Source organism: Watersipora subatra, chromosome 5 (genome assembly GCF_963576615.1).
Source record: "Watersipora subatra chromosome 5, tzWatSuba1.1, whole genome shotgun sequence".
Taxonomy (NCBI): Eukaryota; Metazoa; Bryozoa; class Gymnolaemata; order Cheilostomatida; family Watersiporidae; genus Watersipora; species Watersipora subatra.
The window spans coordinates 46,448,512-46,568,757 of record NC_088712.1 but is presented as its reverse complement, the minus strand read 5'-3'; the positions used below and the strand labels follow the sequence as shown (position 1 = coordinate 46,568,757).

The 120,246-nt window shown below is 34.9% G+C and overlaps 7 protein-coding genes across 9 annotated transcripts; 1 reads left to right on the top strand and 6 right to left on the bottom strand.

Annotated features, from left to right (window-relative positions):
* Positions 1 to 3,647: 3,647 nt before the first annotated feature.
* On the bottom strand, positions 3,648 to 25,585 carry LOC137397409 (protein argonaute-4-like). Its single transcript, XM_068083700.1, has 14 exons — positions 25,536 to 25,585; positions 23,010 to 23,262; positions 20,487 to 20,604; positions 18,190 to 18,347; positions 14,627 to 14,819; positions 13,149 to 13,306; positions 12,717 to 12,864; positions 11,459 to 11,578; positions 10,354 to 10,479; positions 9,289 to 9,422; positions 7,731 to 8,473; positions 6,548 to 6,722; positions 5,145 to 5,220; positions 3,648 to 3,653 (listed from the first exon to the last, which is right to left on the bottom strand). Exons 2-14 carry the CDS (start codon positions 23,246 to 23,248, stop codon positions 3,648 to 3,650), a joined length of 2,394 nt encoding a protein of 797 aa, XP_067939801.1. The 5' UTR covers positions 23,249 to 23,262; positions 25,536 to 25,585.
* Positions 25,586 to 27,124: 1,539 nt separating this feature from the next.
* LOC137397408 (uncharacterized) lies at positions 27,125 to 30,666 on the bottom strand. Its single transcript, XM_068083699.1, has 3 exons — positions 30,475 to 30,666; positions 30,253 to 30,381; positions 27,125 to 27,244 (listed from the first exon to the last, which is right to left on the bottom strand). Exons 1-3 carry the CDS (start codon positions 30,664 to 30,666, stop codon positions 27,125 to 27,127), a joined length of 441 nt encoding a protein of 146 aa, XP_067939800.1.
* Positions 30,667 to 30,695: 29 nt separating this feature from the next.
* LOC137397407 (piggyBac transposable element-derived protein 1-like) lies at positions 30,696 to 32,071 on the bottom strand. The gene is made up of 2 exons (XM_068083698.1): positions 31,949 to 32,071; positions 30,696 to 31,784 (listed from the first exon to the last, which is right to left on the bottom strand). Exons 1-2 carry the CDS (start codon positions 32,069 to 32,071, stop codon positions 30,696 to 30,698), a joined length of 1,212 nt encoding a protein of 403 aa, XP_067939799.1.
* A 6,033-nt stretch (positions 32,072 to 38,104) lies between these two features.
* Positions 38,105 to 57,934, bottom strand: LOC137396550 (tRNA (adenine(58)-N(1))-methyltransferase catalytic subunit TRMT61A-like). The gene is made up of 6 exons (XM_068082862.1): positions 57,559 to 57,934; positions 47,941 to 48,063; positions 44,784 to 44,927; positions 43,308 to 43,426; positions 42,099 to 42,309; positions 38,105 to 38,438 (listed from the first exon to the last, which is right to left on the bottom strand). Exons 1-5 carry the CDS (start codon positions 57,881 to 57,883, stop codon positions 42,109 to 42,111), a joined length of 912 nt encoding a protein of 303 aa, XP_067938963.1. The 5' UTR covers positions 57,884 to 57,934; the 3' UTR covers positions 38,105 to 38,438; positions 42,099 to 42,108.
* Positions 57,935 to 64,410: 6,476 nt separating this feature from the next.
* On the top strand, positions 64,411 to 86,199 carry LOC137396795 (EH domain-containing protein 3-like). 3 transcript variants are annotated; one of them, XM_068083105.1, is made up of 10 exons: positions 64,411 to 64,795; positions 65,937 to 66,124; positions 68,886 to 69,087; positions 73,220 to 73,413; positions 75,132 to 75,308; positions 76,172 to 76,180; positions 77,140 to 77,332; positions 81,398 to 81,528; positions 83,915 to 84,041; positions 85,458 to 86,199. In XM_068083105.1, the coding sequence occupies exons 1-10, from the start codon at positions 64,477 to 64,479 to the stop codon at positions 85,526 to 85,528; spliced, it is 1,611 nt and encodes a 536-aa protein (XP_067939206.1). In that variant the 5' UTR covers positions 64,411 to 64,476; the 3' UTR covers positions 85,529 to 86,199. The 3 variants fall into 3 exon arrangements, with proteins under 3 accessions (XP_067939206.1, XP_067939207.1, XP_067939205.1); XM_068083106.1 differs by lacking the exon at positions 76,172 to 76,180; XM_068083104.1 differs by lacking the exon at positions 76,172 to 76,180 and having other exon boundaries at positions 75,132 to 75,317.
* A 986-nt stretch (positions 86,200 to 87,185) lies between these two features.
* LOC137396437 (dual specificity protein phosphatase 3-like) lies at positions 87,186 to 105,278 on the bottom strand. Its single transcript, XM_068082718.1, has 6 exons — positions 105,147 to 105,278; positions 95,445 to 95,610; positions 92,066 to 92,199; positions 89,969 to 90,058; positions 89,106 to 89,220; positions 87,186 to 87,803 (listed from the first exon to the last, which is right to left on the bottom strand). Exons 2-6 carry the CDS (start codon positions 95,606 to 95,608, stop codon positions 87,689 to 87,691), a joined length of 618 nt encoding a protein of 205 aa, XP_067938819.1. The 5' UTR covers positions 95,609 to 95,610; positions 105,147 to 105,278; the 3' UTR covers positions 87,186 to 87,688.
* Positions 102,483 to 103,229, bottom strand: LOC137397406 (uncharacterized). Its single transcript, XM_068083696.1, has one exon. It carries the CDS (start codon positions 103,227 to 103,229, stop codon positions 102,483 to 102,485), a length of 747 nt encoding a protein of 248 aa, XP_067939797.1.
* Positions 105,279 to 120,246: the final 14,968 nt, after the last annotated feature.

Below are 120,246 nucleotides of genomic sequence, written 5' to 3'. Positions count from 1 at the left end.
GGCTTGTGAAGTGAAAACTCTGGTTCCGTGTTTCTTCTGGACTGAGATAAAGGTGATGGCTGGCTGATACTGCTTCTCCAATTCTGTGCATGCTTTTCTGATAGCACAGAGTTCAGTCTGCAGAACCTGCATATATTCACTATTTCCATCAAAAACAGCTTATTAGCTGTAAATTCATAAATGAATGCTTTAAAATTTGGTTTCATAAAAATGCCATAAGTAATCCAAAATTCTTTGCATATTGACATGATAGCACGTGCAAAAATCTAGGCCTGCATGTTCATTCTAAAAAATTTATCAACTCATGCATCATTGCTTTTATCTAGCTGGACAGTTTCAAGCTGTTTATTTATTATAAGGCTATACTAAAAATTAATAAAGATATATAAGTTTTACACTTAAAAAGTTACATAGTAAATGTCTATGCAAATGGATCATGAATTTTTAGGATTCTTTGGAGCACGGAAATGTGATTGTGATGGCTTATATATAAAAAGTATACAAGCAGATTGCTTTAACATATAGCATTAACATGCTCGTCGGAAGAAAAACGGAATAACTAAAATAGTCATTTCTACAAGCAGCCATTTTATGTTAAAATCTTATATTTATATGTATGTATATATTTATATATATTTATATTTATATATATATATATTTATATATATTTATATATATATATATGTATATATATATTTATATATATATTTATATATATATATTTACTAGCTGTGCCACCCGGCGTTGCCCGTGTAATAGAAGAGCATTTGGACAGAAAATTGATTTGTATTTAACATATAACAACATTTGCCATTCTAACTTTCAAACTACATATCATGAGAAAAGTTTTTTGTCTTATAAACAATGAGAAGTAGTGAGAGTTGCTCGCTATTAGCCAGTTTAATAATGTGAGCGAACAGCTTCTCGTGATGTTATGCTATGACCCGCGTCATACGTAAAGCAGTTAGGTTTTGCTCTGATATAATGATTTATATTGGCAGGCTAGCAATTCGACTTCCATAGTCTGGTAGGTAAGGCTTCAGACTGGTGAACGGCTTGGTCCGAGATCGAATCTTCTTCGGTACGGAATATATATTCCAAGATTTTAAGATCTATAGCCGGATTTCCGACGACGACATACTTTGAGAAATATATATATATTTATATATGTGTGTATGTGTATGTATATGCATGTATATACATGTATAAGTAGATATATGTGTATATATATACGTACACATATATATACACATTTATAAGTAGATTTATGTATACATACACATATTGACCTTAGTTGCGAATTGGCTGCAGAAAAAGAAGTGAAGAGAAAATGATTTCGTGGATAACAGGATGCACAGCAATAAAAACCAACTCTTAGATAGAAAATTATCAGGTTGTAAAAGACCAACAGATAAAGCTTGCTTTTCTGTAGCGCATTCTTATTTCTTACAATGATACGATTGCTTATAATTCTTATGCAATTGTTAAAAGACAGCTCTCAATGAAATCAGCTGACATAGAGGTAACCATATAATGCATGACATAGGGTAAAAGAATTCCTCATGCCACCTTCACAAGCTCCACACCTCAACTCCGAGAGACATAATGCCTTATGTTTCAAGTTTAGAGTAACGTATTTGCGTCTACTTGGAAATTGTGCAAAACAAGCATTAAAAAAGTGCAAATTGACTCTGGGTTTCTAAATCCCTTGCTTTGCCTTTTATAGGCAAGCAGACTTCGCCTCTCTTTGTAGATTTGTGCCAAGCCAAATCAATCAAAGCTGGTCTAAGCCGGTTCGGTCTGTCTCGGTGTGAGTTTGTCTCTGCCCATCACACTAGCATAGGATTAGATTGTTCCACAACCTTTCAGTTCGCACACAACACATAGTAAAGTTATCTATACACTTTCATTGAACAGTTCATTATCATTTTTATAGAAAAAATTTGTTTACATATTGTACTGACAAAAATAAATAAATCAATAAGTTAATCAGTGCCATGAAGTGTTATAAACACAAAAACAAAAATTCATACAAAAAGATCTCAAACTGTTGTATAGAAGTATGAGCAAATCCAGATAGTGTAATGGAGAAAGGACTAAACACCGGATACATAAGAAATATTACTGTAAAAATGATACCTAATACATTAAAAGACCAGCAATAAAGACAATCATCATATACTCATCTGCAATCAGTTATGGAGCCTCGTTCTCCATCAACAGCTAATACTCTTCTACTTCCCTATCACAACTACCGAGCCTCTATATATAAGAACTACCATGACTCCCGTTTGACTGTCAAAACTCGCAGCCGTACGGACCGAGCAAGCAAGACCATTCGAGTAAGAGTGTAACTTTTATTGGCTATTTAACCTGTCGTCAATATTATTGTTTAGAATTTTGTTAGTTGTGTATTTTAATTGTTTGACTTAGAGAATAAAGAAGTAACTTTTACTGGTAAATATCAGTACTGCTCACAATAACTTAGCATCTTCAATTGTACCTGAACCAGTAATAATCGAATTAGTTCCTCACGACAAAGTTAAAGTACGCAAACTGAACGTAGTCAGAATAGCATGGAATGACAAAGCAAATTCAACACTGGTGTTGTGTGTGGATTCGAATTAGTTATGCATAACATATTTTTTCCATGTCCACTCATGACAAAACTACTAAGTTTAAATATACATCTCATCGCTTTTGACAAAAGATTAAAAGAATTAGCAATATAATTGTTGAGTGTATCTTTTGGAAAAGTACAAAATAAAGTCATCACGTCATGGATATCTGGTACTTGATAATTAAAACATATCAGTGATATTTGGAAGAGTTAAATCGTGCAGTATTTTTAATCTAACAATGTTAGTAAAATATTTGTTTTATAGTTATATAAAAGTTATATAAAAAGTTATAATAGTTAAACAAAGTAATTATGTTTTACCAATATTATATTTATGTTATGGTAGTTGTAACATTGTAGCAGACTTTGGAATCTATAGCTTTTATTTTGCCGATATGAAAAGCTTGTAGCTACACCTGTTTGATACATGTCATGTAAAACAGCAGCCATCTTGTTTTTAATACTGTATTGAACATGCCGTAATGTCGTAAACATTTGCTATACCTTTTAGAACAATTTCTGATCAACAATTTTATACTTACTTATGCTAGCGGACCATACTAGTTACTTACCAAAAGAAATTTGTCTGGTGTAACTCCTTCCCTGTAGAAGAAGAGCCTGATAGGTTTGCAGCCAGTGTCTCTGTAAAACTGGAGTAGCAGTTCCTTCACCATGTCCTTAAGCTCTCCTATAGTGTCACTGTTACGGTGCTGGGCTCTCAAAGCTGCTCGGTATCGTGATGGGTGGTCATCCATACTAGCCACAACCTTACCACAAGGTGACAAAACTAGCTATGTTTTGGTGTTTACAATGTTGCTGAATTAGAAAGTTTTAAAATTATTAAAGTATTTAAAAAAGTGTTTTATTTTAATTAGACAAGTAATAAATTTAAAAATAATTTCATACAACCTAGCATTATTTTCGGTTTTTAAATTGACTAATATTTTATTCTTCGATTTTTTCTCGCTAAATTCATTAATTTCAACTTGTCTTGTTAGACGTGTCACGTCTCTCAGTGAGCAAGCAATTAAGGCTTAAAAACAGAAAAACAACGTATGCTTTATATGAAACACTTTGCTCTAGATATGCCTCACTAGCCAAAAGTCCAAAGTTGCATGGGTGTTAAAAAACAGCTTATAAACAGTAGCAGGTAAGGTAGTTGCCTGCCACTTGTCATTAGCCTTGCACATTGCCAATGGCTAATTTGAGTATGCTACTATCTGTATTGCTAAACTTACTAATAAGAGCTGCGAGAGCAAGCTTTGGTGACGTTTAGTAACACAAAGTACTAGGCGTATTTTAAGATATAGCGGCTCATATTGCCTAATGAGTCAGTTGCATCCCACAAAGCTTAATTGGTTAGATTATTAACACGGTGGACAGGAGGTTCCGAGATGGAATCCAGCACAACCCGGATCTTTCATTCTTAGATCTTAATAGTTACTAGCTGGAAAGGCTGAACGAAAGACTTTGAGATTCACATATATATACCATATATATATATACCATATATATATATATACCATATATATATATATATACCATATATATATATATACCATATATATATATATACCATATATATATATATATACCATATATATATATATATACCATATATATATATATATACCATATATATATATATACCATATATATATATATATATACCATATATATATATACCATATATATATATACCATATATATATATACCATATATATATATACCATATATATATATACCATATATATATATACCATATATATATATACCATATATATATATACCATATATATATATACCATATATATATATACACCATATATATATACCATATATATATATACCATATATATATACCATATATACACCATATATATACCATATATATACCATATATATATATATACCATATATACATATACCATATATACCATATATATATCATATATACCATATATATACCATATATACCATATATATATACCATATATATATATATACCATATATATATATACCATATATATATATACCATATATATATATACCATATATATATATATATACCATATATATATATACCATATATATATACCATATATATATATACCATATATATATACCATATATATATACCATATATATATACCATATATATACCATATATATACCATATATATATACACCATATATATATACCATATATATATATACCATATATATATATATCATATATATACATATATACCCTGGTTTGCAGCAATCTCTGATTTCTCTATAAAGTTTGTGTTTTCAAGTGTTTTCATTGGTCATGTTTTTATTGTGTCATTTAAGTAGGAATTTTGTATGTAGCCAGTAGCCATATACAGTTAAAAGAAAATTTGTTACCATACATATTAAAGTTCGACTGATGAAATACATGTATATGGTTTTGATCGTAGCTCTACTACACGATACGTGGATACACAACTCCCATCATACCATGGTCTTTAGTCAAATGATTACAGTAGGAGACTTACCCCTACTACAGTAGGTTTACCTTCTTCTCCTCTCGAGGGATACTGCATGAACGCTCCAAAGAATATGATTGGTTCCCTGAAAATCCATAACATCTTCAATCAAGTTTCACAGTTAAGGAAATTTAATTCTACACAATTAAATCCTGCCTCAAGTTTCAATAAAAGTAAATCATAGATTTTCATTTTTTAAACACCCAAACGTGGTGGAGAAATGATAGCTTGTAAAAATACAGGCAACGCACTCTAATATTTAATATTAACGGGCGCACATCAGATGTAATACAGGCAGGACAACCTCTGGAGGACAAACAAACTGGGAGGACACACTCATAATCCAGCGACAATGTTGTCTGTCACACAATTAGAAGTTTTTTCAATAATTTACGGGATAAAATTACACGTTGTCTCAAGAGATGGCATCGCATAATATTGTATCATATTATATAGCGTTCTAGTATATTTCAATAATTCATATACATTATATGTTTATATAATTTTTATGAGCAATATGAACTTATAAATGTGATGCTTGGTTACTAAATACTAAGCCAATAGAAGTACTTGAAACTTGTGAACAAAGAATACAAGCTTATCCAGCCAAAAATGACAATACTCTGGGTACAGCAGGTTAGATGCAATTCTACTCAGCGAGTGTTTTACAGACGTCACCAACACTACCTAATCTCTCTATTTTTCTACCTATTTCTGCTCTATATTTTCCCACTTTTTTTATCTGGGAAAACTTAGCTTTCAAAAATATAGCACTAGAAATTGTTTTTTTGTACTTCCAACCACCATAACAAATTATCCACGGGCAATGTCAATTTCGAGAAAATGTTTTTGATTATCTCCAAAATAAATTTTTACATCGGACTGCAATCGCTTTTGCAAGTTAAATTTTTTTTAGACAAAAGTGAGGAGAGTAAAGTTGAGAATTAAAAAAAAATTTTTTGAACGTGATAAAGTATAAAATATAAAAAGAATCAATGTAAATAAGCAGAAGAACAAAAAATAAATAAAAATAAGAATAGGTATAAATAAAAAAAACAATAAGAATTTATGTATCTCTGTCATCACTTCTGCTTTAGCCATGTTTTCTATCAATTATACTTTTACTCATTCAGCAGCCAGAATTAAGTAACAATAGAAATATTTTATATATCATAATATCGGCAGCATTTTCACAACGCTTCCAAATGTTTTAAGCTTTGGAATGACTTGAACAAGTTCAAGTATGTTCTTATAGTAATAATTCTTCCATCATTTGAAAATTTCAACTTATTAGGTGAATCACCAAAAGAATTAAATTTTCAAGCAAAGCTTCGACTGTATATTGTTAGCTAAACTTATACAGAGGTCAGACGAGGTGAGACTGCCAAACAAGCCGATTAGTAAATAATTACCTGAATATAAATGGTCGTCCGTTCGGGTCGAGTATGCTGTTGGTTCCACCGAGCTTGATGTTGATCTTGAGACAGAGGTTGGTGACAACCTGTGGCGTCACCTTAATCACGTTCCTATACTGTATACATTGTGTAGCTACCCCAAGGCATACGTCTCCAAGTCTTTTAATATCGGCTGCAAGACATCCACACCTAACTTGTTATCGCCTTCTGTATACACTGCAGCTGTGTGAATAAAGGTGCACAGCACCTTTATTCATAGTTTTCACAAAACGAACTTCTTGTTGTTGTAATATTCTCAGAGTAGTGTATTTTACTGATTCATGAAACTAGCATTTTAGTATTTTCTCTATATTATACATTTAATAAACGTAATAATATAATAATAAATGTAAACAAAATAGTAGTTAATAGATTTTATCAGAAAGTATCGACCTTTTTCTATCATTTCCGATTGTTTTTTATGCTTGAAGAGATTTGACTGCCAGGATGTTTCAAGATTAAAATCGACAAAACTTGATCACGGTTAAAACGCTGTAAGATATTTTATGCTAATAGACCGACTAACTTTGGATTATTTACTGTAAATTTGGGTGTTTTATTTTAAAAATGTAAATTGTTTTTATCTCTCATTCAGTGCTCAAATTATTTCAACCTCATTTGTCATTCTAAAGTGAACATATAGTGGAGCGAATTACAGTGCACTAACCTCATTATAGTAGACCTATAGTACGGTAGACTTATTATGCAGTAGACTTACATTCCAACAGAATTACTGTATGATAGAATTGTAGCGCTAAAGGCTTACGGTATAGTAAACTAGTAGTTCAGTAAATAGATCTACAGTATGATAGATGTACAGTAAAAAGAACTTACAGTGCGGTAAACTTACAGAACAGTACTCGTACAGTACGGTAGACTTACAGTGCGGTAGACTCAGCAGACCTAAAGTATAAAGAACTTATAGTACAACAGACTTGTATGACAATGTACGACTTGTACTGGTAAGAATAGTACAATGATAGTATTATGGTGCGATAGATGTATGGTATGGTAGACTTAGAGCACTATGACATTATGGTACCACATATTTACAGTCTGCATTATTATTATTTACTGTATATTTACGGTTTTCATATGGTATGTCATACTTACAGTACGACATACCCACAGTACGACATACCCACAGTACGACAGGCCCACATTACGACATACCCACAGTACGACAGGCCCACAGTACGACAGACCCACAGTACGACAGACCCACCGTACGACAGACCCACCGTACAACAGACCCATAGTACGACAGACCCACAGTACAACAGACCCATAGTACGACAGACCCATAGTATGACAGACCCACAGTACGACAGGCCCACAGTACGACAGACCCACCGTATGACAGGCCCACAGTACGACAGGCCCTCAGTACGACATACCCACAGTACGACAGGCCCACAGTACGACAGACCCACAGTACAACAGACCCATAGTACGACAGACCCATAGTACGACAGACCCACAGTACGACAGACCCACAGTACGACAGACCCACCGTACGACAGACCCACCGTATGACAGACCCACCGTATGACAGACCCACAGTACGACAGGCCCACAGTATGACAGGCCCACAGTACGACAGACCCACAGTACGACAGAATTACAGTACGACAGATCCACAGTACGACAGGCCCACAGTACGACAGACCCACCGTACGACAGACCCACCGTACGACAGACTTACAGTACAGTGATGGTTGCTTTCCACCGAGGACTGCGAGTATAAGTTGCACTCTGGTCTTTTTCAAGTTTTCAAAAACACTTTCGAGTTGAGCTGGTTCGGCGTAAAGGTTTGGCATTGGTTCAGGAGAGATGTATGTGCCCATTTCTGCTGACTTTTTTGACAGAGACTTTATAAAGTGCCTACAAGAGGGATTTAACCATAGCAGCATGTACATGTATGTCTATTAGATGAAAAAGACATTAAACTTTTAGATAAATGCTGTTTTAGTTATTGTAAATTCCATTGATGACGTGGAATTATATCAATAGTAGAATTCATTTTTGTAATAAATATGGAAGGCAGCTTAAACAAAGTTTTACGATTGTCCGATAGAAGTAAATGGTGAGTTCGTTATTTATGACGCAGTTTTTTGCCAAGGAGATAGTCTGCTCCATAAGCATAGCGACAATAATTTGCAACTGTCCTTGTCCTGTGCTACGACTCCAGCGCAAAGATGCTGAACGAGTACCAATTATTTTACAACAAGATTATAATTTGTCTGCCTCTTTTAAAACCGTCTTAAAATAGTTACTAACTTTAGCACAATCACACCTTTGAAAATTAAATACAGAGAAACTAAAGTCAGCTAGAAAAAAATGGCATATTCGGAAAATAAGGAAGAATAAAATTTAGCTCGCATTCTCAGTAGCATTTTAACTTGTTAGTGACAAGTAAATAATTTAAAGTTTTGATAGAGAGGTTTGGGCAGCTCATTTTAGTTTCTCAATTCTGCTAGCAAAAAGGCTTTAATTCTGTTGGAAAACATGCCCGCTTTTTTTAGATGGCCAATGAGGCTCAAAGAGATCTTTTCTAAGTGACATCACCATGAGCCCATGCATGATAGAGAGGCTAAAACTGTGTGTTGAAAACCACATGCATACAGATGCTGGCTTTTTATAAAACTATAAACATCAGCTAGAGTTGAGGTTGGAGCGGTGTAGTTCTCAACCCATACCTGAGATTCTTTTTGTGAACTGTGGTATTAGGAGCGAAGCAGACGAGCGCCCAGTGACTGACACTCATCCCTCTGATGAACATCTTGTCCTTCATATCCCAGACACCTTTTAAAGGCTTAGTCGGTACCTTTTCCTGAAACAGCACGACGAGCTACACATGCAGGTAAGTTGCACTTTTAGTAGAGTTAATAATTTGACACATGCTAAAGATATTTTGTACATTGCAAAAATTTAATTTATTTAAATTAACCTCCATGCTCTACAAAGCTAAAATAAGTTTTGAGCCAAAATCTCATCTTTTGTGTAAATTGATATAAACCATTGCAATAGCTTTCTTTATGCACAAATGTTGATTTTAGTTTTACCAACAGCTATGAGTCAAATTCACTTTTTTATGCTCCGGGAGGCAGCATCAGAATAGCTGGTGAATGGGGCAGAAAATTAAGCTGCCAAATTCTTATTATCATATAGGCAGAATAATCGATATTTGCTCTTCTTGTGGCCGCAGAAGACCCCAATAGCACATCACTGAGACTAAACATTAGATGATGGCCATAAAAAAGGAGTGAAAAGCCAAATTGTCCTCTCCTCAAAGAGAGCTGATAACTACAACCATCCCACAAAAAAGGACAACTTGGCCTAAATTTTCTTATTCTCGCAAGGCCCACCAGTAAAAAATAAATCATGAGAAGAAAAAGGGTGGAAAGTCAAGATTTGTCCTCTCTCCTCAGAAAGAACTAATAACTCTAACCATCCTGCAAAAGACGACAACTTGGCTTAGATTTTTTATTCTCACAAGGCCCATTACCTAAAAAGTAAATCATGACAACAAAAAGAGTGGAAAGTCAAGATTTGTCCTCTTTTCTCAAAAAGAGCTTATAACTACAGCTATCCTACAAAGGAGGAAAGATTAGCCTTGGAATTGCTTGTTTGTGCAGGTTCATTACCTAGCAAGTGAATGTAGGGTTTAAACATCCTGAAATATTTAAAAAGCTTTCCACTATATGGCTGATAGTCAGAACTATTGAACGCCTGGTGTCCGGTATTCCTCCTTTCTCACCTACCTCTCCGTTTCTGTATAGGATCATTGGTGCATGCAACACTTGGCCAGGTACAACAGTCATGCTGGTGTCAACAGACAAGCCTGATTCATACAGATGAGGGTCTTTAGGTAAATTAAGATCTTTAATCTACAGGAGAGCAGTAATACTTTCAACATCATTTGCTACGTTCCAGTAGACAATGATGTGCCTAAGATTTGGTCATGCGAAAGCGAATTGATAAAAACAATAAATTTTTGAAATAAATTATTAGTGAGCTTGTGGCCAAACCATAAACAAAAACTATTGGTGTTAATATCAAAATAGTAATAGAGCTTTGGTAATTAAGTGAAAAAATTGTTATATTAAACGTATGAATTGGTTTTAATATTTTTGGTGCAATATAATTTTCATTTTTCCAATTGATTAGAACTTTCTTAAAACACGCCTGCATAATTCTGTAGGGTGCTTTGATGATACTAGCAGCAAACTAGTTTCTACAAACCTTATTAAATAAATTATAGTATTTCAATCAACTAATCTCTGACATAACTCAGCCTAATGGGCTTACTAGCTCCTGTCTGGTCAGGAAGTAATGTAGACTACAAGGTTGTCGCTGAAAGATGTGCATGAAGCTTCTGGTCTGAATGTGCACAAAAAATTTTTAAAAATGGTTGCGTTTTTATATAACGAGTCTCAAAATAAAAGGCAAAATTTTATTATCAATCATTTTCAATGCTAACTTTTATGGGTTGGTTCATTTTAAAACACTTTTTGTACTGACATTAAACACATGTAGCACTTGAAATAAAAATATAGATTATTTTAACTAAACTTTTTTGCACTCGGAGAATCAATAGCAGCAAAAGAGTGTTAAAATTTATTCAAATAAACTTGATGTTATGAGATTATTGGAAGAAAATCCGGTTCACAAAGAGAGTTGACAATAAATAGATATCAAATGCAGCAGCTATAGCACTCATTTAACAGCAGCCTATATTATATGACAAACTGTTTATAGGTTAAAATGAAGGATTCTATTAGCCTTAGCTCTATGATTTACCCATAACGCAGTTAAGATAGCACTCAGTAACTTAAATATGTTTTAATATAAGGATAAGTTTCTCACCAGCTCGCAAATTTTATTCTCTCGTTCTAGGCCTCTATAGATACTCTTTTGAATGAATGCCGGGCCCTCGGGGTCAGCGTTATTTGTCAGAGATCGTTGACCTCCAGCAATTTCACAGACCTTACAAAAATCAATGCATAAACAATTTTGCTTGTAGACATGACTTTGGCACAAGATTGAAGGAAACAAGAGATAAGAATTCTGACAAACATTTAGTAGTAGATTCTTTGTTTTTTGGCATCAGCTAAAACCGGCTGTAGATTTGCCCTTGTCTGTTTGCTCATTGTCCGATAGAATACTGAATTACTGATGCATTTTGGTTGATTACTGGTACTTCATGTGAAGGTATATTGCTAAAAATGAACCATGATTTTGCTCTTATAATTTAGTAGCTAGCTAAAAATGGAAAAATTTTAAATTGCTGTTTTTATAATATTCAAATAAGTTTGATGAAAACAACACACAAATAGAACTAGTAGTAAATTATTCTTTCCGACTAATAATAAAAAATCTTTTTAAAATTACAAATAATTAACTGCACGCAAAAGATTTGAATTCTTTAGAAAATTATTATATTAGCTATAAAAATGGTTTTTGCGTCGAGTGTAGACAACTCTCCTGTGTAGACATCCTGTGTGAACATACGCGCGCATGGTCCTCTTTCACTTACAAAATCATGACGGTTCTTGGTTGCTTTCAACAGTAGTCTGCCCATGGCCTTTTATAGGGTGTTTTCATTGAGGCACCATCTCTAGCTAACTGGCTGTTGGTTGACAAAAGAGCTTCTCTGTCTTTTGTCAGGTTTTATTTTTAGCCCTGCAGGGTTGCCAGCCACCCACTTCATCCACACTGGAGTACAGATGATGAGATACCTGTTTAGTTGCCGACGACTTGGCACAGGAGAAATTGCGACTTCCTAACATCACCAATGGTCGTTATGTGGCTCGAGCAACTGACCTATTGCTCACAAGCCAGCGTCCTAACCACTCAACTAAGCATTACGCTCTCTTAAACAGTCTGGTTTGCTTGCTCAAACCTCATATGTAGAATCAATGTAATATGAATACATTGTTTACTGTCTTCCAATAACTCTTAGATAAATATGGCAGTAGAGAGCGAAAGTAGGTTTGAATTGCTACAAACACTGTTCAAGGACAAAATAGACACATTCAGCTGGGTGCCAGTGTGAGCAAACTGTTCACCTGTATCTTGTTTACGTATTGCAAACTAGCAAAGACTATACAATGAAAAGACAAACCTCAATGGGCAAGAACCGTCTTGAAGTACTGTCTCCAATTATTATACAAGGAAGCATTGGGTATTCTAGCTTTACGCTATATTTTTCTTCAAAGTACTTTGTCACAGGACAATCAACATAACCTCCTTGTTGTAAAAGCATCGGAAACCTGCAAAGTTCATCGCACATAATTTTACAAGCCCGTCTCGTTGCAGGCACCACAAGTCACATACTAGACTAAATAGTCAAATCCCAAATGTTTTTATAATTTTTAAAATATACTCTGCAAAAAGCTCGGGAAGATTTTTCTCCGTCTGCTCTTCCTATCTACCTAGTTCAACTCAACCTCCCCATTATTCATGCTCAATACCTTGATTATGAGAGTAAAATAATGCTCAGAATTATAGAAGTATCAACCCTTCCCCCTACCTTTCTACCATAAAGCAAACTCACGATTCTCTAGAGGCTGGTCGCCTACCGATGACACGTATTACATGTTTTTGCTTTTTCGACAGATGCCTTCCTTCAATTCTTAAACCTTTTAGCTCGTTCTCCAGTCTGACTCTGTTAGAACCCGAAAGTGGACGGTTGTAGTCGATGCTTCCTAGTAGCTGTAATAATCGGGGTATATGACACACATTAGGCCACATGTTAACATGTGTATAATATTAGTGCATTTGGACCAGTCAGTGTGATTACGGTGGTGTTCATCCTGTCTATATATATTCATTATTTGTATATATTTTATATATAAAAATATTGTATATATAAATTGTATATTTACATGTATATTGTATATATATAAATTGTACATATAAATATATTGTATATATAATTTGTATATCTACATGATTGTATATTGTATATATATAAATACATCGCTAATATAAACATATTGTTTATATAAATTGTATAGGTCTACCAATATTGTATATATAAATATATTGCATATATAAAACATAATTACTGTATATATAAGTTGTATATCTATTATTTATAGGATATATATTTAGTATACACGTATATGTATTGTGCTTATATGTATATATTGTGTATTTACATGTATATTGTATCTGTATATTGCATATATCGATTGTATACATTTTGTATATATATACAATTTGAACGCAATATATATTGTAGGTATACAATATATATACTGTGTATGCATATTGCATATATATTGTATAATTATATACATATACATTTTTATATAAAGTTTCTTGTATATATACGTATATATTTTATATGTACGATATGTATAGATATTAAAATATACAATATATATTGTATATGTATAAAAATATGTATATGTATAATATATATGTATATTGTACATGTGTTTACATTGTATATATATTGTATATATAAATTGTATATATTTGTTATATAGATAGTACAATGTATATATCTTGTATATATATATCTAGTATATACATATTTAGTATACATAGATATATATTGTGCTTATATGTTTATATTGTGTATATACTGTATATTGTATATAACAATTGTGTATATATACAATTTCTATACAATATATATTGTATGTATACAATATATTATGCCTGTATATTGTACATATATTGTATATATACTTATATATTTTATGCAAATAATATATTGTATATATTCGCGTACATACATTTTTATATTTAATGTATCGTATATATATTATATTCAATACAAATATATATTTACATATACAATATATATTGCATACGTTTATACAATATATATTGCATATGTATATTGTATATATATGCAATATATATTGTATATATATCCAATATATCGCTTCTGTATATAACTTCTTTCTACATCTTTTCCAAATATAACCTAATTCCTATATTAACGATCTATCTATCTCTTTTAGTCTCAGGGTGTCTGAGCTGTTTCAAGTCATCCTATCTATACTTATTATATCAGACCTCGAGGACCAGGGTAATCAGGGGCTGCTTCTTGTAAAAGACAGCATCGCGGATATCTAAGTTGAACATCATCCTCCACTGGCAAGGTACCACTTCTTGACGAAACCCCTTCCAAACTTCCTTCCCACCCCCAAGCACAATTTCATCCATCTTTGTCGGTGGGTAGTAAAAAGATCGACCAATTGGCTTGTATCTATAAAACAGTAATGATCAAAAGGTTTTGTATTAGAAACGTTTCTCCTATTTCATTTATGTTCATATGTGAATCTTACGTGATTTCTTCTGCTAACCTTTTAGTACTTCTTGACATTTCATTTATGTTCATATGTGAATCTTACGTGATTTCTTCTGCTAACCTTTTAGTACTTCTTGACATTTCGTTTAGTTTACGCGGCTTAGCAACTGATAAACAGATTATTTTGACAATATGGCATCTCCGAGCTCACTGGTTTTTTGGTTTTATATTACGCAAATCTAACCAACTTGTTAAAATGTTGAAATCCAGTGTTCTATATCTTATCATTTTTAAATTTTCAGCATCACTTATTCTTGTTCAATACTTTAAGCTATTGAACTATGAACCTTAAAGTTTGATACACTGCCAGGTGATAAGTTGAACTGTCCTATTTGAACAGCTAACAAACGGGTTTACACTTTTAAACTTCCAAAGCTGTATTTGACAGCACTGGTACTTTTGCTACGCAATATAAGCCAAATATAAGCCAATATAAGCAAAATAGTCTTACGCGTTTATCAAGGAATAGCTAAAAAAATGTGTAGCTCTGATCAACTCTAAAGAATACTCTGTGAAATAGCGAGGACAAGTGCAGGATCCATGCATTAAGTTCCAAGAGCCCGAATGGCTAGATAAAGCTAATGTTTTTTCTTCATTTTTATTTTGTAAGCTATCTCTCTCAACTGGACTTAAAAGCATAAGAAGCCACACCTGGATTGTCATCGATCTCAGAAACCAGTATGTGACTAAAGCTGCATGCCTCATGTGATAGTTGACATGAAGGCCTGCTACTTACTAAAGTGAAATTAATATATAAATATATATATAAATATATATATATAAATATAAATATATATATAAATATATATAAATGAATATATATAAATAAATATATATATAAATATATATATAAATGAATATATATATAAATAAATATATATAAATAAATATATATATGAATAAGTATATATATATATTTATATATATAGTTTAATATAAATATTAAACTCACAATTTAAAGTGAAATATAGACTATTTTGCCTAGATATTAATGCCAACTTGTGAGTGATGTGTCAAAAATTCATCAAATAAAATAAAAATTAACTGTGAAGTGAGGCTTAGCTCAATTATAACAAGCTTGTGGTAATAATGCAGTGGTAATTAAACAAGAGCATAATACTAAGAAATCTACTATATCCTACACAAACATTCTACATGTAACAGGGTTATATTTGCAATGCATTGATTTTATGTAGCTACTGCTTTTCCTAACAGCTATTAAAACCAGTTTGATATCAAGCCCTCTGAAAGCATATAACTGAAATATATTTTACCATACTATTGCATAGTTCATTATAATAATATATACAAGTATCTGTGATAATACTATCGACACGATAAAGAGACTGACACTCAATTTCAACCTGCAGCTATATAGTTAAAGGCAGTTCAGAATCAGGTATGAGGAAATAAAGCATTGAATAGTTGCAATAAGCCAACTGCCCGGCATTGCACAGGTATTTAAACTCAGCTTATAAACACTGACAGGTAATGTAGTTGCCTGCCACTTGTCATTAGCCTGGCGCATTGCCAATGACTGATTTGAGTAAGCTACTAGCTGTATTGCTTAACTTACTAATAAGAGCAGTGAGAGCAAGCTTTAGTGACATGTTGTAATGCAGATTGTTATGCGTATTTTAACCGACAATGACTCATATCACCTAATGAATTCATTTCATCTCGCGTAGCCGAGTTGATTAGGCTATCTAGTGAAAGGGAGGTTCCGGGATCAAATCCAGCACAAAGCGGGTCTCTCATTCTTAGATTTTAATAGCTATTGCTAGACACACCAAACGACGGACTTTGAGATTTATAGACAAACAGTTTGTAAACTTTGATAGAATTTGTTATTAAATTTACAGAAAGTTATTACCAATACTAGTCAATTCCCACCATTTTAGACAAGCAAAAGCAACAGCTAGAACGATTTTCAACCTGAAAACAGTGAGTTTAAACTTAGGTTCCAGTATCTGACATACGCAGAATGTCAACTTCATAGACCAGCCGATCTGTACCCTAATTGCACTGCTTGCCGATGCACCAACAATGACTAGAGATATTACTTTCACACCAGACTTTAGGAGTTGCTGCTCTTTCCGATTTTCAAAAAGGCCAGTGCTTGAGTCATTTTCACATAATGCCCGCAAGATTAGCCTATAGTGATGACGGAATCAAACAGATCGCAGACTGCCTGATTTACAGCCATATCGTTTACACCGGACACTTTTAAAGTGAGTGAGGAAACAAAATTGGTCAAGAATGTGAGCCAAAATTAAAATTTGTTGGTATTACTACTGAATTTTTAAAACAGTAAATGTTAGCGGTTCTATTTTTATTGGGGCAGTGTTGAGTAAGCTATTCTGGTGACAGAGATCAGCAGGTTATCGAAGTGACAGGGGTCAGCAGGTTATCGAAGTGACAGGGGTCAGCAGGTTATCGAAGTGACAGGGGTCAGCAGGTTATCGAAGTGACAGAGATCAGCAGATTTTCGAAGTGATAGAGATCAGCAGATTTTCAAAGTGATAGAGATCAGCAGGTTATTGAAGTGATAGAGATCAGCAGGTTATTGAAGTGACAAAGGTATGGGGATCTTATCCTACACTCATGTTAAGCAGATGTCCATCACACCTGATCATTAAAAATCAGATAGAAATGTAAAACTGATGCTTGTTTACAAATAAACTATAAATTAAATTCTGTATAGATTAAATTAAATAGTCTGCTGAATAAAGATATTATCAATGCTATTAAGCTTTTCTAGTTGAATTTTTAGCTTATTAGCCCTCTATGGTTTTTTTAATTCACCGATGCATTTGTGGCGGAAAATGCTTTCAAGTATTTAGTCCAAAACAAAGTGTGATGGAAAAAAGGTAAAAGTATTGTTCTAATAATTTAGTAAGTGATATTTTGAATTTTACTGCAAAAAATTCTACTAAAATTTTAAGTTATAAATTCATAAATTTAAGTTATAAATTTGCTTCAATTAAAACAATTTCAAGAAACTCAACTGAAAGATGCATTAATCAATATTTAACATACTATTTGAAAATTAACTATACATAATTAAAAAATGTCAATTACAAAATCAAAAAATTTAAAAAAATTAAAAAAGTATAAAAATAATTGAAAGTGATTATTTCCAAAATCCTAAAAGATATTTATGACGAATAGACAGAAGCTGCAATTCTGTAATACTAGATACTCTTCGATGACAAGTAAAACTTTACCAAACTAATATAGAAGTCTGAAGTTAGGGCAAACACCTTACCTCCTTGTACTGAGTTGCCTCATCACCACATCTAATGCCCTGGTCATGTCTTCAGAAATCACTTGCATATATGGGGAAGTTACGACCAGTTGGGTTTCCCATTCAAGTGTCACATAGAAGCTAAACTTAGTAGATGGTAGGATAACTTTAAAATCGACCTGCGGCAGAAAATAAAACTGTCTGCTAAAGTTTTTAGCATTTAGCTAAACATAAGGAACGTATTTTATTCCAAACTTTGATGTTCATATAAAAGTTTGAAAAAGAGGAATTATCTCCTCTCGTTGAGCATTGTGTGAATCCAGTCTTTTGTTAACCAACCAGAGTCAGATACGCGCTTGTGTTTTTTATTACTATTTATTATTGTTATATTATTATAATAATATTATTGCTGTTATGTTATTATAATTTATTCAGAAGTTAAAATAAAACTCAAGAAGTATTGTCATTTATAAACAAAATAACAAGATAATGCTTGAAAATTTTAAAATAAAGCTTAAATAATGCTTCTAAAATCCTTAGATAGCAATTAATAATATATGATTTATCTAAATAAAACTATTTAGAAAAATGCAAGTTTGTCTTAAAATATTTGCATACATTCCGTATTACGTTTTTTTGCTATTCACAAACAACTGCAATGTAAAAAACAAGCAGAAAATGTAATATGTAAAATCAAAAACTGCATTTTTTGTAATTGTGTTGATATATTTTGCTAAAATGATGTATTAATAAATTTTTTGATTAAAATCCATTCAAACAGCAACTACGTATTTTTTAACATTATAAACACTTGAAACATAAATTTTTATCCAAGTTTCTGACATCATGTACTGTAGGAATGCATGCAGTAATAAACCTGTAAGGATTCTATGAAAAAACAAGCAGGTAAAAGCTACAACTTTATTACATAAAATAATTTTTAATAAGAGGGTTTCAGAATGTCAGAACACCAACAGCATTTAATTTAAAATATCTATACTGAAGCATAGCTTTACAATCTTAGACATCAGTACTGAAGGCATGTTCCTCCATGTGCCGGTGAGTTGGCCATATCATTGCTCAAACACAGTTGGATCAGCCATGATAAGCTTCAACATGCAGGTTTAAAAACCTTCAGTTAAGGATAATATGAATAGAATGATTGGTAACTTAAAGCTTAAAATAAGTGGTCTGTTTTATACATGAAAAGGATCTCAGGCTATACTGAACTATAGCTTTGACAAAATTATTTTGCAATGACTAGCAAACGCTTGGAGAGGCATCTTGTATTGATTTTGATGAAAGTACAGCAAAAGTTAGTAGCATAATATTGTACATAAATGACGTAAAGTGGACAAATTGTGAAGTTTAGATTGAACATGTCTCGCGTCAGTTTGTGAAAGTAAAGCAAACATTACTAGCAAAGTCTTGCTCAAAAAATGTTAATTTTTTAAGAATGTAATTTAAGAATTAAAGAATGTTAATTCTTATTTAGAATATTGTTATTATAATATTATAATATATATTATTATATATTGTTATTATTAGAATATTCTTATTTATTATTGTTATAATACATTGTGAATTTATTTGATAACCATATATTATATACTACATAATTCTGATTGTGTCCTGATTTCAAGTATGTAAACATAGGAGCTGTAAAATTATGTTTTTAAATGATTATGTAAAACAAACTCTGAACATTTCATATTTCTAATGGTTGAAGACAACTATTTGTACAAGTAAAATCACACCACATACATCTTTATTTGCTTGTTTCGTATATAGCAATGACTATAAGACTAGATTTTGGAAAAAATATATATACTTATTTTAGAAACAATTTATCAAAATAAATCTGAACATATATAATCAAATCAATTTTATTACATTAGTTTGAAGAACCACATCTAATCTGATTTAAGTGCATCTTACATAACGTATCTGGTGACATATAACTTATGTTTGTTTTTTAGTAACGAATATAGGAACAACAAAGTGTAAATAAGTTGGAGAAATTTTGTTCAAAGAACAAAGGGGTTTGGTTTATATCCAGCCACTATAATAATATAATATATTCACTAATATGTGTAAAACATGTAAATTTTATTGAGTTTGGCAGAACTTTTAGTTAAAAAAATTTCTCAATTGCATAAAGTGTAGCAACAGTAATGAAATCGCTAAAACAAATTCTTTTAAACTTCGAACAGGTAATTGCGAATAAGTAAAGCTAAAGCCTTTTGTTAACCATAGAGCTATAACATTGCAGTTATAACTATGAAATATGGTTTTGATAAATGATAAGGTTTACTAACCACTCCTCTTCCTATCGGCAGCGCATGCCTGCAATATAAGCTGTCTCTCCCATCGTACATCGGTATACCATCAGAGAAGATTTCCTTACGACTCATTATCAAGGCATCAAACACTTTCCTGCCAGTAAAGAGTGGAGGCAGTAAAACTAAACAGGACTTCCATAAATGAATGTTTATATGCTAGATTTAGTATATGATTAGCATTAATTAAATATACATAATTACTAATTAATTATAGTATAACTATTTAATTATAGATTTTACTTCATTATTTAATTACAGGATTGAATTGTATTAATAAAAAGTAGTTTTTATATATTTAAAAAGTTTGCTTAAAATATAATAATATTTTATAATTGTAAATGTATAGTAATATAATAATAATTGTAATACAACTGCACTATTAAAGTCGAAAATAATTCCTCACAGATTAAATGGAAATTGACATTAATAAATCGCACTTTATCATTGTGTCTGCGAGTCTTTGTAAACACTGTATTGCCACATTTGTTTGCCGATTTCATCCAAACGTCACACGCACAGGCTCCGTGCCTTCCACCAGGTTGCTGAATATATTAAGTTTTAAAACTCTCCTGGTTCCTGAGAGCCAGTATCTCAAACATCAGTCTGCAGGCTTTCTGACGAGAATTAAGAAAACCTGGCTATCATCGGGCTTGCTATTCGCTTCACATAAAGTATTACAAATAATTTTCAAGTTGATGTTTGAATTTTTTGGACTCTTCACACATAAGAACTCAAAGATTGAAGTCCAAGTCAAGCTTGAAGTTGATTTGTCTTGGAGAACCTGTTGAGGCTGCTTGCATGTTAGTTTAAATATCTTTGTAATAATACTTTCCTAATTTGTTCCTCATTCCAAAAACCTCTGATAATGCCTAATAAGTACACAATATTATGCAACAATAAAATAAATACATTATAAAAAAGTGTAAAATTCTAAACTCTTAAGCAAAATAAGCAATAAAAAGGGTTTTTATCATCGTTTAACCTTAAAGACCAGCAATACGAATGTGTAGCCTTGGAGACGCAGAGGGCAGGCATAGCAGGCAAAATTGGTGACAGAGACACATGGCATGATTTATTCTGCCAAACCTTACACCGAGTTAACTTGTTTTTTGTTATTCGTGGTATATTTCTAGTTTTATTCCTACGAGTTCAAACCCCATACGATGTAATATTTTTTCCAACTTACAACCGTGGCTTTAGACAGATGGAGAGACACGGCTCTTATTATAGTAAAGATGTTCACCAGCTTCTACTGTTCACTCTGTTAAGACAATAATCTTTTCGATATCACTAGTAAGTTAAAAGACCAGAAAAGAAAGATGCGAACTTTATTAGTGGTTCAGTGCACTACCGGCAGAGCAATGAACGAGTTGTGGTTTAGCAGTTAGTGCACTGGCATGCAATCAGTAGATCAGTGGTTCAAATCACAGAAGGACTATTAGTGGTGTTACAAAGGACATTTAGCAACAATTGCTTCTGTGCCAAACTCCATGCACAGATGGTCACAATATATTTAGTTCCAAAATAAATCTGGTTCAGAATAAAGGGCCATACATGCAGCAGAGAGGGAATAAATCTTGATAATAAAATTGAATTTGCGAGAACTAACACGATTATCCTATAGATAAGCAAAAGTGCCAGAGAAGATACTTCTGTCTGCTGCCAACTTCATTTTAATATGTACGACGTGATTGTTTGCTAAACACTCTTTACTAACTGCTTCCATTTGTATAAAATTATTTGCATATATTGCAAATAATTACAATAAATTGAAATCAAATATATTTTACAAAACAAAATAATAACTAGTTTGCCATACAACCCGATAAATTGTCGTTATCCGGTTGTATGGCAAAATATTTGTCTCGTTTTTTTACACTAAAAATTTTATGTAGAGTCAAACTTTAAATTAAAATGCCGAGTCGGTCTCGCCCAACCTTAGGGTTACACTGAACTGTTTTACAAAAAAAAGTATTTGCTTTGAGTTCAATACGGCTGTAATTTTCTAAAAATTAAATATTGCCAGGACAATATTCACGTATCAGCATTAAAAGTTGAATATTTTCTATGAAACAAAAGATGAAAATTTGAGCCCACTTGCTTCACCCTCCCCATACTGGTTTCAGGTTCATTTATTAATTGTGCGAGTTTAAATCCTGTGCGATGCAATCTTTTTTCAACCTTCAACTGTGGCTTCAGACAAATGAATAGACACAGCTGTTATTACAGTAAAGTCTGCGAAGACTTTGTATGTTTTCGTGTTTTCAAAAGATATGGCATTATTCGAGTCATTTCATTGTAATTTTCCAAGTTCTACTTTGTTTAAACAATGCAAGAGCAATGAAAAAAGCCGATTAAATATTAATAAAAAACTTTATCATTATCAAAACTTGCATCACGTTAAATGTTACCTCATCTCTGCTATTCATGAAACAAAAATGCCAATGTCTCATTTGCATCCTAGCTCCTGCCAACTATGATCAGTTATTGCACACCTACCTGTTCATGCTTGGCGGACAGGAAGGCCGGACTTTTACAGAATATCGATGAAAGTAGGTGTCTGCAGGAATATTTATTTTAAAGTAGTTTGTGCGGAGCATGACTTTTCTTCCTTCTTCTCCATAGTTGGGCCTTCTCGCAAGCATCCATCTAGTTTCAGGATCTGGCGGTGAATTGCCCGATTCAACTTCTTGTTCACAGACAGGCACTTCATCTTTGCTTTTTGTTTCAGGAGGCATATCTTTTTTTACAGCTGCAACATAATAGTTAAATAGGTCAAAATAGTTAAATAGGTAAGTTAAATAGGTCAAATGGGTAAGTTAAATAGGTCAAAATAGTTAAATAGGTCAGTTAAATAGGTGAAAATGGGAGAAGGACAGAGCAAATTCTGCAGAGATTCAATTTTTATAAAAGTTTGAATTGCAGCTTTAAACTGAAATTTACATCACTTTGCAAATCTGCCAATCATATTTAAACTCACAGTAGACATTGTCCGCTCAGCTTTTATAAGGTTGACATAAAATATATCGGCGTTATATTTTATGTGAAAACCTTTTAGCCTGAATTGTCAAGGTTTAATATCAGCTATGAAGTCTACAAAAATTCCGGCATCTAAAGGGTTCTGAAAAATTTCATGTTTTTTGAAAAAGAAATGGAAATTTAAGGCATTTTTGTGAATAATCTTTGTACTTTAAATTTACTTTTACAATGTGATCATGGGATGAAATGTATCATATATTATAATTGGCAGCAGAAAGTCTACACAGTATCAGGTAGGTATAGGGTGGCTTTAACATATACAATAGACTGCAGGGGATGGAAAGCTCTGAGTACATGTCACACACCACACCACTGGGAATGGAATGGAGAATCTTTCTGAAGCGATTTAGGTATTATCTAACCGTTAGTTTACACTCGTATGAGCCAACCAAATTTGGCTCATTTTATGTAAAAAGGAAGCTATGTGTTTGTTTGTTACTATTGTAGGTCAGTAATGTAGATGCCTAAAAGCCTTTATCTGTTTGTAACTAAGATTAAAATATTGGGCTTTCAGAAGGCAAAAGATTTAGTAAAAATAATACTTTTACTTTGCTAGAATAAAAAAGTTTAAAGTTATGGGCAAAACTTTTGAAATATGTACTGGTTATAATTACCTGATGCAGCATGACCTTGCTGATAACTACCGTACATATTGGCACATGGTTTAACCAAACGCCAAATTGTTTAACCAAACATTTCTACAACCACTTTCCATGTCTGTAATAACCTACATGCTTTTTCTATTCCAGCAGCTCAAATACAGCTGAACATGTTACAGAAACGCTCAAGACTTTTATAGCTGTTAAATAATAAAGCTCAACAAAAATAGCTTCATGTAGGTGGTGCAGCCCTTTGACATTCAAAGGTGGGTGGTGTAGCCCTTTGACATTCAAAGGTGGGTGGTGTAGCCCTTTGACATTCAAAGGTGGGTGGTGCAGCCCTTTGACATTCAAAGGTAGGTGGTGCAGCCCTTTTACATTCATAGAGCAATTCTCACCAGATAAGAATTTTTTACATGTAGATGATAGCTTTCACAAAAATCTGCCCTCTGATATGTCATATAGCAATTGTAATTTGTTCAAGGAATTAGTAAGCGATAAAAAGTTTGTATAGCCAGAGATTCTACAATGGTCATTTGAGTTAGCATCTATTGAATAGTACTTAATATATTTAAATATGTAAAATATTTAAATCCAGTTTAGGTTCCTTCTGAGGTAGACTCTATTTCTGGCCAGCTATTTAATGGTGCGATTTAGTATTGTGAGAACTGTGGCTATACGACAACATACCTATGAATACGTTGAAACTTTTGTTTTCTGATCCAGCTAAGAGAGTCCATAATTACTATATTATGCTAGCCTAGTCTTTCTATTTGTGTTTTGGCATGGTTGAATAGGTTTAAGGCTTCATTTACCAGCTTTGAACCAATTAAAAACTATATCCATGAAGACTCTTCTGTTATCAAAACTGATATCTACACAAAAATGACACTGAAAAGATCAAAAGAAGTGTAAGGCGTGAAAGCATGTTTATTATTTTTTATGCAAACTAAGTCATACAACTTCAGCCAGACGAAAACGTTCAAATAGAAAAAACTGATCATGCACTATATCTGATGCCGTCATTTCACTGGACAACAATAAGAAAATGAACAAACATTATAATTCCAACAAAAAGAAACACGCAAAATGGTGGACTTATTGAACCAGTAGAATCACTGCTGATGTTGTAGAAAACATACATACTACTCTTCGATACAACAGGTATATCTGCACCGGTGTAGCAAACAGATAGTAATTGACAACTATTTTGACATATCGTTGATAGATCTTAAGAAATACTGTATTTTCAAATAATTCCTCAAGTACTTACATATTTTCAAATATTTGCTACTGCTAGCGCTCATGTTATCTGCAAAAATATGTTTCGCTCTCTCACGCAGTACTTGTTCAAATTCATATCACAGTATCTCTGTACAAGACTTACCTTGTCTCCTAGTTCAGTATGCACCCAAGTGGCCAACCATATTTGAACAGATGATGATGACAACTGAATTACAAAGTTGATAATTGAGGCTGTAGGAGGCTATATGAGTAGTTAGCTTGCTTCCTTTCAATCTTACAATGAACTTGCTATATGTGATTAACTACTTATACCATTATATCCTTTAATTGAGTGCATCTAGCTTGCAGTTTATCCTTTTGTTAGATGTGGGAATACCAGCCAAGTTGTCAAATAAAACAGTTTCTGTATAGACTTCATAGCTTTGGCACTTGTCATACAATTTACTGTATTGCCTTTAAGCCAGGATTGGAGTGAAAGTGGCAAGAGTGATGTCGTAGACCGATTGTTTAACAATTCCTTTCCAATTCGGGCATTGAAACAGAATGCTTCCATTATACCGATGCTGTCATCGGTAGTTGAAAATAGCTCCTTGAACATTCCAAAAAGACCGGCAATAAATCCGGAACCTCATTCTTGCTTGACACTTTCTTCTTTTTTCATAAGCGTTTCAACATATCCTATTTGGCTTTAGCGTCCAAAATAGATTTACCTCTACTAGTTGTTTTAGTAGAATTGGCTACTAATTGTTGTGTTGAACTATTTCATTAATTACTAAACAAGCTGTCATTGTTCGTTTTTACCTTTTTTCATTCTCCTATACATGAACTTCTCAATGAATCTTTATCCGCCATCATGCAAGTGGCAAATGGCAGACTGCTCACCTAATCGCACAAAGATCTCTTTATTCCAACAAAGCGTAAACATTACGCACAAACTGTGATTTTCAACAAAAATAATATGTCTTCTTTACACCTTTTTGGCAGCAATCCAAATTCTAAGTAAACAGGTGTGACAGAGCATTACATCAACTAATGAAAGCCTAAGCATACCTATCTTTTTGGTTTCTACGTTTTTGACTACTGAAGTTGCTCCGATCTCAGTCTGTAACTGATGAAGTTATTCTTGCAATCACTTTAGACTATATCTAGGGACCATATTTTGTCTTCTTGGTTACCTGGAGGTATAGTAAGATAAAAAGACTCCACAATACAGTCGACCGTTGCATCTTCGAACTTCACTTTCCCAAACTTTCAATTGTCCGGAAAACGCCTGAGGTTCGGAAGATTGTCCAATGCAGCCGAGTCTGTTCGACGAATGCCAACTTTGACCAATAGCTGGCTATCGTGACAGACCCCGCAAGTACATGAGTTTTCCGCGAGAGCGTTGCACTGATTTTCGTTGTCATTATTACTGTTATTAATATTATAATGTACCCTATTGTAGGTATAACCATATTCCACTCTCCCATGTATACTATATAGGCATATTGTACCATATTGCAGTCTAGGAGTATGTGTGCGAGACAATGTAGCTGTTTAATGTACTGTACTCAAATTTCCATATCCAGACTTTTTCAATGTCTGTACATGGCCCAGTTTGTAGAAGTTCAAACAAACAAAAGATGTCTGTGAGTTTTATGACAATGTGAGTCTCTGGTAGTCTACCTAGGGCGAACTCTGTGAAACAAGTTTTTGTAAGAATATCTACAAGCACCAGAACTATACACTAAATCAGGCCTTTATTCCCTGGTTGCAAGTTGGGGTGGCAAATGTTAGGCGACTAGTTATGAACACCTGGGGGTTGGGGTGTAAGCCCCCAATGGGTCGGGGCAGCGCCTCGAAGGTTTGGACCTTTTAAGCATTAACAACCCTCAGAGTATGCACGAATGCAATCAATTGTTAGCATCAAAATTTTCCTATTGTTTATGGTTCATAGTAGGCAAAACATTTTCTTTATTCAACGAATGATAATAAAATTAAGATATAAAACTCATAACACTAGATTCCTGTAAGGGACATTGACAGAACAAGAGCTATTACTTTTTTATGGTCAATACGTCCATGGCAGAAATCTTTTACAACTGGTTCTGTATCTATTTCAACATCTTTAGAAAAGTGTAATATTAAAAGTTTATTTAGACGGGCCAGCCCCATAGTGCTCCTCATCGAGGTTTTGATTTGGTTGTTATGATAAGGAAAATGCAAGTTCGGGGGTCTTCTTCACACACCCACTATAAGCAATAAAGTTCAGTCTCCGAGTCTTAACAAAGTTTCACAAGATCACTTATTTGGCGAGATCACAACGGAGACAATATAGAACTAGTTGCTAGTAAATTAGTTGTTGGAAATTCCAAGCATAGAGCTTAGACTGCAATTCTTAGTACATAGCCGCCAAAAATCACTAAAAAGTTGGGGCGGCTCAGCCGGCCAGTCGCCCAGCCGCCTCAAGGAATACGGGCCTCCACTAAACAGCCACATTTCAAAATATCAACCTAACCAGCACCTTTCTGACGTCTGAGCACTTTTTAGATATACATGCCAATAACATGAACAATGAAATGTATTTATAATGTGCTCAGAAACTCTAAGTACTTAGTTGAATAATTGTGACAAACTTTTTCGGCAGTTTACTTGTAGAGGTGGGTGATTTAAATTTTCTACTTTTCAATAGTAGCGCTTTTATGTAAACATTCTTGAATTGTAAGTGTTAAATATACTACTACCCTTAGTACTGTGACTAATACTACTGCTACTAGTGCTATTACTGCTGTTATGAGTAATTTTTACTTCTTAGTTCTTTAAAATGGGTTTTCATATTTTTTAATTCAAATCTCCACTCTTTCATGTCACCAGTATTAATTTGTTGCCTCCGATGTGCAGTCCTACACTTGTGAGCTTTAATCCAGTGATGAGCTGTTCGCATACATATATCAAGACTGAAAAATTGGCAACACACAATACATGTTTGCACATATCAGAGTGAATGTGTGTCTGATTTGACATAAAATCGCATGAAAACTCTACAAGGTTATGACCCTTATCCTGCCAAGAATTGATGCTAATTTTTATGTCATTTTTACACTTTCCACACCTCGTAGACTTGACCTTGACTTGATACATGTGTTGTATTTGGGTAGTATACGCGCATACGGAATTGAATGCCCAAAAACATCAAAGCAAGCCAAGATGAAGTCTACAAAGTATAGACACCAAATAAAATTATATAGGAATTTAAAGTGATTACCGGTGGGATATATGTATACGGTACATATATTTATACTTGCTTCAGGATATATATGTACAGTACATATATTTATACTTGCTTCAGGATATATATCTTATATATATTTCTCAATGTATGTCGTCCGTGTGTCGTATCTCTGTCTGCATTCCGGCTATAGCTATTATTAGAATAACTGCAGCTGGACAACAATGCTGACACAATGTCATAGAGTACCGTGATTAGAAGCCTAGCAGCTTACTGCAATTTTCGATTGACTATGTGCCAGGCTAATAGCTTGGAAGTTACATTTATTTCAACTACACGAAATACTTCTCTCATAATATGTAGTTCGAAAGTTAGAATGGTAAATGTTGTTTTATATTAAATACAAACCAATTTTCTGTCCAGACTTTTTTATTACACGGGCAACGCCGGGTGGTACAGCTAGTGTATATATATATATATACAGTACATATATTTATACTTGATTTCTTTCATGTTGGCTGCTATTTATGATACTAACTAGTTAAAAAAGTTACTCCTTTTGTAGATTTTGCCCTTCTGGTTTGTGATATGAAATTTCAGAGCTGCCCTATAACTAATGCAGAATTCCAATACTTCAACTGCGTTACACAACACAGGGCTCTACCTTTGACATGAGCTCTTAGATGGAAATAGGTTCTTCATGAACTCTCGTTCCTTCAGTAACCCATGATCTTGCCATTCAGTTGTAAGGAGTGGTCACACAGCCATCAAACCAAAAATTCTAGTATGGAAAACGTCAGTTGGAACAAGCAGTTAAAGCAACACTCATAATAAACTTGGTTCTATCAGACTTGACTGACGAAACTTGATTGGATCATAAATTATTAGCCAATGTAATATTTTACATCACTTATGCATAAGCAGGTGATTCAATTGTAATATTTATGTTAGAACAAATGAAATTGCGTGATAGATTTTTTCTTTTTTTGTTGTTTTATGATTTTTGCATGGCATAACTTGGAAAACATTTGTTTGAAATGAAATTATTGCCAATAAAACAATATATATAAAATTAATATCTCTTTAGCTACTTTCTTATAAATATAGATATATATAGAAGAAGGAAAAAAGCTAGAGAAAAGAAATATTAACTCTCTTAAACCCACAAGTATAAATCCCAGTGCTAAAATTTTTTTTCTTGCATTATTTCATTTTATACCATGCACTGAACACATATATATATAAAAATTTCACCATCATAGCAAACTGGATTTATTTTTGAAAATGTTGCAGATACGCAACATTGGGCATAAAGCAGCATAGCAGTATATGGCATTGGGCATAATATCTGTTCAAACTTTTATTGCTCAAATTACAAAAATGATAGTACTAAACAGAAAGATAATAAATGAATGATGCAGCAGACAAATATTTATGGTTTCATGAAATTGTAGAAGCACTAAAAAAATGTTTTTTATGAATATCACTAAAACTATTTATGAAAGTCCATGAAGCAATTTCGGCTTTCATTGAAACACAATCTCACATCACATTTGGTGCATATGGTGTTTGTGAAATTTGTCTCACAAAGTTGACATCTGCCTCTTTTATCAATTTTTGATGGCCAATGAGCTAAACCATCTTTTCGTACATCATCTGGTAGAGCATGACGTCTCTTTTTCTGTGATTGCGCAGGTGATGCTGGACTGGAACTTGCACTCAAGAGACGTCCTCTCTTTGGCTGACTGTTGACTTTTATTAGTGTTGAGGCAAGATATGACTGAAAAAAGACATCAACCTGTATAGAAATCACAAACTTTGTGTAGCACAAATTGCTAGACGTTGTTGATTTTCTATGTAGCTTCTACAATACCTGAAACCGACGACGACTTAGCATCTCCTTTTTGGGTAGTTTCAACAACTGAAAATCTTTTCTGTAGACATTCCAACTATTTATTAAGGCCACCATCATGAAATGCCAGAAGAGATAAAGGTACCATCTGCGTGATCGCATCTTGAACCTGAATGATGCCAGAAACGAATCCAGAAGGTCTACTCCACCCATTTCTTTGTTATAATCTCCAAATACTGATGTCATGGAAATCTTGACATATGACTGTTTTGTTTATCCCATCTCTCTGCTTCTAAAACTGGGTGGGCACCTGTGAGAGATGACAGCATTGTTACTGATTTGTTGTCTTCCCATTTCACCGCAGCAATTTGAAAGTTTTCTTCAACGCTGTAATCCAGTGCACCACGACCTTTTGTTTTCAGTTCTTTGTCTTCAAAATGTGGACAGCCAGCTAGTCTGTTTTTTCTAACCGTTCCGGTGTAGAACATACCTCTTTCCTTTAGCTTCTTCAGTAGTGGAATGCTGGTAAAAAAATTATCTGCGTAAACCTTGTAGTTGGCATTGACAGGAAGTGATGTCAGCTTCAAAACAACATCCGTGCCTTGACCACGCTCTGTCCGAACTCCGGTGCCACCTTGATATACATCAAAGTCATATAGAAATCCGTTAGGATCGGTGCATGCCCAGATTTTGAATCCCCAAGGATGTGGTTTACCTTTCAGATATATCCGAATTTTGCTCGTTTTGCCACGGAACTGGCACATCATCTCATCAATGCAGACAAATTCTGTAGGTGTTAGTTTTAGACAACATTCTTTCATTTGATAAAGAAAAGGTCGTAGCTTCCACAATTTATCTTTCTTGTCATCCTCAGTCACTGCAAGGTTGTTGACAAAATGCAAGGTGGCTAGTATTTCTTGAAACCGATTTCTGCTCATCACACCCGCTACAGGAGGATAAAACGTTTCCGTTTCCCAATATAGTTGGACAGAATTCATCTTCACTAGACCCATATAAAAGTACATTCCAATTACCTGTTCAAGTTCTTTGTTGCTAATGTTGATTGGTTTTCCACACTTTTGTGTGCTGTATAGATTGGTATTGCTCACAATATTGTTGAACATGCTGCCTGGAGTAAACCGTCGAAAATATTCGTAGGGTGTGTCGATTTTTGCGCTTACAGGGGGCTGTGGTGTAGCACCTAGAAAAACTGAATCAGGTGATGTAAATTTTCTTTTTCGCCATCTTGGGTTGCAGCTTGATGTTGAAGTTGTGGCAAAGTTTACTAAAGGTATGTCATATTCGTCATCCTCAGTTTCCATCTGTGGTTCCTAGAATGAGATACAAGCATTGTTCAATAGAAGTAATGACATATTTTGGTAGAATTATTGCCACAGGGGTATACAACTGCAGAATAACAGATTCTCAATAAGGAAATAGAATGTGAACACCCTGTGTTTCTTGTTTGTACAGCTTGAGATTTGCGATGTCTCACTTCAATTTGAGGTGTCTCGTAGTCTTCATCCTCATCACTGTCATCATTATCTTCTAATTCATCTTCACTCTGCTCGCAGTTTATCCTGTTGATCAAGTCTTCAGCTAATATATGTAGAGACATGGCCCCATAAAGCTAAAAAATGGAACAATGAGTGAAAAATCCAAAATTTATGGTTGTTTTATATCAAGTTTTTAGACATGTCAGTAGTCTCTTTTGATTCATGAAATTGATTTTGAAATTGTAAAGAAGAAAGTTTCTTACAAAAATTAAATATTAATAATTAATTTCTATATATGGTTATTATAATTATTATTCTTTCTACTGAAATTTTGATGTAAAACAAATTGACTCTATACATACCCTAAATTTACTATACATGGGTCTATCCATAAATAAATGGATTTTTTGGTAAAATTTCAAAACGGTTATTTCATTAAAATAATGCTTCACATATGAAGTATGCATACTAAACCCTAAGATGGAAAATAATTGTGGGGGTAGTGCTCCTCTATCATGCTTTAATAGTTTGCTAAAGTTAGTGTATACGCATAAAATACTTTATAGTCATAATGGTAAGATAGAGATGCTTGAACACGGTATACATATTACTCTGAACACAACTATCTAATTGTAATGGATTTCACAATGGCTTTGCTGCCCGTTAATGCATAAATTGGTATTGTGTGCATTGATCTATTGCTGTGGGGCTCTTTTATAAGTTGCCATGTTTTGAGTAACAATGGTGACTGGAAACATCAATTAGTTTCTGCTACACTTGTATTAGTTCAAAATTAGTAGTAATTTGTTTTCAACGCTAACTTCATGCGCTGTACCTTTAACTAATTTCAGTTTTGCTCAAAGTTGCACATATTTCGGAAATCTGCGTCACCGCTGTTACACTGTCACCATTGTTACACCCCTCAACTCATATAATTAGAGGATTAATTTGAGTGAATTTCACATTTAACAGTAATTTGTGGTGTTGTTGATGTTCTCATGTATGAGTTACTCATTATATTGTAAATTTAACCCATTGCGGGAAGTTAACAAGCTTCTTCTAGCAAGTTAGCAAAAGGTTGCTACGTTACAAATGTATTACTAAGACTTGCGACTCCGATACTGAAAATGGTTCAAAATTTAATCAAATCTACTTATGGGAGTAACTTGTAACAAGTGCTTTAAACAGAATACTGTTAGGTGGAAAGTCTGCTGGTCATTTCTGCTTTCAACATGGGTAAGACAACATCAGCAGAGCGGATGCGTAAATATCGTAACAAAATACGCCAATGTTCAAAACAATAGACTCAATATTTGACTGCCCAAGCTAGTCAGAATCAAAAGAGTAGAACAAAAAGAAGAGCTCAACTTACAGAAGATCAATTGAAGGAAACCCGAGAAAAAGCAAAAATTAAGAGTTTAGCAATACAGAGATCGGGAAAACACTTTTGAAAGTAAAATTACCAGGTATGTACATTCATTTTTTTTTTCAAAAAACCTAATGCTTTACTACATCTGCGTACATTATGGATGTTTTAAGTTAATATTTCAAGTATTTTGTAAAAAAAAATGTTATTAAAGTTTAAATTCATTTTTTGTAGCAACCACTTCCCAATTTGGCAACCCACAATCTGAAGATAAGGCTGTAAAAAGATTGATCGAGCACTTCTAAACAGCTCAAGCAAAGGTGGCCAGACCGTCCATAAACTAGCAATGACAATGGCATTAGAGATGAGAAAAGATAAAATAAAACAAAGAAATAGAAAAATAAAAGTAAGCCATTGAAAAGTTTTAACTTTTACTTTTGATCCTGATGACCATGCAATTAGCGATCCAGAAAGTGAGTGCAATTCCGAACCCATAAACAACTAGCAAGCACATTGAAAGAAGGTGATTTGGTGCTAACATTGCTGCCTGGAAAAAAAACTTTTAGGCATTATGTAGGAATGGTAAAAAGTGTAGATGCCCTCGAAACTGAAGATTTTTTTTTAAAAGAGTTAAGCCAAAAGGGACTTTTGTTGTTAATACAAAAATATAGCATGGGTAGAATTTCATCACAAGTCACTGTCTTGTTCTACTCTCTCTAAAAGTACTGTTTTACAGAAGATTTAGAGCGTGCAGAATAATCTAAAACATTTTGCTAGTACATTCTCACAATTACATGATCAATATTCATTTTTTCATCTTACATTATTTAAGCTTAATCATGTTTGTCAAGTATTATTACTATTATATTATTATACTTCATACTTTGAAACCAATAAAAAACATTTCAAGTTAAGGCTTGTCTATATATATTGTAATCATTAGCTTTAATACCATTATTGAGCTCATTGCAGTGAACTTAAATACTGTTAAGTTTACAGAATATAAGAAGCGTAACGATGGTGACAATTGGATGTAACAGCGGTGACATGTTTGCAAGCATGTAGTTCACCACTACCATCTAATATCTGTATAAATTTTAGTGCATATGTCAGCAAGCTTCTTTCAAATAAGACAAATAAGTTTTTATAATTGTGCTTCCCACCAAATCAGAGAGTTTTCAGGATAAGCAACTAGCTCTTCAAAATGCATATTTTTTCTGATGTAACGCGAGTGACACACTAACTAAAATATTTCTCCGTGAAAATTAACTTTAGTGTGACATATTATACATCATTCGAAAGAGCTTGTTGAGCTCTATAAGAATATCTGATTTAAAATCATCTTAAATGCTATACCAATATTTTAAAAATAAATTTCTGCTCTAATTGTAACAATGGTGATTATGGATAGACCCATATACACAAAAGTATTACCAAAAATTATATTATATTATCATCACTACTTTTATTTATTATGATTAGTACTATTCATCATTATAAGTTTTATGTACAATTATCTTACTATTTTACTAAAATGTATATTTAGTTGCTATGCCAATCATATGCACAAATGCACTATGCTGGTGAAATTCCATCATCATGTGCTGCTGTCAAGGGAGAAATTTTAAGTAATTTAATAATTTATTGTATTTATTTAAAGTTATTATAATAATGAATATAAAAAGTAAGTTAATAATAATAATTTGATAGTTAAATAATAATATGAAATGTATCGTTTTTGTGAGTTTCCTTTGAGTGAAATACTACAATGGTTCTATGGTTTTATGGTTCTATGTGTAATGGTTAGCCTCTGGACCTTGAGTTCAATTTCTCCCAAGACAAATTTTGACCGCAGACAAAGTGGCACTTCTGCCCCAGAAAATCAGACCGTTGCTATAAAGCAAAATTAAAATACCAACTCAATCAATGGAGATGGGCACTACTATAGTTATCCTTGCAATTTGTTTTGACAGTAAGGCGTTGCTGTATCAATGAGCCCAAGTATCAAGTATTATTGAGATTATGAGGCCTACTATCTCTTGTAGGCAACTCTCTGCAGGTAATTATCTTATAATTGACAATAACACGCCAGTGGTTTGTTTCTATGTGTCTGCAAACTCTATTTTTCTCCAAAGGTCAAAATAACAATTATTCTGTCAAGGCTTACTAGCTCAAGCAAAAATAACAATATGCTTAGCCCTATTTGTTATGGCCTTACTAGGTTAAATGAGTACGTATCTGTTAGGCGTGTAGTAGTAGCTCTTACTGTAAACAGGGGCGGCTGAGTTAACTTTCTTCTCTCAGGGCTTTATGGCTTCCTGGCTTGCCACCTCTTTTTGGGTGAATCGTGTTTGTTGAGTCTATCCTCGGCGAGCTGGTTGCTGCTGGCTCCTTGGCTATCTTGGGCTTATGTTAATCCTCCTATCTTGGCTCTTCCTTGCGGCGCCCCTTTATCGTCTGGCTCGCTGCCAGCTTCTCCTGCTCTTCCCTTGATTTTGCCCCTCTTTTATACTTGTCCTTGAGCCATTGTCGAATGTCATTGGTTGGTTGTGTTTTACTTGTGGTCTTTGCGTAAGCTTTTGTTTAATTTATATTTCAGATTCCTTGCGGTGAGCTAAAATTCCTTACTGTGGTTGGGATTCCATGACGACAAGCGAATGAGAAGTGAAAAATATTCTAAGTCCGGTAACAAATTGTACAAAACTGGCCATAACTCAAAAACTAACAATGGCAGCATTATAAAATTAATTTTACAGTAATCCTCGTTCTAAGACGCTATTAGCTAGCTAATTTATATGAAGCAAGAGAAACTATTATAATATTATGCCATTCTTTGTACAACCATTTCGTCGATATTTTCTCATAAAATACAATATCTGAGTTAATGAATAATTATGCTATATTTTTCTACTGCTCTACAATACAACATTTTCTAGACTATAATGATGTTATAAGCTATAACTAAATATACTAAATAAAGTGTTGTAAATGATTCTTTCACTGATGGCTGGTTGCTGATCTGGTGCACGCCAGCTGCTTCTTCGCTCCAACAAGTCATTAATGTGGCTGGCTCCTGTAATATTGGCGATATACCTCCATTTTTGCCTGATACTCTGTAGAGTTGTTTGCTTCGCTGAATATCCATTAATAATTGTTGTAACTAGTTAGTCTCTTTCATATTAAGTGGTGTTGATCAATAATAATCGTGATTTAGTAACAATTTTATGCTGTTTTTCATTCATTAAGCTTTTCATTATAATGGTCAGACAACTCCCAATCGAAATGATGTCCCATATATTCACATTGCATCAGCTATGATAGTTGGACAACTCCCATGCTTGATATTTCCAGCAGCATAGCAATTGCCATATATTTCATGTCTGCTTATTGATGCATCACAGTGCTTGCTGCAATGTTTTGCAGCAGTTGTGGTATTAGGTGATCCCACAATTTATTATTTCTTTTGACTTTTGGTCATCTATTGCTTCAAACCCTGACACTGCTAATAGCCCAATGTAGCACCGGTGCAACATGAAAATGAGGTGATATAATCTGTACTTCTGGTATAAAATATCTCTAAAACTACAATATTCATTTGTTTGATAGGTCTATTTCACAAATAGCACAAAATATATATGATTACCTACCTTTTTATGGTGAAAATTCACTCAGAGAAAAACCCTTTTTTCCTCAGTCTTTCAACATGTCACAGTTGCTTTTCAAAATGGCGGATATTGGTCACATGACTGTAGTGTCCAATCATAATTCACATAAACTGTGTAGCACATGGACAGCATTGGGCTTTCATGCCAGCAAAGCAAATGGATTACCAAATAGCAAAGAGCAGTAGTGGTTCAAAGTACATGTAGCATATATGCTACAATGGGTTTAAAAGGGTTAACTTTTGAGTTTAGTTCTGACCTGTAGGGCCACCTCTTACAAACTTTAGTTGAGGTGAAATATATTCAGTTTGGACGATGCAGTTCAGTGTCCAGATAACCAGTCTTCATACAATTTTTGCGGATAGGATATTAGCTTTCATGTTGGAATTTTGAGCAATAATCACAGCACTGATAACAACTATCAAACAGACAAAAGAGTATTTATAAAAGTAGTGCTAATCCATCTTGCTATGTCTGACCTAGGTATCAGTTCTGTCTATGGATAGAGCCAAGGTAATTGCAGAATCTGACAATTTCTTTGCAGTCCATTGTTAGTTCTCATACATGTATGTGGAGTTGGGAGACTAAACTCTTCATTAGAATGTATATGTAAACAGAAAGACAGCACTCTGTCCTCTGATCAATAGCATTGATACAGATTTCTGACAGCAGAAGGGAATATTATTTTTACAGAAATCTATATTAAGACTTGTCCACTACCAATCACGTATTCCCGCTCACCACACTTCACAAAGCCTTTAAACATGTTGCTGGGTCCCAAATTGGCTCGGTTCAGCATTTGTTACAGGTTTCAAAATCCTTCGCAAACTATGCCCAAAATATTTCTATTCATCCTTACGCACACATGACAAACATTATTTTCTATTTCGTGACACAAACATACTACATCCACCATCATATGTTTCAGTTTATGAGGTCTCTGATACTGCAACCTTCAATTCACTATCGCAACCATCCGCAATACTATTAGATTATCAACTTTTAAAACTTATTTGTTCAACTCACTCAGTAATTACTACTTTCTGTCTTCTCATTTTTTTGGCATGTATTGAAAAACACCATTTTGTTGACGATGACTGATGTCAATAAAAACTTCTACATACATACATGAAGACAAAACTGTACAATTTATTGAAGTCTATATCATCAACTTTAGTACCTTAGTACCTCATATCATAGAATGGAATTGAAACAGTTTCATACATTTTGAACAATACTACTCATAGTAGACTTACAAAAACCAAAAGAGCACAAAACTTACAACTTTTGGGTAATGAAACCATTTAATTTCATTTTTGCTTCGTACTTCGTATAATACCTTCGCCTTCTACATAACACTATTACCCCAAGCCTAGTCCACGAACCACGAATGTGCATGATCTTCTTTCCAGGATGATACAATAATTCAGATGCTGCCAGCCAGAAAAACAGATGGGACAGCTACAAATAATGAAACATTTAGTTACTTACCCATAAATTAGTCACTAGCCCATGCAGGACGCATTATAGAATTTTTTTGGTCAAGCTTTTAAATAAAAAATTAAAAAGTATTATTTGGTCCTAAGCCAACATACAACTAAAACTGTTTTTATAACAAAAAGTATTTTTTGCCTCGGCAATCGGACAAAAACATTCGACAAATCTAAATTCATCCACTTAGTGGCAGTTTAAAGAGAATGACATTTCCACAGCAGAAGATTTTACAAATATTTGGTCTAGGGGTTCGCAAGGTTTTCAGCTGTTCTCAATTTTTTCACTTTATAATTCCAATACAAGTTGTACATAAAATGATTTTTTCGGAGTTGAATGTTGAAAAGTGAAAGATGTGATAGTTGAGGTGATTCTATGCTAGCAAAATACAAGAATGAATAAGCCACAATCTCTAACAATTTATCAATTTATATACCACATTTTCCAGACTATTAGCCGCTACTTTTTACAGGTTTTGAGCCATGCGGCTTATTTAGAGACTGCAGCTATTCTGTGGTTTCTTCGTTCACCGCTAGAGGCGCACTAACCGGAATTAGAATCAAAACTAAAGAAAAGCTAAGCCAAGAAGCAGACGTTGTTTTTATTTAGCTCGCAAATAGAACACGGAGGACGAATTACTAACTATTAATTATTTTCAAATTCTTGCCCCATCATTATAGAACCCAAACAAAGAAGTTTGTCTGAAGCAAGTTTTAAGCTGAAGGCCATCCATCGATTTTGCTATCCAGGAAAAAAAACGCACGGCTGCACGCAAGCTAACAGCATGGAGATCCTAACGGCTAATCCTAACAGCGTGGAGTGCTGTGAAAAAATCCACCATCACCAACGTGTTTAGAAAGGCCGGACTGCTTCGTAAGAACTCGTAAAAAAAACTCAATTTCAGCTGTAATTCCGGTAGGTACAACAAAGTATTTGCAGCCACTTGACATCAGTGTGAACAGGGCATTTAAAGCAGCACTCCGGGTTGAGTGAGAAACTTAGATGAAGAGCCGGGAGAAGTCTTTACAAAAACCGGCCACATGGGAAAAGCTTTCCTTTCTGATGTCTGTCAGTGGATCCTAACAGCGTGGAGTGCTGCGAAAGAATCCACCATCACCAACGGGTTTAGAAAAGCAGGACTGCTTTGTAAGAGTGCCACACCTTCAAAGCCAATTTTGCCGGAGGAAGATAGTGACACCGGGAACGAGGCAGATGTGGACAAATGTGATGAAGCGCTGACGATATTGTTCAACTCCAACACTGAAGAAGACGACATGAGTTTCAGCGAAGATGATTAATGTGAATCGGGAGAAATGAAGTTAAGTAAATACTGGTTATTTTCTATTGCTTCTGTTCCGTTTTAACCAGCAAAGTTGCTGTCGTGTTAAAAAGCACTGTTATGAGTTCTGGGGCCTATACAAAAGGTGCGACCTATGTACTGTTTTATTATTGTTTTTTTTAAATAGAGCAGATGCGGCTTATATAGGGGAAAAGTCTAATAGTCTGGAAAATACGGTGTATAAATCTCAAAGTTTGTCATCATCTGTCTCTATCTGTCTGTCCAGCTATTAGCTATTAAAATCTTTGATAGAAAAGCTCGCTCTGTGCTGGATTTGAACTCACAAAAATTGCAACCGCAAGATTCTAAACCCGCAACTAACCACAAACCTACAGAGTTCTTACAATTCCATTGCTCTTACCATATACCGAATACCTTTTCCCGATTGCACACGCTAAATGACGTATTAATGGATGCATTGCGCCCACAGGTTACGATGCCCCAGTTATAAAATATTTTCGCCTAACTCTATGAAACACTATGCTTTTTTGTGTTTGTCATACTAGGGTGAATTTCTTTTCACTATATCAACAAAACGATATATTTTCCTTACGATATCAACAGAAATTTATCTCATAATTAAAATTTAGCAAATGTTGTACTGATAACGACTAAATAACAAAAACGTTGATATGCTATTCGCTGAAATACCTCCCACAACGTCCTAAAGAGATATACATTGCTCAATTATATAAGGTATATAGATATATACCTTATAAGTTAGTCATAAATTATTATAAGGCACTGTTAATAATGCATGAGTTTAGGTTAGGTAGAATCACTGCTTCACTCAAAGGGAAGATTCGGGATGATAAGAATTCAAGACTGCATGCATTATAAACTTTTGCTACTGATCAGAAATATATAGATATCACCAAAACTGCTTGTTATCACTCTCAGTGTTGAAACAGTTAGTGTGGCAACGTGAAGTCTCGACACTAAATCTTTCACGATATCATAGATGATTTTGTGCAAGTAGAGTTACCATTAAATTTGTAACAACCTTTGCTTATCATAGAAAAATAAGGTTCAATTCTTGCTAAGTTCTTTGCCTTCGCTGCCTGAAGGTCATCTCGCTCTGCTTATTAACTATTGCCATTGTTCACATGATGCTAATCTGGAATTGTCTGCTTGTTGAGTTACCATATACAATGTATTAAGTTTTTCAATGGACATTCGCATGATGCTGATCATGTGCTTTGTTGACAAAAAGGGAATTATACTCCAGAGGCCGTAAGTGGCACATTCCTGTCTCACTTGGCAGCAGACTTTCGAAATAGGAACAACTGAAGTGTGGAAAATGTTTACATTGGAATAGCTTGCGTGGCATTTTATTGCGCCTCATTCACAAGTGCCGGGTTTGTGGTAGCCTGTTTTGACAAACTGTTGTTTTTGGGGAGTTGTCCCCCGTCGAGCGGGCAAGCAACACAACAGCTTGTCACAAGACGTACTGCACCTGATGCATCAGCTGCACTTATAGGGAGTTGTTCTCTTCCGTCTATGCGGCTTAGTTGCGATGTTATGTCGGTCGCTCCATTGGTAATCATAATGGATTTCGCGCAAAAATTTATGTAGAAAATAATAAGATTACAACGTTTAACCAGCGACCAGTCTCTGCGGTAAACTTTAATAGAACTTGAGAACTTAGGCAACAACAGCGACTAAACATGTCGTTATTTGTGCGCTCAGTCATCAGTTTAATTTCTATTTTTGTATCAGTCAGTTTTATTTGTTATTATGGATTTTATTTTCAATTTATTTTATTCTTAAGTTTTACTAAAGTTTACAACAGAGTTTTAAACAACCAACAATCTTTGATTAAACGTTGTAATTTTATTTTTTCTACATAAATTTTTGCGCGAAATCAGTTATGATTACCAATGGAGCGACCGATATAACATCGCAACTAAGCCGCATAGACGGAAGAGAACAACTCCCTATAAGTGCAGCTGATGCATCAGGTGCAGTACGTCTTGTGACAAGCTGTTGTGTTGCTCGCCCGCGCGACGGGGGACAACTCCGCAAAAACAAAAGTTTGTCAAGACAGGCTAGGTTTGTGGGTAAATGCGGGTTTATGCTGTTTCCATATTGTTACCGAGTTGCGGGTTCACCGCATCCCAGAAACATATTGCAAGAGTTAGGGCGATGAGTGCATTATTTAAGCAGCCTGGGAGATCTCATACCGGATTAGGTTTTTGCATTAGCAAGAATTACGTAAGTGTTACGAAAAAAATTCAAACACAATTTCTTTCGCGACCAACCAAAAATAAATCTGTTTATATTAAGCTCACCTCATGAGGGTCATGTCGTATCTGTACTTTTATGAAAGAGAGTAGCAAAGGTCAAATAGCCTGTGTGCCCTGCCTGTTGTTGCGGAGGAATGGCACTTTTAAATGTAACTGCTTGCTCCGACTGACACAGTAACCCCAAGGCGTTATCATCGGCATAGGAAAGTGGCTCGATGTCTCCCATGTCTGGAGTGGCCATCTTCAGAGACCTCACCTGAATGCAGATCAATTAAGAAATCTATCACATTCTCCAAGCTGGCAGAGAAACCGAGAAATACTTTGAAATACTGTTCCACTGGCAGCTGTACTTTTTTTAACATACTTAGCTTGAACTACAATTGAGTTGTATTAGCAAGTTCTCACATACCTAAACATTCATTCACATATGCATTATAACATCTGTCTATGTATGGTATACTTTGAAACAATCCTTTCAGCAGAGACGATTGCCACAGTCCTGAGACTATGTCGTTATACAATATGTTCCTTTATCGTCACCCGAACTACTACTACCATCACTTTTCTCTACTACCATCACTTTGTATTCAAAGTCTTCAGTGTTTACACCACAATTATCATCTGAATTATTGTCATATGGATCAGTTAAAAAATTATTGACCTCTGCGGGATCAAAGGAAGTTTTCAATTTTAATTTAGAACGTTGAGTTGCGCACTGACTTCTTTCTCCTCTATTTATTTTTAGTAGGTATCGCATTACCTCATTTCTTTAGCTTATAGCCTATCGCAATGCACCCTCAAATAATCAGCTCATAGATAAATACATTGCTGACAATATTTAGGACTAAATAACATTGATATCCTTTTCCTGTGTTATTAAACGACAGCTTTATTAACTTCTGCCAAAAATGCCACAAATATCGTTTGCCTATGGAAATCATAAAATACCTTTATGCCGGTTCCCCAAGTAAAAGAGTTCATCAGTCAGTTTTCTTCCTAAACAAGTCATTTGAACAATGCCTTTGCTTGCCATTATAGTAAGTATAGATAAACCAAATTTAGCTATTTCACATTGTAATTGATGTTAAGTGAAATTGTTTGCAGCTAATATGCATTGAACTGGGCACTATATTGGTTACTAAAGCAAATGTTCCCCAATATTGGCCACGACAACCAGGCTGATAGTCTATTCATTATAAACATCTCACTGCATAGAGTTAACTAGAGTTGAAGTGCTCACAAATAGACAGCTACCTCAAAGTTTCTTATCAGGCACTCCATGGTAGTAATCTCTTGAAAATCCAACTTAGACATCTCAACACAGGTCTTTTGCACCTGTTCAATGCATGGAGAGAATGAGCAGAGGCGTCCACCTGCATAAAATAAAGAAAAATAGACATTACAAAGTTAACGCAGCTTACAAATCAGTGAAAATGAAGGCAGTTTGGTACTATTTACACATAAAGACAATGATGTAATACTAAAAAGTTGCCCATGAATTATTAATTCATTAATTATTATTACCACTACCTCTTCTAATAATTAGGTTTTACAAACTAGAATGGCCATATTTATAACTGAAAATGTGTATTCGGCTGTTAACAGTTAACCAATGTATAACCTTCATATATTACTAGCCCAGAGCATTGGACTTTCTGCAAAAAATAATCTAGAGTACATTTAACAAGTAAGAGTTTAAGAGCAGATTAACCAATCAAATAAAGAGTTTATGAAGAGATTAACCAATTAAATAAAGAGTTTATGAAGAGCGCAACCAACCAAATAAAGAGTTTATGAACACAAAAACCAATCAAATAAAGAGTTTATGAACACAATAACCAATCAAATAAAGAGTTTATGAACACCAAAACCAATCAAATAAAGAGTTTATGAAGAGAGTAATCAATCAAATAAAAAGTTTATGTAGAGCGCAACCAATCAAATAAAGAGTTTATGAAGAGCGCAACCAATCAAATAAAGAGTTTATGAACACAATAACCAATCAAATAAAGAGTTTATGAACACAAAAACCAATCAAATAAAAGAGTTTATGAAGAGAGTAACCAATCAAATAAAGAGTTTATGAAGAGAGTAACCAATCAAATAAAGAGTTTATGAAGAGCGCAACCAATCAAATACAGAGTTTATGAACACAAAAACCAATCAAATAAAGAGTTTATGAACACAAAAACCAATCAAATAAAGAGTTGATGAAGGGAGTAACCAATCAAATAAAGAGTTGATGAAGGGAGTAGCCAATCAAATAAAGAGTTTATGAACACAATAACCAATCAAATAAAGAGTTGATGAAGGGAGTAACCAATCAAATAAAAAGTTTATGAACCGAATAGCAAATCAAATAGACTTGATGAACAGAATAGCCGATCATATAAAGAGTTTTTGAACCATTAAAAGTTTTGTATAAACATTTTAGGCTATAACTGAACACTTGCCTAATACCAAGTTGTTTAGTGTATGCTAAAAATGTTTTACTGGATTCGTTTGAGGTTCATCGATAGAGTAATGAGATATGTTGGTAACATATTGCTGTAAGTGACATTTAGAGGATAACTTCAAATTTATGGATATATGGGAAAGTAAACGAATGTGTATAATAATAGACATTCTTCCAGATTTTGCCATGTGTACCTTCTTCCGGCAGCTTATGCATAGATAACCTATAAGTACCTTTAGACCATTCAATGGATCTATACATAAACTAACAACTACCTTCAGGTTTGAGGGCATCTCTGGCATGAGCTACAGCTTGCTGAGGATTGGGCAGGTCCAAAAAGACTGCATCTGCTTTGTCATTCAGATCAAACCCTCTCTCAATGACATCCCTGTGTGTTACAGTCACATTGTCAGCAAAGCCTGCCAAATCAGAAAATTATGTCTAAAGCGTAAAATGATTTTCTATAGTGAGCATGTTGAAGGGCAATGGAACTAAATTCACCTGGTTTCAACACTCCAAAGATCAACCCTTAAAACATTATTTCATGCGGAAAAAACCTTTCATCTTTCAAAATATAAAAACTTTGAATATTTTAATTTCTATCAGCCATATTCCAATTGTATTCAAGACCACACACTATAAATGCAATCGAGGCATTGGTAGATTGGTTTAATAAAATATAATACTTGTATAATACTCATTTCAAGCATTTTTAAATGTAGGCAAGTAATCGGAACTCACTGGCTAAACATAGTCTTGACAAGGAAGCAAGGCTATGATAACAACACGTATAGTGAGCGATAGAAATAGACAGATTGGTTATCAATGGCGAACTTTAAAAATGTATGTTTCTTTGGTACACTATGGAATAGGAAATTTAGTTTGCATTTTATCAGTCATGACAGTGCATAAATTTATTAGCAAGTACTTCAAAAGAATACCAATTCTCGTACAGGTCTGGTTGAACAATGTTCAGGTGAAACAATATGCTAACATCATGTTGATAAATAAAGTATTTTATGGATAATCATAAAATTTTAGTTCAATTAAAGCATCAGTGATTTTGTAACTGGTTGAAATGCTGATACGCATTTGGTCATTGCTTGAAAAATAACTATGATCTCAACCATTCATTGGGTGACCTAGATAAAGAATGACCTCAACCATCCATTGGGTGACCTAGATAAAGAATGACCTCAACCATCCATTAGGTGACCTAAATAAAGAATAATCTTAACTATCCATTAGGTGACCTAGATAAAGAATGACCTCAACCATCCATTGGGTGACCTAGATAAAGAACTGAGTGCTATACTGTAGTTTATAAAATGTTAGTTTGAGTTCCCAAATGTTTCAGCCAATCCCAATATATTTTAGGAATAAGGATAGTAAGCTCAAGGTGAGTACAGAACATGTCAATGGTCCATTTGCATGAGCACTGACAATGTTCAGTGAACCTAGCCCAAGATTTCACACTTAATGGCAGACTATTCACACACGACTGGAATATTTTACTTTTCAGAGATGCAGGTATGATTATGCAGGTATGGTAAGGCATGATTATTTATGCATGTTCATCTATCAAATGCATATCTACATTTTAACTAGTTACTAACTAGTCAAAATTAAACTAGTTAAAAGCCAAAACTAATGCTTCGCATGACCGGAGATTTGATGTTTCCACATATGAGACAACTTTAAAACATGGTGTTAACAAATTGTTTTACATGAATATGGTCCAGCAAGACCTTTAAAGGTTGACTTGCAACAAAATTTATATTACAGTTATTTGGTATCAAAAAATTCACCATGTCTTAGTCTGCTGTGTTGTAGGTGCAAAATATGTGGAAATGTGATTACAAGGTCTTAAAAGCTCAAAAACTAACAGTTAGTCGCCGCCATCACGAAACTGCCGTAGATTAAAATCTCTTTCCAAAATGGCTCAAATGGGACGTAATTGAACAAGATAGCTTCTGTTTACACGTTCATGCAACCTCATTCGTCGAAATATTTTCACAAATATACTTCACGCATTCAGTAAAACCATGTCTATTGTCCTTACGCGTCCATTTCATCATCATTGTAATGCTGTCATTTTGAGCACTGGTATCTTAAAATCTACCATAAAATTTGTTGAATTTTCTTAACCTTAGCTCGAAGGAGTGCATATCATTCTCTGATAAACATGACGAGCCTGTTGGTCACCTGTGATAGTCGAAAAATGGGTGCAAAAGTTTTTTGCGCTGTTTAGCAGGAAGTATGGGTCACATGATCAGATTACGACTAGACCATTAGACCAAGCCGAAACAAAACTGTAAAGTAGCCAGCATCTATATTTGATACGGGCTCTTCGGTAAAACTCGAAGTGTTTGCCATAAACTAGTGCTATGAGAAGTTTTATATCGAGCCTTTTATTGGCCTTTCAATTTACGTGAGAACATCACGTGTCAAAGCAATAACCAAAGGGATTGACAATGCCGGAGAAATAAATTGATTCCAGTCTAGTGCGGTTTCGTGATGTCTGCGATTAACTGTTCATTTTTGAACTTTTAGGAGCTTGTAATCACGTTTCCAGATATTTTGCACCTACAACACAGCAGAGTAAGACATGGTGAATCTTTTCATATCAAATAACTGTAATGTGAATTTTGTTGCAAGTCAACCTTTAAAGGAAAATAGAGTAGTTGTCTGCCCTCAGCAGTAATGCAAAAAGAATAGCTTATGTTGCTAGTAAACTAAGAGCTGAAATCTAGAGATTCTACATACAAGACTGTCTAACAACATGGTGTTAACAGTTTGCTTGACCCAAACCACAGGACCTGTAAACATATACTTGAAGAATAAAATCGTAGTGAATAGGTCCTTGGAGAACCTTAAGACAGACATATTTGCAATGGAGAACCTTTAATACAGACATATTTGCCGTGAGAACAAGGCATAACCCGGATCTAATTACAAGTTCATTGTTATCACATCTGATTTTGGGAATAATGAATAATTAATTGCCTTTAATTACTTTTAACAAAACTCATTTACCGGCAATTAAAATGCATTCATTTAATGTATTTTATTACTTGCCGCTGTATATCGTTATGAGCTATTATATCAGTAAAATATTGTAAAAATTCAAGTCATCAAAGGTTAATATCACTTGAATGTTGGTTTTTCTAGCTTATTTAAATATTACAAAAACAGTTGTACATGAAGAATTATTCCATATTTAGCTGCAACAGAAATATGAAAACCAGCCAGTTTTTGACAATTTTCGCTGTGTGCTTCCAGGTGGTATTGCGTAGGTAGCAGTGAAGATTGTCAATTGGCAGTCCCTGAATGCGTCATTTCATTAAATGGTTGGCCAGAAGAGACAAACACGAAAATATGGCTTTGGTTGTACAAGAAATACAACTTTGTGCAGTAAGAAATAAAACAAACCATGATCTGTGAACTCCTCCTTAGCAACCAGTGCCCTCTGCTCATGAAACTCATATGTGTAAAGATGTCCGTCAGGTATTACGGTGCGAATGATAGCATGAGAAAGACTTCCACTTCCTGTGCCTGTTAAAGAGTCATCAAATATTCTAGAACTGTTATGAGAATGTTGTTTTTCCAAGATCATTCTGTCAAGTCTCTCAGTACCATAACAGCCAAAAGGAACATCCTATGTGTGTAAATTTCAGTGGGGTGTAAAATAAACTGAACCCCTAAAGAATAGAGAAAGTATGATATTATTATGCTTTATTATTTATCTTGAGGTGTTGACTGATGTTCTAAAAAAAGAATCAAGGAGATTGACCAATCAGAAGCTGAGAGATAACCGGCCAAACACAGGTCTATCAAAAGGCAAGTGTTTTGGTAATCCTCATATTAGCATCAATATATGACGTATGAAATCGACTTGTGTGCCATTGGTCAATTAAGCCGACTCATGCGCTCTCCTATAACAATTAAAGCGTTTTTAATTGGTTTAATCCCTGGAAGTATAGAACAATCAAATTGGGCCTAACAATCATTGCTCTGAGAATTCTGAACCAGTCCCTCTGACGTGTAGATTAGTTTTAGCATGAAATAATTACACGCATCTATTATTTCGCAATATTTCGCTATCTTGCTAGTTCAGCTCAGTTTTGTTGTTCACCCACTTAGCTTCCCTATTCAGACTCATCTTTAGCGCTGTTCAGATTTTTTTTATCTATAGCTAATAAATGGAATCAATTAAATCAATCATCAATCTCGGTTATCTTTTGGAATTTTCTACAAATTATATTAATTACATCATTTATTCTATACAGTTATATTCTTATTTTGTATAATGTGCATTATGATTATTATATTAGTCATAAAAAATAATTTAATTTAATCATAAAAATAATCATAGATAAGATAATAGATAAATAGAAGAATCGAATCAAATCAAAAGTTATCGTTTTCTTTTCTTACAGCAAGAGCAGCACACTCAAGTTACTCTTTTTAAAATTATGGCTGTAGTGAACTTACAGTCTGTTAATAGTGATGATAATCATGCAAATCAACTGAATGCTGCAGTAGGTACACAGTAGAAAGATGATGAATGAACAAAAATTCACATTCCCATTTCTTATTCTAAACAAACTGCAAATCACGGATATTGAATAATATAGACTATACACGCCCCGTTCTTTGAACAGAGGAACTTCGGAGCATATCCGTGGAAAGGGAGTTAAAATTTGAGGCACAATAGTCAAAATCTGCTCTTCTGCTTTGAAAAATCATGGCAAGGTGTTGTGGGCAACTGCCTTTACCACACAATGTTTGCTTGGTTTTCCTGAAAAACCAGAGCTAGCCTGTAAATTCTTTACTATCGTGAGAAGCGTTTCAAATCTCGTAGCCTAAAACAATCAGTATATGTAACGGCGGTAAGGGTGCGCAACTCCGGCACATGTCCAATAAGTCGATAATATTTCCTCGGATTCGTTATTAGGTAGACCTGTGTTTGGCTGGCTATATCTCAGCTTCTGGTTGGTCAATCTCCTTGATTCTTTTTTAAGAACATCAGTCAACACCTCAAGATAAATAATAAAGCATAATAATATTATGCTTTCTCTATTCCTTAATTGGAAAACTAAAATTCCCATTTACAACATTGTTACTCATTATGAATTTAGTCAATAACTATAAATTATATATTAAATTACTCCTCATTTTGTTCTGAGTTAAAATACGTAAACTTGACAACTGAAAAATTAAGTTTTTGAATGATTATGCATCCTAAATTCTGAACATTTCATTTCCTACACATGTATATGACTTGAAATAGACAAATAAAATGAACGTGGTCTATCATGTAACCCAGTAAATGAGGTGATCTTATTTCTTAAAGTTTGACTTGCACCAAAATTCCCATTACAGTTATTTGGTATCAAAAGGTTCACCATGTTTTACTCTGCTGTGTTGTAGGTGCAAAATATGTGGAAATGTGATTACAAGCTTTTAAAAGCTCCAAAACGAACAGTTAATTGCAGCCATCACGTAAACGTCGTAGGCTGGAATCCCTTTCCGAAATGGCTCAAATGGGACGTAGTTGAACACAATGAGTTTCTGTTTACACTTTCATGCAACCTCATACGTCGAAATCGTTTCACAAATATACTTCACGCATCTACGGCAGATTATATAATCTACGGCAGTTTCAAAATGGCGGCGATTAACTGTTCGTTTTTGAGCTTTTAAGAGCTTGTAATCACGTGTTCACATATTTTGCACCTACAACACAGCAGAGTGAGACATGGTGAATCTTTTAATACCAAATAACTGTAATGCAAATTTTGTTGCAAGTCAACCTTTAAACATTCTGTAACAAGCTACGAGCAATTTTAAATTGTTGATCTACCTTGCATAAAAGACTGAGATTATTTTAAAGGCTGAATTTAGATAATAATGAGATTTAAGACATCCATCTCTAGGTATCATTCTAAATTGAGCTAAACATCCCTAATTTCTGTTCCTAAAAAGCTAGGCTACGTCACATATTTATGGGCGAAGCTTGTTGTGCCAATTGTGTTGTTTTTGAGACAGATATTGAAACGCTTTAAAAAAGCCTTCATGGCTTTGAAAGTTAATGGACCAATATTTATTTTGAGTGTAAAATCGGAATCAGCATGTCTGTTTTACCTAGAAAAAAAACAATAAAAGTTGTACGTGGAAGTTATGGTTTAAAGCACATCTGAATGAACTTGCAACAAAGATTCTCACAGATAATGGACATTAGCAATCAGTAATTGCAAGTACCTTGGCATAAAAATGGTATACCATTTGTATGTATGGTATACATACAAATGTTATGTATTCTATTTATACATATTTCTCAAAGCATGTTGCCGTCGTATGTGGATCTGTCTGCGTTCCGGTTATAGATCTAGCTATAGCGCACGCTGATTATTTTACCAATGCGGATACGCGTTATGATGCCCCTGTTACGAAATATTTTTCATAAGGTTCAATTACTATATCTGGGGTCTAGGCCAATTCTTCTCACGTGGACAATTATATCGTTTCCTCGACACTGAGAAAAAATTTGTGATTGCCAATGTACACTGAGAGACTCTTTTTGATTAGCGTGTTGTCAAAGAGGCTTTTTTGCAATTAACCATAACATCAATTGACGCGCGATTGTAATCTCATTCCGTTACTTGGCGATTGTGCGCGAGACGTCAAATGAGCTCTTTCATAAGCAGCTCATTGGGCAGGAGATTTTCCCGCGCATAACGTTGCTGGTAATGATGTAGCCTGTCAAAAACAAAAATCTATCCGGCTAGCCATTTATCGATAGGCTTTTACAGATACATACCGATCATATCAAACCAGCCGCGAATAACTAGCTGTCACCGAAAATGACTGGTTTTTCCGGATACCAGGAATACCTCAGTGTTGGTAAGAGTGGATAACTCCTTACCGGCCCAACACTATTACACGCTCTGATTTTCCCCCCATTGTCTGGTGTGACATTGTCCTAGTAGCAAAAGTAAAAAATAGTTTGTGGTTCATGTAACTGCAATCTATTCTAAGCAACCTTGCCACAGAATAATGTCAAACATACTTTTCACAAAAAGAATATGACCGCCTTTTGGTAACTGTTGGGTGAGTTTCAGATATCCTGTCATCGCTGCACCATTCAAAGGTACCTGATTTGTATTTTTTACCTTGATTTGATTTCTTGCGGTGTTGGTTAGTCTCTCAGATTCCTTTGATATTAAACTCTACATTTGCAGATGTTACATTACTCATGACACAGGTATGATTGACTTATCGACGTCTATCATGAGACAAAATTTGGCCAAAATCTTTGTCATATTCTCAACAGGAGCACTTAGTTCAACCCATTCCTGCAATCACATTTAACTTTGCTACGAGACATCTTTACGGAGTTGCAACTAGACCTTTTAAATGTCCAATAGACAAACATTATCACCTTGTTTTTTCATTCTCCCAGCTTTTTCTGGCGCATTGCTAAATCATCACCAGGATTGTTATGTACATGTGGGCTGAGTTCACGATTATAGTCCACAACAAGCCCTACCTTCTTTCCTTCGTTATGCTAAAATACTGTCATAGGTTAGCTTATTCCATTTATTTTTCCATGTAATTGCTCATGCGGTTTCAGCGAGCTATCATGAATCCATCTTGATTTCACTACGGTATTGTTCCTTACAAACATTCTTTACGACATTTTCCGAACATAAAATTCTTATTAGTCTTTTGAAGCTTTCATTTGACTGCTCACCTTTTGCTACAAAAACTAAGTGTGAAGCCTTCAATTAATAATTAATCATTAATTATTACATCTCCTACCTACCAAATTCTTTCCCGTTTCAACAACTGTTCAAGATAAATAGTTAAAGGTTATTTGGACTACTTGAAAGACTAACGAGTTTATGCATTCCACCTATTCCAAAAATCCGGCAATGCAGTACCATGCTCTCACAATGCTCCACTTTTACATTTATGTTCACCTCATTGTTTCCCTGTGTAGAAATACGATTTATCATTTTTAAAGTCTATTTCGACCAGTATCTATACTGGTTGAAATGCTTTTCATGCATTTGGTGGTACATGCTTTTTACATGAACAGTTGTATAAATATACTGGTCGAAATAGAACTTGTATATAGACTAGCTGTACTACTCAGCGTTGCCGGGTAATAAAAAAGTCTTTGGACAAAAAATTTATTTGTATTAAACATATAACAACATTTGCCATTCTAACTTTCAAACTACACAGTACATGTATATTGTGAGAAAAGTGTTTTGTGTAATTGAAATGAATTGAGAGGAAATAAAAACAACTGTGAAGGTTTTTAAACTTTGTTAAACTACTGTAACTTTCAAACTTCATATTATGAAGAAAATGCTTTGTGCAGGTCAAACAATTTAAAAAAACAACTATAAAGGGTTTAAATGTAAATGTGAAATAATTAGCAAGTAATAGCTAAATTAATTCTATTTGCTATGATTACAATCAAAGATGATTTGGTAATGATACAATAATTATTAATACGAACTGAGAAAACAAATAAAAATCTTGAATATGTTGAAGTAATAATAACAATTCTTGCATAGAAGTGTGTGTGTATGTGTGTGTATAAAAAAGGTTACTGCTCCAGCAGAAGTTATTCATCAAAACTTTGAATACGACGTTACTGGTACCTCTTGATATTGGTATAAATGTAAAAATGAAATATCGTACTGTCTTTGTCTGACCGAACAAAGAGAAAATGCCAAGGCTCTTCTTACGGAGATAAGTGATAGGTGAAAATTGGCCTTGACCGCGGATATAGCAACTGAACCTTACAAAAAAACAAAAATAGAAATTCACGAAAACATGACAAAGCATCGTGCTTCATAGAGTTAATAGGATTCATAGAGTTTTAAATAATACGCCATTTAATGTGTGCATACGCTACACGGTATAATATACCGTATAGCGTATGCATATGGGTAAACCATGTCTGTTAGTTATATTAATGTCTTTAAAAAAGAAAATGTGGATAATATATTATCATAGCTTGAGTTAGCTCTAGGTTATACACCAATAGAGGAATTAATTTATACACAATTATTTTTCTCGTAAAATCACATGTATCTTCTTGCTTTTGCTAGAGAACGACCAAAAAGTGACACTTTTTCATTTTTTAGTATTTTACTTTAAGACGGAGGCTAGATTTTCAGGCAGCTACAAATATCACTGTTGATTACCTTAAATTTTTGACTGCGCTATGTGAGCTTTGAGATTTTCTGCTGAAGATATGCTTTACCATGTTAAATAGTTTAGATCAGGGGTTCCCAACCTTACTTAGCCTAAGTACCCCTTGGGAGTCGTATGGCAAAAAATATACCCCCACAGTTCAATCAAGGAAACCAGAGTTCAATCAAGGGTATTATTGGTTTAACTTCATTAATATTGCATGTGTGCATTAATAAAATGTGTCATTTAAACAGGTAAAGAAATGTGGTATGGTATGAAATTGCTATTTATTAAAATAATAACTATGCAGTACAACTTTTATACATCGCAGTGTGTCATTACTTTCCCACTTTATTTTGGCGAGTCTAATGGGAAGGCTGTGCCTGCTTTGCATCAGTGAGCTGTTTGATGTTCGGTTCAGTAACAGATAATGAAACTCTGAGGTCGTCATCAACATTTAATCGTGAGCGATATTTATTTCTCATGTACCAAAATGAGGAAAAAACCCTTGCTCACACTTATAACTACTAGGACACATGAGCAACACTTTTAAAGCTACCTCTGAAAGTTTGGTTAGGATGTTATCAATGAGAACCAGAACTTGCTAAGAACGCAATCTGCAAATCTATCATGTGCACCAGAGTCATTGAGAAGGTCAATCAACTCTTCTTGCATGTCACTAACAACATCAGCTACAGTTAACTTAAATGGGTTTCTAGCCAAATTACAATCTGTGTCATTCAAGTCAGGAAAATATTGTTGAAACTCACAAGCCAGCCGAGAGAGGTGGTCTGCAACCAGATCTTTCATGAATAAAATTGAATCGTGTGAAGGCAATATTTCCGACAAGCTATCAAACATATCAAATGAGCCAGCATTGACTTTTTCTCTTCAGATCTCTAGCTTCATGACAAATGCTCCAAGCTTGTCTGTAAAATTGATTATAGTGGTAGAGTTCCCTTGAAGTGATGTGTTGACAGTGTTTAATCTTAGGAAGATATCTCTCAGATACGCAGCTTGCTATTTTCATTCGGAAGTCCTTAACTTCTCACTGAATCTTGCAGCTTTGTCAGAAGTCGGTGTAGCAAAGAAAGCTGCAATCTCATCAATCAGTCCCACAAATCGATTCAGGACATTGCCTTTAGAAAACCATCTCATTTTTATGTAGAAAAGGAGGTTTTCATGATCTGCATTGAAATCTTGACTTAATTAACAAAACAACCTTGTATTTAGGGCTGATGCTTTTATATAATTGACGATTGAAACTACATTTGAGAGCACAGAATTCAAATTTGATGGAAGAGACTTTGCTGCCAATGCATACCTGTGGAACATACAATGGAGGTATTTTGTTGAGCCATTGGCTTGCAATAATTTTTAATGGAACCCAGACCTGCAACCTATCATTGCTGGTGCTCCACCTGTGGTGCAAGCACATACATTTTTCCAGGAAAGCCCTGTATGCTGAAGAAAAAAGGACTCAACTTCGAAGACATTCTCTCATCTTGTTTTCTGCTGCAGTGAATGATTGAATAGGAACTCGTCTTTAAAGTTTTCACCATGAACATATCTTGCAAATACCAGGAGCTGTGAGCAGCTTGACACATTAGTAGATTAATCAAGCTGAATGGCAAACTGGCCGTATAGCGTGGCCTTTATCTGTGCCAGAACCGTATTTTATATATAATCAGCCAAAGTTGCTGATTCTCCAGTGAACAGTGTTGTTTGATAGGGAAATTGTATTTAGTTTGGCTTCAGCAATATATCCAATAATACAACGAATTATATTCTTACAACAGGGTAATATTAATCTCGCCTTAATTGTACGTGGCTTTTTTTCTTATGCTACCATGAGAGCCACTAGATAGGAAGCATGTGTCGCTGTCTTGGGTTCCTGAGCAAAGTGGCCTGACTCATCCAAACAGGCCTTTTTAGCGTTTTGTTTGTCACTGAAAATATGCAATATCCTTTTTGGCCTTGTCAGCATGTCTTGTTTCTAGATGGCGTTTAAGAAAGCTTGGCTTCATACTAGATTCAGAAAGGACTTTCAGACACAAAACACACTGTGTCAATTGCTTCCCTTGTCTTTCAATCACTGTGAAACCATATTTAATGTGCTCGGTGTGATACGAACATTTCGGTGTTGGCATTGTGTTGTATAGTCAAATCTAAAAATTGAAAATGGATCTAAAAATTTATTTACTAATCTTCAATTTTAATACAAAAACTGCTAGTAAATATTGTGAGTTGGGTTCAATAGAATGTACCAACATTACCACTAGTAAAAGGCCAGAGCTGTTAGTAAACCCACCGATCACCAGGAACCTTAAGAGTAAACTACCAGCCTACCACTTGAGGGTTGTAACTTGATACGCAGCTTGACTTATGTCATGACACAAAGATCTACCCGCAGAGGTCTACTTACAATCACAATAAGCATTGTACCATACATGCCTAAGGTTGTTTGAATGGCAAAACTAATTAGCTTTAAAATGATACCAATAATAGCTCTATAGCAGTGGTTTTAGCAAAGTTATTAAAAGCCAAACAAACCAAAAATTTATTAAGTTTTTAACTTTTATTGTATCCCCTAGATATCTAAAATGTACCCCCGGGGGTATTTGTACCCCAGGTTGGGAACCCCTGCGGTATATGATAGTGGCTTTGATCAATAAGCCTTGTATAGCTCAGGGGTAAAGTGCGTGGATTTAAAACTTGCGATTGCGATCTTCGTGAGTTCAGATCCATCATTGTCCCGAATTTTAAATTCAAAGATATTAATAGCTATGGCTGGACATACCCACAGAATCACACACAAACTTTGAGAAATATATATATAGATTCGTGGAGAGTTAGGTGAAAATTAAAGAAAGAAGAGGTGTAAGATAGCTTGCATTACACTGACATGAGTGTGGATGCTAGTAAGGTTGCTGGACCAGCAACCCATTATGGAGAATGTATATTTTTTTATTCGGTCGATGTGTCCAGCAATGGGATTTTGGACAGAAATGGTTATGAGAAAGATAGCCGAGTTTGAGAGAGAAAGAGGAAGTACAGAAGAAGAGAGCTACAGAGTTTGAGAATGCAGAACCATCTTGGGGACTAAAGGCCGTCGGCCAAGATCCAGAAAAGGATGCTGAAAGTAGACTTGCACCCTGTCAGAGGCAGGTTGGAATAAGTATATTTGAACCAACTTTAATGTTGAGGTCTGTAGTGTCATCTCCTATGGAGCGAGATACAACCCAGTAGGTACATTCCAACAGAATGGCTGCCACAGCCGTTTCCCCTAGTGAGACTGATGAAAAGAAGGAGACACCAGCTGTAGTTGAGTTACTATTTACCAAACCACTAGGCTCAGAACTAGTCAGTAGTGATGGTCATACCAATGGCAGTGGTGACAGTGTTGGTGGTTACAGTGGCAATATTGGTTGTGAAGACAGTGATGGTTGGGGGTGATAGTTCTTCTGGCACCGCCAAATAAAATTAACTTTCAATTTTACAAGTAAGAATGTAAAGAACCAAAGGGCATGTTGTATGATCGAATTTGTGGGCCCATACTACATAGACGTCTGAAGTGAAATGAAGTCAAGAAATTAACTAGTAAATTCAGTTTATTAGCAAGTGCAGAAGGAGACAGGTGTTTCTTTTATAGGTTTTCCACAATTCGGTTTCCTTTAAGGATCAACTTTACACCTATGGTTTTTGCATGAATGATTTTTTAAGCTCAATGCTTCTAGTTTCTTCTCAAAAATGCATGTATTTTAACAGGTTAGATCAACTACACGAATCCCGAAATAAACAAATGGGACAATCCTACATCCTAATGACACTTACCGCTTTCGACCACTATTTTTCCTGGTTTTAGGTCTAATTGGAGGATAACGACGCTGATATCTGTAGAGTACAAAATTTGTGTTCGGTGAGATAAGGTTACAGTCCATAGCTCTGGAGTAGGTTTTAATGCATATATATAACCGTTGGCACATTCTATACGACTACCGAAAGGCTTATCTAAAATATCATCATGACGGAGGCATCCCCATCGCGTTTGGTGTGTTTTTCCTTTGGATACTGTTAGTTTTTGCATATTTTGTTGTCCTAAGTGCAATATCACCAAATCACCGTCTTCAATAACATCTTTGTCGTTGACAAAACTCATTTTGTTCGTTACATTAAGTACAAAACCATGTGCTATTTCCGCCGACGAAACTTTCTTTTAGCGCCGGAAGCCCTTACTTTCGTTTTGTTCGCCAGTACACCCACTGCTAAAAGCGAGTTTCCGTATGAAGTTATTTCCTAACATGTTGTTTTCGCGTCAGCTCGGTATACCATAACGCAAAAGCTTCGTCAGAAAGAAATGCATCGCCAACTCCCATAGTACTACATCTATATCTACTAGTACTATACTGCAGTACCACTAGTGCTACACATAGTACTATATCCACACCGAAAGCTAAAGCTGATTCTTTCAATACTTTTTTTGAATCAGTTTTTACAGTTGATGATGGAACCCAATGTCATAGCTTCAATACTGAAAAGATCTCTGATAAAACATTAATTGACATTGATAGCTTAGGAGTCCTACAGTTGCTCAATAACTTGGACACCACCAAGTCCTGTGGACCTGACAATGTGACAGGCATCATGCTAAAAACATTTGCTTCAGTGGTGTATAATAGCCTTTCTTCAATCTTTGCATACTCTCTGGCAATAGCAAAACTACCTTCGATTTGGAAACTTGGTAGAGTCCAACCTATACACAAAAAGGGAGACAAACAAATACCAAACAATTATAGACCTATTTCCCTCACTAGCATAGTGTGCAAGCTTTTAGAACACATAGTTTCTTCATATTTGCATAAGATTTTTAAGGAGGGTAACATTTTTGTAGACAGTCAACATGGTTTTCGACCTCATAGGTCTTGCGAGACTCAATTAGCTCCTACGGTTGGACACCTTTCACACCTATATGAACAAAAACAAACAACTGATGTTATAATATTAGACTTTTCTAAAGCATTTGACACGGTTAATCATCGAAAACTGATCTTTAAACTATCACATATTGGTATTAACAATGTCTTGCTTTCCTGGATATCTGACTTTCTTAGCGATCGACATCAATTTGTTGAAATCGAGGGTCAGAGGTCTAACACAAAACTAGTCAGTTCAGGTGTGCCACAGGGCTCAGTTTTGGGCCCTTTGCTTTTTCTGATATATATCAATGATTTACCATCTTGTCTTCAATCACAGTGTCGTCTTTTTGCCGATGATGCAATACTGTATATCACGAGTGACAAATTAACGCTTTTAAAACAAGACCTTTTTGCATTAGAGGCTTGGGCTTCTAAGTGGCAAATGAAATTTAATGTTGACAAGTGCACATTCTTACAAATTGGTAAAAACATTAATAGCCACCCTGGATATACTTTCTGTGGACAAAATCTGAATAAAGTGTCTTCTTTTCCTTATCTCGGATTACAACTACAAGCAGATCTAAAATGGAATGAACACATAGACAAAATAACAACTAAGTCTACACAGAAGTTGGCAATGATCAGAAGGGTGCTAAAATCTGCAGACACCCCTACAAAAAAGATTGCCTATTTTTCTTTAGTAAGGCTAACAGTAGAATATGCCTCACAAATCTGGGATCCCTATCAAAATAAACATGTCAAACAGCTTGAAAAGTTGCAAAATAAAGCACTACGATTTATTTTTAACATTAAGGGCCAGATAACTTTTACAAAATTACGAAAAGATACAAGTGTTGAGTCCTTACAGGAGAGAAGAAGAGAGGGTAAGCATAAACTGTTTGTAAGATGTGCTGCCGAGGGCATAGAACCACCATTCAAATGCGAAAACATAGGATACAATACCCGCCAAAAATCAAACACCTTTACTCCATATATAAGAACTAATGTATTCTATCAGTCCTTTTGGCCCCGTACACTAAGAGAGTTAAAGTCCTGATAAGATGAATCCTTAGGACAGAATAAAATAAATGTATGTAAAAATATATATGTATATATATAAATAAAAAAACACAATATAATTTTTAAAAAAATTCTTATTTTGAAACCACTTATTAGTGTAAACACACTGTGTTCCCATGCCCCTTACGCACCTGCTGTGTGGTCTAAATGGGAAAATATAATAATAATAATAGTACTGTTATCGGTATTCTAAAATGCAAATCATGTAACAAACTTTGCCAAGTCCAGAAACTTGTTTCAAATTAAAACAATTATCTATTAACTTAAAAAGGGCTTGTAGTACAACAAATGACATTCAATACTCACAATATTTCTGGCCATGTTAAGTTGAATTTCATTCTTGGATTGGTTTCTTTTTGTTCTTGGGAAGAAATATACTCTCTGTAATGTTATTTGCTTTAATATTTTAGGTCAAGTGAATTAATTGAAAAATTTAGCACAAGCCATGACAGTTTGTTAGGATTTAGCAAGCCCGGTGGATAGTTCTTATAAAATAATGAAGTAAGGTTTGCTCTTCCTCAATTTTATCAAGCAATACCAACCTGTTAATACAGTTCGCTAGTGATGAGGCAAACCTGCAGTAGCTATCAAAGAACTAAGAGAATCATAAACATTTGAGAATATAAGTGAAGGTAAGGTAATAAAGTTGGTTTAAGAAAAAGTGAAGTAAAACTGGTGTAAATATATTTCATGCCATTGAAGTTGATGTGAAGAATAATGAAACAACTCAAGCTGAAGAGTACAATGCAGACTTCAGTAACTCAAGCTAAAGAGTACAATGCAGACTCCAGTAACACAAGCTAAAGAGTACAATGCAGACTTTAGTAACACAAGGTAAAGAGTACAATGCAGACTTCAGTAACACAAGCTAAAGAGTACAATGCAGACTTCAGTAACACAAGGTAAAGAATACAATGCAGACTCCAGTAACACAAGCTAAAGAGTACAATGTAGACTTCAGTAACACAAGGTAAAGAGTACAATGCAGACTTCAGTAACACAAGCTAAAGAGTACAATGCAGACTTCAGTAACACAAGCTAAAGAGTACAATGCAGACTCCAGTAACACAAGCTAAAGAGTACAATGCAGACTTCAGTAACACAAGCTAAAGAGTACAATGCAGACTCCAGTAACACAAGCTAAAGAGTACAATGCAGACTTCAGTAACACAAGCTAAAGAGTACAATGCAGACTTCAGTAACTCAAGCTAAAGAGTACAATGCAGACTTCAGTAACACAAGCTAAAGAGTACAATGCAGACTTCAGTAACACAAGCTAAAGAGTACAATGCAGACTTCAGTAACACAAGCTAAAGAGTACAATGCAGACTTCACTAACACAAGTGATATCATTAAAAGTTCATAGAATCATTAATAAAAGACAAGACTTAATCTCGTCCTCTTTTTCAACCACAATCCATCAGTGAGCCACTACTTCAAGCGTGCAATCAAAATTAGTAAGTCTGCAAAGAAATACAGATACTTAATACACGGTTGTTCAAGTTGAGCAGTATTTTTAGCTTCGAAGTTATTGTAATCTCTATCATAAAGGCGATAAGCAAAATAGATTTTTTTCAGTCAGTTGTGGTTTGTTGTTCATAGATACATGTAAATAAATACATAAATAGATAGATCAATAGATAGATAGATATATAGACAGATAGATATATAGATACATAGATAGGTATATAGATAGATATATAAATAGGTATATAGATAGATATATAGATAGGTATATAGATAGATATATAGATAGATATATAGATAGATATATAGATAGATATATAGATAGATATATAGATAGATATATAGATGGATAGATATATAGATAGATATATAGATATATAGATATATAGATAGGTATATAGATAGATAGATATATAGATAGGTATATAGATAGATGTAAACTTTATTATCACCTGTTAACGTCGCTTAGAAAAAATTAGACTGTGAGACAAAAACAAATAATAGTGAAGTAAAGTGTATTGAAAGAGATTACTTTTCACTCTTTTTACTTAACGCTGTTCTATAATGTAAACAGGCAAGGTGTTGATGTTTAGTATGAGATGTAGGAGCTTTTTCGGGAATGTAATAAATGGACAGACAGATTGATGCAAAAGTTTAGTTTTTTGTCTAAACAAGCGTCTCTAGAGTTATATTATTGTGCCTTACTTATTTCTTATTTGGGGAGACTTAAATGTACATGTATATCAATGAGTTATAAAACCATTGAAAAAAGATTTATTGAAAGTAGCGTGTCAAGTGCCAGCTACCAGGCCTCACTAGCAATCTCAATACATAGCTTTATGCATTTTTTAACTTTGTATTTATGCGTAACTATGGTTACTCTCTGTCATAAGATATGATTGAATGCCAGCTGTATATTAATGTGACTTGGGCTCAAGTCAACCAGCTTTGACTGTTTAAACCAGTATGCATAATCATAGCTTGCCATGCAGAATATTTTGAATATTTTTGTTCATTTGAAACTTGTTTTCCTGACCTTAAACAGGGACTTAGAAATACATAGACGCATATACTGCTAGTCTCTAAGTTTTTTATATAGGAAAAAAGGCAGCAAAGCGTTATTTACCTATGATGTTTCTAGGAAAAATGTACAATACAAGTATTGTACTTGTATACAAGTATACACTTACAAATATACAAAAGTATTGTACTTGTATACAAGTATACACGCACAAATATACAAGTGTATTTGTACCTTTTAAAAAGATCCCATTAGGATTGCTAATACCATTGTTGTTTGTCGCATAAAATTTTGTGAGCTTTTAAGAAAATCACATCAGTAGGTTGTTCATATTAGACAAAAATATTTCCTGTATGTATTATTGTTATTAATGCTATAATTGTGAATGTGGGAATCTGAGCACTATGTACATTTGCGCATTCAACTGTTTGTACACTTCTATCTTCTTGCTTTTATTTTTAGTTTAATAGAATATTCAGGTTGTCTTAATATTGTAAGATGAAATCACTTTGTCCTAGTTAGGATTTTTTACAAGTGCTTCATAAAAGCGGTTGAAATGATGACACACTTCTTGTTCAATTAATTGGGTTTGATTACAAAAACTTAAAAATGAAACAAATAAATGGTACGATGAGTAGACTGCAAACTACGGAAGTTAAATAAGCTTGCTAATTTAAAAGTTAATTACAAAATAATGTTTGTCGTCCACATAGGTGTTGAAGAATGACACATGGTTAAAGATCTAAAAGGAAACAATCGTATAGTTATTAAAATACAAATAGTTTAAAAATAGTGAGTCAATATTAGCACTAAACAACTAAACAAAGCAATAATAATAAAGCTATTGCACTTTTCGTTTTCTTTCGGCTTGCTTTGCAAACATTACTTGTAGTAAAATATTGGGTTTTAGCTATTCTTTTTTGCTGTTTCTGTTGCTTTTTTGCTGTTCATTTAATTATTTTATTAAATAATATAAATTAAATTATACATTAAACAATATAGACATATAAATTGTTGAATTTGTATTAAATAATATATATAAATATATGCTCATAGATACATGTACATTTTTCTTTTATATATATATATATATATATATATATATATATATATATATATATATATATATATATATATATACATATATATATATATATATATAACATAATATACTTTTAAACCATTTAATGAACAAAAAATATTTTGTTAATGATGACTTATGTTGCTAAATTTTGGTAGTATGTATATATAATATATATATTATATAGTATTTATATTTAGTTATGCATAATATATGTATATATTAAAAACCAAGTCTGGTTGTTATAGAGTAATTAACATCTGATTTTATCAAATGTTTTGCTATCAAATCAAACTCAGGTATGACTCTTTTACAAAAGATGTTAATCTAGAACATATGTTTTGTAAGCGTATTGATTAGTTATTTTGTAATCTAATAAATTCAAATAAACAAAGCCTCTTTTTGAGTAAGGATGATTAATAATTGAAGCCTTCTTGATCTATGCACAAAATTTGTCCTACCGTTTACAATGTTATGAAAGTTAATAGTAAAACATGATTTTAATTATAATAGTGATGTCTTTGCTATGATGAACTTTGCTTCATGGTTTAAAAACTTGAAACAGTGTAGTCTGCTTCTGTGGTTCAGCAATGAACATATCTTTGAAACAGAAAGACACCACAAGTTGCTAAAAGGAATCTACAAAAGTCTTACTGTATTGACGACAGTAAACCTTTTGATAATAAAATATATACACAGTTCAGCAATTTTTTAGATATTTAAAATTTAAAAAAAATTAAAATTAAAATTTAAAATTAGCTCATAAGATGATGTTTTGAATGATTGCAAGGTCGAATCAAAATATTAAATGATAACCCTAGTTAAGTTTTTATATATGCAGCTATTGTTCCTATTTTTATGTAAGCTTTCTAAAATGCACAAAACAGTTTAACATTAAGCAAGACATTAGTTTGTCAAAAGGCAACTGTTTATTGTTTAATGCTAGTAGATAATGCGATTGTATTATTTTCACTCTAATATTTTCACTGGACGTTAATTGAGCATTATAACAGGGGATGCAACTCATAATAGGCCGAACTAGTTTCGTCGAATATGTTACAGGGGCGGACCAAATTTCGTTAAACGAAACTCTTTGTAACAGCTCATTTCCTTGGAAAGCATCCGAGGAATCGGGTCGTGGTTTTTTTATTTTTGTTCGATTATACTTATTATTGTTACTGCAAGTCATGTTTAGCTTCATGAAGACAAAGAAAACACCAGAGGTGTACGCCTCTGTGTTAGATGGACTCAAATCTTTATATAAAAAGAGTCTGTTGCCTTTGGAGGAAATGTACAGCTTCCATGACTTCCACTCTCCAAAGTTAGGCGATGCTGACTTTGATAACAAACCTATGGTAATGCTTATTGGACAATATTCTACTGGTAAAACAACGTTCATAAAATATCTCTTAGAAAAAGAATTTCCGGGATGTAGAATTGGACCTGAACCGACTACCGATAGATTTATCATTATAATGAACGGCGAGCAAGATTCTGTGATACCAGGTGAGTGTTTTGCTATTAAGTTGACTGGCAGTTAAAGTTTGTTTATATTTGATAAACATTGCATTTTTCGTTTTTCTGTATGTATTCTTATTAAATCTGACTAGTAAAAATGGTTGCGCTTGACCGAGGTCGATCACACATAGAACAGTTCCTTATAATTTCCAAATACCTGGCGCTCAGTTGTACGTTTTCTATTAAATAGTCAACAAACAAATATTAAATAGGTCGTACAATTTTAATTCACGTCACTAGTGTTCTGGTTACGATTTTGTTTGCATCCATTTAGTTTTAATTCCTCAAAAGAATCATATGAAGAATTTCTTTCCCTTTAAAAGTTTTGTTTCCTTCAAGCCTACAAAATAGGTGGCAATAGGGAACAACAAAGGTTGAAGTGAAGTTTTATCTGTTATGCTACCAACGCCATCCACAAAATTCATTGAAAAAGTTTTTTTAAAGGGAAGTCGTTTTGGCACTTAATTTCTAAGAACTGTAGGACCTACATATATAGAAACGATGAATTCATATATCAAAGTTTATTTATGAAACAACTCATTGTTGAGCTGATAATGTAGGATGATAGCTCAAATATCAGCAATTGGTAACGTCGGGTACATTTATATAGACCTTTGCTTCTATGTATATATTCATAGTCTCATTTATAAACTATGCATATAGTTACAACTCAAGTAGCTTAGTTGTAACTATATGCAATGAACTCGTGAACATTGAATAATTATTGGTGTTTATGCAAACCATTCTTGTAGCCTTGGTGTTATTTCAACCTATGACCATTTGGTGTAACTGTTGTTTTCATCTGTCAGTGTATTTTGATCTCTTCTCTCCATGAGACATTTTTCTCCATTTTTCCTTTCTCCTTGCAGACTTTTGTTGCTATTTATTTAGATTCATGTATAAATGAAGATTTACCATATATGATAGCAAATTTTTTTTTTGATCATATGCTAATATGGAGAGAAAATTTAAAAGTATTAATTTTTGTTGTATTTCATAGATATTGCTTTAGCAGTTGTAACTGATGACACGGTTTTGACTAAGGAGCTATTGTTGGTTTTGCAGTCACTGTTTTGTGTAGTACATAGCCTAGTTATTATTCTATATAAATATATATTCCTTTTACTAGGAAATGCTCTTGTTGTCGACCCAAAAACACCATTCAAGCCTCTATCCAAGTTTGGTAATGCATTTCTCAACCGATTTCAAAGCTCAACTACCAAGTCCCCTGTGCTTGAGACCGTCACTCTTATTGACACTCCAGGCATTCTGGCCGGAGAAAAACAAAGAATAGACAGGGGCTATGACTTCACAGAGGTAAGTTTGTAACATTTATCTTGTCAGTTTTCGCAGACGAAGGTGTTTTACTGTCTATCTTGTGAAGAAATCCCTTATCATGGTAGGTAAAGATATTTTGGTGAACTATCAATTGACCTCTTTTTGAGGATCAGAGCTCATAAGCCACACGCATAGCTGATTGGTATATTTATGAATAATGCCTTGTCTTCTTTAACGGTGTGTCACTGTCATAGAAAATACTGCTGCCAGTTATATCTCTGTTTATCGACCAAAAAGGATTTGCAAGCAGATATAATCACAGCATCATAATATCTCTGAGGAGTAATTGTTTTCATTCAAAAAGTTGGTTATATTTTTTTTGTTGAACTTTTTTGTCATTGATCTTTTTACAAAATTTTTGGCAGTTGTAGGCATGAGAAATTTTGTTAATCAATTGAACCCATAATGCCCAATTAATTGGGAGTTGTCGGACTTTTTTTATATATTCGTTGCCATAATTGTCCCATAGTTAAGTCTTTTGAAACTTCCAGTAGAAGCCTGGGCTCAGGTTGTAGGCAACATTACTTGTATATAATATTCCAATGCATCGATTAAAATTGTAAAGAGTTTGTTCTTTTTTATTTCGGCTATCGGCTCTCAAACGGTTGACCCCAGTCTGCGGTCTCTATCCTTCGACTTATACTCAGGCTGCTAGAACAATTATTGAAGCTCTTCTCAGGTCAACTATCCACTGCCTGAGGAAACGTTCGTTCGGGCGGCTGGTAACATCTGGTAGATGAATTTAGCCCTAACGTGTTTTACAGGATATTGCTCATTTGAATAGCTGTCATGGTGGTACTCAATAAGGTCATCAGCCTGTCAGCGGGCGTTAGATTTGACAACCTTGTGGGCATCAGATTGAGGGCAGCCACAGTCGCTGTCTGTGTTCAATGTTTCACTGACTGCCGCTCGCGGAGAGGCCAGAATCGAATAGCCGCGTGTTACCAGTCTAGATGCTCGTTTAACATATTTCATTATATTATTTATTTATACCCAATAATCAATACGGGTGCACTTACCAGTTAAGTGCTTAAGCTAGGCTAATCTTATGTTTAGAGGTCAATGTCTTTACAGTCTGCTACTTGCAATGCGAGGAGCTGATGACTAACTCTACATAGGTTTTATATTTTAGCAATCGCATGTTACCCATGAGCCTAATAGGCTATATCTCAACCACTTATAAACAAGAAATTTGTTACCATCTATTCGGCAAAAGCCAAGCTCAGGTGTCAACTCACCTGCTACTAAATGTCAATAATTTGTTAGATCTCATAATTACGGAGCGTAGGTTTCTATTAAAGTTGTCAAAATCGTATCGAATTTGTGAAATGTTTGGGTGTTTTTTAGGTATACGCTATCGGTCTGTGAAAAGCAGGGACTTACAAATTTTAGTTGCCTCTTTTGTAAACCTATCAATTGTAGATGTCTGATGGAGTATCTACTGTCAACTATAGATGTCTATGACGAATAAAATATCAACTGTCAGTTATAGATGTCTATGGCTGATGAAATATTTACTGTCAGCTATAGATGTCTATGGCTAATGGAATATCTTCCGTCAGTTAAAGATGTCTATGGCTGATGAAATATTTACTGTCAGTTATAGATATCTATGACTAATGGAATATTTACTGTCAGCTATATAGATGTCTATGGCTGATGGAATATCTACTTTCAGTTATATCTATCTATGGCTAATGGAATATCTACTGTCAGTTATGGATGTCTATGACTAATGAAATAAATGCTAAGAGAACTAACGTTGTTAATCTTTAACTCATGAGATTATCTTTGTTTTTAATAAGTGCATGTAGTCCTTTTTTTGTTGGTACACTTTTATTCTATTCTGAAGGAGCTGAAGGAATTTTTGGTAGGAGTCTTCTTGTTATAGATCTACAAACACGTTGTCATGAGCCAACTTTGGTTTATATTTGAAGTTTCTGTTATAAATCTTTAATGTTACCCTATTACGTACATTATTAAATCTTTAATGTTACCCTATTACGGACATTATTTGCAAGTTCTGTGGAAACTCCCAGGGTTTTTGTTACAAAAAAGTTGGATGTGAAAATCAGTGTTTTTAGTTATATATTATAAACTTTAGCTGCCATCTGATAGAAATTATCAGATAGTAGTGCACACAGACCATTGTCCGCGGATACCCTGTTATTGAATTAGAAAAAATGGTAATTTTAGCCATAGCTAAAGGGTAATAATGAAAATTTGTTATTTGACTGAATAAAAGGCTGATATTGTTCGCATAGGGATTGTAAGTACATGCAAAGGCTAGTTATATTCATTCTAGTTTATAACTTTGTACTAGCTTATCTGATTGGATAAATCGGTTTCAAGACTGTCATACATCACTCATTAATTATTTCCATTCCTTGTACTTAACATTTACTGAGGAGAAACTTGTAAGTTCAATGAGAAACATTCAACTAGTGATAATGAACTTGATTATCAAAGTGTTCAAATTATGAGATTATCGTTTATTCATTTCTCGTTTAAAATAAGTTATCTTTAGCCAGTCTGTGATAGTTTTGCTAATAAATGTATTCAGTTGCATGCAGAAAATCTCAGCGATAATTCTATGTTTGAATCCTGAGGTTTTTAACTCTATGATCAGCCTATATCCATGAAAGTGTTAGTACTGTTATCAGTATTTGTCAGTAGTAGGAGTGAACAAAGCATAGTTTGGCTCGGATTGATGATTTTAACTGTTTGTGTTCAATTATAGGTGCTGGAGTGGTTTGCTGAGCGGGTGGATAGAATCCTTCTGCTGTTTGACGCTCACAAACTTGATATCAGCGATGAATTTCGAAGAGCCATAGAGTCGGTAAAGACGTATGAAGACAAAATACGGATCATCCTGAACAAGGCTGATATGATCAACGCTCAGCAGCTCATGAGAGTCTATGGGGCTCTCATGTGGTCTCTCGGTATGTCTGTTTAGCCTGGGCTCTCACGTAGTCTCTCGGTATGTTTGTTTAGCCTGGGCTCTCATGTGGTCTCTCGGTATGTCTGTTTAGCCTGGGCTCTCATGTGGTCTCTTGGTATGTCTGTTTAGCCTGGGCTCTAATGTAGTCTTTCGGTATGTCTGTTTAGCCTGGGCTCTCATGTAGTCTCTCGGTATGTCTGTTTGCCCTGGGCTCTGATGTAGTCTCTCGGTATGTCTGTTTAGCCTGGGCTCTGATGCAGTCTCTCGGTATGTCTGTTTAGCCTGGGCTCTCATGTAGTCTCTCGGTATGTCTGTTTAGCCTGGGCTTTCATGTAGTCTCTCGATAGGTTTCCATAGTCTACTCTTATTTCAAACAGCCTGTTTTCATGCCCTTGTAGAAGTTGTCTTTCTGAAGAATTTTCAGCTAGCTATTTTCATCTTGTCACAAAAGATCACATGTAACCAAACTTCCTCTTAGAGATGTTTATTATATCAAAGCCGCATCTAGTTCATGGGTTGTACATTTGCTGAGAAAATGCTTAGCTATTTTCACTTTCATGTGACTCTCGAATGTGTGCTGTTAGCTGTCATGCTGTCCCTGGCTTCATGCCTTTAGCTCTAGATATGTCTGTCTAGTCTGGGATCTCGCATACTTTAGTTTGCTGTTCTCATGTGATCTATAGATAGCCTACATGTCTTGAGTCTGTATTTTCTTAGGATCTCTAGGTATGTGTCTTCAGCCTCAGATCTCTTGTGGTTCATGGGCATGTGCCTTTAGTCTATATCATCATGTAATCTCTTAGTTTTCTTTAGTTGGAGCCCTATGTTTTTTGGAAGAGTATAATTCATATTGGAAAAATTTCATTTCTTGTTACAACGGTAAAATATTGAGAATAGTAACTTTATGATCTTACGATTAGGTTTTACTGAACTATACTTTTCCCTATTATTAGGGAAACTGAAAAATTTGCACACCTTCAGTAAAATCCAATTTCAAGATCTTAAAGTTACTATTCATCGGCTCACACAAACCAACTCTCAATATTTTACCATTGTAGCAGGAAACAAACTTTTTCTGATATGAACTATTAAGTATAATACTCTTCCATGTTTTCCTTGTTATTTACATACATGTCTGTCTAGCCCTAGCTCACATGTTGGCCTGAGTAAACATATAATGTTCATAGCTTTCTATGAATTCGTTGTAATCCACCAACTCAATCTAACTAAAAGTAGATTTAAAAGACCGTGTAGGTGCAGGGAGCTAGCGTTTGGTGTTTAGTTCATAAATTTGTATGTGCCAGAAACCCTTCTATATTCACTTGGTTAGGTTTGTAAACATTCATATTACATACAGTCTGCACATGTACTGTAGTGTTATTTCATAGTATTCATGCTGGCTAGGGAATACAGTCTGCGCATGTACTGTAGTGTTATTTCATAGTATTCATGCTGGCTAGGAAATCAAAATATTACTACAAAGGTATTCAGTTAATCATTAGCATTCATCATGCGCTGTTATTTTAAATGGTTTTATCCATTGTCTAGAGGATTCCATGCATTGATGGAATATCAAATTTCTTCATGATTGGCACTGTATTAGATGCACAAAAATGGTAAACACTTGCGTACAAATTTTGTCCTTTCTTTTTCTTTAGCTTCTGGTTTGTTCGAAAGGTGTTGGTTTTAAAGTTTTTTCATTGCATTAATTTCAATCTATTTCTTACAGAGTGGCTTGATTTTCACTTTAGAATGTACAGACTAGGCTAATAATGATATATTGTCAAGGGCAAATATCAAACATTCCAATTCGTTCTGCGTCTGAAGCAATATGACTCATACAATGTTTCTCTGGTTTGTGCGGGCCTTTAGCCCTAAAAAAGGGGCAGAACCAGCAAAGTTCATACATTTTATGTAAATGGTAATAGGGGCGCCCAACCTCTTTTTAATATAGAGTAATTTACTTATGAAATGATATACAGTTGTGTGGCATTTTTGAGGAACTGCTGGTTAATGGCAAATGAACTACAATTGTTGTTTGTAGGCACCATACAATGAGATAATTAAAACTCTCTATAATAGGGGCTATGTTATATATATATATATATATATATGTATGTATTACTAGCGGAATTCCGGCGTTTCACAAGTATTAGAAACAGCTTATAAAACAATGGCAGGTAATGTAGTGGCCTGCCAATTGCCATTAGCCTGGCACAGCGCCAATGGCTAATTTGAGTTCACTAGTCATCAATGGCTCTTACTAATAAGAGCCGTGAGACCAACCATAAACTTATGCTGCGTCGTAAGGGGAAGCAGTAGTAGTAGTATTTTCACCTACATAGCGACATGTATTGCCCAATGAATCCATCAATCTCGCGTAGCTTAATTGGTAAGATATTTGCCTGGCAAACGGAACGTTTTGAAATTAAATCTTTCGCCATATGGACTTTTCATTCCAATATTTTAATAGCTATAGCTGGACAAACCGAAGTACACACGCACAGACTTTGAGATTTATATAAATAGATTAAGTAGATTCCTAGCCTTTTTTCCTACATCTATTGTAGATGTAAGATAATACTTTGATGAAACTAAACATAAACATGCACCATGAACATCTTTCCCGTCCTATATTTTCTCTAAATTTTCTAGAGTTTCTCTTTTAAATACTATTAAATTCCCATGTTATTATTTTAATTATTTTCACACGACCTGATTTGCTTTTGTCAGCATACAAAAATCACTATTAGTATAATTTCTCTTTTTCGTTGCATTGAAATGGTTTAGTTTTTCGATGTTTCTCTATGTCACTCGTAAGTAGTAGTAGTAGTTATTAGGCAGCCCTAAAATTGCCTATCCGGCAGCACTTGGGACAAAGGACAGATCGAAGATGGTGTATCTGAATTTGGTCTTCTCCCACAAATAAAAACTGCAAACATTTTATTGTACAGTTTGTTAAGTTACAAGAACTAAGCCTGGTAATGCTCGGAATTCATTTCCTGTTTAAACAGACAGCTCGCAAATTCTCAGCAACAAGACTAGATTTTGAAACTAAATATTTATAGTTACTGGGCGAAAGTCGCGAAGCGTATGAGTGTAACATTTGAATAAACTTCTCCAAGTAATGTGGAAACGCATAGCTCTTATACAGACTAACACACACCACACATGCTCGCACGAAACGACGAAGTGGAGTTTATTAAAATGGATTACTATATTATTGTGTCACCTCATGCAAATGATTGACCTCCCTACCTTGGAGTAGAAGCCCATTGCCTCTCATATGATAGCTCTCGTTATAAAGAAGTATAAAAAGCTGCTATCTATATTTATCTCAAAGTCGATATTCGGTATATCTAGCTGTAGTAACTTGTTATTGAAATCTAGTAATGAAAAATCCGCTCTGTGCTGGATTTGATCTCGGAACCTCCCGTTCACCAGGTGGCAATCTAATTAAGCTACACGAAATGCAATGGATTCATTTGAGGATGTCAGTTTGTATCAGGATGACTTCAACACAAGTTGGCTGAATTTGTTTTCTTTCGAGGTTTGCCATTTTCAAACTGTCGATGGGAACTAGGACCATCTGTAATCTGTTATTAGTACTTTGGCTGCAACAAATTGCTTAAACTCATCCTAAAAACTGTACTAAAGATTATCCCAGATTAAGACTGTTTAACAACGGTTCATGTGTTACACTTGGATTTTTGTCATACCTGTTTGAGAATGCAAGGTCACCTAGCATAAGTGCACACATAGGCCTACAATTAAGGTTTGGGTGTGCTGTAGGCAGCATAAGGAACGTATGAAAGTGCTGCTACAATTTATTCTTGATACAGAAAGGGGGTGAAATCTTTTAACCAGTCGTTAGCACATCAGCTGCTATTTATAATATTGGTAATATTAATGGTATGTATGACTTCTATTTTGCACTTTTAATGATTTACTTTTTTAAACATGTTGTTAACCTGTTAACAACATTTTAAAAAAGATAAATCACAGACAATCATGACATTAATATCAAACCCTCCTGCTAGAGGCATGATTGTGGTGTTCACCTCTAGCATTATTACCCAATGTGCAATAGCAGTTTCACGCTCTCAATAGTCTTGCCTACTCGCTTGTTCCAGGGAAGATACTGAAGACTCCTGAGGTGTGTCGTGTCTACATCGGTTCGTTCTGGAACCAACCACTGCACTTTGATGAAAACAGGAAATTGTTTGAGCTTGAAGCAGCTGATTTGTTCACCGACCTGCAGAGTTTGCCGAAGCACAACACCCTCCGCAAGCTCAATGACTTCATACGTCGAGCAAGGCTGGCCAAGGTATATTTTGTTTTTCGGTATATATTCTATTTAGGGAGGAAAAATGCTATTGAAATTATATCATGCTAGTACCTTGGCAGTTTAGTTTGCTGTAAGAGATCATTAGGTGCAATAATAATACATACACTGATTACCCAACGCAGCAGGTCGGTTGAGTGGTGCATATGATAGTCTGGCTGCTAAACCGAATGTCGGAGTTCGAATCATGTATGATGCTACCCTTTTTCCAACATCCAACCGTGGCTTAGGGCTGACTGACGGAAGGACACAACTCTTATTATAGTAAAGATTGCATGTCTAAGCCCTGTTCATTTGTATATATGGACTAGCTGTGCTAGCCCGGCGTTGCTCGAGTATCAAAACCAGCTTATAAACAATGAGAGGTAATGAGAATTGCCTGCCACTTGCTATTAGCCTGGCACATTGCCAATGGATAATTTGAGTAAGCTTACTAATAAGATCTACCGCTTCTCATGACGTTACGCCATAACTTTGCTCTTGACGGAAAGCGGTAGCGTATTTGCTCCCATATAGCGACATATATTGCCTAACAACTCTATCAAGCTCGTTTGGCTGAATTAGTCAGGTGTCGGACTGGTGAATGGGAGGTTCCGAGATCAAATCTTCTGCAATACGGATTCTTTATTTCAGGACTTTAATAGCTATAGCTGAAACGACACAGATACATATACACAAAGTTTGAGCAATATATATATAGATTGCACGTCTAAGCCCTGTCCATCAATTAAAATGTTTTTTATGCTTGTCTCTCTATTGGTATGGAGTTGTCTGTCACCTCAAGTGTGCTTCAGCCTTTTTGTGTCAAGGTCAATGGCATGGATTGTAGTATTAAAATTGTTTGCCTTTTTTGCGACTGCATGTTTTTGAAATATTTATGAAAATATTTTATTAGAAGTTCTGATTGTCATGTTCATAAATAGATTTATTTTTTACAATTTTGAGATTGTTATTTCAGTTAACTTCCTTCTACAAACAATACTTTCTTGACAGAGTTGACCTTTTCACATTAGGTCTCATTGGCCCAATTATCCTCGACCTTTGCGGGCATTAAACTAGGCCATGACAATTTGTTTACTAGGGATTATATATAAGCTTGCAGTTATGAGATGCCTTTTGAATCAAACAACTTTATTTATTAGAAACTAACTGTTTTACTAACTGGTCTTAGTAAAACAGCCTCTTTGTATACAATATGTTTCCATGATGCGGAAGATCCGCAAATTTGAACAAATCCGCAAGTTAACCGCATCATGAAAACAGTATAAATCTGCAAGCTAAGGGTGTTTTGCGATTTGCAAAACTTTTTCGAATCGAGTCATGCTTGCAAATAATGGAAACAGCGAATGATGCGCATTTGAATATCACGTCAGCTATTCAATTTTAAACATTTTCAATACTTCCATCGTTTTTTTCTCAATCGAGTTTCACACGTTTGCGTCGCTAACATGTGCGTCACTAATTATTAACTTATCAACTAATTAAATTATTAACTTTTTTCAGTAAGGCGCCGGAGTCAATCCACATCATGTTCATAGAAACACTTAATTCGCATGGTAACACAACTCCAAGTCCGGATTATGTACGTCATGGAAACATTGTGATAAAAAGCATCACAACAAGATAGCTCGATGCCTTCACCAAAAGCATTGAATAATTGGCTAGGTAGCTACATTTGACAACAAATGTCCTTTCTGCAGGTACACGCTTATATCATATCACACCTAAAGAAGGAGATGCCATCCATGTTTGGAAAAGACAGCAAGAAGAAAGAGCTGATAAACAAACTCGGCGAAGTCTACAAGCAGATACAAAGAGAGTATGGTATCAGCCTTGGTGACTTTCCAAACATTGACAAGATGAAAATGTCTCTCGAGGTAGCCTCAGTTTCTTCGCTTTCAAGATATGAGCTTATTGCCCTTGCAGTACGCCCCGTAAATGTTTGTAGAGGGATGACTTAATGAGTTGTCGTTGGTACTAAGGCTACGGTGAAGTATTTACTCTGAGGAAATATTTCAACAGCTTGCCTATTCATCAAAGATGAACTTACATATAATTTTAGTAAACTTTATTAGAAATTATCGGTATTTTTATCATTTGTGATTGGTTTTGGTGTTTGACGGGGTCTGACTGCCAGAATGTTTCTAGATTAAAATCGAGAAAACTTGATCAGGGTTAAAACATTGAGTGTGCGGTTATGATGTCTATAGTTGCAAAGAGCAACAGAATAGAGACACTTAACGCTGCGACGTGAACGCAAAAGCCAATAGCAACTATAGCAACAATAACAACTAGTGACATCATTTTGGAAAGTTTTTTTTTTTTGAGCATTTTAACCACGATCAAGTTGTGTCGATTTTAATGTTGAAACATCTTGGCAGTCAGATTACCTCAAACATCAAAAACAATCGTAAATGATATGAAAATACGGAAAATTTCTGATAAAATCTACTAAAATTTTGTGCAAGATTAACTTTGAAGACTGTTTTAATTAGTCATTTTTATTGGTTGGTTGACAACTAGGTCGTATTAACAAACTAGGTCATATTAATACACTTCAATCAATGAAAGCTTGAGTCGTTACTAGAGGCAGAACCTTTTATGGCATCCTGCTCGTTCGCTCTTGAAGCCTCCGTATCCGGCATATTTGGAGTTGCCTGTCCTATACACTGCTTTCTCGTAGTACCTGTAGAGCAGCTTGTTGCATTGCATAGCTAATTACCCGCTCTCCTTGTTTCAGCGAGTGAAAGTAAGTTTGACTAACAATGCTACTATTTTGCCACATTGGCGAGTGTTACTCCTACATCGCTCCTGACCTTCCAATTGCATGTCATGTGCTTTATAATGCACCATGGATAGTCAACTCTCATCTCCTGCCTTGTCTTCCCCAGCTCACAGTCTGGCTTCTCTGTTGTTTATCTCTCAGCTCAAGTGCGGGAGCAAAGGTCTCCACACTGATGGAGGATGTGCCGGCACACAAAAACCTGAGACCCTGAATATGTGTACCAGATCGCTAGGCAGTCCTTGTGGTCATATCTTGTGGTAGCTTTTTTGGTATAAGCAGAATATCAGCCAAGGCAGCCACAGTGACGCAATAGACTCAAACCTTTTTTAGTATTGTTCGTTTCGCTGTACTGTCTGGCCTTTCAGTAAAGAACAATGTTTGAAACATCAGCCATGAGAGGTGATGAAAATATTAGCTAATTGTATGGAGTCGAGCGGAGTTCAGTGCAGTATTTAGCATACTTCAGTACAATTATAATACAGTATCTCGTAGGTTAGTTATTGGTATTTCTATAAATCCTTTGATGCAGTAATATAGGCAGCTTGTTAGATATCTGCCGCAAATATATAAATGAAGCACTGTTTGTCGCAAACAACACAAATAATAATATAGGTGTTTGTCAAGTTAGTACTTGACCAGTCATTGTACAGAGAAACATTTTTAGGAACTAGTGGTTAAACCCGCAAATGAATAGAACATGTGTAACATTCAATAATAATACAGTATGTATTGTAAGTAAATGTTATTACTAACACTCCAGCGCCTGAGGTGATGTTATGGAAAGAACAGACATCTTAACTGCAGACAAGCATGCTGTAGCTCTGCATGCTCGCTGCTTCGTTACTACGCATCTGCTGCTCTGCTATTTAGTGAGGAGTGCGTCTGCTCTTAGCCCGAGTGTTTACCTTAGTTTGTGCTCCTAGGTACATGATTTCAAGAAGTTCCAGCCTTTAAAGCCGAGGCTAATGGAGAATGTTGATAAGATGCTGGCAGATGAAGTATCACGGTTAATGGCCATGGTGCCGACGGAAGAGACTGAAATGCCTGCTCCCAATGTTCAGGGTGGAGCCTTTGATGGCATGCAAGAGAACCCTTTTAATGTCGGTGCCAATGAAGGTATGTGATCCTCAGGCTATGCTACAAATACTTTTATTTCAAACAGTCCGTTTCCATTCCTCTGTAGAAGTTGTTGCCTCTCTGAAGAATTTATCAGCCGGCTATTTCCATATTCTTGTTAAAGATCACATGTAAATGAACTTCTTCAATGTAGATATGTTTGTCATAGCAAAGGTGCACCTAGCTGGTGGGCTGTGCATCTGCTGAGAACATGTTACACAGTTGTGTCGTTAAGATGTTATCCTGGTATGTTGCAACATGTTATGCTGTTAGCATGTGACACTGTTATGTTGTAGCATGTTATACTCTTACATGTTTTTAACAGATTTCGGCTATTCAGCTCCAGAGAATTAGTGCTGCAGTTTTTTAGTTTTGACCCTTTGAACCCTGTACATCCTTGTCAATGTGTGTCAGTATCCCTGGGCAATTTGTCAAACGAAAGGAAGCTTAGAAGCTTTTTATTGAATAAATTTAAATATGCTCATAATCTAATGATATTTGGTAAAACACTGGTAAAAAGGTCCAACACACAGCAAATGTCACCAAAAAAAATTTTCACAATTTGTCGGGTTAAAACCATAAAAATTTGTACGATTTTAAAAACTTTTAAAAATTTTTGCAGTAGCATAATATCCATCAAGCACACATTCATCACTGTTTTATGACTCAAAATTATCTGCAAACTTATAGTTAGTATCCTATAACTTTTTATCTGCATCTCAATCATCTATGACATACCAACAAACAAGTCGCATCAATTTTTTCGTGATAGCATCCCAGTAAAATTGTAACTATAGCAAATGAAGTTGATAAAGATATTTGAAAATGGAAGTAAAATTTTCGGTCTACCTCCCTGTGCAAGAATTAATTTGATTGGTTTATGCTGTTACTTAGAATCAGCATTTGTAAACAGAGCCATTTCGATGCCGGGATGCGAAATCATTTTCCCAAACAAGTTTACATACGGCAGTAAAATCTTGGCTCCTGATTGGTTTTAGTAATTGAGTTTTAGTAATCAAAACCTACATCATTACATTAGAAATCAATAGTTATAATTAGAAAGGAACACAGAACTCTAAATGACGTAATAAAATTATATAATCAGCATTTGTAAACATGGCCATGTGGATGCCGGGATACTGTCCGTCAGGGTTTCTGACACACGCTGCGCAATGCCGTAATACTAGCCATCAGAGTTCAAAGGGTTAAATCTAAGTTATGGTCGATTAAATTGCCCCAAATATTGCCAATTAAATTTGTTGAATTACACCTTGAAGGGTCTGCTCATAATAAAGCTTTCAAGAATCACAGATTACAAACCTTTGCATGGTTTCGTTTGTAGAGAGGTGTTATGAAGGTCGGATCATTAATGTATGCATAACAGTGCTTCGGGCTTGATGAAATTTGAGTTTTGTCTTTAGCAATGGCTAGCAACTTTGTGTGTCTTGATAGTCCATTGATTAGTAACAGATCAAGGCCCTTTGACTAGCGACTAGCTTATGATAGTACATACAGTAGTCTTACTAGGGGGGCAGGCAATCCAGACCAAGTAGACTATGCGAAGTGGCTTTCTGATTAGTGAATTTCCTACTGCAAAACAAAGCATCTTTAGATGAATGTGTCCTAGATATAATTTTTCAAATTGATTATGGTCATGCTTGGAGCGGATATAATAGAGCTTTTCACAAAACATAGGATTAACAAAAGAAATCTGAAATAATTGGAAGTACTTTCACATTTATAACAGTAAGCGATTTGGGGGGCTTTAACCATACATAAGATTGTAATTGTTGCGTCACATGCATACTTTGTTTTCTCAGTTTGTTTATATTTGAACTCACTCTTTAGGAAGTTGTGTTCACCATTTGCAGCGCATGCCCTTGTCTTTACTCACAGTTGGTTAGATTAACAGATTGTTCTTTTAACAAATATTTCAATATCATCGTCAGTTCATGTCATAAAAATATTTTCATTAGTCAAATGCAGATTTAGTGTGATATTGAAAAGGAAATTTGTGAAACTCCACCATTGCAGCAAAAAAACTTGTGTCAAAAGCTTTTGCTGTGAACCGTCACGATGCACTATATCTATAAACATTCTTAGTATTGAGGACAATGCTTAATGATTGTTTATGTATATTTGCAAGCCACGATGAGGTCATGGATTGTTTGCATGCCTGTTTATTGTAAACAATAATATTACCATGCATGGTTTCATTGCTGGTGTAACTTGAATGAAAAGATTTTTAGGTCAAAGCTTGGCTGTAATTTCTGACAGGCGGCATCTGAAATTTCTCAAAATATAAGTTTCGCGAGTAAAAACTAGCAAGCTGGTATAAGTGAGAGGTCAAACTTAAATATAGAAAAGTCTGTAAACTATTTGAATTATGTTTGAAGTAAGTTGAAGTAAGTTGGAGTAAGTTGCCGGCATATTTCTTTTACTTTACTACTAAGCCTATCTCGTGCTTAGCCTCTACCTCCATTCTCGTCTCTCAAATGTCAAGTAGCCATAGAAACTCTGTTTTCTAGCTGTTACTTTGTTAATTTAGTTTGCACATATAGTTTAAATGTCAAAGTTTGGTTCTTTTTATAGCTTTATATAATGATTTTATTGTCATATATAATTGGAGTATTTATCCTGTCATTTGTGCTCTTGGAATGAATTAAACAATACTATGTATTTTGTCAAAAAAATCGCTCCAACATATGATGTTTTCAACATGTACAAGGCAAGTCTCTATGCATACCTTTATGTTGGTTTTCGTAATCAACAAGTAGATGTTTTTTGTTAAATGCCAAAACAAAAGTTAGAAGACAGAAATCAGTAATTATTGAGTTGTTGAACTAAATTATTAGAATCAATTAGCTTGGTATGTCAAGGTTTGACCGTATCAAATGTTTGGGTAGTATAACTTCCAAATATTTATACATAACCATCTGAGCCAATATACTGAGTGACATCAAATCATTAACTCTGTTCCTCATAGGTGATGATAAGTTTGAAAAGAAAACAATAGCCTTTCATTCATTTAAAGTATATCGTAAGAGCATTGTAATTAGGCTTAGCTACCAAAACTGACTAAAAATTGTTATATCTAAAAATATAAGCCGCAACCGGCAAGCATCTGCTGGCAATCTTATCACCATGCTTTAATATAATGTATGCTTTAGTTTCCATGCCATTGTCCAACTTTAGTTAAAGCTGGTGCACTGGAGCTGTAACACGCTGTGTTTTCCTTTGGGGAATACATATTCTGTTAGAAGCTGCCGGTTGCTAATCAACTTGGCAGCGTATGAATGGTCTCTCCGAGTTGTTGATGCTCGCTTTGCCCGTGTCCTCATTTCTCAGCGACCTTGTAGCCGGGTACTCTTTAGGTTAGGCCAACTGTCCATTCAGTTCAAGGATCTGTTGACAGCTCATTCCTCTATCTAATCTTTTTATCAGGCTTAACTTCTGAATATGTCTGTTATTGATATCTGTTAACAATGGCGGCTATCTGCTATACATTCCTCTCTACTTACCATACCATCTCTCCTGCACCCACATTCCATTACAAACATCTTCTATTGCTCTCATTTCCATTCTTGTCATATACTCCATCTTGTATGCTAGTTGTTCATTCCTCTTTTTAGTCTGATTCCTCTCCTATCTCTCCTTACACCCTCGTCTTATCTTATACTAGTATCCTGGTAGTCTGGTGCATTGTGTGAGGTCATCATGAGTAATAACTATGTGCACAATTATTCCATCATGTAGCAAGGTGTTTGACCGGTGCAGTTGGTAATGTGCCTGGCTGCTAAGCTAAATATCCAAGTTCAATTCTCGTGCAAGGCATTTTTTTTCTAATCTCTCAACATGTCTTCGGGCGAATGAAAACTGCTTTTATTACAGTAATGATTGTAAATTTATTATTATTTTCTCTTTCTGTCCTCACCTTTTGCTCAACTCCTCTTCTTCCTTTTTTAGTTTTGTCTGTAGTTTCACCTACCACCCTCTTCTTTCTGGTGACACACCTGTACATTTGTGTTAGGTTTATTACTAGCATAGTGTGTTGATGATTTAAAGGGATCAACCAAGGTCTCTATGACGACTCTGACTGGATCGTATCAAAAGATAAGGACAGATATGATAAGTCATTTTACGCCCTCGGGCCCAAGGACGGAAAGATTGCTGGTGGTGCTGCTAAAACTGAAATGGTATGTTCATTAGACTGCAATGTCATGAGATCTTGTAGTAAGTGTAGACAACTCTATGTATACACCTAGTACAATTCTCACTAATGTCATTGTTTTATTGTTAGGATTGTCTGTTCCTGGTATTTCAAAGAATTATTCACTGGGTGTAAGTGACTAAGATTGTGTACCTGTGATGATTGCAAGCATTTCCATAATCTATCAGTTAACCCTTTCACTGAAATCCATGTACAAATTTAGCTGTCGGCCTACTGACAGCCATTTAACTGAAAATTGCCAATTTCACTGCTTGCTATATATATAATTGTTTTCAATTTTGAATCCTATCTAGAACATTTTTGTTATATATTTTCTGCCAACATGTTAACAAACAGAGCTATGTAAAAAAAATTCAATGTATCTATACTATGTGCATTGCTAAAGCTATGTGAAGCTACGATCGCTACGAAGCTATAACGATCCTCTACAATGTTCCTTACTCTTACAAAACTATTACTTTCACCCCCATGAGAGTCAGTGCTGTCATTTTCATTAGCTTAGTATTTAATTAATTCTGAATCTGAATTGGCTGTAATGTCATCAGCAAAAGCTATTCAGTTTCTAATACAGGAGGTGCTTGCGGAAGCCATGTTACAAATACAAAGTTCGATCGTCATGAAAAAAAATTTGTTGCCAACTTGGAATTTCCTAATCAAAGATTGTAATTTGCTTCGTGAGTATAGGCTAATTTTGTAGAGAATTATTTGGACAACACTCTTAATGCCTTAAAAATACTAATGATCATTGGTTATGTTGTCACGAATCATTAATATTCAGTTACTTACGCAACCACAGTAAATTTCACAAAATGCATCTACGGCAGTCAATCAGAGAATTTGCAAAAACTTGCGTAGGGCAGTAAACGGGTTAAATTAGTCAATCTGTTTTCTATACATCTCGTAAAGTTGATCTATGGCTTACAGATATGTAGCAATGATATCCTCGTATCATCATCATTTGTCAGACTGTTGAACTCTCTTCTTAAAAAAACCGTTTTCCATATTCACCTGTTTGCTCCTCACAAGTTGCTGTCGTGTTGTCAATCATTGATTCTGTCTAACTTGGAGTATGGTAGCCAAAATTGCATTCATTTTTCATAAATTTCATCTCGGTTATGTGACATTTTACTTATCGCGCTAATACGAAAGTATAAAAAACAAGAACTGAGGCTATTTGTTTCATGTTGACCATGTTGGTTAACCCTCCATAAAACCATACAGCTTTACTTCTGTTAGCTGCTACACTATGTATTACACTTTTCTCATTTGTAAAGCTGCATAATACGTATAATTATGATAATTTGATAAAAGCTTTTGGTTAGTTGATGATTCAAAGCTTTACTTTTGTCTTTATGGCATTTGCATTCACTATTCACAATCCTTCGCTGCGGTTTCATATTGCGGAAAGATTTTTCATTGGATTAAGTAATATTTCTCAAAAGGATATGCCTGCACATTTTCATGTTGTGAGAAAAGGCCATTTGGAACCAATGCTTTTACGTGTTTGACGAATTACGTTCTTGGGCTAAGTGATCTCTGGACACACGCTGCGCTACTGTTAGTCGATGTGCTTATTCATCATTATATGCCTTTGACAATTATTTTGTTTGGATATTTTCGGTCATTTCTTATGTTGCACCGGAATAATAACTTGTGTTTGCTATACATATGTATATATAGGTATATATCGATATATAAACGAAATATCACTTGTAGCATTTGAAATCTTCAGACTATCTGTTATTGTACAGTTAAATAAATCCAGTAGGAGAGTTTCCTTCAAAAGTTGCAGTTTTCATTTTTTTTCTGAGGTTCCTTTGATTAATGTTTGCTAAGAGGTCTGATCTACATAGTTTAGATATAAATGATGAATAGGTAAATGTATATTTGATATAATTGTAAATAATAAATGTGATACTCTGAAAAATGGAATAGCTGTCAAGGAAGAAGAAAAATAGAAAAATGCTCAGTAGAAAAAGATGTGCGAAATAATATCACTAGTTGCTATAGTTGATATCGACTATTGCTTTCAGGCTGCATTGTTAACGTCTCATTGACACTATTATAGGCATCATAATCGCACTTTTACTTGATCTGAGCGTTTTAACAGCGATCACGTTTTGTTGATTTTAATCTTGAAACATCTTGGCAGTCAGACCATCTCAATTATCAAAAACAATCACAAATGATAGAAAAAATACCGATACTTTCTGATAACATATACTAAAATTTTGTTTCAGTTCATCTTCAACAGGTAGTACTTCTGTATTACAGCCTTCAGTGAGTTCTGTTCTCATGTTTGAAGCTTCCTATAATGTATTTGGCTATCAGTGCTATGTTTTATGGGGTAGGTCAAGTCTCGTCTGCCCAACAGCATATTGGCCAAAGTTTGGAAGTTAGCTGATGTTGACCGAGATGGAATGTTGGACTCCGAAGAGTGGGCACTCGCCAACCATCTCATGGGCCTCAAGCTTGAAGGTAATTTCATCTTATTGAATTTTCAGATCGAGATAGTGATTTGAGGTATTGATAGCAGCATTGATAGACACACCAGGGGATTCAATCATTAGGTTTTTAACTTTCTAAAAGCATAAATATACTTGGTGGTTAAAGAATCCAGTAATTTTTCTTTTGGTAGCTACAGTACATGCACTAACAATGCTGTACAAAAAGTGCTATCTTTACCTATCAAGGTGTTTTGTATGTTTAGTTTTTTGGAGTTGTTGACCCCACGATACTATTTTTGGCATGTGGCTTGTCACAAAAATATTCCAGTCATAGTCAGTTAGGATGTTGTTAATTTATGCACTCTTCGAAATGTATATGGTCTATTATAGATAATAACTTAAATTGAAATTTCAAGTCCAACTGTTGATTTGATAAAACTACTACATCATCAGTTAGTTGTCATTCTTACGAGCAAATGTTGGAAACTCATGTCATTCATTCATGTGAGTTTCCCTACATCACAAGAGTACCTGCAGCATAAAGGCCAGTTCAAACTGTATCGCAGTAAGTCAGCATTAACCCCACAGGCGACCACAAGTATCGGCGATTTTTGTGATAACGATGTTCAGTCTATCATAAACCTCTCTGTATTTACATCGGTGATTTGTCCGCAACTAGTGTTTGTATTACACATTGCGGTTGCTGAAACAGTGAAATTTTAGTCTCGCAGTAACTATCATAGAGGGAAATATAGATTAAGCAGCCCGCATAAGCCGATGACCATCACTGAAGCTGTACACATTGCACCGACTGTCGTGGATGCTCGGCAAATTATCAGGAAAGTTTGACAGCTGCAGTATTTTCCAACATATCCGCGTTGCCTTGGCGATGTCATCGGTTGGCTGCAAAGATTCAACCAATAATTGCCGAGTGAATAACGTTTTGCAGCGATACAATGGGAACCAGCCTTTAAGGTCTAATGCTTTGATAATTCCTTTAGCGCTGGTTAATTCAGGGAAGATGAACTCTTACAACATGGCAACACTTTACTGCTGCACGCATTACCTCATCTTCTCTGTGTAATTTGGAGTTGTTTTACCTCTTGCACATGGTCCTGAACTCAGCCTCACCCTTTCTCTTGTTATAGACTCATTTGTATAGACTGTCGTATTGGACTGTACATATTTTACGCAGTTTGCCTGCATGCTGGTACAGAAACCTTGTTATGACATTACTTTTTTACTTGTAAACTCTAATGTAATCATAGTTTTGTAAATCACACATCCAAATATGTCTTATGCCATTTTCAGAAATCCCCATCATTATTCTTCTATTTTTTTAAAGAACAAAATAATTATTTTTTACAATGCGCTGCCCTTTTCATGCTAATGTATTACGTTTAACATAGTTCAATTTTGGTAATGACCTGTTCTGGTTTTTTTGAAGGTCACGAGCTGCCAGCCGAGCTGCCGGTACACTTGATTCCGCCAAGCAAAAGGATACTGCATGATGACTAATCAATTTTACCCAATCAAACTTCAACTTTTACTCTCCATAAAATACATTCTAAGTCACTAAACATTGTACCCACTTGTGTCAGTTCAAGCACGCTCAGTTTCTGGCAAGCTTCATCTATCATCCCTATTTAGTCGTGTATGATACTTGTGTGTACCTATGCCATATTGTCACTTAATTTTCTGTGTAACGAGTATCGAAAAAAGGCATTAAATTTTAACCAGTTTATGTTATTTTGTTCAATGTGTCTTCTCATTTCACCTAGTATTCTATCAAGTAAATCGTTACAGGTTGCTTTACGATATCTTTAATTGTCTTTGTTTCATTCTATGGATACTACTATGGATTATTCTATGGATACTACTATGGATTATTCTATGGATACTACTACTGCGTTACAAAGTTGTTCTACGATGTGTTTGTTAAAGTAAGTGCTAATGTGGCTCGAGTAGGATTTACTTTTGAAAACTTTCATTTCTGCTCAAGCAGCTGCTTCACAATCCTAACATTTTCGTCACACGGTTTAGTCTTGGTGCTTTTGTCATTGGACTTGAACAACTAGTTTCTATTGTCTACCAGGTATGGTTGTAAAACTATTTATATATATCATTTATGAGCAGATTATTATAAGTAAGTCTACTACAATTCTAAATACATTATTATATCAGAATTATTACAAAGTCTCTTCAAGTTCTTGTGAGAACTCATCAAAATCAAGGTCGTCTCATGAGTCGTCAGCGTCAACATGTTCTGCCACTGCATCATGAACAGATGGTTTTGTTGTGGATGGTGACATCATGCACTAAGTGTTAGTGAGTCACTTTTGATTCAAGCATTAAATAATAATGATTTTATTTCTATAAAACCGATACATTTAATTTGAATATTAAACATTGAATTAGATGAAGGCGTATTGAAATACTGCATGCGTTTCTGATAAATTCAGATTCACATACAACTCAAATCTTTTTAATCCAAATGCTGTGTGCATTTTTGTGCATAATTGTGGTGTGCAAAATTATTTCAACCCCTAAACTATGCAACATGTTGTTTTATTTAAGGTTGCTTTGCTGAAAATCTCCAGAACTAAGCAACTCTATATGGCATTGTTATCCAGAACTTTTGACCAGTTCAAATATGCGATTGAAAATTTATATATTTCAGCTCAATTGTTGTCATTTAACCAAAACCTGACATGTCTTGTGTTTTGCAAAAAACAAGTTTACTTTAAGTTTTGTGAATAGAGATTAGTTCAGCTTGTAACTCTTTGTAGTCGCAGAAAAATAAATTTATATTTAATTAGATGCAAAGGGTAAACGTAATGCTTTAAAATAATGTATAGATTTATGCACTTTGAGCTGAGATATCAGAAGATCTTGCTATCAGCCGCAAATGCAGAGGCTGCCATAATTTTGCATACCACCTTTGATAACTACTACTTGTGGATGTAATAAAGAATAACAATCATGAAACCTGATTGGTCAAATCTTACAGCTATTACGGTGAGTACAACTGAAACATTTGTCCACAGAAAAGGTGCTTTCTATTTTATCTACTATTCTAGCGATTACAACAAACAAACTTCTGAGCTACAAAGAATAGAGGTTGGCCTTCTCAGCTTGTCTGCTTCTTCTGCTACCTGATACAATGTCAAACACATGTAATTCAAAATAATATTTATTAAGCAAGAATATATCTGAGAGCACATTACTGATTGCCATAAAATGGCTAGAAGACAACTAGCTATTAATACTATGTTCTAGAAAACTCTGGATATTCAATGAAAATTGGACTTTGGACAAAATAGCACATTAAAGAAATGATGCACAATGGACATAGCTAAAACCATCTCATAGATTGGCATGCTAAAGCTTGAATAAGGCTGATTAGTTGTCATGATTAAAAAAAACTAAATAAATACTGTGTGGTTTGCACAAAACAATATATTATAAAAAATTTTAAACTTAATATATATGTAGAGGAAGGACATGGTCATATGCATACCATGCCAAATGGCCACCATGTCATATGATATGCCATGGTCATGTCAACGCTACACAGGGAGATGATAAAAGAGCACAGATGTGGAGCGATTGTCTCTTGAGATGACGGAGTGAAAGGGACTGACAAATCCAAATCAAATAACGGATATAAAAGAAGATTTAAGAGATACAACAGGTCTTTTTCTTATGCATCTCTTGCCTATCATCTATCTGCTCCTGTAGTTTACACAGTTGTCTCAGGAAGCCTGGATTCGGTGCTATTTCTCTCTTAGCTCTGCAATAGAACCTTACGGATAAATATTACCTTTATTTACATAAATCAATTTTTAAATCCCATTTAAAGCAAATCAGAGCAGGAGATAAAAAGTAGTAAAGTAAATTATGCGTATTGAAAGAAAAAGCATTTTTTGCGTAACGTTGTTCTATGTCAATTGACAAGGTGTTGATGTCTGGTATAAGGTGTACTGAATTTTAGGAAAGTAGGAATGCAATGGATTATGCAATGGATTATGCAATCTGAGTGTCTTAGACAGCAAATATTTAAAAATATATATAGCTCTTCCGCATTAGGGGGTATAGGCACTGGTCGTAACTGTCTGTATCAGGGTAGCATAACTCTAAAGCATAATTTTTTAAAGTGCTCTACTTTTTCTGTATCAGTTTTCGATACAAAGGAATAACAGCTTGGAGCAGGTATTAGCTAATGCTAGTAATGTATCCATGCATACCCTATATGACATAACCCTACAATAATTTACCAACTCACGATGCAAGTTAGTTTAGTGTATTCCTTATTGTAACTTCTGGTTTTTTAATAATAAGAATAACACTGAAGGAGCAGTTGAGAACCATATTCATGGTGCTAAGAATGCCAGCCTCACAAGCTATTGGGAACCATCGGACAACCGAAGCATTAGGCAATTTAGGTAACGGCAGCATTCAAAGCTGTCATCTCAATCACCTGCAACCGCCACACGGCAGCCTTACAGGCTGCCATGTGGCAGTCGTAGGTAATGGCAGCCAACAATGATTTCGAGCACTTTCATATGCCGGGGGGGGGGGGGGGGTATGGGCGACAACAAATCCAAACCCATATCATAGAATTGGGAACGCATCATATGCAAATCACACAATTTCAGGGTTATACCGAACTGGTTGGTATCATGGATATGCAATTGATCGCATAATTACTATATCACTGACCCATGGACAAATCCAAACAAAAAGTTTTAGTATACACCAAATGTTTCTGTTACAATCTCAGTTATTAACTAGTCCAAGCAGCACAAAAACTATGGTGCTTCTTTCAAAATTGTAAAATCAAAATTCAAGTCTCATGAACGGGAAACTCGGTAGTACCATCAGCAAACAGTGTAACTTCCTGTCTGCAATACGACAGCAATGCCCAGGTGATAAAATGTGACCATAGCCAAGCCTCTGAATAACGCAACTCGCAACATATATAAATGAATAATATTAATAATGATTATAATAATAACTGTGGCAGTGACATCACCAGAAGTTGATAGTTTTCAGTGGTCTACAGTGATTAGAGGAATAGAACAAGTCTTTGTACCTGACAAGTTGTGTCGCCTCGGATACTGTCTTGTGCTGTTTGAGCATGAGGTAGGCTATAACAACAGTCGCTGAACGGCTAGCTCCCGCTCTACAGTGCACTAGAATCTTGCCTCCTGCACACAAAGAGACCATGACATTTTATAGTAACTACAAGGCTATCTGATCAAATCACACAAAATGTTGGACTAATCGAGGATGACTCCTGTTTAGTGAAAGTTGCGACCTTTTCCAAATGTTAGCGATGAAAAAAGGCTAGAAATAACATGAAGCGGATGCCATTGACCCCATGTTCAGCAAGGACGAACCAAATCAGTGTTTGGATTGTGATAAAACACATAAAAATAACCAAAATGTACTTCAGTTCAACTTGCTAGAAGCTATACAATCTATCTAAAGTTTGTATTGTAAAGTTCAACCAAAGGAATCTGTAGAAAGTGAAAACATTTACAAACTCTGACGATTTAACTCCGCCCATTTGTATTTTCAGAGGTGTCATCTAACAGTAACCATTGCATGCATAAAATACATTGAGGTAAGTACTACAACCAAAGCGATTACAAAAGTGCCAACTACCTCAAGCACAACAGCTACGAAGAAAAAACCTAGATTAGCCATATAGACACTTTAAGTTAATAAAATGTTAATAATATTTCGTTGCCTGATCGCCATAGAGAAAGTAGATATAGCAACTATCCAAGCAAAGCAAATGTATAAAAAACAAGAGATTCGTGTAACCAATCAGACATACTGTGAGACTAACAACTAACCTGGAGATGATATAGCATGGTGTATAAACTTGGAATAAGCAACTAACCTGGAGATGATATGGCATGGTGTATAAACTTGGAACTAGCAACTAACCTGGAGATGATATGGCATGATGTATAAACTTGGAAGTGGAACTAAAATGAGGTAATAAGTTGAACAATGCTGTATCGTCTGCTTTGACCCCTGTAACATAGGAAATGGAGATATATGATGTAACCCACACACGGTCGACTCATACATGCTTATGACTGGCACGCCCACATCATGCATGAGTAAATTTCGGATCGGTTGCATTTCCTTTGAAACAATGCGTTACCATTGAGGAATGTTTAGCAAGAACAGTTTAAAATATCCAAGGGAAGACAGACCAGCTTAGCTTAAAATAAAAAGTTGTCTGCTCAACGCAAAAAATGCTAAAAAGAATGCAACTCTTGTGTGAGGTTCATACGGAAAGAATTAAAATTACTTATTGAATTTAGGCGGCAACAACAAATAGAAGCACATCTTTCTCCAGTATAATGATACAGTCATACCCCTACCCCCTACAATATGCAAGAAACTCGAGCTGACCTTCTAGCAAGTTTCTTGCTCGAGATACAAGTAATCTTTGAGATACGAGCCGGTTCTCGATGGCCGCTACACTATATGGCCAAGTATGTGAGAGTTCGTTTTCGACAAAAGCATCGCTCAATATTTTTCCTCGAATCAGTTTGATAAAAGCTTTTAAAAATTTGGCTCCAAGTTACATTGAAGGCAAGATAAAAGTGTACAACCAAAACAGATACTAAAAAACAAGACGACAAAATTAAAGTTTAGTAAAAGATTAAAACTTAGCTTTAAGTGTGTGTTTAGTAAGCTAAATTCATTGAAGTTAAATTCAAAGTTTCTATTATGTAGGGTCACAAAAGTTTAGTGAACTGAACGCATTGCTCTCAAGTCTCTTTCACACATGCGGTACTCACCATGTATGTCTCAAAAACTCCATGAAGTGGTGTACATAGTGATTTTACATTTATTGCAGATCATAACAAATAAATAGGTCTTTGTTAATGTATGTACTGAATTATAGCAATTAAAAACGGATTTCCATTGTAATATCCTGTTTAGTTGGTTTTTCATAATATGGTTACGGATTAATTGGTACTTGGTTATTTTATATAGGAAATAGTGCATTGAGGCGCGAGTAAATTGACATACGAAGCTCAGTCCTAGAACGCATTAAGCTCGTATGTCAAGGTATAATCGTACAGTTAAAGCTTAACCAAAGATCATTTCAACACATGAATTGGTCGTCATACTACATCAAAATTTAAGCAAAATGCGTCTTGACATACAAAGTAATTCCCTTCATACGACATCCGATGCTTCTTGAGAAATTGCAGCATGTAATTCAAAAATATTTTTGACTCCAAAAATATGAAACAGTGCTTAGTACCTTCCTTTTTTCGCTTATTGAAAATTATTGAACTAGAGAAAAAGAGTATGGGTGGTAAGAGTCTTGTAATCAGGGAGTGGTAGGAGTCATGTAGTGCAATCAAAACAGCAAATAACAAAAAACATGAGCAAATGTGTTCAGATCGACTTTTTTAAAAATCCCGGAAGCGATCTCATAACTATTGTGAAGGTGAGAGTTAGGTGAAAAAACAGCCCAAAATGAGAGAAAGTGGAGATGTCCATTACAATTAAAGATATATAGGTAAGTTATGTGACTTTAAGTTAGACCAGTGGGCCTCAATCACGACCTCTATATGTTAAACTACACATCAATTTTCCTGTCTTTTACATGACAACAAAAACCAGTTCTTCTTAATGAATGATTTTACTTAGTTTCTTACATATAGTTTAGTTTTTGTATATAGCTTCAAATAAATCAACTTTAATTTTATTGTCATATATATTAACTTGCATAATGCATTAGTCATTAAGCTTGTGGGATGAAGTCAAGAAAATGCATTATTAATTTTCTTATGTAAGAATATTTTTCCAACGTACAGAATGAAATAACTTGGTATCTTGAGATCTAATGACGTAGTGTGGCAGCGAAAGTTTCAAGGATGAAGTGCTTAGTATCGGAGAGTTTTGATAATTTGGTGTTACTATTACTAGGTTAGAAAGTTGAACCATTGCAGCTTATTACATCAGAAGAGCCTTTTTAATCAAAATCACGACATAGATCTGTGGACTTCTCACCCATAAACGTTATGTTAGTCTTTCGGTACATCTCAGCATGGGTGTCGGAGTGAAACTTGTCCTTTCCAACAGCCACATTCAGCACATGCGTGAATTTAAGATTTTCCAACTGTAAGATGTTCACCGCAGCCTGACTAAATATAATAAGAACACATCGTTTATAACAGCTGTAACTTCGGCGAGGGGATAACTCTCAAATGTAAGTCAGCAATGTTCAGATTGGATGCTATGTTAGATTACCAACATGTGCTAGGAGTTAAAAGGAGGATACAATTTTATTTAAATAATCAAACTAGTTAAAAGACGTGAAGGAGAAAATTAGTTAACAACTAGTAGCTGGGATAACCGGATTTGTATCATTTAAACAATATATTTGGTTATTTAGATAATCAAACTAGTTAGAAGACATCAAGGACAAAACTAGTTAACAACTAGTAGCTGGGATAACCGGATTTGTATCATTTAAACAATATATTTGGTTATTTAGATAATCAAACTAGTTAGAAGACATCAAGGACAAAACTAGTTAACAACTAGTAGCTGGGACAACCGGATTTGTATCATTTAAACAATATATTTGGTTATTTAGATAATCAAACTAGTTAGAAGACATCAAGGACAAAACTAGTTAACAACTAGTAGCTGGGATAACCGGATTTGTATCATTTAAACAATATATTTGGTATTAAACTGAAATGTGAAAAATTTTAAATCTGAAAAAGCTGTACAATACAGTTAACCAAAGTTTATATTACAAAAAGTCTAACCAAATGAGTTTGTAGAAAGCAAAAACATTAACAAACTCAGACAACTAAACTCCATCATTTATATTTCCAGCGGTGTCATCTAACAGTAAACATTGTATGCATTAAAAATATTGTGATGAGAACCACAATGACAGCGATGACAGATGTGCCAACTACCTCAACCATCGCAGTTACAGAAAAACCAGAACCTAGATTAGCCATATAGGCGTTTCAAAATTAATGAAATATTAATAATAATTGAACAGCAAGCCGATTCTAAAATGGTATTTATCTTTTTTCGGTCAAGTATCCATCATAGCCATAAGCCCTAGAAGATAGCAATTAAAAGACAATAGCAAGTCGGCTTAACTAACCAATCAGCACAAGCGTACTATAGCTGGTTGGAACATAACCGATAAGCATACCTGTTATCTTCGATTCACACAAACATTAAACATTCCCTTTTGCAACACAGGCTTAGACCCGCATAAAATACAGTATTAAACATGAACAACACCCTTACAGACATTTTGGAGTTATCAGCACAACAAAGCAATTAGCGCAGAAAGTTTAGCATCACCTAAGTATGCATCACCTAAGCTTTGTAATTTTTAAAGAAGAAATGAAAACTAAAAGATCAAATTAATACATTACCCGAGTAAAACACTTTAAAATTTATAATAACAATGCAAAACACCTTACAACACTACAAGCAAACCATGAAAAATGCAAACTAGACAATGATACTCGCGCAAACAAGGCACCCTAGTGATAAATTCGCATGCTCAGCCTGAAATGTAGGAAAATTGAGAGGCGATTGAACACGCAACAACAAGGTTAACAAACAACAAGTGATTTGTTAGCAGTAAATTATGCATTCTCTAACAACATAATAATCAATGAGTGTCATATCAACAGGCATGATAGCCTGTGAGTGACCGATAAACTAACATGATAGCCTGTGAGTGGCAGATAAACTAACATGATAGCCTGTGAGTGACAGATAGACTAACATGATAGCCTGTGAGTGACAGATAGACTAACATGATAGCCTGTGAGTGGCATACCGGTTGTTTGTGAAATGAAGATTTTGATCAGAAGCTTGTGTATGTTACATCGGTGCAATGGCACAAGAGAAATAATAGCTCTCACTATGAGTATGTTAATCCAAAAAGGTTGAAGCTGAAGCTGGATAGAATGAATGATGGTAGTTGAACATCAACTGGCTGAAGACAGGGCTTTATGCAAGGAATGCATGAAGTTAAGAACAGCGTCTTTGGTTAAATGAAACTGCACAATTTACAAATTTTAAACTACATTTATAAACTGTCAAGTTTAGAACTAGTTACTGCATTGACTGCATGTTGAGCCCTCGGCAGAACTAGTAGACTAAACTTGTACAGCATTGCTTATCCGTTATCGGTGAAGCAACCAAATCTACTAGTATTGTCTCGACTAGCTGGTCTTACCCATATTAAACAGCAAAGCAAAAACCAAAAAGTTAAAATACAACCATGCTCGACACATAAAACCAGCAAACCACCATGACTCTGGGCTACAACATGACGGCTGGCCTCAGCCCGAACTAGACATAGTGCTTACGCTGTCTAAACTGAAATATGAGTAAGCATCATGCAAGGCTATAGAGAGTGCACATACCGAGTTGTCTCTCCATGAATCTAATATAATACAGGCCTCCAGTAAATTGAAAGGCAAATCAATAGGTTATTATAGGGACAAATCGATAAGCATATATGGTCCACAACAGTGTTTGTACTGCATGTAAAATGGCTAAAAAAAGTCCACTAGTGGGCGCTTACAGACTAACCAGTGGACACCATTACATGCTCTTACGCAGTATGTAATGTACACTGGACCCATATGAATATACTGAGCCCCATGTATAGTATAACTCAACTGTTAGTAAAATATAAGCCTCATTTAAATGCTATTGAGAGACAAAAGTCAATAGCTAAAAAATATCCTTTCACAGCAGATGCAAGTCAAAGAATTACAATGCATGCGCATCTTGCGAGACAAACTTGATGGCCATGACACAGGTCTGTTGTGAAAACATCCAGTCTTAAGGGTAAATGAATAATCACAAATCACAGATGACATCGGCAAAACTTGACTTAGATAATCTAATCTCATCAGGTAGCCAACGACCATCGAGGAAGCCTAGATGAACTTATCTAAAATTTTAGTTGATGTCATCAGAGAGTAACAGTTTTTGACTTTTGAGGTGGTTTGACTGCCAAGATGTTTCAAAATTAAAATCAATAAAACTTGATCGCAGTTGAAACGCTAAGATAAAGCGAAAATACAATTATGACATCGATAGTTGCGGAGACCAACAGAATAGAGACGAGTAACGCTGCAACGGACACAATAGCCAATATCAACTACAGCAGCGATAACAACTAGTGACATCATTTCGCACTCTTTTTTCTTCTCAGCGTTTTAATTCTGATCATGTTTTGTCAATTGCTATCTTGAAACATCCTGGCAGCCAGATCACGTAAAACATCAAAAACAATTGCAAATGATAGAAAAATGATACTTTTTGATAAAAATCTGCTAGAACTTTCTAAGGGTTCATCGTTAAACTGTACTCCACTAATAACACCTACTGCTCTCCGATGTATACACCGGGGTAGACTTCATCCATTGATCTACTGGGCAGGAATGTTATACCATTTGGGCCTTGTATGATCTTCTCCAAATCTTCAACCGTAATTCTTTTGGTATCTTCCAGCCAAGGTTTAGGATGAGAGGAACCTTTGCGCACATCCATACCTGTTTGATACAACATGGAATAAGTTTCACTCGTGGTAACTGATCTGTTGGTCAAACTTGCCGATCTGCAATTTATATATACTAACCGAATGCCCGGCATTGCTTGGGTATTAAAAACAGCTTATAAACAGTGGTAGGTAATGTAGTTGACTGACGCTTGCCATCAGCCTGGCACATTGTCAATGACTAATTTGAGTAAGCTAGTATAAGTATCCCTATTGCTAAACCTAGTAATAAGAGCCATGAAAGCAGGCTTTAGCAACGTTGTGCTGTAAGGCAGTCCTATGCATATTCTAACCTAGATAACGATTCACATCGCCCATTGAATCTACTGCATCTTGTGTAGCTCAATGGGTTAGGTTATTGCCTGGTGAACGAGAGGTTCCGAGATCAAATATTCTACAATACGAATTCTTCATAGCAACGTGTAGATATTAATTAGCTATAGCTGGAAAGACCAAACGACAGACTTTGAGATTTATATATATGCATATACTAGCTGGATGCCCCGGTGTTGGGTATTAAAAATCAGCCTACAAACAATGAGAGATAATGTAGTTGCCTGCCACTTGCTATTAGCCTGGCACATTTTTAATGGATAATTTCAGAATGCTTACTAATAAGAGCTAACTACTTGCACTCACGATTGAGCACACATAAAATGACGCTACCGCCCTTCATGACGTTGAGTGGTAACGCCCTTCATGACGTTGAGTGGTAACGGAGATTGATAGCGTATTTGCAACCATATAACGACATATATTGCCTAACGAATCCATCAATCTCATGTGGCTTAATTGGTGAGGCATTAGACGGGCGAAAGAGAGAATCCGAGATCAAATTCACTGTGCTACGGATTCTTTATATCCAACATATTAATAGCTATAGCTGGACATACAGACACATACACACAAAATTGAGAAATAGATATATATGTGATATATATACACATGTATATATATATATACTTTTATTGGGAAGACCATAATAATTTTTATACATGATGTTTTACATATAAAAACACAAAAAATAAGTCAATAAAAAGGTATTGCAATGTAGTTTCATAATACAAAAACCAAATTTTATACAAGACTTGAAATTACCAAGTTTAGGTATACATATTATCTAGTTTGAAAAAAAATTAAAGATTTAGCAATACAATTGTTGAGTGCATCTTTTGGTACAAAATTAAATTAAATTATCACGGCATATCACATATACCATCAGTACGATATCTGGTACTTGAGAATTAAGACATATCATTGATGTATGAAAGAATTAAACGATTCAGTATTTTGAATCCAACAATGTCATTACAATAAGTTAACATATTTGGAAGTGGGAAAACATCTAATTTTCCGACTGAAATAAAGGTAACACAAAACAAGGCGGTAATATTTGTAAATTACACACAAGTCAATGAATATAATTACAAGAAATAATAGTTGGTACTTTCTTAGAGTCGACTCTGGTCAATGAATTGTTAAGGTACGGCCACACGTAACGATTGATTTTTCGTTCAGTCTGACCGAAATCACGAAATGAACGAAAAACACAGAATTATTCGGCCGATACTCACAAAATTGTCTGAGCTGTGCATGCACACTGAAATTGTCGACGAGACGCTTTTAATTGGCTAAACAAATCGTTAGCGAGCACGATTCTAGCGGCTTTTGCATTTTATATAGTCCAAGGCACATAAAGCGACATGCAAAAAATACTAACGCTATTTGTCATAGTAAATACGATGTAACGGATTTGATTGCGCTAAAGATGGGCAACTCTTTCTACAACGGAACATTTGCTGCTAAAAAGAAATTGTTATTATTAAAAAAAGAAACAATTTGGAGCCACAGTGTTCAAGCGATAAAGAATCAACAATAGCGCAATCTAGGTAGTTGAATCGTATGTACTATTTCCAATTGCATTGGTACTTTTATTGTGTGTCGTAATAATTTACTGCGGTGCTGTCTGCTAAAGCCTGGTTCCTATATACACCGCAAGCACCGGCGACAGCCCCGCAGGGCTATCAGCGGTGAAATGTGAACCTACACGCCGGTCAACGCAAGAGTTCAGCGCTGTTCAACTTTCGTGAAGAGCCACAGGCAAAACCTTCCCGAAATGCACTGTACAGGTCGCCAGCATTTTCGAAACAACATGGTGAGCGAATATTTCTTATGCAACTATTAGTGATGCGGCTTCATGTGAACAGAAGCTGTGGAGTCTAGCATCGCAAGTGTTTTGCTGCACAAGATTACCGTCGGGGTCTCGCAGCCGATATGAGAACCAGGCTATTTTCGCTAAAAACATTTCGTTTCAAAACTTCGGTGTAGTTCCTTAGAACGATCAATTAAAATGGCTGGCTAGCTATCCATTAAAAATGCACAATATTCCAGGCATCCCCAGGCTTATTGCTAGTCAAGTACTAAATTTGCACAATTTTAAACATTATAGTATTTAAACCAAGCCGTAAAAGCAAAAGGCAATAAATGCAAATTTTATGAATTCAAATTCTAAATTTTGATTGAATAATTAATCAAGAGTTATCAGTAATCTTGATGCTGATGATTTTGACAAAGTCAGCAAATATAAAATAATAAAAACATCTTTAATAGCTACGTTCATTCGAATACCGAAAAAACCTCTAATTGAACGCCATCTCTATTTGAACGTCGCCTCTATTTGACCGCCACTACAAGAGAAGGGTTGAAAAATAGAGCGCCACTTTCTATTTAAATGCCACTGACTATTTTTAATCTTTATGAACCCATAATGTCAAGTGATCCGTAAAATGTAACAAATCGTATTAATAATCTATCATTTGCATTAATAACAATCAATTCTCTCGTTGTCCAACTCTAAAGCTTTTCGCTTTTGTTTCGTTAAAACTTTGAAAGCAACAGCGTAGAAATAATCAATAACTGTCTTGAGCTAATAGTAGTTCCTTGTTTAATGCGGTCTTTTTACTTCGAAGTAGCCTACATATATAAAAAACGGTTTAAGTTTACAATGGTAGATGAACCTTGAAAGCAACGACATAGAAATAATTACTGTCTCAGGCTAATGGTAGCTCCTTGTTTAATGCGGTCTTAATACTTCGAAGAACATGCATATGAAAATGGTTTGCAAGTTTTGGGCCACAGGTTACATTTAGCGAGCAAACTTTTACGCGTTGCATTTGCTAATATCTCCTAGTTCAGCAGTGCAGAAGAAGAGTTAAGGCCAGAAGATATTGTGGAAGGTATTGGAAAACTAGAATATGTTCGTTCCATCGAAAGCAACAATCATATCGCAGCTATTCGAGCAAACGATGGAAATATTTTGGCTTTAAAAACGTTAATTTTGGTTTCTGCATGTAATATAAGTATGGTTCGTTTATGTCACTTGCTCATGAATATATATATTTGTATCATTTGATAGACTATCATTATATAACTTATAAATATGCAGAATTATAGCATGTTATTTAATAGCATCCTTTCGGCTATTTTAACATGGCTTACAACGGATCGATGCTCATAACTCCACTTCCATTGCACATAAAAAGCTAGTTTTGGCTGCAAACTGTAGCAAACATATCAATGAGTGCAATGAGCTTTTATGCAATATTTTTAAATATGGATATAAAATAAAAATATCTCCTCAAATTTAGAATGAAGTAAAAATTGAAAATTCCAACTAATTGCAAAGAAGAACACAAGCTATAATATCATCGCAGGTGTGTGTGTGTGTGTGTGTGTGTGTTTTATTTCACCTTTAAAGATTACACAATTGAATTAATACTCGAGACAAAATATAATTAACCAATGCGTGAAAAAATAACAATAAGTAAGAAATGATGATGGGGCCCATTGCGAAATGGCAAAGCCAGTGGTACGCGAGCCCGAGTCAGCAGCACAAAAACCAGACCGTAACACTCACTCTCCAGACTGGAGATGGTGCCTCAGTTCCACCTTATATTTACCGAGACATTTTATTGATCTTATTGAATTAGGTAGTCGATTCCACAGCGCAGGTGTTGCAAAGTTTGAGGATCGTTGACCGGCTAAAGTTAGATGATTAGGTACGGGAAGAGAAAGTAATTGATGACGAGTATTATAAAATGGTAGTGCTGGATCACATTTTGAGTAAAATAATTTATGGGCTTGAATAAGCAACTTATATTTATGCAATTTATCAATAGTTAAAATATCAGAGGTTTTAAATAAATCGTTTGTTGGAAATCCAAATGGCTTACGGTTAATGATTCTGACAATTTTCTTTTGAAACTGTATTATTTTGCTAAGATGAATTTTGGATGCATTGCCATAAGTTTCTATTGAATAGCATAATTTGGAGTGAATAAGTGTGTAATAAAGCATAATCAGCAATTTTTTTGGAATGAAAGCACTTATGCGGTAAAAGATGCCTGATATAGGCCGTAAATCTAATAAAAGCTTACGAGCGTGGGAAGACCAGTTCAAATTTTTATCAATTGACACTCCAAGAAATTTGACTTCATCAATTGCTTTAATAAAAGTGTTATTAAAAAGAATAGGCTGATCAAATTTAATTTTGCTCTGGTAATTTTTAAAAACAGTAAAACAGGTTTTGTCAAAGTTAATGGTTAATTTGTTCGTTTGACACCAATCAGCTAGTTTTTCAAGATCAGATTGGACTTTAGGTAAATCGTCGTTTAGGTTCTTTGAACTCATAAACAAATTGGTATCATCAGCATACAATATAGGAGTTAGATGAGTTAAACAATCACAAAGATCATTTATGTAAATTAAGAATAAAGTCGGGCCTAGCACCGAGCCCTGAGGTACGCCACAAGTCAAATTGTCAGCGTTAGAAAAAGTATCATTAATTTTTGTTGTTTGGGTTCGGCGGGTTAAATAGCTTTGTATCCATCTGATGGTTAACTCACTAAAATTAAATTGCTCTAGTTTTTTAAATAATATTGCGTGATCGATCGTATCAAAGGCCTTCCTGAAATCTATAAAAATTCCTATAACACATTCACTTCGGTCAAACGATTCTAGAATTTGGTTAGTAAAAGTTGAGATGGCATCAGATGTGCCTCTAGCTCTTCTGAATCCAAATTGGTTTTTATGTAAAAGTGATTTATTTTCTAAATAATCAACAATTTGTTGATTAACAAGTTTTTCCAATATTTTACTAAAGACTGGTAGAATTGAAATTGGACGAAAATTACCGCATTCATTTAAAGAACCCCCTTTGTGCAAAGGTAATATTTTAGCTTTTTTAAGTGCATCAGGTACCTTCCCAGTCTCTAGTGATTTGTTAAAAATCTTACATAAAGGGTAAGCAATACTCTGTGAAACCGATTTCATAAATTTAGCAGTAATTTGATCTAGGCCAGAGGCTTTGTTTGAATTTATTGTATCTACAATTTTTAATAAACCAGTTATATCGATGTATTGGAATTCAAAAGCTTCACCAGCATTATTTTCAAGCCACAATGCTTGATTTTGGATAGGGGGTTGAGGTACTAAGTTTACAAATTTCAAGGCCAGTCTTTTACCAATATTACTAAAAAAGGAATTGAGCTCATTAGCTTTTTCAACATCCGTTATGGCTAGTTCATCAGGATTAAGATAACAAATCAGTTTAGAAGGCTGTTTATGGCTATTTGTCTTTTGTTTTCCTAGAAGCTCATAGTTTACAAGCTGCCAAATCTGCTTTGAGCTGGTGCAGCTATTGAAAGCTTGCGAAAAATAATTATATTTGGAGTCCCTCAAATTCCTGCTAACATCGTTTCTAAGTTTGTTATATTGGCACTTCAATTTTAAATTAAGTGGGTTAGATTGAAGTTTTCTATGAAGACGATATTTCTTTTTAACGCTCAACAAAAGGTTTTCAGTCATCCATGGCTTTAAGAAAGTTTGATTAGATTTAGTGTTTACTGATTTTTGGTATTTACATTTCTGGGAACAATCAGATAATTTGTCAAAAAAAGCGTTATAGAAGTAATCGACATCATTTGAAAAGATTTTGTCCCAATTAGTGTTTTCAAGCATGATTCTTAGACTTTTATAATCAATTACAGGATATGAATTAGTAGTTTTTCGGGAGATGGGTTGATTATTTTTAAATTTGTGAAAAAATGAAAATGTGGGCAAGTGGTCACTAAAGTCTGCGCTTATAGTTCCAGATGTCACTGTCGGACTAACAAAGTTTGTCAAAATGTGATCCAAGCACGTCCATTTGTTTGAGGGCTTAAAATGGTGGGTTGCAATAGTTATAGTGTTATAAAAACAGTAAGTTGCTAACAAGTTGGCATAGTCATCACTTGAATTGTCTAAATAATCAATGTTGATATCACCAGCAATGATGTGATTACTTGCGTGAGAAGAAGAAATGTGGCGTTCAAGATCATCAAGAAATTCAGCAACACCTGCGCTGGGCTGCCGATAAATCACAGTTAGAATAATAGGTGAAGCATAAACACCAAAATGCAGTCCAACAGAATGAGTGTCAGACCCAGCAATGTCCACAGCCGGCAACACCTCCACACCAATGCCATCTCGCACATAGATCCCAGCTCCACCTCCGCGTGTAGCACGTTGCGCACCTGAAAAAGTGTAATTTGAAATTTCAAAAAATTTTGTCTCGTCATCATTCAACCATGTTTCTGTTACACAAATAACATCAAAAGGAACATTACAACATGCCAGAAATTGTTCAAAAAGAAAAAATTTATTTCTAAGGCTCTGGCAGTTCACGTTAAGTATTGAAAGTTTGTCAGCGAAGAAACTCTGGCTGAACAAAAAATCATTAATACAGTATCCATGACAATCTAGATCTAAATCCAATTCAGAATCTGCCATTTTGCCAGGAAGCTCAGTAGTAAAAGTTCAATGGAGTATTTAAAGAAGTTTTAGCGTTTCTAAATCGTCTTCAGAGTTTATAGGGATGGCATCCGAGTCAGGAGTTTTACGCAGATATATTCTTTGATTAGATGTCCACACATATTTATAGTTGTATTCCACTTTAAATTGCCGGGTTTTCCAGAAAAGTGTGCTTTGAGCACGACTCAATACTTCATTGATATAGATCCTTCCTGTTTGTTTGAAACCAAGTGCTGAGAGGGATTGAATGTTTTTTCGATATTGCTGGAAGAACTCATTGCGCTGATTGGTTTGGGTGAACATTATGATGATGCGCTTGCTTTGTCTAATGCGGTATATCTTGTCGATGGTGGTAGGTAATTTATCAGATTTTAAGGAACTTAGCAATTTCTGATAAGCAAGGTTCAGATTTTCCGATTTATCATATGGAATCCCATTTAACTCGACACATTTTGCTCTTTCAGCATACTCTGCTGCTTCAATTCGAGACTCTAAGCCTTCCAGTTTACCGATTTTAGATTCTATTTCTACTATGGATTTGGATAAATCTCTCTGCTTGAGTTGAATGCCCTCATTTTCTTGATGAACGTGATTGAGAGACTTTTCAAAATCGGACTGTTTGCTCTCAATTAAATTGAGACGAAATTCGATATTACCAAGCTTAGTAAGAATTAGGTTTAATTTTTCGTCAATGTCAATAAGCTTTGGACCGGCTTCCTGATCACTATTCTCTGTCGATTTAGCTGCTCCCTTTTTAGGTCCCATATCGGAAAGTGTACTAGGCACTTACCCGATTCGAGGGTGGCTCATAGAGATATCACCACCCTCGCTTCCTCCACTTGCAGTACAGAATATCCAAGAATAATATAATCAGCAATCCAATTGAAGCAGAATGCTAAGTAAAGTAGTTGCTGTGATAAAGTTAGTTATTAACATAAAGCTGTGAGAGAGTGGAAAAAAGCACAACCTCTCTCTACGAAAGCCAACTGCTGAGGTCAATTACAAGCAATAGATATCGACTGGTAAAGTTATTTCTCGGTTTCTCAATGCATACTTATTAGGAGATCTTCAAAAAGTTAGAGGTAAGTTAGCAGATTTATTGCATCCAAAAGGTTTAATATCACTCCACCGGAAAAAGAGAGCAAAATACAGGCGACATTCGCTTCGCCTGTAATAAGGCTAAATTTATTTTCCCTAATACACCGCCAGCCTCTATTTGAACACCGCCTCCAATTGACCACCACTATAGAGGAAGGGTTGAAAAAAGAGCGCCATAGCATTCAATTAGAGGTTTTACAGTAATTATAATCATTAGTTGTCTAGTTTGTGCAGCCTGAAATCTTCAACCTCTATTTACATGAGAATCCTCTAAAAACAGAGTATTGAGAGACACAATTATTCCCAAGTTGGTATCAGAACTGTTCATTTAGGTTCCTGGAGACATTGAAGACATGACTAATAGGTATGGGGCTCTATTAAACCTAACCGGTGAAGGAGTAACTCTATCGAACTTAACCGTTACAAGTGATAGGAAGTTAAGTTAAGTACAAGTTTAAGTTAAGTTTAACTCTGTCAAACTTAACTGTTACAAGTGATAGGAATAACTCTGTCAAACTTACCTGTTACAAGTGATAGGAATAACTCCATCGAACTGAACCGTTACAAGAGATAGGAATAGCTATCAAACTTAACTGGTACAAGAGGTAGAAATAGATCTATCAAACTTAACTGGTACAGGAGGTAGAAATAACTCTATTAAACTTAACTATTAAAAGAGGTAGGAACAGCTCATAGGAAAGAAAATGCAGTGAATGCTTTTACACCAGTCTTAGGTTAATAACATCATAGTAGCTGATTGATTTTGAACAAAGGATACTTGCTACAAGCAAGCAAAGGAGTCCTCTAAACTAGGAAAAACTATGGCTCTGACCTCTCCACCAACTGCGAGTTTAATTAAACATGGCCGCCAATGAATATGAGATGTCTGCACTAATCAGACACAACAAAAAGCTAATAAAAGTGACATCATAATCTCTACTATACTGTTAATGTAGCTGTTGAGATATTGCTTTAGGGCACTTGAAAACCTTGACAATATCTCAAACCCCTACTTCAAAAACAACTCTGCTTGTAGCCCCCTACCCCTTCATGACTCTACCGAGTTTACAACCTTTAACTACTCATTATTCGACTTGAACAATATAAATGATTTATATTATTATTCTTATTTATTACTTATTAAAAAAATCTAGAGCAGTAAAGACACTTTTTATTATTACTTTTTATTATCAATCAAAAGTACAGAAAGAAAAAAAGTAAAAAAAAAAGAAAAGTGTAAATAGTCTACATATGCAAAAGAGACATAAAAGGGGGATGGATTTCATTTAACGACGGAATCGAATAATGATGGAGTCTTCAGATCGTAACCTTCACCATTAAGTGTGGACTAGCTGTATATACATTACAGTAAAGTCAACAACTACAGTCGCTGAGTTGTAGCTGTTTTTCCTAGGGTCTTCCTGCTAAAGTAAGCGTAGAGAATTTGGAAGACCTTTTTCTTGATGGTAATTATTGACAGAGGAGTCTTCTTGAATGGAGTTTTAAATTAGTTAAATGTTGGTGAATGGAGATAACACAATAACCATCCAACGGTCTAAAGTAAAACAGCTTGCACATACTAACCTAGGTATTCTTGGTTTTTTACTTTATTGTGAAACAGATTTTGAAGGATCACGATTCAGAAAGGTTGCAGGAATCTTGATACCGTCACAAACATTTGACCTCGCCCGATGTTTCATGCAGCACCTGTACATGGACTCGAACACCTTTGTGCACCTCGCCTCCTGGTAGCTGTTCGCTGCCATAAAAAGTGACAAGTTAGTTGAAGACAAGGATAATACTGACTCAGGTGCAATTTCAGTGAACCTGTTAAACATCATCTTGTACGCATCAGACCACTGACACTCTGTACACATCAGACCACTACAAGTCTGTACATATCAGACCACCAACACCCTGTACACATCAGACCACCAACACCTGGTATACATCAGACCACCAACACCCTGTACACATCAGACCACCAACACCCTGTACACATCAGACCACCAACACCCTGTACACATCAGACCACCAACACCCTGCACACATCAGACTACTCAAGGTCTGCAAGTTTTGAATCCCCAAGACCCTTTACATATCTAATCAATACAACAGCCTAGACAATACCAACCAATACTTATGACACACGCTGCATTGATATGATTTTCAGCATGCAAGCCATAGCAAAAAATTTCAATATTCGAGGTTATTAATACTCTATGCATATCTTACTGGACCCTCCTTTACAGAGAATTCGATATAACTCTAATCCTATATCATGACTATGAACTCTGCTATTTTAAATATTTGTTGTGCAAATAGTACTATATCCTAGCTATATTTATAAGGCTGACTAAGAAGTATTAATTATATGGTAATGGTATACATTACATTTAGTTATACATACAGGTTGTCATTAACATAACCCAATGACCACTTATGAATATCTTATCTATATTTATAAGACTGAATAAGTAGTGTTAATTATATGGTAATGGTACATCTATTGTTTGATTTTGGTTATACATGTAGGTTGTCATTAGCAAAACCCATAGACGTTTGTCTACCACAAAATAAGCACATTTCCAGCATAAGACAGGTTTGGTATAGTTAACAAAATGGTAGACCTGTGAAAGAAGGTTGTCATGAGATCAATAGCAAAGGTTAGGTTATGCAACAGACAATATGAAACTTGGGGTAGTTCATAGTCTAAATGACTCAAGACAATGCCAAGGGTACAAAAAATCTGTGTAAAAAGGAGGCAGCTGATCAATCACTAAATGGAAATGCTACTGGTGCGGTACAGTCCGAAAGTAAAATAGTAAACGGAACACATCAAATAAAAAATGAGAAGAGAGACATTTCTAATTGGCATATCAAAAATGCCAAACCACAAACCTATTTGTGGCAGAGAAGATATAATGGCTACAGGAACTCGGTCATTGCCAGTGTTGCTACAGATCAACAGTTACAACTGAAACAAAGGATGTCCACCTAATTAATAACTAGGATTAGCTGCTCTATGCAGTGAACCATGGCATTGAGTGATAGAGCTACCGATAAGTGCTATTCACAAATTCTAAATGATAACAGTATCTTCAGCCAACCAATGGCTGTCAAAAGGAAGGTACCAAACCGATGAATGTATCATCAAATCATCAGATATCCATATTAACTTGTATTTCACCATGGAAGAATCAACTTAGTCTGACCTATTGAAGAATCATTGCAAGACAAGAGAGCAACACTTGTAGCAGGTGAAGATCATAAAGCTTATATCAGTTCATTCGAGTTTATGCAATAGAACCTCATACAACAAAGCAAACTATTAATGTGTCTTTAAGAAACATCACTTTTGAAAAAAATGTTTACATGAATTAATATAAAACAATTTAATGAATTAGTAAACAGTGACTGTTTACGGAAACAATCTTTTCTATCATAAGAGCTTGGTCTGTTAGTCTGAAGCCACATTTGGAGGTTAGGAAAAAAGATTGCTTCATATGGGATTCGAACACACTACATTCAGCTTCGCCAACCGGCAGACTACTACTGGGGCAAATAATTCGCCTCCCAGGATGTTGCAATAATAGTGCATATAATTAATTAATACAATCTCTTCCAGCACTCGAAACTGTCAGGGTACCAGTTGTGATGTTAGAATTAAGGATGTTAGAATTGTTATTCATAATTATTTTCTGTGCTTAATTTTCACACCTGACGATCTCTCCCGGCAAACTCGAAACTGTCAGGTTACCAGTCTCCATAAAAGTGAAGAGCAATAACGCCGTAGAGATGAAAGGAGCTCCTGTTGGTCATCCAGAGCAGTTTGAAATAATGCAATTGTTGGGATTTAACCTCAGTGATAGAATTAGCTCCTATGAATGTCCTGAAGCATAATAAGTAATGAGTTCACAATTGGAGGATTGAATCAAAAGCAGTAAAATTAAGTGTGGCTCCCCTGCTTTATTCTCTATTGATTGCATTCACATTTTCATCTGCCACTATATCTATTCCTCTTGCTGCTCCATTTGTTCCCTCTATTGGAGGTTTTTTCAGTGAGCAGCTGAATCAGTTGGAGAAGCCGTGTTGATTGAAGTCAGCTTGAGCAAAATGCTTCTAGTGCGTGAACAAAAACTATCATACACAATGGTAGGATAACTGGCTAAAGATCTGAACCAAGGTCCAGAGTGGTAAAACAGTGCAGAAAAGGTCAACTGAAATGTCTTAGTACCCAAGCATATTGTATATTGAACTGATTGCACCATGAAAGGGTAAAAGACATCCCGGTCATAGATATTCATAGGGCTTGATAGCAAATTGGCTCAATAAACTCTACGAATGGCAACAGCTACATGGAAGCATGTTAAAATCTCCTATGCAAAATATAACATTTTTATATGCATAATAATGTTCATGTAGTCTATTGTAGTGCGCTAACAATCATAATGTGCGATATATACTCTCATATCGCTCAAGGTACGAGTTCATAGTCAATTATGGAGAACATGAAAAATTATTTTAATTGAACAAAAGATGGCAAGCAATTTTCTATCAAAACTGATCGTCAAACTCTCATCAATATCATGTAAAAAGCATGATAGGCAAATATTGACCAATTGTGGGCCACAACATCTGCCCAAGACAGACAAAAGTCACCATATGACATTCCCATAGTGCTGGCACAAATGCATGAATGGTATGACAATTCCAACACTGAAAAACCTAGATAGGCTACACCAAATGATACGGCCTGCTCGCCTTCTACATTTTAGCATCTGAAACATAGCTCAATAATTTTTGATGTGATCAGAAAATGATGATGAAAGTTCTAGGAGTGGGGAGGACAACTGTCTTTTCAGAAAAACAATAATAAGTTTCATGATAAACTATTCCGTCTATATAAAAAAATGTCGCAGAACCTTCACAATATTCAGTAAAACCAAATGCTGTTCTTTGAAAAGCTCACACCAGTACCTATTTTGCTCGGAAATGCATATGTATGAAAAATGGAAAGGAGCAAGCTAATGAACTGGAATTGAAAGAGCGGGAAGGGAAATGGAGAACGAGAATTATTATTGAATCAGTATAATACCAAAAAACACTAACTAAATAAAAAATAACAAAACAAACAAGAAAGGAGACAAAAGTCATAGAAAAAAGATTTCTCAAGCTTGTTTTCTCTGTGTGGTTACTTGTGGGAAAATCTGATCTAGTATTTAAATCCACTCTAACGTCGTGCAAAACTAAAAATCCAACCTTGTAAGCACGTTTGAATTTCACAGGCATGTGCCTGACAAGGATCCTTCATCAAAAGTATTCGAATAAGAAACGTTCGACTGAAACTCTTTGTCGATTAGTAATCAAAAGATTCCTTCACAGGACGGTTAGTCATGAAAATATATAGACTGACGACCTACCAGCTCCTCTTACAACAGACGAAGCGCCGCACCAGGCACGCATTTGTGGCAGAGCCATCGAGTGTACACTCGATGGCTCTGATTTGTGGCTCCTTGTGTCGACGTTTGTTTGCTATTTTTTGTTATTGTTATATTATATTAGTAAATCGTTGTTGAGCAAATTTTGAAAAAGATTATTTTTAAAACATAAAAAAAATATTAAAAAAAATATTCAAAATTGTAAATAACATAGAAATTGCAATTAAATATTTAAGATCAACTTTGTACAAGAAGACAACTCCAAATATGTAAAATCGAGTGCAACTTCTAAAATTTACATGTAGTAAAAAGGTTGTAATTTATAATTTAACGCAGCCACAACTCATGCCTGTTCTACCATAACAAAAAAACAGCTGCTGTAACTTGAAATGTTGTAAAAACTACTTCGATGCAACCAAAAAAATTAGCCTCTTCTAACATATTAATAGTATTACTGAAATTTGAAAAGGTCCAAATTGATTAATCTTCTATGTTAATATTTTTATTATGTATATATTTAATTAATATTTTTATGTTGATGACATAAAAGTAAGCACCTCTATTTAAATAGTATTGCATTACAATGTAATAATAAACGTTAACAAAATGCCTCTAAGCGTCTGTTTAAATATCTTGGCTATTTGGCGCTACAAATTTGTGTATTTCTGGCTGCCATGAGCATATAACTCATAATATGATAAAAATGTATTGTAACTAATACTCATACACACAATGTGTGATATTACTCATACTGACTGATACCCCACCCATCCTCGCAGCCCAATAGACAATGTAATACAGTGTTTCGCATGTTTACATTTTTCATGTTTCATAGTAGTTCTGTTGTACACTTTGTTTTATTGCTCTCAACCTATTTAGCATTCCTTATTCTTGTGTTGCCATGGCGATGGGCTTCACTCTACCATCTTGAGTTACTAATTCAATAAACAGTGACTAGATAGTTAAGCATTTTATACAACTATCAGTAACAATCAAACACTAAACTGCATAACATTACACAATGTATGATTAAAACTAAAATGTGCAAAAATGTATAAAAGTAATAACTTGGTGAGTTCACCAAAATTGGCTGAAATGAATGACAAAAAATAGCATCAATATACGACACTAAGATTATGACAATCAACATGGTACTTGTAATTGTTTATATTACCTTATACCTATATTACCTTATACAACCTTATGATAACGACTAGCTCGTTATCATAAGGTTGTGCTTGCCATCTCAGCTAAAAGGATCTACAGATTCCTATAGCCCTACTGCTTGTGTGCATGGCTAAGCAATGTATACAGAGAAAGATGTGAAAAGTGCGGTGAATTTGAAGCTGTTGAGGACAAGTCAAAAATTCCTTTGAAATAAAGTATAGCTTTATATATGGTTGTTCAAATATAATAAATAGTAAATGTTAGTGCTAGGTAAATCTATATACATGTATTTTGAATAAACCTTACTCAAACATTGTCAGTAATATAATACATGTACGTTCTTTAAATGAAGCAAGTCAAAGCTGTGTGCGTTTTTTAGAACATAGTTGCACAAGCAAAGTTTAGCTGGTTTTGGCTAAACATGTCCAAGTCCAGTGGCAAGCAAACCTCTATGACTGGAACTAAACCCAATCGCAAAAAGCAATTTAAAGTTAAATACCATCCAGGTTGTAGTGCCGGCCTCATTTTTTAACAGATATACAGAACGTTATTTATGTCTGATCTAACGCGGAACACCAAAACAACAAGAATGGGTGTAACCAAGTAAACTTTGTACTTGCTGGAATGTCTTATGAAATTGTTCGAGAACGTCCATCTTTCTAGATTGCACCGTAAGAACATTTGGCTGCACCACATCCTCCCTTCTTTCCTCGAAAGCACTTTTTATCTCACAGTCCTTTTTAATGTTTTTCTTTATTTTGTTTTATATATTTTTGTGCAACGCAAAATATTTATTTGAGGCAATATGAAGCTCTAGTAGTGAGCAAAATCAGGTTTTCAATGTTTCTTCAATATTCTGGAGCTTGGAGGTCGATTGCCTTTATGGTAGTCTTTTTTATTGTTCCTTGATGCTGTGTCATTCACAGACTGGTCTGCTTCAATAGCTTTGTAATCTTCATTTTCTTGAAGAAAGCTAAAATGTTTCCTTGTCCTCCAGACAAGCTTTTTGCCTGTTTTAACCCAGTAGCTTTCTGATGCCTTATTAATTCTTTTGATTCCTTTGCCTTCAAGGTTTACTTTGATCCAATTTAATTGACCTTCATTCAATTTGATCGTCATTCTAGCTCTCCTTGCTTGTCAAAACTCTCCATCTGTCTAATCTTCAAAACTACATCTCTTTTGCTAAACTTTTTGGTACATGTATACACTTTATGGTAGTGTTGAATTGTAAATTCATTTCTCATTTGCCAGCTGAAGAGCAGTTTATTAGGCTTCAATTACTTTTCACTGGTGTAGCTCTGTATGCTAACAAGGCCTCATTCTCATCTCTTCTTTCATAGACCCTTATACTCACCATGCCAAATCCTGACATGTCTTATAGGTCTTCACATGGTTCACCTCATAGCTTTGGACATCAACAATCGAGAATTCATTATGACTAAACCATTTTTCTAGCTGAGTAAATCAGTATTTCCTATTATCTTCTTCAACTCCCCACTCACTTGTTTTGGCCATCCCTCTTTTATAGCTTTCGTTACAATTTTGCTTTCCGTGTCCACTTCTCCCTGTCTTCTAGTTTTTTTTCCAATAATGTACCCTTCTCTGCCAGCAATAGGATTTGTATATGCATTTCCACTCTTTCTATTTTGGCACGCTCTTGTACAGTAGGAGACCGCAATAGCATGTCTGCTATGAACATCTGACTACCTGAGGATAAAATATCCTGTAGCTATATCATATCAGTCTCATCTTGAACGTCTGTACTCTGAGTGAGAGCTCCAAAAGTTTTTTACATCCAAACAATGAAATAAGAGGTTTATGATCTGTTTCGATTTCAAAATGACGACCTAATAAATAAAAATCAAACTTCTGGCACGCCCATGTGACAGCAAGTGCTTCCTTTTCAATTTACTCTTAACCACGTTCTGCATCCATGAGTTTACCGAATGTATAAGATACAGGTTTCTACTGGCCATCTCTTCAATTCTGTAGCAGAGCTGCTCCTTAGGTGTGGCAATTTGCTGTCACTCTATGGCTCCCATTAATATCGAACAAGGTTAGCATGGACGATGAGATAATGAAATCTTTCACCATGCCAAAACTTCCTTATGCATGTCACACATGAGTATGTCACACTGCACCCACTCATTTCCTTTCTTGTCTAATTGTCGTAATGGTGTCTCTGCTTCTGACAGAAATGGGTTAGATTTGTTCAAGTAACTGACCATAGCCAGAAATATCTGTAGCTCTTATCGTCAAGTAGGAGCTGGCAAGTCTCTGATTGCTCTCTCTTTTTCAGGATCTGTTTTAATACTCTTCTGGTCTACGACATGACTAAAAAACTTAACTTCCTGAACTACATATAAAAATTTGTTTCTGTTGCATATAAATCCAGTTTTCTCTAACCTTTATAATACTTCACCTAGTCTTGAATCATGTTTGTCCTTGTTTTTTCCTACATCCCCAATGTCATCCATCATACACACCACACTAGGAAAACCCTCCAAGATCTTGCTCATCTGCCTCTAAAAAAATCAAGAGCTGCTGAGATCCCGAAGGGCATCTTATTATACTGATATTAGCCAAATGGTGTGATAAACGTTGTGAATTCTCGAAAAACTTCTGAAAAATCTACCTGCAAAAACTCCGAGTTGGCATCCATCTTGTTGAAGAATCTGCTCTCTTTTAACGAAACAAGAGTGTCTTCTAAATTTGGTGATGAATAAGTTTTCTCAAAACACTCTTATCCAGTTGGGTTAAATCTACACAAACTTAAACTTTTTTATTCGATTTGAATGCAATCACCATGTCTGAACACCAGGTGGCAGGTTTCTCCACTTTCTCGACAACACTTAGTCTTTCCATCCTCTCTTATTCTTCCTTAGTTGTTTTTCATAAGACAATAGGCAATCTCCTCAGGATGTTTAATCACAATAGAATGGCATTATTCTTGAAATTGATCTTGAATACGTCAGTTAATACACCCCATTTTTAAAATAACTTTGGATGCTTCTTTTCTATTTTCTTACTTATGCTTTTTATTGTATATAATAATCCAAAGTCTCTAATCTCAGGCTTGCCTAAAATGTTATTCATGGCCGTTTCCAGTAGTATAGTAAGCCACTTTTCAATCCGCTTACTAGGAATTTTGTAGAGGATGTTTTCGATATGCTTACTAGGATGTTTACCACTAAAAATGCTTATAATTAAGGATGCTTACCATTAATTCATGGTTTGACTTGTAATTGTGATTCACAGCTTTCCGCTGACCTTAAAGTTACGCGACTATCTCAAAACTGCAGATGTAATTAAATGGTAACGCGTATATTTGACAACAAAAATACCTCAATTAGCTATATCAATTTGAGGTTTACATGTTACAAAAGCCAAAGCGTGTAGGAGTCGTAGCTCCTTCAATAGGAAGGGCAAACACCATTGTTTTATTAGTTCTAATACCATCAATCACTCGGTAAATCTTAATCATTCATTTTATACTCTCATAACCTTCTATAACCGTTTACTCGTTCAACCTCTTTATGATATTTTTTTTAAATTGACGAATACAAAAACCTCATTTAGCTATATCAATTTGAGGTTTACGTTTTACATACAAAAGGAATGCTTACAAATCATTTGGATCATAATCATTACCATGGCTGCAAACGGACAATTTGGATCAGGAGCTACGGCTTCGAACAATCAGGAGAGACGTAACATGAGAGGCGTGCATCATCCGCAACCAAGGCCCGTAAGACATACGAATAACCAGGAACAAACAAACGTGAGACCTGTTCAATGATGTACGTATTACCAGGAACGAACAAACATCAGAAGCGTTCAACGTTCGCAATCAACGCCTGTATGACCTCCAAACATGCGAGGTGTGCCTGTAGGAGTCATAGCTCCTTCAATTCGAATGCCTGTTGGGAGATAGACTCCACTCTACAGAGCTGTTTTGTAAGTATTATATTTACTTATTGATATTTATTCTCATGCTTTTATGTCTATATAGAGTCTAATAATCCCTCTACATACAGAGTTGTCTTCTTTCAGTTATCTTCCACCTAACGGTATATTATATCCAGACCATCCGCAATACGAAATGTACAAAAAAACTCTCGAATATTTATCTAGATGATAGGTAAGTGATATTCTCCTGTTTTTAAACTTATAGGTAAGTGATATTTTTAACAAGATACTCAAATGAGATGTCTGAATGTTGAGTTACATCTAAATTTATTTTTCTCTCAATTACGTTCTACTAGACTTTATTGCTGCAGGACCTTGTTCCAGACAATCAGGTAAGCCTTCTAAATAGATGTTTGAATGATGTCGATGATTAAATCCATATATTTATATATAGTAAAACATATTTAAAGCAAAAATCAAAAGTGTTAAACAAAACCATTAATAGAAACATTAGTTATTCAAAAAGAAACAGATCAAGTCAAAACTGAACTTATTGGTGATAACACAAAAGGGAAATCGATAATCTTTAAAGATTCTGTATTAGCGTTTACTACATCTCGATGTTAGTTTCTGATATAGTTTAATATTATAGCATCATTCGCATACAAATCGTTTTCGTTGTTTAAAATATGTGCTATGTGTTGTAATGTAAATCTTCTTGCTATATGCGTAATAAAAAATATCACGTATTTGATGCAACGATAAAGATCTACAAAAACAGAGCAGTGCTTCCAAACATCTCCAGCTAAGCATTTTGGATAGCAAATAAATACACGTTATACTTCACTCTGATTCGTGCGTAAAGGATTTAAACTTTCTAGGAGTATTCCCGATTGATATGATTCCGATGACAGCTCTAAAGTTTTCTTGCGCTATGGTGATAAACACTAAGCCACATTATCACAGTGGAGAACACTGGGTGGCTGTAGTGAAGACTGAGGAAAAGAAAGGATATTACGTTGATAGCTTTGGTTATCCACCGTTTAATCCACCTGAAATAGGAGATATATTGGAGAACTGTATCGAATGGGAATGCAATGAAGTCAATTTACAATCACCTATCAGTACAGTGTGCGGCGAATACGTGATATTTTTTATTACGCATATAGCAAGAAGATTTACGTTACAACACATAGCACATATTTTAAACAACGAAAAAGATTTGTATGCGAATGATGCTATAATATTCAACTATATCAGAAACTAATATCAAGATGTAGCGAACGCTCATACAAAATCTTTAAAGATTATCAATTTCCCTTTTGTGTTATCACCAATAAGTTCAGTTTTGACTTGATCTGTTTCTTTTTGAATAACTAATGTTTCTATTAATGGTTTTGTTTAACACTTTTGATTTTTGCTTTAAATATGTTTTACTATATATAAATATATGGATTTAATCATCGACATCATTCAAACATCTATTTTTAAGGCTTACCTGATTGTCTGGAACAAGGTCCTGCAGCAATAAAGTCTAGTAGAACGTAATTGAGAGAAAAATAAATTTAGATGTAACTCAACATTCAGACATCTCATTTGAGTATCTTGTTAAAAATATCACTTACCTATGAGTTTAAAAATATGAAAATATCCCTTACCTATCGTCTAGATAAATATTCGAGAGTTTTTTTGTACATTTCGTATTGCGGATGGTCTGGATATAATATACCGTTAGGTGGAAGATCACTGAAAGAAGACAACTCTGCATGTAGAGGGATTACTAGGCTCTATATAGACATAAAAGAATAAGAATAAATATCAATAAGTAACATATAATACTTACAAAACAGCTCTGTAGAGTGGAGTTGATCTCCCAACAGGCATTCGAATTGAAGGAGCTATGACTCCTACAGGCACACCTCGCATGTTTGGAGGTCATACAAGCGTTGATTGCGAATGCTGAACGCTTCTGATGTTTGTTCGTTCCTGGTAATACGTACATCATTGAACAGGTCTCACGTTTGTTTGTTCCTGGTTATTCGTATGTCTTACGGGCTTTGGTTGGGGATGATGTACGCCCCTCATTTTCCGTCTCTCCTGATTGTTCGAAGCCGTAGCTCCTGATCCAGATTGTCCGTTTGCAACTATGGTAATGATTATGATTCAAATGATGTGTAAGCATTCATTTTCTATGTAAAATGTAAACCTCAAATTGATATAGCTAAATGAGGGTTTTTGTATTTGTTAATTGAAAAGGAAACATCATAAAGAGGTTGAATGAGTAAACGGTTATAGAAGGTTATGAGATTATTGAGAGTATGGAATGAATGATTAAGATTTACCGAGTGATTGATGGTATTAGAACTAATGAAACAATGGTGTTTGCCTTTCCTATTGAAGGAGCTATGACTCCTACTCGCTTTGGCTTTTGTAACATGTAAACTTCAAATTGATATAGCTAAAATGAGGTTTTTTTGTTGTCAATTATACGCGTTACCATTTTATTACATCTGCAGTTTTTAGATAGTCGCGTAACTTTAAGGTCAGCGGAAAGCTGTGAACTACAATTACAAGTCAAACCATAAATTAATGGTGAGCATCATTAATTATAAGCATTTTTAGTGGTAAACATCCTAGTAAGCATATCGAAAACATCCTCTACAAAATTCCTAGTAAGCGGATCGAAAAGTGGCGTACTATACCACTTTTTTCCACTTATGCTTTACTTTGAATCTGCTGTTCTCACTGTGATAGTAACAGCACATACGACTTATACTTTATAGCAAAAAGATTTCTATTCATCCCTCTAAACTCTTTTTTAGTAGTGTCAAGTCCAAGCCAAGTCTTTCTGGCTTAATTACTGTCACATAAGTTCTCGTATCAACTACAAACTTTCTTATTTTCCATCCAATTGTCAGTTTTATTTCAAAGTCTGATAGTTTGCTTTTCCTTAATTACAAAAACTCTTCATCTGAGTTGCTCCGTATTTTTGCTACTGTATTAACTTTTCTGGTCTTTATATCCCTTTTGCCAAATACTTGTCGACATTTTTTTGCCAAGTGAGTCGTCTTTCTACAAACATAGCATTTTTACATTTGTCTGTTTTGATTTTTCCTTTTTCCGATTTTCCTCTGCATGCTTTGTAGTTATGTGCAAATCCTTTACATGTCTAACAGCCTCTACCTCTATCTCTTTTTTGAGTGCCACTATGGTCTCTAGAACTGAATATTTTACCATTTGATCTGACTCGATCAATACTCTTTTCCCCTCTAATATCTTTGCATTCTGTTTTGTCCTAAACTACAACGGCACGGAATCTGTTTTAGTTTTTTTGAAAGTGGCTGCTTCAGCCTCTTCATATATATCACACAGTGCTTCTATTTTTTCTAAACTCTATTATTTCTTTACCAAAACCCATTCTGAACTTCGTCCATTAGTTTTGCTTTAATAATAACATGTATGTTAATTTCGTCATCAAGGCCTTTCCATCTGCTTGTGTTTCTACTTCTTTCTACTCTTTCTATAATTTTATTTAGACACTCACCTCTTTTTAGTTCTAAACTCTAAAAATTGTGTTTAGTAGAAAGTGTTTTCTTTACCTGCAAGATGTACTTTAAATAAAAGCTTCTCGAAGTCTCTCATATTGCATTTCTGCCACGTCCATATCCAATGTCTCGAATATGTTCATACTGTATTTACCCATGCTGTGCAGTAAGAGCGCTGCTTCTCTCTGTTAAATGTTAAAGTTGTTCATTTCTGTTTCTTTCGATTTCTTCTTAGAAATAGCCCACTTCTTGTTCTTTTTGCTTCACTCCTGCGCATATGATAGCAATATGAAATCGCTAAACAAACTTCTTCCATCCCGGTAGCTTTGCTCCCAGCTCAATTTTAAATTTTGAGCTGGGAGCAGAGTTACCTGCTATTTCCCTCCTTGATTTCTGAATGGGACAAACATCAATCCTCTCACCCAATAAATATTACTTTTCACAAAATTTTAATTACCCCGTTAAAGTCCTTTCTAAAGTTTTCTTTGTTTGTTTTTCAACTCGTCGAGCTCAAATTTATCTTTCACAAAACTCATGACATCATGAAGTGCAAGCATCGCACTTTGTTACATATAAAAAATGTTACGTACGTCTGATCTAACTCAGAATACAAGAACAATAAGAATGTGCGTAACCAAGTGAACTTTGTGTACTCGCTAGAGTGTCTGCTGAAATAGCCCGAGTGCATTTACCTTTCTAGATCGTTTCGTATTAATGTCCGGCTGCACCACACCGGTCATTACCAATGACGTTCTGGGAGCCAGTGTCATCTAGGGATGGTTACGCCAACAACAGAGCCTATACAAACGCATCGAAAGTTCCAAACAAACATCGGCCGCGCCTACTTTTATTTAGAACTGGCTGCGCTACCCAGCGTTGCCCGAGTATTAAAAATCAGCTTATAAACAATGAGAAGTAATGGGAGTTGCCTAACACTTGCTATTAGCCTGGCAGGGTGCCAATGGAAAATTTTGACTACCAATGACTGGTAATGGTAGTGGTAATGGTCGCTGGTAATGACAATCACTTACTTATGCAATCACCCTGCGTAGTATGCAAAGCCATTGGGTATGTGCTCCCATATAGCGACTTATATCATCAAGCTATCAACTCATTCTCTGTGGCCTATTGAGTAGAGTGTCAGACGGGTAAACGGTAGGGTCTGACATTAAATCTTCTTCGGTACGGATTCTTTAATTCCAAGATTTTAATAGCTATAACCGGAATGCATGCATACGGACATACTTACAGAAGTTTATATATAGACTAGCTGTGCCTCCCAGTGTTGCCCAGGTATTAAAAATCACCTTATAAACAATGAGAAGGGATGAGATTTGCTTATGACTTGCTGGTAGGCAACTATCAAGCAAATGGAAGGCTATTGCCAAGTGGCCAGGAACATTGCCAATGGAAAATTCCACTAAGCTAGTTAAGAAGCTCTAGGTTTCTAATGCCAGTAGGCCATGACATTGCGTCAGCATTGTTGTCCAGCTCCGCTATTCTAATATTAGCTATAGCTGGACATACCAGAAACAGACATACTGTGAGAAACATATATATATAGATTACAATGAACCACTCTTAGCTGTCTTTGTTGATCAGCCAATAAAACTACTTTAGGTAGCCTTAGAGCACTATCAAGTATACCAAAAGAAATCTCAGGTTTTGCTCTAACTCACACTACACTTATAAAAGTGACAACTCCGTATTTACAAGTTTTCTGCCATTTCATAGTAAATAACTCCTATTATCTATGCTAAATGTCTTAGCTAAATTGTGTTTATTTGCAGTTTCACAACTTAAGGACCCCAAACAAACGATTTAATATATTCACAATGATAATTATATTTATAATATCATCACTTGCCAGTTTTTTGCTCTTAGTAGTTATAAAAATTATAAGCAGGCTTGTTTTATGCAAATTAATAGACAAGCACAAATTTATTACGGACAATGATTGTAACTGAAAGTGCAAAAAGCATGTAGTACAACATAAAAATTGAACAACTTTTCAGAATAAAAACTGAATACTAAAAGAGCACAATTATTATACTAAGTAGTATAATACTTTCTAAGGACTTAGAAAATCCTTCATAGTAATGTTACAATAATCATTATTAACTTCGGATAAACAAGTAAAAAAAGCTAAGCTGTACTAGTACTATAGCAAGCTACGCCAGAGTAGTCTTTTGTGTGCAATGGCTGACCTACACATGTTTATAACATGTATACATATTATACTAGCCAACAAGCATGAGTGCAGTAAGAATACAGAAAGCATCAAATTTCAACGCTTAATGAATATTCCTAGCTAGTGTTTGCATGGCCATGCTTTTCCTACCTAGCAGCACTGACTGTGAGGTGGAGGTATGTTTTTTACATAAAATATGAAGTCTAACATTCACCAACTTTCTCCCTGGTTTCTGTAATATAGGATGACAAGTGGGCAGTTCACATGGCATATATCAATATTCTCCATGCATTTAGAAGCTATCAAAGTACCTATATGGTTATTCTTAAGATGAGGTTTAAAGCATCTCACAACTGACTCCCACTTTTTGAATAGAGCAAATGTGTCATCAGAAACTTCACACAAAGCACCTTCTATAAAGTTTTTTAATT

Coding starts and splice junctions, on each gene's coding strand:
- LOC137396795 (XM_068083105.1), top strand. CDS start 64,477: ATGTTTAGCTTCATGAAGACAAAGAAAACACCAGAGGTGTACGCCTCT. Junction 64,796..65,936: donor GCAAGATTCTGTGATACCAG/GTGAGTGTTTTG, acceptor TCCTTTTACTAG/GAAATGCTCTTGTTGTCGAC. Junction 73,414..75,131: donor GTCGAGCAAGGCTGGCCAAG/GTATATTTTGTT, acceptor TCCTTTCTGCAG/GTACACGCTTATATCATATC.
- LOC137397406 (XM_068083696.1), bottom strand. CDS start 103,229: ATGGGACCTAAAAAGGGAGCAGCTAAATCGACAGAGAATAGTGATCAG.
- LOC137396437 (XM_068082718.1), bottom strand. CDS start 95,608: ATGGATGTGCGCAAAGGTTCCTCTCATCCTAAACCTTGGCTGGAAGAT. Junction 90,059..92,065: donor GACTAACATAACGTTTATGG/GTGAGAAGTCCA, acceptor CCTATGTTACAG/GGGTCAAAGCAGACGATACA. Junction 89,221..89,968: donor TCATGCCATATCATCTCCAG/GTTAGTTGCTAG, acceptor CTTTGTGTGCAG/GAGGCAAGATTCTAGTGCAC.
- LOC137397408 (XM_068083699.1), bottom strand. CDS start 30,666: ATGGGTGGAGTAGACCTTCTGGATTCGTTTCTGGCATCATTCAGGTTC. Junction 30,382..30,474: donor TAAGTCGTCGTCGGTTTCAG/GTATTGTAGAAG, acceptor GTCTTTTTTCAG/TCATATCTTGCCTCAACACT. Junction 27,245..30,252: donor GTCATGCTCTACCAGATGAT/GTACGAAAAGAT, acceptor AATGCTTAAAAG/GTCCAAACCTTCGAGGCGCT.
- LOC137397407 (XM_068083698.1), bottom strand. CDS start 32,071: ATGTCTCTACATATATTAGCTGAAGACTTGATCAACAGGATAAACTGC. Junction 31,785..31,948: donor ACGAGACACCTCAAATTGAA/GTGAGACATCGC, acceptor ATCTCATTCTAG/GAACCACAGATGGAAACTGA.
- LOC137396550 (XM_068082862.1), bottom strand. CDS start 57,883: ATGAGTTTTGTCAACGACAAAGATGTTATTGAAGACGGTGATTTGGTG. Junction 44,928..47,940: donor GGAGGAGTTCACAGATCATG/GTTTGTTTTATT, acceptor CTGATTTGGCAG/GCTTTGCTGACAATGTGACT. Junction 42,310..43,307: donor GCCTGATAAGAAACTTTGAG/GTAGCTGTCTAT, acceptor ATCTGCATTCAG/GTGAGGTCTCTGAAGATGGC.
- LOC137397409 (XM_068083700.1), bottom strand. CDS start 23,248: ATGCCTCCTGAAACAAAAAGCAAAGATGAAGTGCCTGTCTGTGAACAA. Junction 14,820..18,189: donor AGGCAACTCAGTACAAGGAG/GTAAGGTGTTTG, acceptor ACTGTTTTATAG/ATACAAGCCAATTGGTCGAT. Junction 8,474..9,288: donor GTTCACAAAAAGAATCTCAG/GTATGGGTTGAG, acceptor TCCCTCTTGTAG/GCACTTTATAAAGTCTCTGT.